We start from the raw sequence: 143470 nt of genomic DNA, 5'->3' as shown, positions 1-143470 counted from the left end.
ATTTCACTGGGTCTCTGTGCATGGGGCCAACTAGTGTTCCCATCTCCTGAATATTTCAACAATGTCTGACATCATCTCTTTAGTTTCTAGGAGCTAAGAAGTAGCATATATAGGACGTGTTTATTCCCTTATCAATCCCTAAGAGAACTCTTGGCATGTGCGTGTGCATGCCAGAGTGCACACAGAGGCCAGAGGTGTCACATCACCTGTAACGCCAGTCCCAGGGGAACTGAAACCCTCTTTCTGGCCTCCCCAGGCCCTTGCATACATGTGTTTTATGCTTACCCACATACAGAAAAATTAAAGTAAATCTCTTTTTTTTAAACAAAGAAACCGTTTCGAAAACAAAACAAAACAAAAGTATGATGGGAGAGGGGTTTTTTTGTTTGTTTGTTTGTTTTGTTTTTTGTTAGTTTGCTTGTTTGTTTTCCAAGATAGGGTTTCTCTGTGTAGCACTGGCTGGCCTGGACTTGCTTTGTAGACCAGGCCAGCCTCGAACTCATAGAGACCCGCCTGCCCCTGCCTCCCTGAGTGCTGGGATTACAGGTACGCACCACTGCGCCCAGCTGGGAGAGGTTTGTTGTATACTAATTTTCTTTTTCTTTGTCTTCCCACGGGCCTTTACCTATCTCCTTTACAGATCAGGGGACAAATGGCACCTCTGCTACATGAGCAAAAGACTCCATAATCTTACACTGTGTTTTGCCCTCTCCTCCTCAAGACAAGGTCCTTCTCCAACCCTCTGACCAGCTCCTTAGTTCCTAGGTGTAAGCACTTTCTCACTTGCTTCCCTAGAGCCATCTATTAAAAATTCTCAGAGGACAGAAGGCACTGGATCTCCTGGAGCTGGATGTACAGGCCATTACAAACCACCTGGGTGGATGCTGGAACTTGACCTTGGGTCCTCGAAAAGAACAGTACATGCTCTTAACCACTGAGCTGCCTCCCAGCCCCTCTTCAAAATCCTTAAATGACTATTAGCATTAATCAGCATTCCACTGTGGCCCCTCCCTCTACCCACTTCCTCTGTGAGAGTGGCTGATTATAGTAGGTGCTCAATAAAATATTAGTCATGTTCTCCTTCCGGCAAAGCACATCTTGAGCTCCTTAAAGTCAGAGACGGGGGTCTCAATCGCTGCTTGCCCAATGCAAAGCACAAGCAGGTGGCAGGAGAAATGCACGCCAAGTCACATTTTAACAAATGACATAAATTTGGTGGTTGCCTTTTAAGTGGATCAGGAAATGTCAATTTTCGGATTCCTGCTTTCTCTTCAGAAATTTCCAGCAAGTCCCCCCAACCTTCTGCGCTGGAGTCTGGCCTTGACCTCTTCCCCAGTGCTGGGTGCAAGCTCGTGCCTGAGACTTAGCTCTACCAACTCCTTAGAAACTCAGAGGAACTTTGCAGCTTCTGGACCTCATAAAAAGAGAGAGAGTTCTCGCCCTTCCTTTTACCCAGCATGCCTACGCCTCCTCTATTACTCTGAGGAAGACTCGCCTTTTCCAGGAAAACCTTCCTCCTAATGACCTACCACTCTTACGGTGTGCAGAACCAAAGGATAAAATCCAAAAAGTCCCGTCATCGTCGTGGTGTCCCCCACCGTCACCACCAAAGGAATGGCTCTGCTCACCGAGGACAAAGTCACACTTATAAGTTACTACAGCCCAGTATGTATATATATGTGTGTGTATATATACATATATATATACACACATGCACATAAACTGTCTTAAAGACACATTACCAATAGCACAGGGAATGTAAACTCTTGGAGCACAGCACGTTGAGATCACAGGAATTGTTGACTGTATGCCTACACTAATTGCTCTCTTGTCACTTGGAGCCCTGAAGAGAATCTCCAGGTTTGACAGGAAGCTATCTTAAGGGAGAAGACATTTAGAGACTATTAAATCAATTTAAGAAAACATTCCTTTGCCAGTGGTGGTGGCCGCCCATGCACACCTGTAATCCCAGAGCTCGGGAGGCACAGGCAGGTGGATTTCTGTGAGTTTGAGGCCAGCCTGGTCTATAAAGTGAGTCCTGGACAGCCAAGGCTATGCAGAGAAACCCTGTCTCAAAAAACAAAAATAAATAAATATAAAAAAGAGAAAGAGAAAGAAACCATTCCTTTAGTGTTGCCCAAAAGCTGCCCTTGCTCTCCGCAGGGACTGGCTTTAGCTTTTGTTGGCTGAGTGTTTCTGGTGAACTTCAGTCCCTGCCAAGATTTTATGATGACCAGGCCCAGTGGCCGGCACAGAGAAGTTCTGGGAACACTCAAAGTCAATTCAGTCCCATTACTATTCTGCTTTTTTTTTTTTCTCCTGAGTGAGTCTTTTGCTTACCTTTAAGAGATGAGTTCATTTCTTTCTCTATCCTTATACTCAAGAAAAGTTGATGTGTATGAAGCCCATGATGACCACCACTTGTCTTTCGGCTTTTCTCAGGGGCCTGATCAGGGTGCAGCCTACCCAGCTCTGGGGGATGTCTGTAGGCTAAGCTCCCTTGCACCAAAGGCACATGTATGTGCAAATAACCCAGACACCCTGAGACTTGTTCTTCATGGACTGTGAGCTCTGCTATTTCCTAACTGCTCAGACCTCTTTATTTTTTTCTTGCTATGCACAGGTAGTCAAGGGAGACTGAGGAGATACTCCAGTGCTGATAAATGGAAGAAGATTCCTCTCACTTAGCAAGTTGGCCCCGAACAGCAGTTCCTGTTGACATTGGTCCGGAGACTCAGAGAGACGCCATGGGCGCACCGAGTAGGTGGGAGTGCTTACTTAGAGAGTCAGGTAGGGGAGCCAAATTCCTAGGTTGGAGAGTTCACAGGGCAGCGGTGATCAATGCAGCACTTTTGACCTGCACGGTTATTAAGGAAGAAAGCACGACTACCCTTTGGCCTTTTTATTTTCCACTCCGCTAATGGAACTCTTTACCCCGAATTAAGATTATTATTTAGCTTTGATGTTGCCTTTATATTTGCAAAGTACTTTATAACCCTTCATTAGCTATTTTGCTCTCATCGCATTAGCATCGCCTACTTCGAGAAGCAGGCCTCTCAAGGCTGAGGAGACGATGGCACAGTGGGTGCTGAGCTTGTGGCCTGAGCCTGGCCCTAGACGTCACAGACTCGAGCTCACGCACACGTGGTAGGCCACAGGAGGAAGGAGGGAGTCAAGGAGCCAAACTCTTGACGAGAGTTTTGTTGGAGGGGGAGGGGGAGACCCACAGACCAACTATACTCTCCAGCGATTTGGTAAAAGCCCGCACGTTTTTACTTTAATTGATCGGCAATAAAAGTGAGAGTTCTCACTCGCGCAAATTAAAAGTGTGGCGACTAAACACATACATCTTTAGGAGGGAAACAAGTCCCCTCGACTGCCTGCCTGCCTCCACAAACAGGGCTGAGGAGAGAGAGGGAAAGTATCTGAACATAATGGTGTCCACGGTTTCTCAAGAAAGAGACCACCATTAACAAATCAGAGAAGTGTCACCTGTCCCTGTCCCTGTCCCTGAACACTGACCCTCCCCATTTACTGTGACACACGGCTGCACTGGCAATCTCTTCTGACTGCCCTTCATGTGTGTGTCTTCCTCTTTCTTCTCTTCCTTCGCCTCCCTTCTAAATACATACACATTTCCTAAGACTGTGTTCTCTCACCTCTAGGCTCTTCTGGAGCTCCTACACACGCTAGTATTTTCAGAGGATTCCTAAATCAGGTCTCTAAGGTCAAACTGGCCTGTGCTTCCATAGGCCCACCAGACATTATTTCTTTGTCTTAACGGTGGCCCCAGACTCAAATATGTGGGACCTAAATACCACCTTGTCCCAGCATGTCATCCCAAGTCAATCACTCTTATTAATTCAATTAAGTGATTTATTTATTTAGGTTATTTTGAGACATGGTTTCTCTGTGTAACCCTGGCTGTTCTGGATTCATTCTATAGACCAGGCTGGCCTCCAACTCACAGACATCCTCCTGCCTCTGTCTCCTGAGTGCTGGTACTAAAAGTGTGCACCACCACGCCTGGCTCAATAACTCTTATCTGACTTCTTTGTTGGTGTCACCACCCTTCCCCCCCCCCCAACCCCAGCACCCCAGAGTCACTGTGAATCCTTCCTGTATCTAATCACTAAGTCTTGGAAAACTACCCTGTTCCGTCTCTGGAGTCAGAGGCACTAAAACAGACTTCTAGTCTCTCCTCACTCTAAAAGCCTCTGAGTTTAACTGTAAGAACGGTCTTCCTAAGGGAAATGCTAACCACGTCATTGTTCTGTTCCATAATCTTCCGAATTAAACTCAGACCCTTGGCCTATCCATTGGAGATATTGTTGTACGGCCTTTGCAAGCATTAAACTTGGTTTTGCATTTCAACTCTGGCACTTCTAAGATGTGACTGGGTCTACCCTATCTGAATCTTTATTTTTAAAAAATGGGAAACAGGGTTAGAGAGATGTCCTGACAGTTAAGAAGTGTGTATTGATTGCTCTTGCAGAGAATCTGAGTTACGTTCCCAGCGCTGGTGTAGGGCGGCTCACACTGCCAGTAACTCCAGCTCAAGGGAGATCCAATGCCTCAGGTCTCAGAAGGCATCCACACTCACATGAATGTACCCAAATACAGGTACACAGACACACATTTAAAAATAAAGCTGCTAGCTGGGCGTGTCGGCGCACATCTTTAATCCCAGGGAGGCAGAGGCAGGCAGAACTCTGTAAATTTGAGGCCAGCCTTATCTATGTGAGTCCAGGACAGACAAGACTCTGTTACACAGAGAAACCTTGCCTCAAAAAGCTAAAATAATAATAATATAAATAAACGAAGATAAAAGTAAGGTTAATTGGCTAGATGTGGTGGTGCACTCCTTTAAGGAGGCAGAGGCAGAGGCAGATAGAACTCTGTGAGTTCAAGGCTAGCCTGGCTTACATAGTGACTTCCTGGCCTGTTTCAAGTAAAATAATAATAATAATAATAATAATAAATTTAATATTTATATATTTAATAAATATATTTAATATTATATATAATATTATAATATAATATAATAAATAATAACTATTATTATTATTATTATTATTATTATTATTATTAAAGAGGAAAATATCCAAAAAGATCAGTGAAGATGAAATCACATATTTAAAATACTAGCCATTCCTACACATAGTATGAATATAAAGTATTACTTCTACTCAACTCCTCAGTGTCATCCCTATTTCTTTCCCAAACGTACTTCTTGTCAAAACAAGTGACATTACAGTTCTTATGTTCTCTCGGAACATGACATGTGTGAATCCCACCTAGCCTTCAAGGACATGTGTGTGTGGTGCTTCTCCCATGGGGAGTCTCTCGTTTAATAGAAATGCCCCAACAGCTTGCCTGTGCCCTTTTATTGTACAGTGCTTTTTACCTTCTGCTTTACACAAGGGTGTGGTCTCAGGGGAGGCTTGTCTTCGTATCTCACGTAGCACTGTGTCCTAACATAATGCTTAATAAATGTGTTATGGGAAGCTTGAGATTTTGGTCTCCCAAGAGTGTTTGCTTGAATTACACACTAAACAGACAGCAGACACCCAAAACAGAAGCTAAATGAGCCTGGAGTTAGATCATCCCTACTTCAGCCAACAGGAATTATCCAGACCTTGTTCCTACTGAAGATACAGTAAGTTGGCTATTGGGTGAGTCACAGGAATCCGTTTGCATACTTTTATTTTAATTTAATTTAATTTTACTTTACTTTGTATGTCAAGGCCGAAGGTCAATGCTGCGTATCTTCTTTGGTTACTCACCACCTTATTTTGTGAGATAACATCTCTACCTCGAGCTAGACTGGCTGGTCCTGGAATTCACCTCTCAACTCCCACCTTCCCTCTGCAGGTCTAGATACACGTGGCTGCCTCCGGGTTTTCATCTGGGTCCTGGGATTCACACTCAGGTTCTGTCATTTGTGGGAGGAGTCACCTTCCCACCTGACCTGCCTCCCCAGCTCCATCTGAATACATTAAAAATTATTTTTAGATTTACTTATGTGCATGAGTGTTTTGCTTGTGTGTGTGTGTGTGTGTGTGTGTGTGTGTGTGTGTGTGTGTGTGTACCGTGTGTGCATGTGGAGGTTAGAAGAGGGTATCAGATCCCCTGAAACTTGAGTTTGGATGGTTGTAAGCAACCATGTGGGGGTTTGGGAACTAACACAGTCCTCTGGAAGAGCAACAGGTGCTCTTAACCGCTGAGCCATCTTTTCAGCGACTCTTCTCCATTTGAATATATTTAAATGAGAACATATTTGTCAAAGAAATGGGCAGAACACAGTACACGCCACCTATGTTAGGCATCAACCTCTACTGGGCTGACAGTGACTCCACCCAAGCAGAAAGGAGATTCCACCAGCCCTGCATTTCACGGGTTCTGACGGTGGTTCAGCTAAGATGTAAGTGTACCTTCCCCTGGCTTCCCTCCAATACTTCCCTCTTGGCCCAGTTAACAAGTGGGTAATTATATGACATCAGCCATCATGGGGTGGCTGGGACATAAGGCGGCTTCAGAGTACCATATAATGTGGCACCAAGTCTCTGAATCACCAGCCACAGGTGCACCGGCTCTCCCCACACCAACATCCTTGCTTCATAAAAGCCGCCTTATCTGCTATTTCTGTTGACACAGTGACTGTGCTAAGGGCACTTTCCTTTGCTCTTCTTAGTGTTTGCTCTCTGTCCGGGTGGGTACTCCTGAGGAGATGGCCTGTAAATGGATTCTCACGGTGCAAGAGTGGCACCCAGGCACCAGGCCATGCTTCTCTCTCAGGTAGGCTGTCCTCAGAAACAAGCCAACACCTACCTGGGACACATCACAGGCCGAGCCCCCCTCCCCCCCCCTTCCTAGCCAAACAACCAACACCTGTCTGTCACTAAGCCCAGGCATTATCAGACCTGTGTCTGGAGCTGTCTTTCTCCTCAAAATAACAGCCGCTACACTTCCCTCCAAACCCTCTGAAGTAGGGAGGATCAATGGCACCCACAGTTCCTTGTCAAGATACAGGGGATCCTTGATGTGACCGCTGCACATGTGGAGACAGACAGACAGACATGCACAGAGACATTCCCTGTGGACGCACCACAATGGCACTGAAATATGGCCTTTCCTAAAGTCGGCAAGTCCTTGAGCAACTTCTTTCTTCCTAAAATTGTGCAGGGTTGCATTTGGGAGCCGCAGTGTCCTCGAGGCCAGGACACATATGACATACGTGAGACCAAGGGTGACGCAAACGGGTATGTTATTAAGTACTGCACTCTGTCGTATAGTCAGTAGGCCCTGTGGGATTGTGAGGGTCTTCAAATAGCTCTTAAAGAGGTCAGGGTTTGGATAGGAGAAAAATAGCCACATTAAAACAAAAACAAAAGACAACAAACAAACAAAATGGGGTCTGCTCTATTGACACCTTTCAAGTTAATTTTTTAGAGCTTCTTATGTTTTTTGCTTGTGAGCCTAGCCATTAACGGCTGAGCCATCTCTTCAGGCCAGAACTTCTCAGCTTTAGCCTTGAGGTGAAACGAAGGGCTAGGCCAGGGAAAGTGGCTTTGTCGTCGTTTTCTCACAAGTCTTCCTTCGAAAGAAAAGCAGATCTGAGAGTCTTAGCCAGACCACTGAGGTGGCTTAGTAGGCAAAGACATTTGCCACAAAGGCCAGACAACTGAGTCTGGTCCCCCAAGTCCCCAAGCGGAAGGAGAGAACTGACTCCCGAAAGCTGTCCGCTGACCTCCACACACTTGCCATGGTCCATGCACATCTGTACACACACAGTAGTAATAGTAAAAATAAATAACACGGAATTTCAAAAGAGAGTTTGGAGAGCTGAGGGAGAGGTCAGCGCTATGAAGGCCGCTTGAAGAGTCGGGGTTTGCGTGTGCACAGTGACAGGGGATGTTGGAGCACTTTGTCCTAAATGGGATGTCTCCATCAAATCTCTCTCCTCAGGGCTCAAGGACCTAAGTGGAAGAGGAGTTAGGAAGATAATAAGGACCAGAGCTGATGGACGACTCCAAGGAAACCGTGTCTTCCAGACCCAACATGCCTGATGCAGGAATGAAATCATGGGCTGTGGCGCATTCACAGGACCTGCACAGGTTTGAGCACAGGGTCCCAGCTCAGGGATGGGGGGTTGGGGGGGGTGGGGGGTGGGGGGGTAGCCATGGGCTCCAACCCCTAGTTAAGAAGCTATCTATGATGGACAACTGCTTGCAAGGGAAAAATTACCATAGTTTTCTCCAATAGAGCTTCGCTGAGGAAATCAACCAGACTTCAGGGCAGGCCCCTGACTTAATAACTGACCAACACAAAAACTAAATGGTATTTTTGTGGACTTTTTGTCTCATTTTGCCTTATTTGGGCATTTTTTTTTTTATCCTATTGGTCTTTTTGCCATTTTTGTGGGTTGTGTTTGTTTGCTTTTTTTTTTTTTTTTGTATGTTTCTTGGGATTTTTTTTCCCCCTTTGGATTGGTCCTTCAAGATAGGGTTTTTCTGTGTAGCTCTGACCGTCCTGCACTTGCTTTGTAGATCAGGCTGTCCTCAAACTGAAAGAGATCTGCCTGCCTCTGCCTCCTGAGTGCTGGGATTATAGGCATGTGGCACCATGCCTGGTTGTTTTTTGGGTTTTGGGGTTTGTTTGTTTTTTTTTTTTAATTATTTATTTTTGGTTTCTTGAAATAGAGTTTCTCTGGTTAGCCCTGGCTGTCCTGGACTCGCTTTGTAGACCAGGCTGGCCTTGAACTCACATCGATCCACCTGCCTTCCCCCACCCCCAAGTGCTGGGATTACAGGCGTGTGTGCCACCACGCCTGGCCCCAGGAGGTGCTTCGTATTAAAACAGTTCTGTGTAGGCGCCTGTAATCCCAGCTCTCTGGAGGCTGAGGCAGGGAGAATGATTGTGAATTGGACAACAATGGATTCAGGGCCAGCCTGAGTGCATACAGCAAAAGTCTGTCCCAAACAAACACTCCCTTAATTTACTTAATTTACTCTGAAGATTAAAAAAAAAAAAAAGATAGTGGAATGAAGAGAAGCTGGCAGTAGAAAAACAAGCTATCCCCAGAACCCAGACTGCGGGCCTGACCTCTAGCAGTGGCAGCTCTACGGAGTGAGTCAAAGGCGTTACAGAGGAAGTGCTGAAAGAATTCGCTGACAGACTGGACTCAGGGACCAAGGAGAGGGAAGAGTTTGTTCTAAACCTGAGAACTGGTGTGTGTGTGTGTGTGTGTGTGTGTGTGTGTGTGTGTGTGTGTGTCTGTCTGTCTGTCTGTCTGTCTGTCTGTCTGTCTCTGTCTCTCTCTCTCTGTCTCTCTCTCCACTCCCCCCCCTCGCATGCACGTTCACTTCAGTAGCTCAGACACTAAAATTGGAAGGGTGCAGAGAAGATCAGCCTGGCCTCTGGGCAACATACACATTAGTCAAGTGTTTCATATTTTTTAAAACAAAACAAAAGATGTTCATTAACAAAAGGGAACAGGGAAAATCTAAGTTAGTCATGAAAAAAACTGAATAAGAGATGACACTTAAACCTGGTAGGCAGCTAGAAAGGAGAGTGCGCGTTTGAGCCAGGCTTGGTGATCTGTGCTTGCAGTGCAAGGACTGAGAGTTGGAGGTCAGCCTGGGCCACCTGGGCCACGTGGTGAGTTCGAGGCCAGCCTCCACTGCACAGACACGTGCTATTTTGGCAGCAACAACAGAGAAAGAGTGTGAGTGAGAGTTGGAGGTACAAACCGGCAAAAACACTATCTTTAGACCTAGCAATAGGACGGAACATTTTAAGTGGTAAGGTTAATATATGAAAATGTTCAGAAGGAAGAATGCCAGAAAAAAGACTTTGTGGCTGTTTCTTGGTTTCCCCCATGGTAAGCCCAGAGGGGTGATGCTGTGTTGTTGCTATACCACGGTGAGATGCAAACAAGCTTGGTTTTTCTTTTAATAATTTAATGTAATTATTATTATTACTATTGGTGGTGGTGGTGGTAGTGTGTCAGGGGGGGCATTATATCTCGGTGCTCTTGTAGAGGTCACAGAACAATTTTGTGGAGTCAGTTTTTTTCCTTTTAGCTTCAGGTAGTGTGAGGCTTGTAATATTCAGCATCAAAGGCCTTTGCCCATTTGCCCCAACTAGTTATTTGTTTCAGGGTCTCCCCAAGTGGCTTAGCTATCCTGGAACTCTGTGTAGACCAAACTGACCTTGAACTTCCAAGTGCGGGGATTATAGCTATGTGCCACCATGCCCAGCCATCAGTTGGTTTTAATATAACCTAATGTACAAACTAAGCAATTCACTAGCTCAGGAAAGGGGAGCCAAGGAAAATGGAAACTCCTGGAGGCAGGGCAGCCAGCAAACGTACTCTCTGAAGATGACAGAAACTGAGCGAGAGCGCTGCCTTGACACCCCCCCCCCCCCCCCCCCCCCCCCGTGCGTACTGCCCTGCAGCTAATACACCACAGCAAGCTCCTACCTGCTGCTGCTGTTTCACAGTCAGTAAGACATTTAGTGCCTGGTGGTGGTAGCTAGGCAACTGACGTAGCCTCAGGGACCTGACCATTAGGCTGCAATTTATCTCTGCAAGAATCTCTCATAACCAAGTGGTCATTTATGAAATATTAAAGCCTTTTGTTTTGTTTTGTTTTGTTTTTTTGTTTCACAGGGTTTCTCTGTGTAGCCCTTGGCTGTCCTGGACTCTCTTTGTAGACCAGGCTGGCCTCGAACTCACAGAGATTCATCTGCCTCTGCCTCCCAAGTGCTGGGATTAAAGGCGTGCGCCACCACCACCACCCAGCTTAAAGCCAATCTTTACTTAAACTTTGGTTGGCTGTTCTGGCGGGTGGTGACAGCTGAAACTGCTAATGTCACAGTGACTCTAAAATAAGGCAGGAAGTAGCCTAGAGCAGTGGCTCTCACCATACAGTCTCCAGGCCAACAGCACCAATGACACCTGGGAATTTTTCAGAAGAGCAAATTATCAGGCCCTACATCAGACACACCAGGTCCGAAACACGTGTGGGAGGGCTTAGCGTGTGCACGTTAGCAAAGCTTCTAAAACTGTTTCTGATACACGGTAAACTTGTGCAGCGATGGCTGGGGGACAAAACGATTAATTCCTGGTATTTTCTTCACTAGACATAGAAGAAAAGCAGCCAGGGTGGGAAGGCAGGATTTAAGTTTGGTCACGTCTCAAAAGGCAGACTCATGAAGAAAATAGAGGGTTCCTTTATTACCTCGCCACTGCACTACGGTTGTCCATGACCTCAGAATTAACCAGCGCCCTGGGCCGAGCCACAGGACAGCAAGCCTCGGTGCTTCCTTACACACGTACGGCATGAAGCCTGCATCTCTGTGATTCTGCTGCATAAATAGGACCTAGCACATGCTTTCAAATAACCACTCTCCTGTCTACCATGAACAAATAACAGTGCTGAGCAAATTTGACTTGTTTGCTCTACTGCCTGCCCGGGCTCTTCTAAAAGGACGGGTTTCTTTACAAAGATCGAATTACCACGTTTTCCATGAAGTGGGGGAAGATACTGGTTGTCTCAGATGAAAGGAAGTTCACCCTGGCTCATCCTCATCAAGCCAGTGACCTGGAGGCCAAGCCCTCAATGAACACTGAGGCTGTACACCCACCCGACCTCTGAGTATGTGCGTGGGCGCACATGCACTTGTACACACATGTACACACACATGCACGCACATGTTCACTGAGTACACCACAGGGCAGTGGTCTCACACACAGATACACACACACACATGCACACACGTTTTACTGAGTACACAACAGGGCAGTGGTGTCACACACACACACATGCACACACATGTTTTACTGAGTACACCACAGGGCAGTGGTCTTTCACACAAGCACACACACACACACACACACACACACACACACACACACACACATGCACACACATGTTTTACTGAGTACACCATAGGGCAGTGGTCTTTCACACAGGCGCGCGCGCGCGCGCGCGCACACACACACACACACACACACACATGCTCACTCATGTTTTACTGAGTACACCACAGGGCAGTTTCACACAGGCGCACACACACACACACATGCACACATGTTTTACTGAGTACACCACAGGCTGTGGCCTGGGCACTAACAACACCCTCAGCAGCTCTGCCTTCTTTTCACCCCAGTTCCTCAAAGCTATATTCAAAATCAGCACAGAAAAATCCAGATGGAGAGAGTCAGACAAACCTCAAATCCCAAATAAATATGTGACCCAGAAATCTGAGCAAAATGCAAAGTAAGCAACTGAAGCAGAAGGCGTTGGACTAGTAGATCCAGGTCTGAGGGCAGCCTGTGCCTGTCTCCTGGCTCTCGCCTTGTTTTGTAGTTGAGGAGAGTAAAGCAAAATGCTAACATGCTGTTTCGCAGAGAAGAGTCTAGCTGCTTACACTTGAGGCTTTGGTAGGAGAGGCAAACCCTGAAGTGGGATTTATTACACGTGACCTAAAGCCCATGGCCTAGGGCTAGGCTTGTAGCTGTGTTGGTAGAATGCTTACCTCACATGCAGAAGGGCCTGGCCTTGATTCCCCAGCACTGAATAAATCAGGCATGGTAGATCATGCCTATAATCCTAGAACTTGGGAAGATGAGATGTTCAGGATCATCCTTGGCTACATAGAAACTTTGAGGCCTAGGCTGGAGACACACGAAACAACAACAACAACAAAACTATGTCTAATCTAAGTTCTGGGACTTGGCTTTATCAAATAAACTGTTTCTGTCAACATTAGCCTTGACATTGAACATTTTCAAGAATATTATAATCAGAAGAGGGTTTTTACATTGGGCACAGTAGTTCATACCAATAGCCCCAGATTTTTAAGACACAGGCAGGACGCTTGCCTTGAGTTTAAGGCTAGCCTGGGCAATATAGTGTGTTCCAGGCTCCAGGCTGGAACAGAGTGAGACTGTCTAAAAATAAAGAGGTGAGGCAGGGGCAGAGTGGCTTTGGTAACTTGGATGCTTTGTTCAGTTGTGATTGGTTTTCCTGTACCATTTTTAGGGTCCAGGATGCTCAGTAGAAAAAGGACGCAGAACTCTGTATCTCAGCAGAACTCTGCCAATCTCTAGAGGCTGAGACAGGGCTAGGGGCTGCCTGAGGCAGCTCAGTTGGTAGAGTGTTCTCCTAGCTCAGAACAAAACCCTAGACCTGGCCACCAGCACCCTGTACCCTGGGTGTGGTGGGTCACGCCCCTGATGCCTTGGGGCTGGGGCGGCGGAGAGTGGAGGATCAGGAGCAGCTCAGGGTCACTCCCAGGCTGGACAGCTCACAAGGTTTAACGATTCCAGTTAAGGGCCTAAAACACTCAACTGCTCAGAGACTTTCATTACAAAGAGGAAGCGAAAGAGAAACATGAAAGAAGCTACATTTTTTTTTTTTAAAAAACACACTGAAAAATATTTCACTTTTCTCAGAACGCAAAGGGGTTTCCCCCCATCGGCCCCTGTGTATGTTGCTGCCCTCTCATCCTGAGCTCCTGTAAAACCCATCGTCCGGCTTACTCGGCACTTCCTATAAACTCGGACAGCTCATCTCTCCTCTAGATCTAGTATTATCTTAAGATGTCAGTTAGCAAGGGCTTTCAGAGCAGGCGTGCTTGCTACCTTTGGCTCCTGGCGTGGTGGGGACTCCAGAGTGCAGCATCGTGGCTGTAAACTAGGGTCTGGGAATATTGAGCGGATATACGCCCAACTGGAGACCTTGGACACTCTGAGGACCAGAGCGGGAATCAATGTGGAGCTGAGGGGCAGAATGAAATGTGAAGGGTGAGGTTCCAAAGCTTGCAGACATGAGTTGGGGGTGGGGGGTGGGGTTAGTTTGAGTGAAAAATGAACTCGCTAGCTCCTTCCCCGTGCTCACACCTGGTCCTGCTCCACACACTTTCCCTTTCCCAGCACCAGCCAGGTGCAAAACAAAAGGAAATTACTTAGTTACTGCTCCAATGCATAAAGCTTGAAAGGCAGTCATTTGGAGAAGGCTCCAGTATATGTTCCTGCATGTCCTGGGTCTTGGTGCTGTGCACAGAATACCACGGCTGCAATGCCACAGTGGAGGCCGATCCTGGATGCCTGGCTCCTGAGCAAGAGAGATGAAAGGCTTTTTTCTAATGTACTAAAGGACGGCCTCTCGGTGCCGTTTGAACTGTTTACAGACCGAGTTAACGATTACAGGCAGTGTGTATCTTGGCCAGGTGCCCAAAATTCTTACCCACCCCGTCAGATAGTATCAAAGAGTCCTTCCCTGCCTGGCTGGAGCCCTTCCAAAGCACCGCACAGAGATGCCGACACAAAAGGAGTGTTCAGAGTCTCTCCTGCCCTCCCCCCCTCTGTCTCTCTCCGTCTCTGTCTCTCTCTTCCTCCCTCCCTCCCTCCCTCCCACCTTCCCACCCTTTCTCCCTTCCTCCTCCTCCTCCCCCTCCCTTTCCTTCCTTCCCTCTCTCCTGAACCAGAACAAAATAGTCAAAACTCGGGCGTGAGTCAGATACTGAAGACGTTGAGCAGTCAGGAGTGCTCTGAACAGGAGAGAGAGGGTGAAGGTCAGTTCTGGAGCTGGGAGACTCAGGTTGCTTGTAAGCAGTTTAGGGGGGACTAGGTAAGTCTTTGCAGCTCACAGCCAGAGGATGCTAAGGGAGAGAAAGAAAATCCTTGCCATGAGACAAAAATCAGTTAGCACATGATATGGCAAACAGTCCCTAAGCAAGAGAAACTGGAAGAATTGACTACATGTAGCACACTGGACAGAGAAGGGAAAGGGCAATGTATAAGTTGTTTTTAAAAATCGTCTTGATGGGCTGGAGAGATGGCTCAGCGGTTAAGAGCACTGACTGTTCTTCCAGAGGTCATGAGTTCAATTCCCAGCAACCACACGGTGCCTCACAACCATCTATAATGCAATCTGATGCCTTCTTCTGGTATGCAGATGTACATGCAGGCAGAGAATTGTATATATAAAATAATAAATAAATAAATCTTTTTAAAAAAAAATCCTCTTGATGCCAGAACAGAATAGGGAACTTAAAAAAAAAAAAAAAAAAGCACAAGCTCTCACTGGTGATACCTACCCAAAGTCAAACACTTTGGAGACTGAGATGGTGTGATTGTTGCAAGCTCATAGCCAGCCTGGGCTGTACAGATAATAGCATACCTGGACTACGCTGGCAAGATTCCAACTCAAAAAACAAAGCAAGCCAGATGTGGTGGTACACATATTCATAATTAATCACAGCACTTGGAAGGGGAGATAGGTGGAGGCCAGGGTACCGGAAGACCTTGTCTCAAAACAAAGTAAATAAAATTAAGGGGAACTAAGATGCCTCTTTATTGGGATGAATCATACAAGACTGGATGGCATGCGTCTGGGAGAATTATCAGAATGCTTTTTGGAAGTACACACTGAGTATAAATCATGTAACCAAGAGAGATCACAGAAACCAACTAGTCTATGATAGAAAAACAGACCCATCACCAACATCGGTGGAAAAGCTTTCTGGAGTGTACAGACACCAAGGAGCACTCAAACCAGGGAGTACCAGGTCTGCTAACTATAGGCCTCTATATGGACTCTAAAGGAAGATGGAGGATTCAGCACCCTGGGTTCCATTTTTAGGACCAGAGAAAGAAGAAATGAAATAAAACACAACTCCCAGTTCTTTTTTTTGTTTTTGTTTTTGTTTTTTAAAGGTTTTTTTGAGACAGGGTTTCTCTGTGTAGCCTTGGCTGTCCTGGACTCACTTATGTAGATCAGGCTAGCCTTGAACTCACAGTGATCCACCTGCCTCTGCCTCCCGAGTGCTGGGATGAAAGGCGTGCGCCACCACACCTGGCTCAGTTCTTTTATCTATATGAGAATACAACAATCACTATTGCACTGTGTTTATTTGACCATCCTTTGTAGCTTCGGTGGGCTATGGCTGGTTTATCCTCCTGTACTAACCTGGTGGCAAATGGCTCAATTCTGGAGCAGCTGGTGACCTACCCTGTGCAGCAGGAGACAGGGCCCCGTGTTAAGATTACTCTTCACTTTATCTATCTTGAGGGGCTGGATTTCGATGACTGTTTTTTTTGTTGTTGTTGTTTTTTTCACATAGGAGTCTCACAAAGACCACATTGTCTTTGACTCCCGATACAGCTGAGGATGAACTTCATTTCCTGATTCTCCTGACTCTGCCTCCCAAGTGCTGAGACTGCAGGCCTGCTCGCCATTACTATTTGCATTAACTGGTTGGATTTTTGAGGTTTGCCCCAATGCTTTATGCACTCACTCTGGTTATTCTATCTTTGGTGCTAGGAACTGAACCCGGGGCTTTGTGCATGGTAAGCAAATGCTCCATCCCTTAGCCACCCCTGGATTCAATGTGCTTTCACATGGACTATGACCCGTGAACAATGCTCTGGATGGAAACAATTATGTATTGTTGGGGCACTTCAGAGAAGCACTCCCGACATTATCTGGACTCCTATCTGCTGGCGTATTCTCCTTTCTTGGGCTAAGGTCATTTTGATTTTTCAGAATACAAGAATGAGTCTTAGTTGCACCGAACTTGTGAAGATAACGAGTTGACAGTAACCTTGAAAGAGCAAACCACAAAACAACACAGTAAGGAGATGGTGAGTTTTAGAAGAAATCCCAGAGGAAGTCTTAGGATGGGGCCCAACATCATTCTAGAAAATAGCCTCAAAGAAGGGTAAGAACACACCTCAAGTCTAAGACAATATCAGGAGGAGTGAAGAAAAGCTGTACGGTGGAGTTTGTACAAATGGTGAAACATCAGGCTGGAGAGATGGCTCAGAGGTTAAGGGTACTGACTGCTCCTCCAGAGGTCCTGAGTTCAATTCCCACCAACAACATGGTGGTTCACAACCGTCTATAATGTGATCTGATGCCCTCTTCTGGCCTGCAGGTGTATGTGCAGTCAGAGCACTGTATACATAATAATAAATAAATCTTTAATTTAAAAAAAAAAAAAGCCGAGCGTAGTGGCACACATCTTTAATCCCAGCACTTGGGAGGCAGAGGCAGGTGATTGCTGTGAGTTCAAGGCCAGCCTGGTCTACAAAGTGAGTCCAGGACAGCCAAGGCTACACAGAGAAACCCTGTCTCAAAAAAACTATAAATAAATAAATAGTGAAACATCATTAGAAAGTTATTTGAGAAACAGAAGTCAAATGAGCCATAATGCAATTGTAATTGTGAAATATGCAGAAACAAGATATTCAATAATCTTCCTCACACGGTACGGTGTGCACTTACTACCCACTGCTTAAAGGCCCTCTGTGTAAGACAGATTAGTGCACAAGAATTCAAGGAGGCCCAGCAGAAAGACAGGACTTGAGCCGATGATCCCCCCGAGACCAGCAAGGGACTTAAGCGATTGACAACAGAAAGGGCGCTGTGCAACATCTACTTCCCCACTAATGGGGTTGCTCCAGATGCACTGGCAGCAAGGAAGCACCAGCTATGTCTTTAAACTTTAGGACTATTAGGCAAAAAGTAGCCCCCTTCATCCATCTCTTCTCTCCTCTAGAGTTGAGGGAACCCATGGAGGCATAGTGGTCCACCTATTGAGACCTTGCCTAGCAAGCTGAAACCCTATTACAGATTCTCAGGGCATGTTGCTGTACAGGCAAGCATCAGGAGAAAAATGGAGCTCCTTATCAGTTTTCCATACAATGGGTTTGCTTGGACAGGCTGGCAAGATATGACAATAGATTGGTCATTTATGGGAACAGCACTGATTTCCTTCTGCACAGGATTGCTACCTCAACCTCCTTCTGCCTCAGGTAACTAGCAAACTCAGCAGATATTAAACACTTACTGTGGAGGAAAATAATACAAGGTCATGGTGTAGCAAAAGCCAAAAACTCTATGACAGCAGCAGCTGTCTATCCAAAGTCAACGGAGAGAATATGGTCAATATGAGGCAGTCTGGGGTAAGAGTGAGTTTCTAGCTTTAAACATACACACGTCTCAGTTATGCCAGACTATTTCCCTAGGAGAGGCATTTAAACCTGCCGGCACAGCAGCAGCTCGGAGGCTACCCCCTTCTGCAAAGGACAGTTTACTACTGCATCCACGTGAGCTCCTATAGATAGTCAGAATTCCCTGCTAAGTAAATCTATCACGGCAATCAAATCAGAAAGCTATGAAACACAGGGGTCTGAAAGACGGTCCTCTGAAAGAAAGACTGTGCAGCACCTCTCATTTTAAAGATCTGGTAGTAAACAACAAAAACAAATCAGACACAAAAACAACCAAAAAAAGCAGTGCTGGGTCTGTCGCTGAAGAAATGTGTTTTGTCTAACTAAAGCGTTTCTAGATGCCCACAGGAACTGCTCCTTAGAAACAGCCTCGGAGCAGACGGGGCGACTGTTGACACGTCACCATTTTACTGCCCAGTCCCCTCGGAAGCACCTTCCCACGGAGACAGAGAAAACCACACATGCTGCCATCTCAGTTCCTCTCTGACGTGTCCTGTATTTTCTAATTTCCTCTGAAATCTAAGTCTTCATCTGACAGGAGCGGGGAATGATCTCTTCCTAATGGGAAGACACTGGTCAGCATGCAGCCCAGCAATGCAGCTCAGTTGCATGCTACTGCAGCCTACAGAGAAATATCTCCAAGAGAGTGACAGCGGCTTCACACTGGCTTACTCAGCAACCATGGCATTTAAAAAGATTTACTGAATTTGTATATATGTATATGTGTGGAGAGAGAGAGAGAGAGAAATTACCAGTGGGCATGGTTCTTTGATTATTTGTTTGTTTGTTGTTTTGTTTTGTTTTGTTTTGAGACAGGGTCTCTCTGTGTAGCCTTGGCTGTCCTGAACTCTCTTTGTAGACCAGGCTGGCCTCGAACTCACAGAGATCCGCCTGCCTCTGCCTCGCTGAGTGCTGGGATTACAGGCGTGCGCCACCACACTCAGCTACGGATTCTTAAAAGGCTTGAAAAAATGAGAAACAAGAGAAATCATGATGTAGGTTAAACTCAACACAGCTGAGGAGAGAAGAACAAGCAAACTTTAGGGAAGATTAGACTTGACTTGAAGTTAGCCAAGGTCATGAATAGGAGAAGGAGCTTGAGCACAAGGAACCAGAGAGAGTCAAAGAGATTGCACGTGGGCTGCAGAGATGGCTCAGAGGTTAAGAACACTGTCTGGCCAGGCATGGAGGCGCACGCCTTTAATCCCAGCACTCGGGAGGCAGAGGCAGGTGGATCACTGTGAGTTCAAGGCCAGCCTGGTCTACGAAGTGAGTCCAGGACAGCCAAGGCTACACAGAGAAACCCTGTCTCAACAAAACAAAACAAAACAAAACAAAGAACACTGTCTGTTCTTCCAAAGATCCTAAGATCGGCTGGGCGGTGGTGGCGCACACCTTTAATCCCAGCACTCGGGAGGCAGAGGCTGGTGGATCACTGTGAGTTCAAGGCCAGCCTGGTCTACAAAGTGAGTCCAGGACAGCTAAGGCTATCCAGAGAAACCCAGTCTTGAAAAACCAAAAAAAAAAAAAAAAAAAAAAAAGATCCTAAGATCAATTCCCAGCAACCACATGGTGGCTCACAGCCATCTATAATGAGATCTGGTGCCCTTTTCTTCTGTGCAGGCACACATGTAGGTAGAATACTTACTCTACAAAAATAAATAAATCTTTAAAAAAAACTTTTTATGAAAGAGAGAGAGAGATTACATGTGACCAATCTCTGTCTCAGCAGGCAAACTTTTGAAGGACAGATAACTAATTTTACTGCAGGACTTCTAAAGTGGGAGGCAGTATTTATTCTCTCTATAAATACATATAAGTACATATGTGGACCTGTTGAGTTCTTCTGGTTCCAGTGGAAAGATCCAGGTATTGTTACTTTGTTTTTTGCCCTAGCTTGCACTTATTTGGTGAATGCTTAGGGGGAAAATGAGTAGATGTGTCTCCTGTGTAGATATTGCCTGTGACCTTAGCACTCAAGAGGCAGGGTACAGGAGAGTCAGGGATACAGCAAGCTACAGGGCCTCTTGGAATATATAAGACCCTGCCTCAAAAAATCAAATCGGGTCAGGCGTGGTGGCAAAAATCTTTAATTCTTGCACTAGGGAGGCAGAGGCAGGTCTGGCCTACATAGTGAATTCCAGGTCAGCCAAGACTACATAATGAGAATGTGGAAAAAAAAAAAAAGCCAAACAAACTCAAATAAAAAAATTAAAAATTAAAACGCGCGCGCGTATGTGTGTGTGTGTGTTTACAAACAAATGCTATTGTAGGATAACCAATTTAAAAATTTAAAACAAATCTGGGGGTGGTGGCTCATGCCCGGTCTACAAAGCGAGTCCAGACCAGCCAGAATAACAAGAGAAACCCTGTCTTGAAAAACCAAACCAAACAAAAAGAAGTTGTAAAAAATTTAAAACAAACAATTATGACTATTAAAAACATGCCCTTTAGCTGGGCGTGGAGACACATGTCTTTAATCCCAGCTGTTGGGAGGCAGAGGCAGTTGGATCTCTGTGAGTTCGAGGCTAGCCTGGTCTACCAGGACAGCCAAAGCTGTTACACAAAGAAATCCTGTCTCAAACAAACAAACAAAACAATGAGAAAGAACAGAAGAAAAAAAAAAGAACACAGCAACACCACAAACCTAAAAGCAACGGACAACATTTAAAAAGAAAAAGAGGGCTGGAGAGATGGCTCAGAGGTTAAGAGCCCTGGCTGCTCTTCCAAAGGTCCTGAGTTCAATTCCCAGCAACCACATGGTGGCTCACAGCCATCTATAATGAGATCTGATGCCCTCTTCTGGTATGCGGGTGTACGTGTAGTTAGAACACTGTATACACAATAAATAAGTAAGTAAATCTTTAAAAAAAATATTTTAAAAAAAGAAAGAAAAAGAATATGAAGACAAAAGAGAAGGGAGAGGCTTATAACTCAGATCCAACTCATCAGGACAGGGGTTGCCTTTTGTCCCACCCTCAGCACCGCACCAGAAACACAGGGGAAGAGAGGGACAGAGACACAGACACACAGAGACAGACACACACACAGAATAGGACTGATTCTCCAGCACACTTGCTAATTAGGGAGTAGGATATTCTAATTAGCACGGGTCTCTAATGATAATATTTTGATTTATTTACCTGTTTAAGAACCAGGAAGTACTTTAAAATTCAATTTGTAGTTTTGAGCCCCTTTCTAAAATATATTGGTGCATTTCCTTACCTAAATAAATTATATTATACATAATTTAACCTATATATACTTCTTATGACACTATAAAAATATTATCATGGGTATTATTAACATGTAATAATGGGCTAAACTTAGAAGCTATCCAGGAGATTCTTATGATATTTATATCCTGCTTCTACCTTTTAATTTATCAGTAGGATATACACACAATATATAAACACTCTAGCTAATATAGCATTTGTTTTACTTTTGTATGCATATTTATCTTATTTAATGAAAAACTTCCCTTGAAACATCAGTTCACGGATTACTAATAATGGTACACAAAGCCTCAAATGAACAGAATAAATTAACCTTGCCGCTAGGATTATCAAACTGGACCAACAAGGTATCTAAAGACATGGAAAAAAAAATGTTTAAAAAAAATTCCACCCCTAGACCTGGATGCTAGCCAGGCCTGGTGGCACAGAAGGCACTCAGGAGGCAAAGGCAAGCAGTTTGAGGCTGGCATGTGCTACATTTGTCGATTTGAGGCCTTCTAGACTACATAGCAAAACCCTGCCCCCAAAATAAAGCAAACAAAAATAATGAGTAGAGGCTGGCAGGCACTCAATCTTATGTTAACACCCTACGGTTTAGGATCTCAAGACTTTGTCCACCAGCCTCAATAAATGTATAAAGATATCAAGAGGTAAAGGTCAAAAAGGGACATCAAACAAGACCGCTGGACCGGGGCCCAAAGCATCACATGCCGGGCTTTCCTTTTTCATGATAATAACAGCGATGTTGAGTGTTTATCCCAGCCTTTATTTCAAAGAGCTTCAGATGCTTTGCAAATTTCACTCGCTAATCTTTATTAGGCCTTGGGAAGAAAACAGTTTTCTCCCAGAAATGTCTTCAGAAAGGAAGGATGCTATGTAAAGCCAGTAATAAGAAAAAACCGTTTGCCCCTTTCTACCCTACCCCACCCCCCTCCCCTCCTCACTCCCACTGTTTTGTGCTGGTGATTGAGATGAGTTATAACACATGCAAGCGCTGAAAGGGTAATAGCGGTGATTGAGTTATAGGCTGTGTGTGTTTAATCACGACAGGGAGCAAGTAAGTAGAAAAGATCAGGAAACCTGTAATTAACTTTATCCTATTATTCTACCTATTTGGGGCACAGGCTTTGAATTGGTAAAGCTACAAAACACTGACTTTTCAGAAGACCCATCTCAGGGACGGCTACACGGAATGGTCTTTACCTGGGAAAAAGTATCGGGGCTCCAAGCATTTGGTGGGTGATACACCTAGGGCTCGGCTTTGTTCTCATTTTTGATCTAATTCCTCTCAGATGCAGCTCAAGGACTACTGAGATAGTTTCCAAGCAGGATCTAGAATTTTACCGCCCAAGCCTCAGAAAACGTGTTGGGACCAGTTACGGCATACTGAACCGGGTAAGTTGGTCCCCGCCACCACCCCACGTGCCTTACAGCTCTTCAGAGGCGGCTGCAAGCAACCTGAAGAGGCTTCAGCGCTCTAAGCAGCTGCCTCAACGCAACGAAATGGCTCGCTCTGCAAGGCCAAAGGGGGACGGTGTAAGGGTGTTATTTAAAACAGTCTGAGGACCCCTCAGCTTACCAAGCGGAAAGGCAGACCGTGTCTGCTCCGTGTCAGTGTTCAGCTCACTGACCACGGACGGATGCTGATGGCTTGCCGATGTACAATGGCCACATGTACAAAGGTCCAGGGCAGAGAAGTGAATCACCGTAGCATGAGCAGGACAGGCAGAGAACCCAAGACCTCAGAACTCACAGTTAGTCACTCTCCAAGCCACTGCCTGCACTACATTACCGGAACATCAATCAATCCTTTGAGCCACAGAAGTTTAAACAGAAGTTTAAAGCTGGAGCTTTTTTTTTTTTTTTTTTTTTTTGCTTTTCGAGACTGGGTTTCTATACGTAGCCTTGGCTGTCCTGGACTCACTTTGTAGACCAGGCTGGCCTCGAACTCACAGCAATCCATCTGCCTCTGCCTCCTAAGTGCTGGGATTAAAGGTGTGCGCCACCATACCCAGCCTAAAGCTTTTTTACAGCCACATTAAAACACGGATAGTCTAGGTGGTTGTTTAGGGATAATACCAAATAAGTCAACTGTCTCTAAATCAATAACCCCCACCCTTTTTCATTCTTCTGACAGTTACTGGATGAATGAGAAGAAGCCCATGTCTAAGTGCTAGCAAGACTAACACTTTACACACGCAAGCTTCAAGGACAGTTCTCACCATGAGTTCATTCCAGGTGGTCAGGCCATTTACCACGATTATCCCTATGTCACTCATGAGGACACCAGCTTACAGAGGTGAAGCAGATTTTCTTGAGGTTATGAAGCTACCAGAGGATGTCCCCGCTCACTGCAGGATGTCCCCACTCACTGCAGAGTCCCCACTCACTGCAGGGTGTCCCCACTCACTGCAGATGTCCCCACTCACTGCAGGATGTCCCCACTCCTCACTGCAGGATGTCCCCACTCCTCACTGCAGGATGTCCCCGCTCACTGCAGGGTGTCCCCACTCACTGCAGGATGTCCCCACTCACTGCAGATGTCCCCACTCCTCACTGCAGGATGTCCCCACTCACTGCAGATGTTCCCACTCACTGCAGGGTGTCCCCACTCCTCACTGCAGGATGTCCCCACTCACTGCAGATGTTCCCACTCACTGCAGATGTCCCTACTCCTCACTGCAGGATGTCCCCACTCCTCACTGCAGGATGTCCCCACTCCTCACTGCAGGATGTCCCCACTCCTCACTGCAGGATGTCCCCACTCCTCACTGCAGGGTGTCCCCACTCACTGCAGGGTGTCCCCACTCACTGCAGGGTGTCCCCACTCACTGCAAGGTGTCCCCACTCACTGCAGGATGTCCCCACTCACTGCAGGATGTCCCCGCTCACTGCAGATGCCCCCACTCCTCACTGCAGATGTCCTCACTCCTCACTGCAGGATGTCCCCACTCCTCGCTGCAGGATGTCCCCACTCACTGCAGGATGTCCCCACTCATTGCAGGATGTCCCCACTCCTCACTGCAGGATGTCCCCACTCCTCACTGCAGGATGTCCCCACTCCTCACTGCAGGATGTCCCCGCTCACTGCAGATGCCCCCACTCCTCACTGCAGATGTCCTCACTCCTCACTGCAGGATGTCCCCACTCACTGCAGATGTCCCCACTCCTCACTGCAGATGTCCCCACTCCTCACTGCAGATGTCCCCACTCCTCACTGCAGATGTCCCCATTCCTCACTGCAGATGCCCCCACTCCTCACTGCAGATGCCCCCACTCCTCATTGCAGGATGTCCCCACTCCTCAATGCAGGATGTCCCCACTCCTCACTGCAGGATGTCCCCGCTCACTGCAGGATGTCCCCGCTCACTGCAGGATGTCCCCACTCCTCACTGCAGATGTCCCCACTCCTCACTGCAGGATGTCCCCACTCCTCACTGCAGGATGTCCCCACTCCTCACTGCAGGGTGTCCCCACTCCTCACTGCAGGGTGTCCCCACTCCTCACTGCAGGGTGTCCCCACTCCTCACTGCAGGATGTCCCCACTCCTCACTGCAGGATGTCCCCACTCACTGCAGGACGTCCCCACTCCTCACTGCAGGATGTCCCCACTCACTGCAGATGTTCCCACTCACTGCAGATGTCCCTACTCCTCACTGCAGGATGTCCCCACTCCTCACTGCAGGATGTCCCCACTCCTCACTGCAGGATGTCCCCACTCCTCACTGCAGGATGTCCCCACTCCTCACTGCAGGGTGTCCCCACTCACTGCAGGGTGTCCCCACTCACTGCAGGGTGTCCCCACTCACTGCAAGGTGTCCCCACTCACTGCAGGATGTCCCCACTCACTGCAGGATGTCCCCGCTCACTGCAGATGCCCCCACTCCTCACTGCAGATGTCCTCACTCCTCACTGCAGGATGTCCCCACTCCTCGCTGCAGGATGTCCCCACTCACTGCAGGATGTCCCCACTCATTGCAGGATGTCCCCACTCCTCACTGCAGGATGTCCCCACTCCTCACTGCAGGATGTCCCCACTCCTCACTGCAGGATGTCCCCGCTCACTGCAGATGCCCCCACTCCTCACTGCAGATGTCCTCACTCCTCACTGCAGGATGTCCCCACTCACTGCAGATGTCCCCACTCCTCACTGCAGATGTCCCCACTCCTCACTGCAGATGTCCCCACTCCTCACTGCAGATGTCCCCATTCCTCACTGCAGATGCCCCCACTCCTCACTGCAGATGCCCCCACTCCTCATTGCAGGATGTCCCCACTCCTCAATGCAGGATGTCCCCACTCCTCACTGCAGGATGTCCCCGCTCACTGCAGGATGTCCCCGCTCACTGCAGGATGTCCCCACTCCTCACTGCAGATGTCCCCACTCCTCACTGCAGGATGTCCCCACTCCTCACTGCAGGATGTCCCCACTCCTCACTGCAGGATGTCCCCACTCCTCACTGCAGGGTGTCCCCACTCCTCACTGCAGGGTGTCCCCACTCCTCACTGCAGGGTGTCCCCACTCCTCACTGCAGGATGTCCCCACTCCTCACTGCAGGATGTCCCCACTCACTGCAGGACGTCCCCACTCCTCACTGCAGGATGTCCCCACTCCTCACTGCAAGATGTCCCCACTCACTGCAGGACGTCCCCACTCCTCACTGCAGGATGTCCCCACTCCTCACTGCAGAGCACCCTCTGCGTCTTATCATTATAGCACATCATCACATGGGGGTACTATGCAAATAGCCCTATTTGGTTGGTGATAAAAATTATGTTCTTAGGCTAGAATGCTCCCAGTTGTATACAAAAAAATAAAAGCTAAGGAGGCAATTCTGCCCTGAAGGAACCCAAGAAACACTCCAATAATTCAAAAGGAAAAAAAAAAAAGAAATGTTCCTAAGATTGTTTGTTACTTACTTCCCAAACAACTGCCTAATTAAAGATGCTTTCATTGGTGGCCAAGCAGATAACCTGCTGGAACTTGGCAAGCAGATAGACAGAGCAGCTTCCCACCCGAGGACGCCGCACGGCGCTCTCCGGAATGCGTCTTCTCCATTTTGGGTAGATCATACGCATTCAAGTTCTTTAGATGCAGAATTGCACAAGATTAGTTTCAAGAATCAAGTTATGTGTTGCCATCAGTAGATCCTCACAGAAGTCTTGAAAGCCAAGTGCACACGGGAAAACCAAGACATTACATCTCCTCCACTGGATAGACAATAGAATGACCACCAAGCGCCATGCCAAAGCCTACAGAAGTGGCCATGGGAGAACTCGCTCTGTTCTGGTGCTCTTGAAATGAGGGTGTGCCATGCAGCCACTATTTGGGTGTCAGGAACTAGTACAGTGTCTGGGTAGTTGAGCTCCAGGAGAAAACTCAGATCTTCTGGCAGCATTTACAAGGCAGGTGCAGTTGTAAAGCACTTAACTTTGGATTCCACTGTCTCTGCTAGGGCAGGTGGTCTGGCAGGACTGTGGAAACATGCCAGACACTCTGCAGCTCAGATTCCCTTTAGAAAGCAGCAAAAGTGGAAGCAAAATATAAAATCTTGTCCCATGCCTTGAGAAATGACATGACTTGGAAAACACAAGCGTTTTATATAACAACATTGATTTGGTTCAAATGTACAACTCAGGAGAAATAAGACTGTTAACATGAAATCAGCTACAGATTAGATCTTCTCCCCACCCCCACCTCTGCCTTATAGTTTAGTTTAATTTTCTAGGTCTTTATCTAGGCTAGAAGGACTATTATTTTCAGCAAACTTTACTTATATGATCCTAATATAGTTTTTCCCCTAATATAGTTTTTAAAAACTCTTTAATAATACCAAAATAAACAAGGTTGGTGGGGTTTGTTTTGTTTGTTTGTTTGTTTGAGTTTGGGGCTTTGTTGTTCTTTTGAGACAAGGTGTCTCTAAGTAGCCCTGGCTGGCTTAGAACTCTCTTTGTAGACCAGGATGGCCTCAAACTCCCTGAGATCTGCCTGTTTCAGCCTCCTGAGTGCTGCCACTAAAGGTGTGTGCCATTACTCCCTTCAAACACTAATGCTTATGTTCAGAGTAGGTGGTCTTCCCGTCACCTGGAATTTCATGCCTTGATACAACATTTCTTTTTCCTAATTTCTTTCCTTCATTCCTTTTCTTTTTCCCTCTGACAGTGATTTGTTTTCTCCCATCCAAATGCTAATTAAGCTGAACCATGCTTAGCTTCCTTCATCAGTCCTTATAGACTGATCCTGAACGGGGAAGTTTTCACTGCTAAGTAGAATAAGATGGTAAATCCACTTATTTCATGGTTTGCATTACCATCCTAGAGCAAACTAGTGCGCTTAAAACCTTTGAGAGGGCTGGTGAGATAGCTCAGTGGTTAAGACTAGCCGCCCTTCCTTCCCCAGGGCCCAGGTGCGGTTGCCAGCACCCATACTGGGTGGCTCACAGCTGCCTGTAACTACAGTCCCAAGATATTGCTCTCCTCCTCCTGTCCTCCACAGGAACCCCACACATGTGGCATATACTGACACAAAGTGCGCGCACACACACACATAAATAAAATTAAATTTCAAAAAACCTTTTGAGACTTGTCTTTTGCTGATGAGTCTATAAAAAAGACTGTAAAAAAAAAACCCACAAAACTATAGCATGTTAGTTCAGAAAAGAAAAATGCATAAAAGATTATTTTTAGTGGCAAAGATAGACAAGTGATGTTTCTCAGGGGTTTGTCTTCAGGGCAAACCTTTGTAACTGATGATGTGAGTTTTTAACCACAAGGACACCACAAGAAAGCTCTGAGAGTGCTCACAGAATCCTTGTGGGGGGCACTGGTAACTGCCACTATTGGAAACTGAGCATTTTTGGGTGCTCCTGGAATTCAATTTCCAGCCACCACTCGGTCTCCAAGGGCAAAAATCTCTCTTCAGTTCACAACCACAAAGCTAAGATTAAGGTAACACTGTACTTTGCTCTGGCACAATTTACCGAATTTGCTTTTTTGCTTTACCCATCACTTTCGTCTTTTTGTTGTTGTTGTTGTTGTTGTTGTTGTTATTAATCTGTTCTATGAGAGAAAATGCTAATATACAAATGCATTTCCAAAGCTTAGAACTTTCCTGGATGAAGAGAGGGCATTTAAGTGGGAGCAGAAAGCTCAAAGGAAACATCCTATAGATGCCCAAAGTGTAAAAATTGAAATATTAAGTGAATCTTTGTTCTCACCAGAAAAGCAGTTCTGTAATTTACAGCCTTCTCTCATTAGATGACAAGTGAGCTGGGGCAGTGTGACAGCGCTGAATGTGGCCATGCCTCTTTGCCTGACTCAATCAGTTTAAATCTAAAAACGAGTTCCTCCTTCTTTTACCTGCCAAGACCTGAGTTCAGGCCCTCGGGGTGCTGAGGTTTCCTTTGTGGGAGAGAATGACATCATCAACAGCTCAGAGACAGTAGGGAATGCAGAGAATGTGGCTCCCAAAATTTGGTGACATCATCAACTGCCCAGAAAGAAACACCAAGTTCCCAGGAGTTGAAGCAATGAAGGTTAAAAGAGACGGTTTTGTTGTTGAAGTTTCTCCACAGTACCCGAAGTTTCCAAATACAAGGTTATAAAATAGCAGACACATAGGCTGGGTGGCCTCGTCTAGTAAATCTGCAGCTCAAAACCCAACATTCCTGAGATAAATCCAAGCTCAAAGACAGAGGAACTCAAGCCATTTTGTACCTCACTGTAGCTAATCTAAACAAGGCGGGATAAAGATGCAGTACCACAGCCTCCATTCAGCTCTAAGTACATGTTGGGGGGGGGGGCGGCGGCTTGCTAATGTTGCAATTTTGCATTCAAAATAAATTCTGGGCACTCACTTAATCCCCTAGTCTCCCCCAAACTTTCTTTGACGTCCAACAACTAAGGACAAGCATCTTTGATTATAAAACTTTTTTTTTTTTTTTGGTTAGAAGAAAATTCCTTGCAGGGCGTGAACAGCAGGAGAAAGAAAACATTTTTCTGAAGTGCAAACGAGTTGGAAACCCCCTGGGGAAAGACTCTGACGCCCAGACTTTGAGAGGCACAGGCCTGCCTGTACAAGCTGCCTCTGCTGACTGGCCTCCAGGAAGGTGCTTTTGTGTTTACTGTAGGCCCTCACAAACCTCTTCTTCTTCTTCTTCTTCTTCTTCTTCTTCTTCTTCTTCTTCTTCTTCTTCTTCTTCTTCTTCTTCTTCTTCTTCTTCTTCTTCTTCTTCTTCTTCCTCTTCCTCTTCTTCTTCTTCTTCTTCCTCCTCTTCTTCTTCTTCTTCTTTTTCTTTATTTTTATTTATTTATTTATTTATTTATTTTTTGCAGGCAGAAGTTTTCTGGGGTTATGCAGTGAAGAGACAGTCGCGGTTTAGGAACAAGGGTTAGTAACTAAGCAGAAGGCTCTATTTCCACCCTTGCAAACTGGAGCATGAACACCTACCAACTGCTCTGAAATCTTAGTGCTTGTGTAATTAGCATATCTCTAGTAATTCAGGCTCACAATGTTTTCAAAGCTCAGGCTCGTACTGCTTTGACTCTCGCCCATGGCCCCTTGGTTCTAGGTTATCTCTAGGTCTCCCAGGTCTTTCTTAAGGCTCCACTAGATTCCCTCAGGCATTGCTTAGCGCCTGAGGTCTACATGGTTCCATCATAGGGCCTGGAAACAGTTTTGGTGAGTTTTAGTGTAGAGCTCCTCAGTTCAACTAAAGGAACTTTAAAATCTAAAACAACAGAGAAAGACTCCTCGCTTCTCTCCATGTTAAAAAACGTCAGGACAGAACAGGACCAGGAAGACAGCAGAGATCACGGGGCTGTCTGCTACAAACTTGTCCTGTGACTTTAATTTAATCAGACTTGGGGGGTGGTTTTGGTTTTGGTTTTCTGTTTTGCAGCATCTACCACATATTTTAATCTCAGATAAAAGGATCCTGGTATGGCAAGGCCACCTATAATCCCTATAAATGGGAGAAAGCAGTAGGAGGACTGTTGCAAGTTCAAGACCAGCCTAAACTATAGAGTGAGACTTTGTCTAATAGAGAAAAGGATGGACAGATGGATGGATGGGCAGACGGATGGATGGATGGATGGACGGATGGATGGACAGATAGATGACGGATGGATGGATGCATGAGACATATATCCCTTTAAGTGGCTAGAAAGATGGCTCAGTGGTTAAGAGTGTTGCTGTTTTTCCAGAGGAACCAGGTTCAGTTCTCAGTGCTCACATAGCAGCTCAGCACTGTCTGTCTGTAACTCCAGCCCCAAGTATCCAGTGCCCTCTGTGGCACTGGGCATGCATGTGGAGCACAAACAAACATATATACAGGCAAACACTCACACATAAAAATGTAAAACTGTAGCCAGGGCTACACAGAGAGACTCTGCCTCAAAACAAACAAACAAACGAAAAAAGAAAGAAAAGAGAAAGTTTTTCCTACTTTTTGTCTTTTTTTTTTTTTTTTTTTTGAGACAGGTTGCTCAAGACCGGCCTTGACTCCTGATCTCCTCCTGCCTTTGCTTCCTAAGCACTGGGATTACAGGGATAACCTTGAAATCTGGCATATACTATACCTACTTCAACAACAACAATAATAACCATTCTAAAAGTTTAAAGGTAGAAAGGATCTTGCATTGCTGTTTTAGGCATCTCATTTGTTTGGGACGGGGCCTCACTATGTTACACAATCTGGCCTGAAATTCACAGCGAAGACGTTCTTTGCCTCCACTTGCCAGGTGCTGAGATTACAGCTCATCATAGCCAATCTACTTTTCCTTCTTAAATAGTCATAAGGCACCTATGGGCTCTGTATATACTCACAAGAAGCAACTAAGTGGTCCCAAATAATCTAGATAAAAGTGTAATAATAATCTAAAGGTGTGCATACCATTATGGTTTACTAACCTCATAGCAGCTTATAATGTTGATAGACCCCTCAAAATTATATTAAAGCCAACAGATTTTGGAGAATGAGGCTATAACATTCAACTAGAGTTAAAATCAACTATTTGTAAAAAGCCAGCCTTGTGTCAGGTACACCCCTCGGGCGGTGGACTGCTGGCCCAGTATGGACAAGGCCCTGGATCCCACCCCTACCACACCCCTAAAGACAGGTACCATGTTATAGCTCTGTAAGCCCTATGCTTGGGAAACCGAGACAGAAGGCTCAGGACTTCAAGATCACTTAGGTCACATGAGGCATTCGAGGTCTGCCTGGGCTACATAAGACTGCATCTCAAACAACTGTTACATTAAGATGCAGTTTGTTGTTGTTAAAGAGAGATGGATCCAAATAATTCACTTTCTCTATAATAAATCTGATTTTTTTTTTCTTCATAGAATTCAGGTTGTGAAGAATCAGAACCAAAACACTTGAGATTATCAACTCAAAATTCCTACTGAAAACCGGGCGGTGGTGGCGCACGCCTTTAATCCCAGCACTTGGGAGGCAGAAGCAGGTGGATCGCTGCGAGTTTGTAGCCAGCCTGGTCTACAAAGTGAATCCAGAACAGAGAAACCCTGTCTCGAAGAAGAAAAAAGAAAGAAAGAAAGAAAGAAAGAAAGAAAGAAGAAAAAGAAAAAGAAAGAAAAGAAATTCTTGCTGTATAGAATTCTATTTGAAGGTAAAGGTTTCAACAGGACCTCTTGCACATCTCAGAAATGTGCAATCCGAATGAAAGCCAGCATGGTTAGCTATTTGGACTTCTAAAGAGCATGCTGCTGAGGAGCACAAAGATGCAGGACTGCACAGCGAGCATTATAACCTGCATTTATGAGCAGCAATTCATCAACTTGGGTGGCAGCTGGCCTCTGTCTTTAAGCTACTTAAAGCTGCTTCGGTTAAAACTTAATATTACTTTGTTTTTGCTTCAATCACAGGGAACTCAAGGCTGAATTGCCACAGTCATTTTCTTTCATTTTGTTAATTCTGTTTTGACTTTTATTTATTTACTTGTGGTGCTAGAAACTCAATCCAGGGCCTCATGACGCTAGCTAGTGCCCTGCTACTTGAGCCACATGCCCAGCCATATTGAGCAACTCTGGAGAGAGGAAAATAAACGCTGGGGCTCTGGCACTTTTATGCCTGTAATTTTCCTCTGCTGTCCATCACACACGGCCCTGCTGGTGTTGAGGATGCTGTTCCTGGGCTGGACCAGGGGAAGTGCTGTGCTGGTTTCCTCTAGCAACAGCCCCAGCAGCGCAGTAAGGGAACCACCACTGTCAGCACCTAGGGAAGCCAGAATAGCTTCCGCTTGGGATGAATTTTCTCTGCCTGGACTTCCAAGAGCATCTTGCTTTCAGATGATCAATCCACTTGGTCTACAGTGACTTTTATGGTAGAATAACTGACACGAACCACATAAAGTAATGCTAAACTGTGACAGAGTGACAGAGCTTGTTTTCTTTTCTTGACTTGTTTTAAAGCAATCAAGATGAAAGACATCCCAATATAGCCAGCAATGTCTTCTGTTGTTTTTTTTTTTTTAACAGAGTCTTACTCTGTAGCTCATTAATTTTGAATTTAAAAATCCTCCCGAGTACAGAACTATTAGTTCACACTGCCATAGATAGATAGACGACAGACAGACAGACAGAACTTTTCTTCCCTTGTGAAATTTAGGCTCAGAGCTAGGGCCATACGCATACAAGACAAACACTTATCACTGAGATATATCCCCAGTACGGTATCTTTTTTAAAAAATCAATCAATTATTACCCTTTAAAATATTATTTTTATGTGTACAAGTGTTTGTCAGTATAAACGTCTGTGCACCACATGCATGCCATCAGTGCCCTCAGAACTGGAGATACAGGCAGTTGCGAGGCAGTTGTGAGGCACCTTGTGGGTGCTGGACCTGGGTGGTCTATGAGCAGCAAGTGCTCTTCATTGCTGAGCCATTTCTCCAGCCCTGTTTTTGGTTTTTGCTGTTGCTGCTGCTGGTTTTGAGACAAGATCTCACTCTGTTTCCCTGGCTAGCCTGATCCAGGCAGGCAATTCTCCTGACTCAGTCTCCTTTATTGCTGGGATTACAGGTGTGAGCCACCATACTAGCTTTTTTTTTTTTCTTTAAGTTTTTGACAGAGGGTCTTACTCTGTGGTCCAGGCTTGCTTCAAACTTGTTATGTAACCCGGGCTGGCACCGAGCTCTCAGCAGTTCTCCTGCCTAGGTTTTCTTAATTCTGCAATTATATGTGTATGTCACCATGTCCAGCTACATTATCTTCTTAATAGACTATCTGTTTTTTTATTTCCAGCAATGTCAACACATTGTTTAAAATGAATAATCTTGGTTTAAAATATCAGCCAGTAAAATAAACCAGTCCTTTGGTGGACAAACATTTTCTTGGATTCAATTCTTTATCTGTAAAATGAAAAAAAAAATGGGCTAGGTATTTTATTCTACCTTGAATTTTAATGATTTACCAGGTGGAGTACCTGATGCTTCCCCTCCCCCTCCCCACTCCACACAAAAACTATTTTAACTGTAGCAACTGAAGACTCTATAGTAGTAAACCTTGGCTTCAACACAGAGCTAATCCATCCTTCACAAGGGTGAAGAAGTAGCCATGAGAATATTCCAGAAACACAGCTCTAAGTGACATAAATAAACAACAGCACATAAGCCTGGACCAGTGAAAGATTTTCTTTTAGATTGATTAATTGACCAGAATACAGAAAATGTTTTTGGGGGAAAAAACAACAAGAAAGAATGAACATTCTGCATACATGCTTTAGGAAACAGCAAAAGTGGTAGACACAGGCAGGCGAGTGGTGCACACCTTTAATCTCAGCACTCAGGAGACAGAGGCAGGCAGATTGTTGTGAGTTGGAGGCCAGCCTGGTCTACAAAGTGAGTCCAGACAGATGGACACACACACACACACACACACACACACACACACACACACACACACACACTCACACTCACACACTCAGACAAAGGCACGAAAAACCACTACTTTATGAATCACAAGTTTACGAACTAAGAAGATGAGGTTTTTTTGGATATATGTTAATATCCTGTAATCAAAGGTTTAAATCACTACCCAATACTCTCTTTCTTGGAAAACCAGAATTTCCTCAGAAACAAAGGTTGAACTGAACTAGCCATGAAATAAATGCTGAGTCAGGAGCTGGGTTTGGTGGTACTAGCACTTGGGAGGTAGAAGCAGGACACTAACAACAGGTTCAAGGCCAGCCTGCTCTACACAGCAAACGCCAGGCTAGACAAGGGTATACAGTGAGACCCTGTCTCAAAAAAACAAAACCGCCCACCAAAGAAGCAAGCACACAAACAAGTAAGTGCTAAGTAGGGGCTGAAACAGAAGATTAGTGAGAAAGTGCTTGCTTAGGGTGGTTGGAACCCATCTCCAGAGTCAACCAGTTAATAGATAAACAGTAAAATGTTGTATAAAGGAACACATCAAATATACTCATGATAACTAGCCATGGTTGATTTGGAAAAAAAAAAACCAAAGAAACAAAATAAAATAAAAGTTGGCTGTAGTTAGCCAGGCATGGATGGTAGCGCATGCTTTTAATCCCAGCACTCACTCACAAAGTGAGTCCAGGCCAGCCGAGGCTACACAGAGAAACCCTGTCTCGAAAAACAAAAAATGGTAAAACAAACAAAAAAGTTGGCTGTAGTCAAAATAACTGAAATGCGATGAGATAAGTAAACCTGTTTTGTCCAAGAATTCTCTCTCAGCTCCAAGTTGCTTATGTTGACTCAACAAACATTGATTGCTAAGGCTCCACCTGATATTATAATGCACTATGTCTAGGGCTAGAGCTATTTAGCAAAAGTTAAAAAAAAAATCTATTTTCACAGTGCTCACGGTTTACTAAAAGGAGACAGGCAACTAGAAAAAGAAAATGTCATTAGAGACAATGGGTTGAAAAATAATAATAAATCCTAGCAGGGGCGTATGGGCCATGGAGAGAACAAGAAGAGCGTTAAGGATGGCAGAGGAAGGCCTCATCTGGGGTCTGAGTGATTATGGCTGAGCGCCCAACAAGAAGGCTACCATGGAGTAGAAATATGCAGTCCAGCTGAGGGGTTGAGCGGCTGGAGCCAAATGATGGGGAGATGAGAGGAAAGAAGGAGCAGCTCAGATCCTTAAAGGTCACTGCACAGACTTGCCCTCTTACTCTAACAATTCTCAAGAGAATAGAAAGCACAGGTCCAGACATCAGGTCAAAGGGCTTTTGGAGATGAGGTTGGGCGGCTGCTTCATCAACAGTTTTCTTGACTAATTTATCACACGGAGGGCATTTATCCAAGGAGGAACTACCTCAGGCATTAACAATGTCTTAGCTCTTCACATAATACAATTGACCCGTGGAGTCTGCATCCTCAGATAGCTTTAAAAAAAAAAAAAAAGATTTCTCAGCCGGGCATAGTGGCGCACGCCTTTAATCCCAGCACTTAGGAGGCAGAGGCAGGCGGATCCCTGTGAATTCGAGGCCAGCCTGGTCTACAAAGCGAGTCCAGGACAGCCAAGGCTACACAAGGAAACCCTGTCTTGAAAAAAAAAAATTTCTCATGCCTTTAATCGCAACACCCAGGAGGCCAAATCTCCGGGAGTTCATAGGTAGCCTGGTCTACATATTGAATTCAGACCAGCCTGCTCTACACAGGGCTAGCCTGTCTCAAACAAACAACCCAACAAACAGTTACTTTTACTTAGAAAATATTTTAAATCACTACTTCATACGTGTGTGTGTTTCCCATGCATGTATGTCTGTGCAGTACACATTTCCTTGGTGTCTGCAGAAGCCAGAAGAAGCCAGATGCCCTGGAAGTGGGGCTACAGGCAGCTGTGAGCTCCATGTGGGTGCTGGGAACTGAGGCAGGTGCTTGGCACACGCCTTCTCTTCCGGCTGCTGTGGAGCACAGTGGTGCTGCCTCTGCGCTCTGCTCTAGCCTCCTTGCTTGCCCTCAGTGTTTCCTGTAAAACGTTACCTCTTCCTATCTGGCTGGCGAGAATTTAGGAAGCAACGTCCATTTCTTGGAAGAAAACTGCCACGTAAGTTTAATGAATATTGTTCTCACATTCTTCTCTACAATACCCTGCCACCATTTCTGAATGCCAGTACAGTAATAATAAGGCCTTGTTTGTTTATAACATTTCCCTCTATTGTATTTACCAACAAATGGCAACAAGAACAAACAAACAAAAAACTCATTTCAAGTGAACAAAATGCAAAACAAGTAAAGTCACATATGTATGTATTATGCATGTGTGTATGTATGTATATGGTATAAGTATGTGTTTGTTGAGACAGTGTTTGTCTGTGTAACCTGGGCTGTCCTGGAACTCACTCTGTAGATCAGGCTGGCCTTTGACTCAAGAGATCTGCTTGCCTTTACTTCCTGAGTGCTGGGATTAATGGCTGAGACACTGCCACTTAGCTCTCTAGAAATATTTTTTAAATCCTGTATAAAAAAGTAAACTGGCTAATTGCACACAGTTTAGTATAACACCAGGAAATTGCCTGCCCACAGAAGCTGCTAAGTGAACACTACATAGACGGTGGGAACAATAGTTAAAGCACAATTCATTTATTAATTCTTTTTTTTTTTTTCTCCAGAGATAGGGTTTCTCTGCATAGTCCTGGCTATCCTGGACCAAACTGGCCTCAGAATTACAGCAATCACCTGTCTCTGCCTCCCAAGTGCTGGGATTAAAGGTGTGTGCCACCATGCCTGGCTTTATAGGTAATTAAAAAGGACACAGCTCTTTGTTTTTGCTGATTTTGTTCTGTTTCTTTGTTTAAAACAGAGTCTCACTAAATTGCCCAGGAGTGGCCTTGAATTCATTATGGAGCCCCTGGGTTTGGTCTCTTGAGTTCTGGGTTTCTGGCATCTGCCTCCACACTCAGCAAGAGGTTCCCTCTTAACCTGAAAAATATACTGCAGCTTGGGCTGGAGAGATGGCTCAGCAATTAAGGACATGGGCTGCTCTTCAGAAGACCAGGGTTCAATTCCCAGCACCCACATGGCGGCTCACAACTGTCTGTGATTCTGGTTCCGTGGCTCCAATGCCCTTTTCTGGCCTCCTCAGGTTCCGGGTAGACAATAGGTACACATCCATGCAGTCAAAACTCCAATACACACAAATAAACATTCTCAAAAAATATCCTGCATCTTCTTCCTTCCCCAGGATGCCAGGTGCTGTGCAACAAAGAGCCAAATGTAGAAGGCCTGAGCAGGGCTCACATCTGGGCACACTGTATCTGATAATGTGTTTCTGAGTACATTCCAACGTCGGTTATTAATTTTGTCTTCTGCACCTCCATTAACATGAATAACTAAGAGTTGACTGTACCCTGAATATTTACTCTGTAGTTCTTTTAAAGGCTGGCAGCAGAGCAAAAAATCGTAAAACCTACTCTGAAATCTGCATCCAAGGACCTCACTTACGCAATGTCCGTTAACTGCATGCTATTTCAGAATTTACTGTCTGAGCTCCTGGTGTTAATAGTCATCACATTTTAGAATGAGCAGAAAGGTAACAGAGGTACTGGACAAACATTCAGACTTGCTCATATTTCTGCAAATCAAACTCACAGTGAGAAAGAGTACCAACGCGGACATTACCACAAGGTGTACCACTACTGTGTCTCCAGCGCCAACCTCTGACAATGGCGCTCTGGCATTTTGTCCACCTTTGGCATGTACAGGATTTCAGACCTGGAGAAGCACGGCTCTACAGCTCAACCTCCAGCTATGCCAAGCTCACTAATACTAGTTATTTATCCCCTTAGAGAAAGTAAGTCCTCAGTTTCCTTTCCTGTAAGATGTGAGAAATAAATGTATTGAACACTTTCTCTCATAAACATACCATGATAACTCAACAAGCTAGTACAAATGTGTGGTGTCAGTTTGGTAGCTGTCATTTAAATCCCTCAGGGTCACAGACACCCACTGAGGTAAAAGTTATTTTGTTCCAATCACACAGCTCCTCGGGGTTAGTTAATTCCTTAGATCCATAGCTTGCAACAGAAACTTTAATTTAAAAGCTTAAGGTGCTCAATACAAATAAAGTCAAAATTTAAAAAGGGGTGAGCACATGCTGACAGGTAGGTAGAGTGAGAAGGCGAGTGTCCAGGAGGTGCTGCCTGGTACTGGCCAAATGTGAAATGGCTCCCATTGCAGGTCAACTGACTCCCAGCAGCCAGTGCATGCTAATCTTGATCATAACTTTATCCTGGAGTCTAAGAAAATCCAGGACAACCAGCTGAGCAGGAAGATGTGGTAGCCAAGGAGTTGGTGACCTCTGTTGTGCTACACTAAGATTCTTGTATTCTTTTGCTTAGAGAAGACTTCTAAATAATGCTTAAAATATGACCGCAATTGTGTATAGATGTGGTACCCATAATATCGCTAGACAGCAAAAACAGAAACAAATACTAACTAAATATAAGCAAGACAGAAAACTGGAAATCAGTTCTAGGATATTTTCCATCAGCAATGGCAAAACCAGAAAACAAAGAACCAGGCAGTGGTGGCGCACACCTTTAATCCCAGCACTCGGGAGGCAGAGGCAGGCGGATCGCTGTGAGTTCGAGGCCAGCCTGATCTACAAAGTGAGTCCAGGACAGCCAAGGCTACACAGAGAAACCCTGTTTTCAAAACAAAACGAAACAAAACAAAAAACAAAACCAATACAAAACAAAAAGCAAAATAAAACAAACAAAAATACAAAACAAAACCAACCAACCAACCAACCAAACAAACAAACAAAAAACGCACAAGACAAAGAATATGTTCAAATAAAAAAATACAGGTTGTAGTTTCCATCATGCAATAATACTCCTTATAAGTTGCCACCAAGTATTAGAAGGTCTCAAGAGTCTCCTTGGTCTGTTTTTTGAGGTATTTGTTTCTCTGATTTTTTTTTTAATGGCTAATTTTTTAAAAAAGCCCCAATAGATCAGAATAGCAGTGGTGAGTTTTTCTAAGTATACAAACTGAATGGAAGACAAGGAAGAGGGCGGGTGAATAAAGGAAATAAAGAAGAGGAAGAAAGATTTGGCAAACACAGGGGGAACCTGAGAGCTGAACAGAGAGGAGGGCAAACGTGCAGGAAGATGAGGAAGATGCAGTAACTCAAAGAGAAACTTATAAGTATAGGATAGGATGAGACACGGAGGAAAACAGAAGACTTCAGAAATAGAAGGCAGTAGTATCAAAGATGCTCCTTTTCACCTTCTTCCAGCACACACACACACACACACACACACACACACACACACACCGAGAGAGGAGGGGGGGGGAACATATCCAGACGTTACTGCTAACTAACAAGGAGAAATGTAAACATAAAAGGTGAGGAATAAGAATTTAAGACAAAAAGTCATCACTGCTTGGCTTTCAGATACTCGTGTGTGAGAATTATAACCATCAGAAAAAGTTGAGAAAAAAATTATTTTAAGGCAGTAGCATGCTCTATTTTATTACTAAGCAAAAGGGAGGCACATTGTCATAAGATGGCTCCCTTTGCCTAAGGAAAATTAAATATGCAACACAAATGAAATCCAATTAATTTGGTTCCCATGAAACTGTATGCATCCTGAATTAATTTGGGAAAAATCGAAAGGAATGTCTAGTGTTCAGAGTGTCATGGTTATTCCCTTTTAACCACTGTTTTATATAAACTCTCCCGTGCATGCATTTTACTTGACTTTTACAAAGGCCCAATAGAATCGTTAGAGACAGCTAATCTTCTTCTTCTTCTTCTTCTTCTTCTTCTTCTTCTTCTTCTTCTTCTTCTTCTTCTTCTTCTTCTTCTTCTCCTTCTCCTTCTCCTTCTTCTTCTCCTTCTTCTTCTTTTTAATTTTTTTTTCAAGACAGGGTTTCCCTGTCACTTTGTAGACCAGCCTGGCCTTCAACTCAACTTACCTGCCTCTGTCTCCCAAGTGCTGGGATAAAAGGTGTGTGCCGCCACACCTGGCTGAGACAGCTAATCTTAAAAGGAATAATTCATAGATAGAAGGATACAAGGAAGTACTCACTTGTGGTCTTGGGTCACAGCTACCTATCAAGATAGTTAGGGTGCAAATGTAGGGACAGAAGCAGAGCTCCAAATGGAAGGCCTTGCTTAGCCAGACTCAGGAGTAAACTGGGCTGCAGTGTAATCTGATAAGAAGCAAACAGCGTGGATCCAAGATGCACAAACCAAGCGTCCCTAACCCCAGAGCTCTTTGAAAGGGTTAATCAAATAGTGAATAAAGATTTTAATCTTACAATGTTTATTAAAAAGTTCGTCTTCACGAGCGATTAAGAGAATTTAGTTGACTACTGTGGATTAAAGCACTGATTTACAGGTCACTTCCTTTATGAAAATACAGACCCTATAGGAAAGAGTTCTACCAAACGAGAAGACAACCAGTGTGAACCGGAGGAGGACGCTGCATCCCGGAGCAGATCCTTGAGTTATTGAACATGCTTTCACAGGGTCTGAGTGTGGCTCCCTAAGACTTCACAGACACAGACTGCTAAAACAGTCTACACTAAAATTCACAGGGCAGGCACCTCAAGCTTCAGGCTACTAGGAGGCAGGGCCAGGGAGCATGTTTCCTTTCATAACGCTCTATCCCCGGCGAGTTACTACTTCAGCTTTTAAGTCGTCCTAGCTCCATCCCAGAGCCTAACTTAGATGGTAAGTAGCCTTTTTATATATGTCAAACCTTAGGGCAACTTTTCAGTCTGTCTTTCCAACCAGCAGAACCTGCTACTTAAATTCTTTATCCTCTTCATTCACCTCAGCTTCAAAATGCCGACAAAGAAGTACAGTCGCAGAATCACTAAACCGTATATAAAAAAAAATGTTGTTTTTAAAAATTTGAGACAGGGTCTCTTTGTTTCCCTGTCTGTTCTGAAATTTGTTGTGGAGGCCAGGTTGGCCTTAGGCTCCAAGAGATTCATCAGTCTCTGCATCCAGAGTGCTGGGATTAAAGAATTGGGCCACCACACCTAGTTAAAATAACCACGTTTGAAAAATAATTCTGTAAAATATTTCTGTAAAAATAATTCTGCTCCTGTTCTTACCTTCTTTCTGTATGTATCAACAAGGTTTAATTCATAGAGCCATGAACTAAAACTCACAGTCCATACACATCACAAAACACAAATCTGGCTGGCTGCTGAGACTGATCGTATTTAAGAGCATTTAAACCTGCCTCCAAAAGCTATAGCAAGAAGTGCCATTTTACAAAATACGTTTTAATAGAGAAGCAACATCTTTTTCTGAAGTAAGACGGTAGATTGCCCATTTAAAAAACACAGCTCACCAAGTTCTGCCTTCACCACAGGGACGATCCATGAGGAATGAGCAGGCTATGGCCCCCGTAAGTTAACATATTTAACACATAAAGAATGAACTACAGCCTGAAAGCCTAAAAAAATTGTGTCAGGAAAAACTCTGTGAGTCAAAATTATACATACATACACACAGTTTTGAACTGTACATTTAAAAACCGGACCAGAAGGAGCAGGAGCCCTGTCTGCACTTGGGTCCTCTCCATTTGGGGATTAGCAATAGGGTAGCCATGTGGTAGGAAGCCAGCTATAGCATTCAAGCTTGACTAAAATTTAAAAGTGACACTGTAATCAAATATGCTCCAAGGGCAGTCTAGAATTTCAGGGTGCCCCTGATCATTAAAATTAATATTTACATTTTAACAGGATGTAAGCTATGTTCCTCAAGTCAATTAAATATACACCTGTATGTTTCATCTCTCAAAAATAGTGCCCCAAACACATGTTCGTAAAGAGAAGTTGTATTATGTATAACCCAAAAGGTTATGCAATACGGGTTAAAGTAGGCAGCTTATCTTCTAAAATACAGAACTTATATATTTCTTCAAATATAAAATAAGAATTTGTCTTAAACTACCAGTAAGGTGCTATACACACACACACACACACACACACACACACACACACACACACACACACACACAAAGAATAAATACAAAGCTAAGCAACGGAGGCCCTTGAATGTGGGTTTTGGTTTGTCAAACAAAAGAAAAAGGGCATCTTTCCAACAGATGGAGAGTGGAACAGAATAAAGTTATACTTGCCTGCATCAATTTCCCTTCTGCTGGAGTCACTTCTGCAACCCCGGCAAACACGCCTTCCAAAGTGAGATTCAGTTTTCCAGTGGGGTCCATTTTCAAGGGGATCACTCTGATAATGGCTTTCTGTTCTGCTGATCTTTCCGACTCCACCGCTGCTGCCAGCACCAGTCCCGTGTGTCCAAAGCCTGCGTGCAGGGTCGCCATCAGCAGCCAGGGCCAGAGGACAGCCAGCTGCGGCTGGTGGCCGCCACTCATGCTATCAGCTGCGCCAGTGCTCTTCGGCCATGCATACTGCTTCCGCTAGCTCATCCCAAAGGCCGGTCCTCAGTGCAGAAAACAGAGGGAGCCAAGTCAGATTCCGGTCCTCCCTTCCTTTTCTAAAGTATATTCCCAAGCGCAGGTGGCATTCCTCATTAGGAAGAGAAGACTTTTTTTTTAGCCCACCTCCAGGCTAGGTATGTCGCTTTCTCCCATTGTCACCGAGAATGCAGAATTACCACCTCTTCTCTTTGGAATTTCCCTTGTATCTCTTTAGATCCAAGCATGAGTTGGTATTATGTCAGGTCTCTGGCTGTTGGGTCTTCCATATGTATCGGGTTTCTGAAGCACCAAACCCAGTGTCGATGAACAAAACAAGGAAAGAAAACAGCTAAGGCAGTGCATCAAGGGTGAGTGCGAACAACTGCAGCTCAGAGCATGAAGGGATGCCCTTTTAAAGCCAGAAAAAATCGTCAACCGTAAATGATTAAAATCCACGAGGGTATTTTCTTTTTGATAGGCCGCACCGGGAGGGATGTCTAAAGATGCTACAGCATGTACGCATTAAAATGTCTGTGCTAAGCTGCGTTTCAGCATAACCCGGGAGTTCTAGGCCTACTGAATTTATATACTTTCTAAGAACTTCATTATATTTTTTTGTGTTCCTCCAAAAGTGCCTGTAAAATTCGGCACAAATTTATATACCTTTGACATAGAACAGAATTAATCTGAGCATCAAAATCTCTTCCAACTTCCATATTGAGATACTTGAATAGGTTAGCTTTCCAATTATTTTCCCAGTTAAAATTCTTATTTCTGTCTCCACCGTCCCCTTCTTGCTCAGGGATTCCAGATTTTATTCTCCAGCTTGAGACTAGCTTGCACTTTGACTTTCCTCCACATGCTGTGGCGACTAATATCTAAACTTTACAATCTGTAATCTTCTGGATTCAGAAGAAAAACAAAGAACTATCCCTAACACATTCTCGAATTCCTTAAGGGGGTGGGGAATACAAGATAGGGGGAGCAGGGAGGTGACAAGGCACAGTCTCTAGGTTGAACACTCGGAAAAAAAATCAAGCTGAGCAGAGGAGATCTGGGGTATTTTTAGGCTCTAGGAAACTTGGGGTTCTTTATAAACATCAGATTGTTAAATGCGCACCCCTAAGTAACTATAAGTGCACAAAGTATGCTGAGTCCTGAGGTCGTTTAAAAATCCTATAAAGCTTTCAGAATAAGTGCTGAAAAGCCAAGCAACTGAACACAAACTCGCTACGTAGATCCTTTACTCTTGCTGAGACAGAGGGAGGGAGAAAACAAGAGTTTCAAAAAGAAATCTGCAAACCTGTTGTGCTGTCGGGCCCACTGGAATCCACGGGGTGAAAGAAATTCAATTACGCTTTTATAAATCCTGCTTTTAAAAAGGATCTGAGCTGCTTAACCCAGTGTGGCTCAGTCTTCCACCTTCTCACTCTGCAGTGAGACCAAGTGTCCACACTACAGGTAGGTGCCGGAGCAATTCCCAAGCCAGAAAAAGCAATCCGCGCGGGTCAAAGGCAGAAACTTATTCCAGGATAAGAGCTACTGTCCTCCAGAGCTCTGGAAATGCTTAAAGACGATCCAAAAACCACCTCTGAAGTCTAACAAAAGTCCTTTTCCCCCCCGAGCCTCTGAACAGAGTATTAAATGATCAGTTCTTGGAAGAGATAAGAAACAAACTGGTGAATATAATAATTCACTACCCAAACCACAGACAATCCCAGAGGGAGAAGACGGTATCTCTGAACCATGGATGGACTTGGACGGTCAGAAGGCAGGATTCCGGGGCTTCCTTTCCAGAAAGACAGTTCTGGATCAACTCCCTACAGCAGGAAGCCTGTGGTTTCTAATTGGTGTTCTAGCTCTGACTCCCTCCCCTGGGACTGCAATCACGCTCTCTACCTGCTGACAAAGTGAGGGTGGAGCAGCTACGTGCAAGCTGGCTCCTCCTCCCCCTAGTGCACGCACTCACAAACTTAACCAAAAGTCTTCAACCTCTCTCTTTCTGGTCTCTTGCTCCTTTACTCCCCCTAGTGAGCCACAGCCCAACTGCACTCAATTCAATCCGGCCTTACCTTTCCCTACGGCATGTGAATCAGGGCCACTCCAACGTATCTAAGTGGATGCTGTAAGCATCAGGGCTGCAGGTGAGCCCTGCAGCCAACTCACTAGTCCACGTGTTCTGCCCTTAGCCATGGCAATCGACTGGCGGTTCGTGCACACACTCAGCAGTGTGAAGGCCCAACTAAACTTAAAAAGTAAATGCAGTTTTTAGAAAGATACATTCTAAACAAATTTATGTGTACATCTCTGCATGTGTGTCCATGTATCCTAGGAGGGTAAAGAGTGTCAGATTTCCTTAGAGCGGGAGCTACAGGCAGCAGTAAGCCGCCCAGTGTGGTTTCTGGGGGCTCAACTCAGGCCCTCTTACACCATTTCCTCTATTGCTGGACATGAAGAACCTAACTAGAGAGACCTTTTTGCAACTCCTGCCCCAAAGGACAAGAGCCAATTCTGCAGGAGATAATTCCTTTGGAAATCTACTGTTTATCTTTTTATTTTGCATGTTATATAACTGATTATCAAAATAATTAAAACTACACATTACAGAAGACTAATACAACTTAAATATCTTTAGGGTTAAGAGAAACAACAGACTGACTTCTAGGTAGACTGCACCTTTTCCTTCTTAAAATTCACAGCGGAATTAACTAGTAGTTAATATCCATATTTAATTGAAAAATAAAACCTTAAGTTATAAACTTGGTTACTTTTCCTTGAGGAAATTCTGAAATCTGGAAATGATGAAATAAATTTATCATGAACTTGGGGCTGTGAAAGACTTAAGAGTCAAGCTAAACAATTCTAATGTACTTTAGCGCACTGATAATACATAGTTCATTTAGATCACCAAAATGACAATTAAGATAAATTGCTTTTCAAATGAGGTCTGATATGCAACAGCCCTTCCCTGGGAATTTCACCAGATGGTGCTGCGTGGTGGTGACAAGCCTGTCTCTCTGACTTCTCTCTCTCTCTCTCTCTCTCTTTTTTTTTTTTTTTTTTTTGTGCTGAGGTTTAACCCCAGAGTCTGGGTTCATTTCCAGCACTTTGTGGGGTGGGGGCGGGGGGAATGAAATCAGATTCTTTGAAAAACAGAATGCATTGATTTTTTTTTTTGTAGTTTACCAGCATTAATGCTTCTAATGACTGGATTTTCTACTGGCTACCAATAAAATAGTAAAAACAACCAAGACAAAAAAGTCTAGTTGGAACATTCATTTTATTGTCGACTGACTGAAACCGATGGGTGCGTAAGATGCTGCGATGCTGAGGTGCTTGATGGGAACGCGGCTGGTGTGTGTCCGGCCCTACTGGCTAATTGGCGTGCGGATTTCACTTGCCTGCTGGCCGTCTGCACAAGTCCCTGACGACGGCTTTAGGAGACGGTTCCAGGCACGAGAGCAGAGCAGGAGATCCAGCTCCTTTGTCTGGTGTGTTCATATATAAAAACGTTTGGAAAGCCCATCAAGGCATTTCACTGATCAAGCCTTAAAACCACCGAAGCCATGTCTGTGCCAAGGTTCCTGCTTGACACATGCTCCTCAAAAGATTATATCTTTCAATACACATAAGGCTAAGAAAGGCATTTTGAGGGGAAAAAAATATCATCTACACAGCTTACCAGCTCTTCAGTGTGAGAGAGAAAAGGCAAAGTTCCTTCACTAGGATGCTGGGTCTCCTTTTCACACACATTGCCAAGGTATAAGATGTAGATGTCTTGATAATCTGTGTGTCTTTCACTCGTTACTAGTAAAGATGAATAAGTGCCCAAAACCTAAACACCAACTAGTCTAATTAGATGGATCACAGAAGCACTTTCCTTTCCTTTTCTTTTTTTTTAAAGAGAGTCCCTTTCCAAAACCTACATTGAAACCTAAACGGAGTCACTGTAGAGCAGAACAGCTAGCTCTCTGTAACGCCTTTAGGTCTGATACCACTGGGACAGCACAATGCAATGTAGGCCATGGAATGTGAATCCACAATGGCGAGTGCAGTGCTAATGGCATTATTAAGTGCTGTTTCTTTTTCATCAGCTTTAAATTCATAGCCTTTCCTTTTATCTCTGCAGCACTTACTAGGAAAAGTGAGGTAGAATCCAGCAAGAAAGTTCTAGTCAACTTAAAATACTTTAAGTCAGAAAAGTTCTTGCTGTCACTGGGTGGAAACGGGTCAGCTACAGAAACTGGACATCCAGTCCTACACCCTGCTATGCAAACACACAGTCCTACAGAGGGACGGGAAGCAAACGGTGATGGCCTACACCCACTCCCCAACAGTCTCTCAGAAGCTCTAGCCATCTAATATGTCAAATATAGACTATTTTTAATTATAGCATAGCTTCTGATAAATGATAACGAGGCAATTTCCCCCAAATTTGCACACAATACTTTCTATAGATGAGCATTTATACTTGCTGAATGTAAAAATCTAAACTAAGAAAACACCGTGTTAAACCTCTCAATGTTTTTGTTCACATATTGTACATTTACCCTTCAAAAATAAAATTACACATGTATCCTTTAATCCTTCTATTCTGTAATGTTAATAAAAATACAAAGCTTTAAAACTTTTAAATCTATCAGCATTTATAAATATAATTAAACAAATTAAATATTTTTCTTTAGAAGACATTTATGTAAGTGATATTAACAAAACTTTCTTACTATTTATGATAATTTATCATTCAAATTAAAGAAAGACATGAAAATGGAAAAAACACTCCCATTAATATTAAAGATTCAGAGGCTGTTAGTGTGATGGATGGGCCAAGTCCGGATGCCTTGTTCTTGAAACAGGACGTGGTTCAGAAACAAGAGAAGTTCTTAGTTAATCGCTTAGAAAATGAGCTTCTTCCAGAACTTCCTCCCTGGAGCTTCTGCCCTGACGGGACTTGTGATACTGGTCACATGTCTTTGTTTATCACACCATCTTCCCTGAAGAATCACAGTGACTTGAGACAGACGACATCGTGCTGACTACAGTTCAGAATGGCATCACAACTCAGCACACACACTGCTCCAGTACAGCAGCAGCAGTTCTCAGATGCTCCTTCAAGGCCAGGACTTTTCATTTGAAAAGAATCTGGGCAGAAAAAAAAAAGGGGGGGGGGCTGCTAGATGTTTAGCAGTTTGTGAGGTAAGCAATCTGAACTGAGCAGCTGTAGTAAATACCAAACTCCCAATTTTCAATTTAACAAAATCTCAATTACTAAAACAAAAAAATACTTTTTTCCCCTTAACAGAACTGAAAAAAATCCCAACAGTGTGTCATGTGCAATCCTAGTGTGCCTCCAGCTGTGGCTAGTGCGCAGCGCCACAATTGTCATCCATTCCTCTTCACTCTTTTAATTCTTCCTCCTTTGGAAAGTGCTCCTGCTTGCAGGCCACGTCCACCAGCAGATGAAGATCTAGAAAGAAAGGATTGTTTACTCACTCTCAGCCTCTCAGGCTCCGACATCTACAGACGAGTCTTCAGACGCGAAGAACAGTTGTCTATAGACATCTGTATAAGTGACTATAAATTAAACGTCTTCATCACAGTCCCAACTTTAGGAGTTTGTCACTCTTTAAAGCACACTAATGGGGCTGGACGTGGTGGCTCAGACCTTTAGTCCCAGCACTTGGGAGGCAGAGGCAGGTGGATCTCTGTGAGTTTGAGGCCAGCCTGGTCTACAGAGTGAGTTCCAGGACAGCTGGGGTTACACAGAGAAACCCTGTCTTGGAAAAAAAAACCAACCAACCAAAACAAAACAAAACAAAAATAAAGCAAATGAATAGAGCCAGGTATGAATCCAAACAGATCAACAAAGCTTAAAGAATTGCCTTTTAGTAAACATTGAAAGGGAATAGCCAGGAATCTCAGCACTTGGGAGGTGGAGATAGAAGGGTTAGGAGTTCCAGCCTTAGCTACATAGAAAGGCTGGTGTAGCCAAGGCTACACTGAGATCCTGTCTCAAAACAAACAAACAAAAACTTGAAATAAAAAGTGTAGGGCTGGAGAGATGGCTCAGTGGCTAAGAGCACTGTCTGCTCCTCTAGAGGTCCTGAGTTCAATTCCCAGCAACCACATGGTGGCTCACAGCCATCTATAATGTAATCTGATGCCCTCTTCTGGCCTGTGGGTGTGTACACAGGCAGAGCACTGTATTCATAATAATAAATAAATTTTTTTAAAGTGTAAAAAGCAATTAAGATGAAATATATGCATCAAATAAAATCTTACACACACACACACACACACACACACACACACACACACACACACACACACACACTGCTCCTGCCTGAACTGTAAAGGGAAAGGCACACAGGGACCAAAAGGCAAAGCAGTTAGTCAGGAGTGGAAAGGAGTCAAAATCGTCAGCTCAAATATGAGCTCAGGACTTTTTATTACAGAGATCATTGCAGTACATTTAACACATTTTTAAGGAGACAAATACACTATTATAAGTCATCTACTTAACAACTGTGAGGTGGGGCATCTAAGCTACTACATGGCTAGTACGTAAACCAGTGGTTTCCACCTTATACGCACTGGAATCATTCGGCAATCTTCAACAAAACCAATGCCTGGGCTCCCTCCTCCAGACATTTTCATTTAATTGGTATGGAGTGCAGCCTAGGCTTCAGGATTTTTGAAAGCTGCCCAAAAGATGTAGGAGTAACAATTACCATTTTCTAAACACCTCAACTCCACATCAGGATGAGAACAAGGCATATCGTAATTGAAAATACTAAAATAAGATTTTGAGATATGGGTGGGGGTGGCAGCATAGGCTGTAATCTTAGCACCTGGGAGGCAGAGGCAAGAGACTGTCACAAGACAGGCTTAATTTATATAGTGCATTCTAGTCCGGCCAGAGGCACACCGTTCTGATTCAAAGCACACACACACACACACACACACACACACACACACACACACACACACACTAAAGAGACAGAGACAGACTGATTTTAAGATATGAACACATCCATCTGAAAACAAACTAGTGTGGTGGTTTGAAAGAAGATGGCCTCCACAGGCTCATGTGGAGTGGCACTATTAGGAGGGGAGCCTTGTCGGAGGAAGTCTGTCTCAGTCTCTTCCTGCAGCCTTCTGATCTGGACGCAGAGCTCTCAACTCTTTCCCCAGCACCATGTCTGCCTGTGTGCCTCCATGCTTTCCCGCCATGCTGAACCTCTGAAACTGTAAGCCAGCCCCAGTCATAAGAGTTGCCATGGCCACGGTGTCTCCTCACAGCAATGAAACCCTAACTAAGTCACCTAGGAAATCTTAATAATGACAAAAGTGGAAACTATTAGAGAAATTACAGATCTCTTGTTGAAAACAGATTGAACAACAGCAACAAACCTTTCTAAGTAGCCAGGCTTCAAAATAAAAGGAAACGTGGAGCAGGGTGGTGGTGGCATACACCTTTGATCCCAAAACCTGGGAGGCAAAGACAGGCCAGCCTGTCTATACAGTGAGATCCGGGTCAGCCAGGGCTACACAGAGAAACACTGCCTCAAAAAACAAAACGAAAATTAAAAAGGGGTGGTAGTGGTAGAATGTGATACATGGCTTCTAATAACAAGCATTTAAGCAATGGTTTTATTAAAAGTCTAATCAACCCAATTAAGGAGTGAAGTGAGTATAGAAACTAGTAACAAGACAGGCACAGGCCGTAGGCTAGCCTGGCCCTTTAAGAGCTTTGGTGTTTTGAGTGTATGGCTTCACTCAGAAATGAACCTTGCATATAATTCAAAGAGAAGCATTAGGGAATTTCAGTGGCAGGCAGGCTTTAAGGGAGGAGAACGCTGCGCCCACTTGCTGGCCATGTAGTTTCTAGTTGAGAGCACTGTCCCTTTATATGAACTATCACCCAAGACCCTGTGCCTACAAAACAGGAAGGTCTTTTGTGTGGTTCCTTCCTTGCTTTTCTGTTACAGGGTCTCTCAGGGTAGCCGGGGCTGATCTTAGCCTCCCAAGTTCTGAGAGTACGGATGTGAACCATGCCCAGCTTAGGAAGGCTTTAGGAATGAACTAAACTTTGGTCTTAAACACTCAGTTTCCCATAATTGCAAAATTATACATCAGAACACACACACACAAACTGTAACTTTGATGCTTAGTAAATATGAAGTCTTTTGTTTTTTTTTTTTAAAGGCCAAAGCTTGAAGTATGAGAAGCTGTCCTTACTTATATGCAACAATAAAAATTTTAAATATTTTTAAACTTTAAAATTATTTTATTTATTTTTATTTCATTTGTATGGGTGTTTTGCTTGCATGGATGTCTGCACACTCCATGGCGCCCACGGAGTTCTGAAGAGGGAGTTAGGTCAGCATGTAGGTGCTGGGAGCTGAACTCAGGTCCCTGAAGAACAGCCAGTGCTCTTACCACTGAGCCACCCTCCATCCCCAAATCCAATTTAATTTCATTACAGAAGGACACTGAGAAATTCTAGGAGACAGCATGATCCTGTTGAATGTGATATTAAGAACTATAAATATGCTGTTTTAGAACTTGAGATCATGTTGTCTTTGAAGAGACCTCACTGAATCCTCATATTTTAAGCATAAAGGGTATAGTTTAAGAGTTGGAACTTGCCAGGCATGGTGGCTCACACTTTTAATCCCAGCACTTGAGATGCAGAGGCAGGAGGATCACTGTGAGTTCGAGGCCAGCCTGGTCTACAAAGCGAGTGAGTCCAAGACAGCCAAGGATGCACAGAGAGACCCTGTCTCAAAAAAAAAAAAATATATATATATATATATATATATATATATATATATATATATATATATATAAAATAAAATAAAATAAAGAGTTGGGAGCTTACTGGTAGGAAATAGTCTTAGTGGCTACTAAAATAGAAATAAGATTTTAGGACTTTTACATTTGTTCCTTACCACTAATACTTTAACCATGGAATGCACTACAATAAAAAATGTGCTCATCTAAAAGAACTACACACACAATAAATAAATTAATTAAAATATAATTAAACATACTCATAAACAAAAATAAAGCAGAAACAGATAAGAGAGCAGATACAGAGAGCAGAAGGGTGGAACTGGCAAGGTGGCGAGGTGGGCAAGGGTTTTGTCAAGCTTGAAAATCTCAGCCTCATCCTGGAGCTACATAGTGGAAAGAGAACCAACCCCCACACCCCATTCTGTACAAAAAAAGAGAAAGGAATGTAAAAACCTGTTTTTACAAAATAAGTAGACTGGTGGTTGACAGGGCTGGGACATAGAGCATCAGTCAGTTCTGCAAGATGCAGAGTTTGGGAGATAGATGGTGGTGATGATAGCAAAACAATATGAACATATTCCTTGATATGTAATAATATATAGTTAATTTTTTAAAATATATGTACTATATAAGATATAGTGTATAGGCTCTAAAAGATGGGGAGAAAGCACAATTCATTCATTTATTCACTCAGAAAGCATGGTATGTCGCAAACAATGTTCTAGATCCTGAGGATAGTGGGGAAAAAAGACCTTTCTTTTTCTTTTTCTTTTTAGCTTTCTTTCTTTCTATTTTTTTTCTTTTTTTTTTAGGCAGGGTTTAGCCCTACCTGTCCTGGACTCACTTTGTAGACCAGGCTGGCCTCGAACTCACAGGGATCCACCTGCCTCTGCCTCCCAAGTGCTGGGATTAAAGGTGTGTGCCATCACAACCTGGTTTTTTTCATTTTTTTCTTTCTTTTTTTAAAATTAGCTTTCTAGACATAGAGAAAATAATAGAAAATTTTAAATACAGCTAAGAACCATAAAAGAAAACCAAAGAATAAAAGAAGAGATATAATCAGGAGCTTTTTCTGAGCAGACAGCTGAGTGAAATGAAGGGATACACCATGTGACAATCCGTACAAGAGCATTCCATGCAGAGAGAGCAAGTATGGAGATAGGAATATACTTGATGTGCCCAGAGCCTGGCGCAGACGCTGTTGGGGCTGGAATAGATGCTGAAGGTGGTAGGAGATGACATCGCAACATTTGCCAGAAGATAAACCATTCAAAATCTTACGGCACACATTGAGGATTTTCTTTTAGGCTTTATTTAAAATGTAATGGAAAACTACTAGAGAAATGTGAACAAGAGCAGGAATTACAATCTTCTTCTCGACTGGGAACTGAATGCAGGGCCCTGCACAGGCCAGGCGAGTGCTCTACACTGAGCTATAGCCCCGCCCTGGCTAGGGTTTTATGATGACTGCCTTAGTTTGGATTTTGTTGCTGTGAAGAGACACCATGACCACAGCAACTCTTATAAAGAAAACATTTCACTGGGGCTGCCTTACAGTTTCAAAGGCTTAGTCCATTATCATCATGGTGGGAAGCATGGCAGTGTGCAGGCAGACATGGAGCTGAAGGAGCTAAGAGCTCTACATCTTGACCCTCAGGCAGCAGCAGGAGATGGTGTGCCACGCTGGGTATACATAGCTTGAACATATATAAGACCTCCAAGCCCGTAGTGACACACTTCTTCCAACAAGGCCACACCTCTTAACAGTGACATTCCCTATGGCCATGCATTCAAACACACAAGTCTATGGGGCCATTTCTACTCAGATCCCCACAGGAGCATTGACTGCTGTTATCACAGGGAGCAGGGGGAGCAGTGAAGAAGCCACTGAAATCACCTAGACAAGAGATGCAGAGTCTTGGGCTGGAGTGACCACTTGTGAGGGTGGTGAGAAACAGCCAGATTCTATATGTGAATCCATACTGAATCGACAGGATTTACTAACGGTCTTGATGTACAAGAGAGAAAGGAATCAGCAGAGACTTCAAGACTTTTGTATGACTAGAAAACTGCATGGCACTCTTTATAGATATGTAAAATTGGAGAGAATATAGACTATGTTAAGTTTGGGACATATCCAGAGATATAGAATGGGGAAGCTGGAGAAATGGCTCAGCAGTTACGAGCAATACTGCTTTTGATGAGGACCTGGGTTTGGGTCCCTGAACCAACATCAGGCAGCTACCAACTGCCTATAATCCCAGTTCTAGAGACTCTATCACCCTCTTTGGCCTCCGTGGGCACCCACACTCGTGCAGTGTACAAAAACACATGCTAGCACAAACACACACATAAATAATAAACAAATAAATCCGCCAGGCTTGGTGGCACATGCCTGTAATGCCAGCACTTGGGAAGCAGAGGCAGGTGGATCTCTCTGAATTTGAGGCCAGCCTGGTCTACAAAGTGAATCCAGGACAGCCAGGGTTATTACACAGAGAAACCCTGTCTCAAAAAACCAAAATAAATAAATAAATAAATAAATAAATCTAAAGATATAGAGTAGAAAATAGGAAATATAAGTCTGAAGTTCAGAGAAGATTGAAACTTCAGGCAGATTTAGAAGCCACCACTATGAAGATGATAAAAGCAATGACAAAGGTCAGCATCACCTCTAAGTTAAGTATAGAAAGTGGCTAGGGGTTTTGAAAGAGAGCCAGCAAAGAGTGCGTTCAGAAGCTAGACAAAAGTATTTCATTAAGGTTGGAACAATCTGTCCAAATGCTCAGGTCCAAAAAAACGGGGGCTGAGGACTACCTCCTGCATTTGGTAATGTGACAGCCATCAGAAATGGAAAAGGGAAGTTTTAACCAAGCAGAATTACAAAACCTATGTTCTCCAGCCTCTGTGTTAGCTGGAACTACAAGCTTGTGCCACACCTGTCTGAAAGGAGTTTTTCTGATGTATGACCTGCAATGGCATGTTTGTTGATCTAATATAAAGGATAAAATGTGATTACTAAAGAGCGTAAGAGGGAAAGACAGGTGCAATGTCTGAGTATACACAAGGAGTGGGATTCTAGACACAAGGATTGGCCGTTCCCTGTAACATAGGACAAGGTGGACTGTGAGCAGCTGGAAGGAGCACACTGAAGGGAGGTTGACATGTATTGGCGGGAAGATACTGGAGTTTCCCTCCTATGAGTTGCTGTGAAACAGTGGCAGACTACATGTCTGGCACTCACAAAGCCTTGGCTTCCATGCCAGCACTGAACAGACTGGACATGGTGGCGTGTACTTGTAATCCTAGTGCTTGGAGGTAGAGGCAATAGCATCAGAAGTGTCTTCCAAGACTGAGGCCAAGCTAAGACACATGAGATCATATGTTCTAAAATAAAATATTGTTATATGCAAAAAAAGTATGATTTAAAATAAATTAAATCCAATTAGTGGTAATTAGTATATTAATAACTGCTGTCCTGGTTAGTTCTTTGTCAGTTTGACACACAGGACTGTAGACAGGCAAGCCTTTTTCTGTAGCGTTTTCTTAGTGATTGATGGGGAAGGACCCAGCCCATTGTGGGTGGTGCCATCCATGGGCTGGTGGTTCTGGGTGCTATAAGAAAGCAGGCTGAGCAAGCCATGATGACTAAGAGAGTAAGCAGCATCCCTCCATGGCCTCTGCATCAGCTCCTGCCTCCAGGTTCCTGCCCTGCTTGAGTTCCTGTCCTGACTTCCTTTCATGATAAACTGTGATGGATGTGTAAGCTGAATCAACCCTTTCCTCCCCAAGTTGCTTTTGCTCATAATGTTTCATCACAGCAGTAGAAAAGCAACAAAGACAACTACTATAAAAATAATAGAGCTGGGCATGGTAGCACACATCTGTAATCCCAGCACTCGGGAGGCAGAAGCAGACAGATCTCTCTAAGTTCGAGGCCAGCCTGGTCTATAAAGAGAGTCTAGGATAGCCAGGGCTACACAGAGAAACCCTGTCTCGAAAAACCAAAAAATAAATAATAAAATAAAATATTGTTAAAATGCTATTGCTATCATGTACCATGCTAGGCCAGTTATTTATTTATTTATTTATTTATTTATTTATTTATTTATTTTTGATTAAGTTGGCCTTGAACTCACTGCCTATCTGACTTTTCTCCTTGAATTCTTCGTCCTACTGCTTCTACCCAAGTTCTGGGATTACAAACATGAGCCATCACACTGGCTCTGTACTCATGTCTAAGTAGACACGGTGGTAGGCTAATTCCCTCAGAGAAGAAAAATCTGCAACTTCATATATTATACTTCTGATTGCACTTTAATTATAAAATTTAACTTTTCAGCAGAGATGTCCTAGCTTAATTATAAATCATTTGCTCCTCTCCCCTGATAAAATAAAATTGTGATTAGGTATCACAATGGTGTTCATCCTTTCCACTGCAGGAAATCAAAGCTAATTAAGTAAGACAGTTTTACGTCCATTAAGCAGGTGATATGGCTCGACTTAGGCAAAGCCAACGGGAAGAGTTAAAACAGATAGCTAAGGCACTAATTACTTATCATTTGCAGTTATAACCATAATATACCCTGGAAGGGAGGAAAATACTTTACAGTAGGTAGGTACCAGAGGTCCTACTGGGGAGTGAGTCTCTGTGAGGAGCAGCCTGGTGGTTGTTTAAGTTAGAAGAGATGAGGCTTCAAGGACACCAGAAAATAGGAGAATAGGATCTTGGCCAAAGGAAAGTGTAGAAAAAGACCAGAGAAGGTCAGATGATACTGCAAAGAAAATGTAACATAGCAGAAGGATATAATGACTAATGATAAATAAGATGACCTAAGGCCTTTTAAAAAGAGAGATGGGGGCTGGAGAGACGGCTTAGAGGTTAGAGCCCTGGCTGCTCTTCCAAAGGTCCTGAGTTCAATTCCCAGCAACCACATGGTGGCCCACAACCATCTATAATGAGATCTGATGTCCTCTTCTGACATGCAGACAAAACACTGTAAACATAATAAATAAATCTTTAAAAAAAAAAAGATACGTGTTCAGAGAGAGAGAGAGACAGAGAGAGAGAGAGACAGAGAGAGACAGAGAGAGAGAGACAGAGAGAGAGAGACAGAGAGAGAGACAGAGAGAGAGGGAGACAGAGACAGAGAGAGAGAGGGGGGGGGGGGAGAGAGAGAGCCAGGCATGGCAATGAGTTCCAGCAAGCAGGTGGCTGGCAAGATGGTCAGAGTGCGAACTGCTTTTCCAGAGACCCTGAATTCAATTTCAGCAGCCACACTGGGAAGCTCACAACGGCCTGTGATTCTAGCTCCCAGGGCATTCTATGCCTCTGACTTCAGCAGGCATCTGCATCAGTGTGCATACACAGCGCGCGTGCGTGCACACACACATGCACACACACACACACACACACACGCACACACACACACATACATACACACACATACACACACACACACATACATACACACACACACATACATACACACATGCACACACACACACATACACACACACACACATACATACACACACCACACACAGACACACACACACAGACACACATACACACACACATTTTTAAAAATGTAAGCTTGAGAAAGAGTTTAAGGTAATCTTTAGCTACAGAAGGAGCTATAGGCTAGATTGGGCTGCATGAAACTCTACTTCCTCAAGACTGAAATAAAGAAATACACATGTGGTGGTGCATGGGTTTAAGCCCAATACTCAGGAGGCAGAGGCAGGAGGATCTCTGTGATCTACATAGTTGATTTCCAGGACATCCAGGGCTACATAGAGAAACCCTGTTTCAGAAGAAAACAAAATATAAAATAAATGACTAGGAGAGAGGGCTGTCACTCCACTTCAAATTCTTTTCTATCTCTCCCAATTTGCAGGAAGTAAGCTATGTATTCAAATGCCTAGAAGGAAAGCCTTAGAGGAGAGTCATCAAAGAAAGGGACCTAGGTTCTGCATCTAAGAGCATGGCTGGACAGATAGCCCTGGGAAGCAAGCTAGGGACAAGTCTGAAATTAAGCAGAGACACAGTGGAAAAAGCCACTGTGAGACTTAGAGAGTCTCAGAGATCTTGAAAAGGAACTTTTGGTAAAGGATAAACTTGAGTCAATAATATCTAAACCCTAAGACTCAGTTTAATATGTGAGATTTAAATTACTGATTTTACTGGCAGATTTATTTTAAGTACTTGGGATTGCACCTAGGCCTTTATATAGTGTCTCTAGCCCTTGTTGTTATTAATTTTTTGAGACAAAGACTCACAAGGTTTCTAAGCTGCCCTTGAACTTGGTGCACAAGCAGATCTTGAACTTTTGTTTCTTCTGTCTTAGCCCCCTAAATTGCTTGAATTGTAGGGCTGCGCCACCAAGCTTATAATTATTCCATTTTGAAAAAAAGATTCCTTTAGTCAGGTGGTGTGGTGCACTCCCAGGACTCAGGAGGCAGAGGCTGGCAGATCGCTGTGAGTTTGAGGCCAGCGGGTCTAGAGTGAGTTCCAGGACAGCCAGAACTACACAGAGAAATAAATAAATAAATATTTGCATGTATGTTTGTGTGTGTGAGGTGTGCGCTTGGAGGTCAGAGGGCATCAGGCTCCCTAGAACTTGGAGTTACTGGAGGTTATTACCTGGCTTGTGAGGATGCTGGGAACTGAACTAAAGTCCTCTGGGAGAGCAGGAAGTGCTTTAACCACTGACCCATTTTTACAGCCCCTCTTTCTATATTTAAAATATTTTTCTGTCCAGTTTCAAAATTATATAGAAAAATATAAGCCAACAAATTGGCTCAGGTTATGGAAGGAGAAACCTGTCTTCCACAAATTGTTCTCTGACTTTCACATACATGCTATGGCATACACACCTAGGCACATATAAGTGAAAAAATTAAAGTATATAATAAGACCATAGAAAATATAAATTAAAATTACCGCATAATTACATACAAGCATGTTTGTGGGTGTGTGTGAATGCATGTGTGTGCACACACACACTCAAACTGACAATTTAAAAATATTCTTATGCCCTTCAATTCTATCTTCTCGGAGGTAACCAGCATATTTTATGTATCAGCAGACCCAGGGCTCAATTCCCAGCACCCACACGGTGGCTCACAACTGGCTCTGACTCCAGTTCCAGGGGAAGCTAATACCATCTTCTGGCTTGTGTGAGCACTGCGTATACACAGTGTACAGACATCCATGCAGGCAAAATACACAAATTTAAAATATATATTTAAAAAAGCAAAGCTATAGAACAAGATGTTGTGGCTCATACCTGTAATCTTAGCACTGGGTAGGCCAAGGAAGAAGAAATGCCACAAATTTAAGGCCAGCCTGGGTTACCTAGTTCTAGGGCAGTCTAGGCTACACAGTGAGACCCTGTCTTAAAAAGTACAGAAATTGCTGCGCATGGTGGAGCACACCTCTAAACACAGCGCTTGAAAGGCAGAGGCAGGCAGATATCTGTGATTTCAAGGTCATCCTGGTCTAGAGAGCAAGTTCCAGGACAGTCAAGGCAACACAGAGAACCCCTGTCTCAAAAAAACAAAAGAAAAAATACAGAAATTTATATACAAATTTATATTGCATTTCTCTAGTGAACAGAGAGAAGTTAAACATCTTTCCTTCCCTGAGTCAGAGACGTGGCCTTGGACTTCTGTCAATATCCCCAGCCCTGAACATCCTTTTCTATGTTTTGAGTGTATATACAACTTTTTGAGGCAAAGTCTCATGTATCCCCACCTGGCCCTGACTCATTGCGTAACTGAGGATGACCTTGACCTTCTGATCCTTCCATGTCCTGAGTGCTAGGGTAAGCATGTGCCATAATGCCCGGTTTATGTGGTGCTGAGGATTGACCCAGGGCTTTCTGCGTGCTGGGCAGGCTCTTTTCCAGCTAGATACAATTGTCAGCCCCATTATTAACCTTATTTTTTGTGTTGTCTTTTCTTGATAAGTTTTAGAGGTTTTTATCTATTGTAAATAGGAAGATTGGTAGTTTCGTATTCTAAATGTTCTCTCTTAGGCAGCATGACAGGGACTTCTACTTGTCTCTTAGTATTGATTCCTTTCCCTTTATCCCATGTTGTTTTCGTTTATTTATTTTTGTCCATGTATCCTAGACTGGCCTTGAACTCTTGATCCTTCTGCTTTTCCTTCCTGTGTCGTAGGATTACAGGCACGAGACAACATGTCTGCGTTCCATGTTATTCTTTTAAACAGGCAGGCTCCCCACAGCTGTGTTTTTCAGCTCCACTGAAGCTATAGAACTCGATCCTCTGTGACTAAGCTCTAGCTTAAGAAAACTATGACCATACTGTAATAATTATGTTAATACAATAAGGGAATACTCTAGCAGCTTGCTGACATGGAAGACGTCTCTGTGGTGTGTATGTGTACATGTGTATGCGTACTGCAGAGGCCAGGTCATCAGCTGATGTTTTCCTTTATTATTATTTTCCATCTCATTTTTGGAGATAGGGTCTCCCACTAAACCTGGAGCTCACTGGTTTGGGTAAAATGATCCTCCTGTCTCTGCTTCTCCAGCACTGGATGACAAGAATATTCTGTTGTGCACAGATTTTCACATGGGTCCGAGGCATCTGAACTCAGGCCCGCAAGCTTCAGCACTGTTCTGGCAGTCAGCTGCTCAGCAACATCTGAAGGCAGAAAACACTTAACCGCCACATCAGCTCCAGCCAGCTTGTCCTCACGCTGATCCAGAGGAAAACTTGTTCACCCCCTACTTTGTCTGTCTGTTTTGGAGTGTTAAGGATTAAACCCAGAGTCTCGTTCATGCTAGCCAAGGGCTATACCACTGAGCTAGGACTCCAAGCGTTGTTTCTATTTTGTGTGTTATGATCCTTATTATTTATATTATTACTGTAGTTTAATTTATATCCTAATATGGAATTTAGAATCTAGAAGTAGGGTACTGATACAATCCAAATTAAAATATGTGAATGGAGGTCTAGTTAGTTCACTGGTAAGAACATAAGCATAGGATATGTGTACTTGAACTACGTACCCAGTGCCCCAGACAAAATGCACCTAACACACTGGCAACGCTAGCTAGTAGGCAGTGCTATGAATGTTATGAACGCTGCATGGTCCTCCTTAGTTTTCTTTCAACCTGACACGAGCTAGAGTCGTCTGGGAAGAGGAACACTGAGAAATGCCTCCGTCAGACTGCGTGGCGGGAGGTCTGTAGAACATCTCTGAAATGAGTGACTGAGGTGGAAGGGCCCAGGTCACTGCAGGTGGGGCCACCCCTGGGCAGATGGTTTGCATGGTGTGAGAAAACAGGCTGAGCAAACCAAAGGGGCCAGCTAGTCAGCAGCGTTCCTCTATGGTCGCTGCTGAGTTCCTGCCCTGCCCTCCTTTTATGATGAACTACAACTGTCAAGTGAAATAAGCCCTTACTTTCCAGCTGCTTTTGGCCATGGTGTTTATCACAGCAATGGAAAATCTAACCACACCAAGTATCTGATAAAATCACTACCTGTAAGGCCCTAGAAAATAAACCACACAAAAAATGAACATACAACCACAGAGGAAAAGGCTAACAAGATTCAAGCTGTGTTGAGCTATTTCTTGCATTTAGCAAATCCCTAGAAGAGATGCTTTGCAAGCAGAGACAAGGGATCTCTTTCCTTCTTTCTTTCCTCCTTTCTTTGTTTCTTTGTTTCTTTCTTTGCTTCTTTCTTATTGCAGCAGGGTCTCATTTAGCCCAAGCTGAGTGTTGTTTAGCTGAGCTCCTGCTGCTCCTGCCTTATCTACTTCTGATGTGCTGGAATCATACACCCACCACACCATGCCTGCTGTGGACAGTGCTGGAGGTCAATTCTCTAGGGCTTCATGCATGCTAGGTAAGCATTCTACCAACTGTTTGCTTTGTTTTGCTGGTTTTTTGAGACAGGGTTTCTCTGTGTAGCCTTGGCTGTCCTAGACTCTCTTTGTAGACCAGGCTGGCCTCCAACTCACAGCGATCCACCTGCCTCTGCCTCCCAAGTGCTGGGATTAAAGCCCCAGAGCATACGGCTAGGAGTAAAGGACATAAGTAAAGTGGCTGACACCCACCAATTCAAGTAAATCCAATGCCCTCTTCTGTTCTTCATTGGCACTGCACTCATGTTTACAAATTCACACAAAGACCTCCACATATGCACGTAATTTAGCACATAACTTAAAATAAAGTCTTAGATGGCTCAGTGATTGAGAACACTGGCTGCTCTTCAGAAGACCAGGGTTCAATTCCAAGCAACTACATGGTGGTACACAGATGCACATACAGGCAAAACACCCAAACACATAAAATAAAATTCTAAATTTTAAAAATAAAGTCTTAGAAAGGGCATCCTAATTTTGTCAAATACCTTTTTCTTAGATCAAGCACTTACTTTAATAATCCCTTTATTCATGAACAAATGTCAATAAAGAGCATTACAAGGTTTTAAAAAGTAAAAAAAAAAAATTACTTAGAGAAATAACCCAGTCAAGTCCAAATAAGGGTGTTACCTTCCAATCCAATACCCTGTCTCACATGACCTCAGTGTTAGGCTGAAGGGAGAGAAGGAGCAACACAGACAGCAAACCCTGTTCATGATTAAAATCATCTAAATGAGATCTCTGGTTGCTCTAACTCACAACAGGAATGAGCAAAGGTGAGAACGCAGGTTTTTTTTTTTTTTTAAGATTATGAAACCCATTACTATGTACAAATGCATATGTGGCAATTCTTTTAAAAAGATTAAAATGTCAGAGAATTAGTAAACCTGTTCTCCAAAGTATGTGACTTCTCAGCCCCTACAGTAACCTGCAAGCCTTTAGAACTATTCTAGTGTGAGGCAGACAACAAAAACTAGACTGGTAGTATACCAACTGAAAAACAAATAAAGAAAATATGATTTATATTCATAAAAGAATTTTTCATCTATAAAAAAGAGCAAAATTAGGGCATGGTGGCAGCTGTGGCAGTGTGCAAAGTCGGTATGCAGAATGCTCTAGGTTCAATCCTTAACTGCCCCCGAAATAGAATGAGGTTATTGTTGTTTACAGGATAACAGATGCAACTGGAGAGAATTGTACTAAACAAATTAAGGCAGTATCAGAAAGACAAATATCATTTTTCTCTCATTTGTGAATCCTAGATTTTATATAGATACATAAAATCACTATGTATAGATAACATGAAAGGAGAATTGAAACTGTCCAGGGGAAAAGGGGATTAATTGGAGAAGGAGTTAAGAAAGAAGTCAGTGCCAGGCAGAGAAACCCCATTAAAGCTGTTTGTCAGGAGAGTCCAAAAGATTCCCCAAACAGTAAATAATGCAGCCTCTTTCTGTTGCCTTTGGTTGCCTCCCAGATGCTGAAGGTAAGGCCCTTATTACTGAAGATACCAGGCACTTAGGAAACAGGACTTGGAGGATCTGAGCTGGATCTGACCTGTAAACCTCTTCCCCGAGGACGAACCTTCATGGTCCCAGAAAGTGCTAATGTAAGCTGCCAAGCGGGGGAGGGGGCGGAAAGCAACCAGTAGTCCTACCCAGCCCTGAAGCCCATGAACAGTGACCAGCAAGACATACCTGAAGATGCGATGGTGGCGCTCATATCTTGGCAGTCACCAAGAGCTGTCTAATTGGATTTAAGGCCTGCTCTTTAGGAAGGAAATTATGTCTGATACCGGAAACCTGGCCAATTTCTCAAGACTAATGAGATCTTGGATTCTAAGAGGAGAACCCACTGCTGTTACTTACTAAACCAGCATAATACCTAATTGCATTCTAAATACTTATCCTTAGATCCACAAAGTGTAGCTCCCAACCTTCACAAAGGAGCTGCTCTTTGTAATAGACACCATTTCAGGAGACCACAACCGGTCAGAATGCCGAGAACAACTGATTGTGGGAAGCAATCCTTGGACAGCCAGGGCTACACAGAGAGGAGTGGAGGGAGAGAGAGAGAGAGAGAGAGAGAGAGAGAGAGAGAGAGAGAGAGAGAGAGGAGGAGAGAGAGAGGAGAGAGAGAGAAGAGAAGAGAGAGAGAGAGAGAGAGAGAGAGAGAGAGAGAGAGAGAGAGAGGAGAAGGTAGCAGGGTATGAGGAGATAGGTTCAAAGTACTTGCATGAAAATGGCCTTATGCAACCCAGTATGATACCTTTTCCTTTTTAATCTAACAAAGTCAAACCTACAATCCTAACACTTGAGAGCCAGAGGCAGGTGGATCTCTGTAAGTTCAAACCAGCCTCTTCTACATAGTAAGTTCCAGGCCATCCAGGGCTACATAGTGAGATCCGGTCTCAAAATGACAGTAAACTAAGTACTGATTTGGAAAAAGGCACGTGTGGAAGGAAAAAGCATATATAGCCTAAAATCTATGATTTAACAGGTATCTCATTGTTAAAACAAATTTAAATTTTTGTTTATTTGAATAACTAGGTTCTTTATCCTTTCTGATAACCACTTCAAAAGAGACTATAAAGGAAAATAACCAAGTTAAGACCCTGCACAAGAAAACCAGGTACGGTAGTTCCCTAATCCTTAAAACAACAAACAAACAAACAAACAAACAAACAATCAGTACTTCCATCAAATTTGCACAAACATGAGTTCCTGCCCTGCTCTCTGTGGTATGGACTTCCAGGATAATGCTACTGCTTTACCTGTCTTCAAGGATGAGACATCTTGATCTTGACTGAGAAATATCCTCAACTAAACATGACTGTGCAAACTTACAAGACAGAATTAGTCTAAAAATACTTTGGAGAAAGAGCTTCAGTCTGACACCATCTTTGTTTGCTTTCAGGGCTTTGGGAAGAGGGACTCACTTGTGGCCAGGCTGGCATCAAACTCGCAACGCCTCCACGTCCCAGTTGTTGGGAATATTGTGTGCCACCATGGCAGACCCTGAGCACTACCCTCATTATATTTTTTTTTTGAGAAATTATCAAAGAAGTTCTTAATATTTAAAAATACAGCTTCATGACTACTTTGATGAATTAATGTTCCTGTATTGTAGGCATGTGAACTACGTTTAACTTAAGGGTTCCCCTCCACACCACCACCCCCACCCCCGTGCTATCATTTAGTCTAGACAAGTGCTCTACCATAACTTATATTCCCTAGCTGTGCATTCTGTGTTGAAGCTGGGTTTCACTCTTCAGCACAGGCTGGCCTTCATCTAGAATAGCAGCAGTTGCCCTGTTTCATCATCCCAAGTGCTGATATTACAGGAGTGAGCCCCCATGGCTGGCTACTTTGAGAATATTACATTAGCCACTGTGAGTAGGGAGTAGCGGCACACGTCCACAATCTCAGCACTCAGGAGACAAGAAGATTATGAACTCAGCCAGACTGGGCTACGTGGTGAGCTCCAGGTCACTGAGACTATATAGCAACATCCTGTCTAAAAAGAAAGACACGAAAAAAATGTTCACCGCAGAATCCAGTGACATGCAGAATACAATATGTGGAGAATACAAGGATTTGGATATCAGAAAAATTTGTGGATTAAAAAAATATAATTGTACTCAAGGCAGGAGGTGGAGGTGCATGCCTTTAGTCCTAGCACTCAGGAAAGTAGAGGCAGGCAGATCTCTGTGAGTTCAAGACCAGCCTGGTCTACATAGTGAGTTTCAGGACAGCCAAGGCTACATAGAGAAGGCCTGTCTTGAAAAACCATTTAAAAAATACAATTTTACTCCATTTGCTACCAGGAGGGAACCAAAGCTGGCTAAGGTACTATGTGTCTGCATATTAACAAGGCTGACAGCCTGGGATAGTCCCGTCTCAAAAGGAAGAACCATGTACAAATGCCCCGACATCCAGTAGATAACTAAACTCCTGTAGCCACACACAGAACCAACGCCACTCATGAAAGTTCACACTTGAAAGCGTATTTATAGTGTGCTTAAGTTAATATCTTTGATGTCATCAAATCTTCTTGGATCACAATTTAAAGACTTATCCTGTTGTCTGCTAATAAAATGAATAACATCTTTAGCATCAGAAGATGATTATTACATTACCCTTCTTCTTATCTGTTCTAAGTTATTCTAAAATTCTTTACTTTTCTTTAATATGTTCAGTATTTTTGAAGGCTCATGTTTCATTTATTTATTTTAAATATGTAGAGGTGTGGGGGTGACAGCATGTGCATTCACATGGAGGCCAGAAGACTTCAGGTGTCCTTCTCCAGCACTCTCCATCTTATTCCCTTGAGACAGTGTCTCTCTGAGAGCCTGGAACTAGGCCGGTGGCAGAACGCCCCAGCAGTCAGCACTAGGGCTAGAGGACCGTGCAGATGTGCCTGGCTTTTTAACATGTCAATGGAGGGTTGACCTTGGGTCCTCATACTTAAGCAGCAAGAACTTTTACTTGCTGAGCCATCTCCCCAGTCCCCCTAAACCTCTTCTTTTTTATTTTTTTTTTAAAGATTTATTATTATGTATACAGTGCTCTGCCTGCATATACACCTGCAGGCCAGAAGAGGGCATCAGATCACACTATAGATGGTTGTATGGCACCCTGTGGTTGCTGGGAATTGACCTCAGGACTCTAGAACAGACAGTGAGTGCTCTTATCCTCTGAGCCACCTCTCCAGCCTGAAACCTCAAAGTCTTACATGCACTGTTAGGAAAACAACTATTGCATACATTACAAAGGTAACAAAGAAAACTAGTTTCAACTACAATTATATAAAACAGCAACACAAGAGACATCATACAATTGTAAATAATGAAGATCCATAAAAATCACCATTCATATATGAATTATATACCGAGGTTAAGTTTCTAGCAGTTTAGAGCTATAAATTCTAGAGCTTAACACGATTTCATCCTTACCAGGGGACTTTCCTTGCGAGTTGCTTCTTCGCTCTCTGTATCTGGCTGGAGTGGATACGCCTGTGTCTTTACTGGGCTTGCTAGCAGACCCCATTTCTGAAATAAGGAATCCCATTTGTTCTGAAGGCAAGATATTCTCCGGGGGATTGGTCTGGCATTTTATACTGCTATCCACCTAAAATATTAAATGCATTTTTATTCTGATATTTACCTCAGATATCTACTAAAAGTTAATCTATGTTATCAGAGAAGTTCTATTACAGGAACAGGATCCCGCAAACGTTTTCCCCGCTTATGAAGGGTATCACTCTTGATTGTGTTGACTTATCTAAATATTCCAGCATAAGGAGTACATTTCCACATATTCAAGCCATTGAAATGCACATGAATCTAAATTAATTACTAATGAACGATGGAAGATTTACCATGAGGATGGGTGCTTTTTTATGACTTACACTAGTAAGACATTTTAAGCATAATTGCTGAAGCCCACTGTCCTCTCACGTTAGTGTGTGTTATTGGTGGCACTGAGGTGGTCACAGAAAGGCATGGTCCTGCTGGATACTATCAATGAGGACTGGACATTATTTTTCTAATTTTTTTTTCTGAGACAGGGTTTCTCTGTGAAGCCTTGGCTGTCCTGGACTCACTTTGTAGACCAGGCTGACCTCAAACTCACAGCGATCCTCCTGTTTCTCCCTCCCTGAGTGCTGGGGTTACAGGCATGTGCCACCATGCCCGGTTTATTTTCTAATTTTATATTCTGTACTAAAGATGGTATCAAAATTGTTTATGCTTCATTCTCTATAGAATCTTTATCCATCCTCATTTAGAGTTTCTTTTGTTCTAAATTGCCTTTGGAATGTTAAAACCCTTTGTCAAGTGAACACATTTGTGCATGCTGTTCTTTATAAGTTTATTTAAAATATATATTATAAAATAATGCTAACAGTTAAAATTCTGCTTTCAGAAAGAGCTATGATAGTCAAGTATATTAAAGGGAACATTGTATGTATGCAATTTAAGACATGCAATCCAGTAGCCCACATATAACTACAAAGATACCACATACTTTAATTTTTACAGGGATACTTTAAACGAGATTATCTTTACTGAAATTATATCACTTGATACATATTTTAATAGTCTCAAAAAGGACAATGAACTCATAGAAAATCTAAACACATTTAGGATGCGGGTATAACCCAGTGGTACCATGGGTGCCTAGGTAGTGAAATTATATTAGCTGGACATATCTTTTAGTATATCTAAATACAATAGCTTAGCCAGAATGGGCAAAGTTAGGACTACCACTACCCCACCACCACCACACACACACACCCAAAAAATAAGAGAAAAGGGAGAAAAGAAAACAAAAGTGTTTATATGTGAATATTATGTGCATTTAGATATTCTAAAAAAGAGCGACATATAACAAGACCCTATCTAAACAAACAAAATGAATTGGGTACGATGACACACGTCTATTCTTCCAGCATCTAGAGGCGAGGAGGCGGAGGATCCAGGGTCCAAGTCATTCTTGGCTAAAATGTGAATTCCAGGCCAGCATGGACTACATGCCTATCCTGACTCTCTCTATATACATAGATTTCCTTATCTTCTTTAATTGAGTATCACACTGTCATCCAGGCTGGCCTGGAACTGTAGCACACCTTCCACCTCAGCACCTCCAGGGCTGGGTTACTTTGGATGTACTTTTGATTACTTAATTTTTGTTTAATTGATTAGAAAGCAAGATTAATAAGAAATCTGAACCCAGTAAAATCATTAATAGAGTTTTGTGATGTTATTTTAAAAAGTAAGAAACTGGGGCTAGAGAGATGGCTCAGCTGTTAGGAGCACTGCTGCTCTTACATAGCACCCAGGCTCAGTTCCCAGCACCCTCACGGTGGTCACAACCATCCAGAACTCCAGATCCAGAGGGGCTGGTGTCCTCCTCTAACTTCCAAGGGCATCAAACACACACATACACAAGCAGAACATTCACACATAACATAAAACAAATAAAACCTTAAAAAATGACTTACAACCTAACTTTCCTCCCTCTGCAAATAGCTAAGAAAGCCATCATATATATCAAGTAACCCACTCATCTAGGTAGTGAGATTGTATCAGATGGGCTTATCTTTAGTGTATCCAAATTAAGATAAGAAACAAAGCTCAAGGGATACCCAATCATGGAAATTTGTTTTCTTTTCCAAATATTTTGAAACAAGGTCTATCTATATAGCCCATGCTGGCCTTGAATTCACTCATATAGCTCAGCCTGTCCTCAAACTCCCAGCAATCCTCCTGTTTCCACCTCTTAAGTGCTAGGGTATAGGCATGTGCCACCAGGCTAAAATAGTATTTAGACCCTAGTCAATTAATCTGGGTTGCCTCTCTAGAGGTTCATTTCACACTATACCAGAGTTGGAGGATGACTAGGATTAAAGTAACTTCTTCTGAGTCTTTTTTGCTTAACCATTAGGACGTGGTCCCTTTGGGAACCACAATGAACTGACATTAAATGCAAATGAACCCAAATAACATCTACACAAACTCTTTACTGACATCTTCAGCTTAGTGTGCTTTTCCGTACCCTTACCTGCTGTGTGCTGAATGGTAGCCCTTCCTGTACAAATACTACTGAAGATGGAGACGGATTATGATTTAGCTGCTCCTTCAGTTTGACATGAGTTTGTTGGATGGTTGCAGATTCCTGCATTGTGTTATTTTCCAAAGGTTGAGCTGTGTGGATGGTATAGATGTACTCAGGTGACTGTGGTAGAGAGCAGGTAATTGCTTGTTCTGTTCCAACCACAAAAGATGTAATATCTGAGCCTACGGGAGTGAGTGGCTCCAGCTGGCTAGCCTGGCTCGTGGAAGATGGGTTGCTGTTGTTCGAGTTAGGTAGGACATGCTGTCCTCTGTTAGACTGAGACGATGGACACTGACTCTCAACAGGCTCCACCTTGACCATCTCCAGTTTAGGGGAGGAGTGCAGCTCATCCACTATTTGAAAGACAGCCTCTAGATTGACTTCTGTCTTTTTATTTTCATCAGTAGCACTGCAAGGCCAATTAGAAGGCAGAAATTCAACTGGATAGGAGGATTGCATTGGAGGATTCTGGGAAAAGAGAAAATAGTACTGTTTGAATAGAAAAGCAAGTAAAAATTAAGGAGGAAAGTAGTAACACTTAAGTTCATGAACGCTAAATACAATAAAGTTGAGCTCACTACGAAAGCCGGAAGTGAAGCCAGGAATGTAGCTCAATGGCAGAGCGACGCCTAGCACACTCAGGCCCTAAATTCAATTACCAACATCACAAAAAGAAACAACACCAGAAGGCTAATTTGCCTTTCGGAAGTGGTAGCATCAAACGTGTTATTAATAACTTACTTAATATCTACCATACCTCAACCAAGTTGAGCTGAGTAATGGAACGAAGTTAAAAGGCTATAGTGCCCAAACCCCTATTTGCTACAACAGGACTATATACTACAATCCCCCATGAAAGCTGACAAAATGTCACTTTTATTTATCACACTTTTTAAGGAGATTTTAAATAAAGAATATTCATAAATTCTTCTATATACTGGGGGGTAGGGTGGAGAGGGAGTGACTAATACTCTGTTCCAAATGACCTGGGGACAAGTGGATGGAATGTCAAATGCTCTTTGGTTCCTGGGGTTGCTTTAGAATAAAGCATTAGACCAAAGTAGTTGTTATTTTTAAGACTTATATCTCTAAGATATATCCTCATAGCAAAGTGTGATGGAGCATACCTCTAATCCCAGCATTTGGGAAGCAGAGGCAAGAGGATCACTGCAAGGTTGAGCCAGCCTGATCTACATACTAAGTTTCAGGACAGCCAGGGCTACATAGATAGTACCTGTTTCAAAAAAAGTTTAAAAAATATGTTCTTATAAATAATTATTTAACTAGAGTAGACATTCAGTATGCACCTTATTATTTCAGATTATAAGCAAAAAAATACTAAAGAGCTGTAATTAAATAAGACATAGGAAGAGTTGATATTGTTGAACATGCTACAAGGATGGTGTTGATGTTTAGAGTCAATAATGTAAACTCAAGCACCAAGCTATTATAGTGAGCATCACCATTTGAGTTCTTAACTATGTGCCAACCATATGCTAAGTGCTTAATACACATGCAATCCTCACAAAAGCCCTGTGAATCTCAATTCATTTTTATTGTGTGCTTTTTTCCCCCCTCTTTGAGAAAGGAACTTAGGCATCCAAGGCTGGCCTCAAACTCTACAGACTGAGGATGGCCTTGGACTTCTGACCTTCCTACTTTTATCTGTACTGAGATTATAGTCATGTGACTTGCACAATGTTTATAAGGTCCTTGAGAATCAAACCCAAGGCTTCATGCATCCCAGGCAAGGACTCTGCCGACTGAGCTACACCCTCAGCCCACTGATTTCCATTTTAACATGATAAAACTTACCTTTGTACTTTGTGTAGAGACAAGATACATAGCCCAAGTCAGCCTAGAACTCACTATGTAGCTCATGCTGCTCTCAAGCCTGAAACCTCCAGCCTGCCTCTACTGGGTGTTGGAATTACAGGGATGTGTAACCAACCATGCCCAGCTAAAAATTGATGCTGAAATAACTGACAGAGCTTAGGTTTGTCTGACTTCTGCTTTTAACAATGGCAAAAGATGGCCTTTTTTCCCCCAGATGTTTTTATTTACTCTGTGTGTGTGTGTGTGTGTGTGTGTGTGTGTGTGCGCGCGCGCGCGCACACATACGCTCCAGTGCCCTCAGTGTGTGCAGACAGAGGTTGAAGGACAACTTGCAGTAGTCTGGTTTTGTCTCCTTCCACCATGTCGACCCTGGGGAATGAATTTATGTTGTCTAGCTCAGTGGTAAGCACCTTTACTTGCTGAGACATCTTACTGGCCAGTCCCAGACTGACCTTTCATTCACTGTTGATAACAGCACCACTAAATTTATCACATAGATTTTTTTTTTCTGAGACAGGGTTTCTCTGTGTAGCCCACTTTGTAGACTAGGCTGGCTTTGAACTCTGCCTCCTGAGTGCTGGGATTAAAGACATGTGCCACTACAATATATTTGGTGCTTATAATATTGAAAAATCAATGGAATCTGAGATGCTTTGTGTTTTCCCATTTTTAAATTTTATGTATACTTATTTCCATTTTCCTAAGGCTAACATGTATTGTCATTGCTTACAGGAAGAAGAGTTTATACAAATGTTCAGACAATACATTTAAAATTTCAACAAAAGATATAAATGTTCTCAGTATATTTCTAGTTTTGTGTAGAAAAAAAGAGTAATTTTACAAACAAGAACATCTAGTGTGGACTCAGTGTGTCCCTTTAGGGAAGACAGACTGAAGGGGTCATGTCTGATGACACTGGTCATAAACAATAGCCAACTCAGCCAAATGTGATTGATGACATCTGTAATCCCAGCATGCAAGAGGCTGAAGGATTTTCATGAATTGAGAGCCTGGGCTACATAGAGAGTTCCAGGAAAACAGAGACTATAGAAGGAGACCTTGTCTAAAAAAAGAAAGAAGGAAAAGAAAAGAAAAGGCTATGTCACCTTTATGGGATTCTGTATTATTCAAACAGTAACTGATTATCTACTTTCCATGTTTTCTATAAGATAAAAATAAAAATAAAAAGGGATGTCTTTTGGAGTACCCTAATGCCACTACCAAAATATTATCTTGGGCTGGTGGTAGTGTTTGCTTAACATGTGAGGTCCTGGGTTCAATTCCTAGTACTACACACACACACACACACACACACACACACACACACACACACACACCCCACATTATCATTTGACAAACATACAATTCCACTCTAAGAATTATAGCACTAACTGCATAGCATACAATCTCCTTTCTTTCCTTTCTCTCTCTCTCTCTCTTCCTTTCTTGAGACAAGGTTTTTCTGTGTAATAGCCCTGGCTGTCCTGGACTCCATATGTAGACCGGGCTGGCCTTGAACTCAGAGATCTGTTTGCCTCTGCCTCCTAAGTGCCTGTTCTTATTCTAAAAACATCAATATAAACCATTTAAATAAAGGCAGTTTTTTTTCCCCTAAGAAATACTGATAAGATATTTGAAGCAAGCTGTCCATGGTGGCGCACGTCTTTAATCCCAGTACTCCAGAGGCAGAGGCAGGTGGATCTCTGTGAGTTCAAAGTCACCCTGGTCTACAAAGTAAGTCCAGGACAGCTATGGCTACACAGAGAAACCTTGCCTAAAAAATATATATATATGAAGCACAGTGTTAACAGCATGCATACTAAGGGGCCTAGGAGTTAATGCTCTCAATTTGCATAAATACTCTCAGTTTTCTGGTACTCATCTTACCCTGAAAAGTACAGTACAAAACGGTTTTCAGCGGTGATGTAAAGACTGCATTTCTCTGCTGTTCATGGCTACTAGCCAACTACAAAACTACTGAACTGGAATGAGGTGTGACTAAAGAAAGAATTTTAATTTTTCATAATTTTTTTCAGTACTAGGGAATGAACCCAGTGCCCTGTGCATGCAAAGCAAGTGTTCTCTAGCCTACATCCCTAGCCCAGTAATTTAAAGTTAAAGGCCACACATGAGTTGGGCTTGGTGGTATACACACTTGTGGTCCAGCATTAAGGCAGAGACATAAGGATCATCAGCTCAAGACTAGCTTTGTTGTATAGCAAGACCCTGTCTCAAAAAAACAAAACCCAGAAACAAAAAGACTGCATGAAAAGCTAATGACACCTTTATTGGAGCATGCTACCTGAGAACACTCAATATTCACATCAACTCTTTCTCTTAGAACTCAGAGAACTAAGGTCATAAAACCCAGCTTATCTCTGGCTTCTACTCTGAAAATCTGCCAGATTCATAGTATTGCAAAGGACAGTGTGTGCAAGAGTCTTACCTGGAAGTAGTTACAGTGTGCGTAGGAGGAGGCAGTAGGAGTGACACAGCTACTTAGGGCATCCATGTGGGTGGAAGGAGAACAGCACTGTAGCACAGCTGGAACAGATTTAAACACAAGCAAGTCATCAGCCACGTAAAATATAGCATTCACAGAGCATCCTGCATGTGTGCACACACACACACACACACACACACACACACACACACACACACACACACACACGCTCAAACTTGGGTGCTTTCAATTGCTTTTAAAAAACATGTCCACGGGTGGTGGTAGTGCACACCTTTAATCCCAACATTGGGAGGCAGAGGCAGACAGATCGCTGTGAGTTCGAGGCCAGCCTGGTCTGCAAAGTGAGTCCAGGACAGCCAAGGCTACACAGAGAAACCCTGTCTCAAAAAAAACAAAACAACAAAAAAAAGTCCATATAATAAACTTTAATTATTTTATTTATTGCTTTTTGAGACATGATCTTGATGTCCATCCCTGACCGGCCTTGAGCTCGTGTGATCCCTCTTAGCTCTCCCTCTCTCTCTTGAGCTAGGTTTATAAATGTGTGTACCAAAAAACCTGGCTGCAGAAAAATTTTAAAAGGTTATGTCTATTTCTTTTTTGCTGTTTTGAGATAGAGTCTCATGCAGCCCAGGCTGCATCTGAAGATAACCATGAATTCATGAACCTCCTGTCTCCAGTTTTAAGCCCTGAAATTACAGGCATGAGCTAGCTACCACACCTAGGTTATGCACTGCTGGGGAACTCTACACCAACCATGCTAGATCCCTAGCCAGGAAATGATTATTTAGTACTTAAGCATATTGTTACTTTTCTAACCAAATGGTTTTTTTCTTATTCAAAATAATTCCATTTCAATAAAAGCAGCAAATTATATTGGTAGTTCCTAAATAATCATTTTAACAACTATTTGGAGAAAGAAATGCTTTAGAAGTACAACTAAATTTACTCTCCAATCTACCATTAAACAATGTGTCTAGTAGAAAAACATTCAAAAATATATATATATTTTTTTTACCATTTAGACAAGTGGTTAAGAATGTAAATCCTAGATTTGTCCTTCGTGGTTTTGTAGCTGGCTCCATAATTCAGTATTTTATAAATCTCAATATGGTTAACTACTTCAAGTCTTAATGTTTACATTCTATTAAAACAGGGATAATAACAGAACCTACCTAGTATGGCTGTTTCAAGGAACAACATAATGAGCTGCATGCACAAAACACTTAGAATAGTAATGACAGCAATCAGTAACTATCATCAGTCAACATTTTAATAAAAAGAATTTTATCTAGTGCTAGGGAAAAAACTCAATAATATATTTTCATTATGGTTAAGATACCATGAAACAGTTATACTTACAGATCCAGTCTTAATAGACTGAGCTCTTTTCCAGAGAATGACTCTCTAGAATGAATGAAAATCAGTTACGTACATCATCACGCCTTTGGGCAAAACAAAGATGATACATATTGAACGCCTACCATGCTTCAGACACAGTGGTGGATGCTTCGTAAGTATCGCTATCAAATGACAATCATATGAACATTACTTTAAAAAATAAGTACACTGAAACTTAGAGATAACAAGAAATTTGCCAGTAGTAACAAGGCTGGAGGTTCTAGAATGGACTCATTTTGTACTGGGAGAATAAATATACTGGGAAACAGAGTGCCTCCAATGGCTAACTCTGGAGGATCTTCAGGGGTGTCAAAACTGGGGAAAAAGACTTTTCCCTCCAGTTATTACTAAGGAAAACCTAGCCCTCTAGTGGCAGAAAAGACCCAGTCAACAACTGCAGGTTTTTGTTTGAACATTGCACTGAAAAGCAATGCTTCATTACAAATAAGCCAATGCAAGGACTATCCTTACTTTTCTGATATTTCAGTAGTATGACTCTACTGTTTAAATATTCTGAATTGTTGAAAATGTTTTCTAATATAAATTTGTTGGAGGAATAAAAAAAAGATATGGCCCCAGAGAACGCCATTATAATATAGAGTTGATTACAGCTTTTAGTGTAAGAACAGCAGACCATGGCTGCTCGTCAGAGCGTCCAGTAAGAAATGGGAAATGGAGCGGGAGAGCACGTGAAGTTACACTCCCCAAAGACTCTTGCTTGCCAGCCAAGCCCCCACTTTATACAGCCAACAAAGAGAGTGGCATTAACTGGTATGTGGAATAGGAAAATCTAGGTGCCAAAACCCAAGTTTGTGCTTAGTATATGAAAAATTAATGTACTGTGTATTCTGAAAGCAATAACATTATAAAACCAAGTTACCACTGTGTCCTCAAACACATTCTGTATACAGACCTTGCTTTGCTTTCCTAAGGCAGTGTTTACTTAGGGCATTCTTTATGTATAAGAAAAAGTGTAGGCAGGGAATGGTGGTGCACATCTTTAATCCCAGCACTTGGGAGGCAGAGACAGGCAGATCTCTAAGTTCAAGGCCAGCCTTGTCTATACAGTGAGTTCTAGGACAGCCAGGGCTACAAAAGGAAACCCTGTCTTGAAAAAAAAACAAAACTAAACTAAAACACCAAAAAGTTTAAACAACAAACTGGAATCCACATCATATGCAACCTTAACAGTGCAAGTCAGGGGATGGAGAGATGGCTCAGAGGTTAAGAGCACTGACTGCTCTTCCAAAGGTCCTGAGTTCAATTCCCAGCAAGCACATGGTGGCTCACAACCATCTATAATGTAACCCTATGTCCTCTTCTGGCCTACAGGTGTGCATACAGTCAGAACACTGTATACAAAATAATAAATATATTTTAAAAAGAGTAGAAGGCATTTAAATTTTTCCCAATAATAAAATTTCAGAAGTACTGAAAACCATTGCCCTCACTATAGGTGATGTAAACACTTTTGCACTTTATCCTATGGAAATAATTCAAACATATAATGTTTCAGATTTGAATCTACTCCAGGGCAGCGCAGTGTTAATAGTGAGAAAATGTCCAGTCACATAAATGCTCAAAAGAAACATTTAATTATCTACTTAATTTCAAGATTAAGTTACTATAACAACTAAAGGTCCGCACTTGGGAGACAGAGGCAGGTGGATCTCTGTGAGTTGGAGGCCAGCCTGGTCTACAAAGTGAATCCAGGACAGCCAAGGCTACACAGAGAAACTCTGTCTCGAAAAACAAACCAAACAAACAAACAAACCAACTAAAGCTCTAACGTCTCATTTAGGTGGAGAAAAGGTCCCCTGGAATACAGTCCTTTATATAATCTTTCAACTTTACAATGATGTAAAAGTGATATGCATTCAGTATAAACCATATATTGAAACTTTATCTGTTCCTTAGCTCCTTACTCTTGAGATGCTGGGGCAGCAACAGTGAGCCCCAGTTCCCAGCATCCGATATGGTATAATGCCCTACTATTAAACTCTGAAAATTCTGAATGTTAAGTGTATCAAATATATTTTAGTAAATCTTCAACTTACGATGGATGGGGTTATAGAACATATCAGAGCAACAATAGCCTACAAAAGTGGAAGCAATATAGAATCCCTCAACAGATAAATATTAATATATGTATAATTATTATTCATCTTTATTTTTATTTTATTTTTGGTTTTTTGAGACAAGGTCTCTCTGTGTAGCTTTGGCTGTCCTTTGTAGACCAGGCTGGCCTGGAACTCACAGCAATCTGCCTGCCTCTGCCTCCCAAGTGCTGAGATTAAAGGCGTGCACCACCATGCCTGGCTTATCATTCATCTTTAAAAAGGAAATTTGACACATATCACAAAGTGGATGAACTTTCAAGATGTTAAGATGAACATGCCAGTAACAAAAGGGTAACTATCATATGACTCTATTTATATAGGGTCCTAGGTAGTCATAGTCATAGTCACGAAAAAATTAGTGACTGCCATTGACTGGAAAAGGGAAGGCTGGCTTAGATAGTGCAGCCTCATTTAGATGATCATAGCTTTGGGAATGGTGATATAACGAACATTGTGAATGTAGTGAATAATTCACAATGCTGTGAATTAGTGATAATAAACTGTATACAACTTAAAGTGACAAATGTATATATTAAATATTATATAGTTCAAGTTATGTGAGGTATACAGAATATTTGGGGCTGGGAAAGAGGGAGCAGAAGTAAGCCTCTAATAGGTACTGGTTTTTGGATTGGGAAGATGAAAAAGTTCTGGGGATGCATAATGGTAATGGTGATTGTAAAATGTCACAAAAAAACAGTTAATGATTATATACATTTTATTACAAAGATGGTGTGTTTTACTTTGTTTCTTCTGAGAGACAGAGTTTCCTGATGGCAAGACACATCGTATCTGAGTATAGCAACAACAGTGGGGAAATGCATAACTCCATTCTGTATTTGTTTCTATACATCACAGAGTATTGAAAACCTAAAAACCAAACTTTTGAATGTAAACAAAATTTCTAAATGGTAGTGTGCTTACCTAGCATGTATAAAAACCAAGGTTCCACCCAGATACTAGATCAGAACCCCATCTCTCCGCTGCCGAAAAAAGTGCTTTAAAAAACAAGAGTCTTTAATCCCAGCACTTGGGAGGCAGGCACAGGCAGATCTATGTGAGCTCCAGGCCAGCCAGAGCTAGGAAGTGGGAGACTATTTCAAATAACAACAATAAAAATGACAATAAGCAACTTTTTTTTTTTGCCCAGGGACCAATTTAACCTTAAGTCATTAAGGATTTTTTTAAATAAAAAATTCAGATATTTTATGTACCATATGTTTCAAGATTTTATTTTAATTGTATACACAGTTCCATGTGGGCTTGCATATATGAGTGCAGGTGCATGGGGAGGCCAGGAGAGAGCACTGGGCCCCTGCAGCCAGAGTTACAGGCAGTTACAAACCAACTCTGAGCCATCTCCCCAAGCCCCAAAGCATATATTTATGTAAATTCTTTATCCCTTATAGTATAGTATATATAGCCTTTATAATACTAGCCTCATTTAAAAGGCTGATTTTGAAAATATTTTTTATCATGTCTCTGTATGTATAGAATTCAGAGGTTGATGTTAAATATCTTCTTCAATGGCTTTCTTCTTCAGTTTCTGAGGGGCTTTCCCTGAAGCTGGAGCTCCCTGCTTCAGCTACACTGCCTAGCAACCAAGCCCTAGGGATCCCCTGTCTCTACTTTCCAGTGTTAGGAATGCAGGCACACACCACTGGTTCGGAGTTTTATGTGAGTGCTGAGCGCCAACACTCAGGTCCTCATGTTTGCATAGCAAGCACGTCACTGATGGAATCATTTATGCAGCTCTTACCTTGTGTGTATGTTTGCTTTTTGAGACAGGGTCTCATGTAGCCCAGGCTGGCCTGAACCTGAACCTACTGCCTCAACATCTCAAGTGCTGAGATTACAGGTGTGTACTACCGTACTGGCTAAAGCATTTTATCCTTTTCGTGTAAAGTGTGTTTTAAATTTTACAAAACCTATTCATGGGTATTATTCAGTTTCTAGCCCAAACTATTATGGCTTCCTTGTAGGATGGGAAACTGGGACATGTGGTAACCCAGCAAAGGCCAGCAACAGCACGGTGGCTCACAACTCCTGCAATAAGATGTTCCGGAATGCAGGAGTCTATGCAGGTAGAACACTGTATACATGATACATAATTTCTTTTAAAAATCTAGTTTTAAAAAAAGGGGGCCAAATCCAAGTATTTTGTTGTTAGTTTTTTACCCTAATTTTTAAATTAATTTAATCATTTTGAAATAGTCTTAATATATAGCTCTGGCTGTCCTGGAATTTACTATGTAGGCCAAGCTGGCCTTGAACTCAGAGCTCTGACTGCTTCTGCCTCCTGAGTGCTTGGGTTTAAAGTGCCCATCTTTTACCCTTGGCTCATAGAAGCCAGGAAATGGTACCAGAACTCATGAAATTAGAGTTATAAATGATTGTGAGCCATCATGTGGGAGCTGGGAACCAAGCCCCGGTCTTCTGGAAGAGCAGCAGTGCTCCTAACCATCAAGCCATGTCTCCAGCACTAATTGTTAGATGAAGTTTAGTGTTTTCTACTAAAAATGTATCTGAACCTTAGATCAAAAGAGTTTGTTTTGAAGGAACTGAAATATGATCACTATTTCAGTTAGTCATTTTTTTTTATAACCTACTCGAATGTGGTAGGGATTTACCTTTCATATTAACAGCTGATTTAACTTTGAGAAGGCTATTCATAATGCTGTTAATAGCTGCTCACTAAATATTGGCTATATTGCTTAGTATTTTATATCCTGAACCCTATTTACAGGAATCAAGCAATTGCACAGTATTTTTTTTTTTTATGGAATTCTCTTTTCCAGAGCAGATAGCTTATATTTAACAATACAACTCTATTTACAAAGTACTTTGGGCATGCACAGCAGTTTCACTTACTTCATGGCATATATTAGTAGCCACAACAAACACTTCTCTTCCTTTTGGCTAAGATCAAAGGTAGAAGCTGTGATGACTTCTTGCTCTTGTTCTTGTTCTTCTTCTTGTTCTTCTTCTTCTTCTTTTAATTATTCTCATAATCTGAGAAACTCTATGGTCAACTCAAATTTTCCCATCTTAAATGATGACAAAACAAAATTCAAACAGCACAGCGTGACATAAAGACCCCGAACAACAGTAGTTCTTACTTTGCTTCTTCTCTCTGCTCTTCAGTGCTGGGGTCAGCACCAGGGCTTCGTGCGTGCCAGGCAAGGTCTATCACTACTACTTCTTGCTCCTTCCACATTTTACCTTGAACTCTTGCAGACAAGCATCAACTTACAATTTCATACTCAAACCAAAACAAAGAGGTCTGTTTGTTTGTTTGTTTGTTTGAGATAGGGTTTTTCTGTGTAGCTCTGACTGCCCTGGAGCCTGCACTATAGACCAGGCTGCCCTAGAACTCAGAGATCCACCTGCCTACACTGGGATTAAAGGTGTGTACTACCATCCCAATGCTGAATTTTTTTTTTTAAGACAGGGTTTCTTGGTGTAGCCTTGGTATCCTGAAAATAACTCTCTCCCTCCCTCCCTCCCTCCCTCCCTCCCTCCCTCCCTCCCTCCCTCCCTCTCTCTCTCTCTCTCCTCTCTACAGACCAGGCTGGCCTCGAACTCACAGAGATCAGGCTGCCTCTGCCTCCCAAGTGCTGGGATTAAAGGCGTGCACCACCACACCCGTTGTGAGACAGACAAATCTTAGCTGTCTACTCTTGAAGAAGACTTAAGTTCAATTCCCATCACTCACATGGTGGTTCACTGACATCTGTAACTCCAGTTACAAAGGACTTGACACTCTACTGATTTCCACAGGCACCAAACAAGCACATGGTTGTAGGCAAAATAGTCAAACACATTAAAATAAATAAATCTAAAAATTTTTTAGAAAAGCTTCCTAGGGGAAAAAAAAAACCAGTGTTTTCAAATATCTTTTGGCAAGATAGTATTATTTCATTCAAATTACATTCTATTTTGTAGAAACACTGTAGCAGTGGCATGTGTTTCATCATGTATGGACTGTGTAGGGAAAGGTAGAAATATATCTTGACCTTTCCAATTTGCAGGGTTTTTTTTTTTTTTTTTTTTTCTGTTTTTGTTTTTGTTTGATTTTTCAAGTCAGAGTCTCTCTGTGTTAGCCTTGGCTGTCCTGGTCTTGGTTTGTAGATAAAGCTGGCCTCAAACTCACATCAGTCTGCCTGCCTCTACCTCCCGAGTCTGGGATTAAAGGCATGTGCCACCACACCTGGCTTTTTGTTTTGTTTTAATTGGAAAATTTACTTAGAGTTCTAAGCAATTTTCATAAAAATTCTAAGTTCTTCATTCTATGAGAACCACTTATATGTTGTTAGAAAGTGTTACAAGTAGTTAACACTAGTCACTCTTTAGAGAAATAATATTTATTAATTTGTTGATTTGGGGTGCTGGGAGCTGGGTATAGTGGTGCACACCTTTAATGCCAGAACTGGGCAGGCACATAAATTCGAAGCCAGCCTGGTCTACAAAGCGAGTCCAAGACAGCCAAGACTACAAGAGAAACCCTGTCTCGAAAAACAAAAAGGAAAAAAAATAATAAAACAACAAAAAAATGGGTGAGGTGGGGTGGAGATGGCTCAGCAGTTAAGAGCACTGTTTGCTTTTCCAGAGGTCCTGAGTTCAATTCCCAGCAACCATATGGTGGCTCACAACCATCTATAATGAGAACTGGTGCCCTCTTCTGGTGTGCAGGTGTACATGCAGGCAGAGCACTGTATACGTAATAAATAAATAAATCTTTAAAAAATAAACAAAAAAAGACTCGTCTGTCTCCAAACTCATAAGAAGCTTTTGAATCTTTAATGTTTTAAGAAAAGGAAAATATTATTGGTGAAAGAGGAGACTAAGAAGTTATTTTGACTATGTAATATAAAAAATAAATAAATCAAGGAAGAAGAGCTGGGTGTGGTGGTGCACGCCTTTAATCCCAACACTCAGGAGGCAGAGGCAGGCAGATCTCTGTGAGTTTTAGGCCAGCCTGGTCTAGTCCAGGACAGTCAAGGCTATGCAGAGAAACCCTGTCTCAAAAAAAAAAAAAAGGTAAATAAATCATATCTTTAAAAGAAAAAAATGTTGGATTAAACTCACCATTAACAAAAACCTACTTGTTGCTATAATTAAGATAGGTAATTTGGCCCTGTGGGCACACGGAGGAAGGGGATGCAGGCTATCCAGATGAGACCTGATAGGCTGTGGTCAGAAGGTGGGGGAGGAGGAACCCACTGGTCAGAGGTCTAGGAGGAATAGGGCAGAAGAGGAGGGTGGGTGGGAACAGGAAGATAAGAGCGAGGGGATTATAATCAAGATGTAAAGTAAATAAATTATAATAAATTAATTTTAAAATGATAGGTAATTTATAAACATGATTTTAGCCATCTTCTACTTTTAAAAATTGCACAGATTTTTTTTCTTTAAAGTAGCTGCAAACGTCGAAATATTAGAGCTTAATCATTTTCTATATAAAATTATAAGTTTAACATTTTTCTAACAGGCAAAATGGTACTCTGGTTTCCCTTCAGACCACATAAATCTTTCAGCTTTTACTAATAGGCAACATAATTTAAATTGTTAAGTCATATTTACTCTCATTCTCAGCTCCATCAGCAGAGGAGGGGTGGTTTTAAACACCCACAGTGGGATTCAACTTGGGGGCTTAGTGAGAACAGAGTGGTGTATTTGATATTTATATCAGGTAAGATGGAACAAGTCAATAATAACAGCACACATTCAGATGCTAACAGTCAGAAAACTATAATATCACAAACAGAACAGTCACTACATTTGTAACTTTTAAATGGCAGCAGATTATTTAATTCCTTTCTTATTCACATTCCTTTTGCTCCCTTTGTTAAACCATCCCTGGGAGAATGGCCCAGCCAACGCCTTTCACCTTTAGGAGTTCTTTCTTTCGGGATCTGCAAACCTGACAAAAAGAATAAAGGAATGGAATGCCTCTTTCCCGCGGTCTGGTCTTCTCTGCAAGTTTTGACCCTGGTCTCTGTGTATTGCCTCCCTTTGCAGGCTTGTCCAACCCATGGCCACAGGCCACATACAACCAAAGATAGTTATGAGTAATGCCCAACACAAAATTATAAACTTACTTAAAACATTATGAAAATGTTTGTAATTTCTGTGGTTTTTTTGTTTTGTTTTGTTGTAACTTGGTTGCATGGCTCCTGAGGGTGAGCTCTGTCTTGGCATCAAACCCCTGGAGGGGCTGGGAAGCACAGGAAGCACTGTGACGAAACGCACCACGGCTACAGTGCTTCTACAAAATACAAGGTAATTGGATGAAATAATACTATCTTGCAAAAAAAGTGTCTGAAAACCGTTTTTTTCTAGGAAGCAAAAGGCGTGGTAAGTACTGGAAGGACTCCTGGTGTCATGGGATCTACCAGCCTGTCCGCAGGGGCCACAGTTACGGGTGTCAGTTTCTTGTCTGTCACTCCTCAGTCCTTAGCTGGCTGGGGTGAGTGGCTCTACTAGTCATCATCACACTTTCAAAGAGTTTGTGTTTTTTATTAAACTTCATTACTGAAATACTAAAAAAAAAATTGATTATAAAGTAATTTCATTTTTAAAATAAAAAGTGTGTCTTTAAAACAAACTGAAATAAATATTGCAACAAAAGTAGAATAAAAATAAGGTTCCAGGGCACTGAAGCTTAATTTCAGAACTAGAACACACTTTGAGGATGAGGGTATAGAATTTTCGTTTTACTGAAAATATATACTTTTATGTAGTAACAGAGTCTCAAAACCCTTAAGAAGAGATGAGACTTTACATATGTCTTATATAAGTAAGATTCATTTTTATTTGGGTGTATGTGGAGGGTGAGGTATGTACACGAGTACAGGCGTTACTGAAAACCAGAGGCACTGGATCCCTAGAGCTGAAATTACAGGTAGTTATGAGTCACTGACATGGGTGCTAGGGTCCTCGGTAAGAACAGTATACTTTCTTAACCACTGAGCCATCTCTCCAGCCCCCCAATCGTTATATAGTTTAAAAATATGTCCGTTCAAGAAGTCATTGACATTTTAAAATGCATATTCCTACTTGTGAAGCACACAAAGATTAAAATGCAATAAAAATATAAATGTCTTTATAAACTACCTTTATAGAAGCCAGTGAACTTGAATGTCTCCTACCTGTTGGATAGTAGGCTTGGGAGTACTGCGCTGAGGGTGTGTAGTTACTATACTTTTGGGAGGAGCTGACCATTGTTTGAGGACCTTGTTGAACGTGTACAGATGTGGCGCTGGGCTGCAGCGTGTAAGTAACCTCAGTTGGAAATCTCTGCAGTACAGGAAATGGAACCCCTTTATCTGAAAAAGTGGGAGACGTCTCCACTTGTCCAGGGTGCATTCCAAGGGAGTTCTGCCACGTTCTAGGAGGAATTGGGGTGCGATCTAACCCTTTCAGAGGGAAAGTGCTGTGGTTGTGGGATGAAGTTGATACGTAGGAATAAGGAGACAAATTATCTCGCCGGAATGACCGGTGAAATTGTCCTACAGCCACTGGTCCTGCATAAAAGAAGAAGAACACATTTACAAACTTTACACTACACCGGCAGACAGTAAACCAAAGGTCAAAAGTATGCAGCTGTTCACCGATCAACTATTTTTTTTCCTATCAGCTATTTTGAACACAACAGACCTTTGAATTTGGCAAAAATAAATTCAGAATACAGTGCTGAAAGAATAACCAATACTTGATTCTCAACATGACTGTGGAGGAAGGTAAGCTGGCCAACCTCTATCTAAGATTTAAATTAAATGAAAACTAGGAGTTCTCCATGCAGCCTTTCAAGCCATTTAAGAACTTTAATGAGGAGGCAAGTATCACTCTACTACACCCATAAATGTTCAAATAAATAAGAATTTGTAAAATGACCTAAAAAGAGATATCATGCCCTTTGTCCCCTCTCCAATTACTGTTTTATTTCTTTATTGTAATGATTAATTAAGGAATTCCTTATTGTTTGAGCATGCCTGCTACAGCATGTGTGCAGCTCTCAGGAGTTAGTTCTTCCTTCTACCACGCAGGTTCTGGGGATGGAATTCAGCAAGCACCTTTACTTGTTGGGCCACCTTTCTTTACTTTCTTAACATTTATTTACACAGTTAAGTTTTTGGAGACAGTCTTGCTATATTGCTCTGACCTACATAGCCCAGGTTCTTTTTCTAAAAAAAAATTTTATTTAATTTTATGTACATTAGTGTGAGGATGTCAGGTCCACTGGAACTAGAGTTACACACAGGTGCCACCTGCTTTGTGGGTGCTGGGAATTGAACCAGGGTCCTGTGTGGCCTTGGTTATCCTTGGACTCATTTTATAGACCAGGCTGGCCTTGAACTCACAGTGATCTGCCTGCCTCTGCCTCCCAAGTTCTGGGATTAAAGATGTGTGCCACCCTGGCCAGCCTCAGACAGTGCTCTTAACCATGAGCAATCTCTCCAGCCCCCATAGCTCAAGTTCTAACCTGAAGCATTGGAGCAATTTTCCTTCCTCATTCAACTGAGTGCTATGATCAAAGGCATGTGCAACAACACTCAGCTTCAAGTTAAAAAAAAAAGAAAGAAAGAAAGAAAGAAAGAAAGAAAAAGAAAATCCTTGTAGAAAAATCAGGCTTGAAAATTTTCATCTAGTTTTCTTCATCTTTTCAATCAAACAATTATTTTTCATGAGGTTTTTGTTTTTGTTTTCCTATCTTTTCAGGACTGGGGATCAAACCAACAGCTTTGCGTAGGCTAGGCAAGGCCTGCATTTTTCTTTTTCTTTAGAGGCCCTCCCCAAATACCTTCAGACACTGCCTTGCACATGTGTCATAGGAACACTGATTAAATCTTCAGATATTTGTCTCAGAGACTCTGACACAAGTATCTGCTTTTTCTTATCTAACCAGATAGAAAAAAAGAAGAAAAAAGGTCAAAGTAATGTAATGAAAAAAATGATAGCTATAAATATTATAGCCTAGATTTACTTTGTAGATTGTAATTCCTTAATATAAAAACTGAATTAATTTGTAAAACACAAAAAACAAAAACAAAAAAAAACTGAACTAATTTGTTCAGAAAGAGAATATTACCTATCAATTATATATGTGGTTCATACTTTCCTTTCAAGGTGTTTTTAAGCTAATCTTATTAATTTACTTTATTAAGCTAATCTTTATTAAACAGAGGTAAAATTTATGTCTGTCCTCAGTGCTAAGATACATGCTGAAAGATGTCATTAAAATATCCACCCATTCAAATAATCAAATCATAAATCATTCAACACATTACATATCTCCCATTTTATTTCCATGGCAATTAATTTCCTTGGCAAATAAAGTATTAACACCAAAAAGAAACAAATAAATATGCATGAACTTTGAAATTCCAGAACCTGAGAAATCAAGCACTCTATCTAATGAAGAAAAATATTGCTAATTCAGAAGACTGAAAGTAATTCAAATGATAGGTCCCTTTAACACTTTACGGGCACAGTGGCGCACGCCTGTAATCCCAGCACTCAGGAGGCAGAGGCACGTGGATCTCTGTGAGTTCACTGCCAACCCCATCTACAAAGCAAGTCCAGGTCAGGCAGAGCCACACAGACAGACCCTGTCTGGGGGGTGGGGTGGGGGTGGGGAGGACGGGGACTGTAGTTGGCTTGGGATATGGCTCAGCAGTAAAGTCCTTGTCTAGTGTGTGAAGCTCTGGGTTTGACCCCCAGTACAGTCAAAGCAAAAGCAACCCAAGTTGTCCTCCGAAGGACAACAAACGGCTTCTATGATGTTGCTTGCGTACCAGTTTCTTACGTTCACATGCCTTGAACTCACCACGGACAATTCTAGCTTTCCTAAAGAAACCGGTACTTTTCACAACAGCTGTTTCTAAGAATCCTAACTACTACCCTCCTCCCTTACTTGATATCCTTGGGTATTTCACATGCTAAAACCACATGCTGCCTACAGCTCACTGAACCTTCTGAACTCTTTAGGGATAGGCTGTTAAATCTTCAGTTGGGTTCCAAAAATGTAGTTTTAATCTGAACTTTAAAAAAAAAAATCTGCTTCTCCCATTATTAACGCTGAGTGATGGGCAATTACCTATGTTAGATGCTGATAACATAAGAATACTGCCAGGAAGAGAAGGTCACTCCTCACTGAGGAGCTACTGATGGCTGATGGTTCTGGGGAAAGGAGAGTCAGTTTTTGTAAGGGTGTGACCCTTAATGGTCAACCATGTTTCAGTGTATAGCCCCACACCCATTAGTACATGGGCAGTATAAATTAGACTCATATATGTATGCATGTTTCTATATCTATATCTACATATGTAAAGAGGACATGAAGTTGGTGAGAGTGAATCTGGAAGGAGTTAGAGGGATGGATAAGATAAAAATACATTGTATGGGGCTGGAGAGATGGCTCAGAGGTTAAGAGCACACTATCTGTTCTCCCAAAGGTCCTGAGTTCAATTCCCAACAACGACATGGTAGCTCACAGCCATCTATAATGAGATCTAGTGCCCTCTTCTGGCATGCAGGTGTACATGTGTACAGAATACTGTATAAATAATAAATAAAAATAAATCTTAAAAAGAAAAAAAACAAACAAAAAACAAACCCCCTAAAAACCAAAAAATCATATATATAAAATATTAAAAATATATTGTATGAAAAATTCAAAGAATAAATAAAAATAGCCCCCAAAACAGTTGCTGGGGAGAAGGGCATTACTTTGTTTCTTAAATAACTAAGATTAGTTCTTTTTTCTTTAAGGGTTAGCTAATAGGGCTTTCTCTGACCAACTTTATAAACCATCCCATTCATGTCTTCAGAGGATCCATAGGTATATTTGGCAGTGTTTGAATTCCGAATTCTGGAAATGCAGGGCGTAATGGATTTTTGTCTTTAAAGATTCTGTTCCTTTTATGGAAATGAAACCAAACCACCAATCCATCCATCAAAAATGCCAAACTTTTCTCATAGAGAGCCTGTGGTGCTCACAAGAGAGATATACTTCCCAGACTTTAAACTTCATTTGATCATTATAACAAATACTATAAATTGCCAGAAAAAAACCAAAGAACTAAGTGAACTAACAAAAAAGTAAAAACCACACTCTTCATACTTTTTTATCAAGTATATCCTTGACTTAGTGGCTCTAACTAAGGCGAGGTCCTACAGCAGACTGTGGTAGGAAGCAGCACTCATGTAGCTTGAGGCAAGTTCAAGTAGAATAAAAATTAGATGTGCAGCTGGGTGTGGTGGAGCATGCCTGTAATCCCAGTACTCAGGAGGCAGAGGCAGGCGGATCGCTGTGAGTTCGAGACCAGCCTGGTTTACAAAGTGAATCCAGAACAGCGAAGGCTACACAGAGAAGCCCTGTCTCAAAAGACAAACATTAGCAACGAACCAACAAACCAAAAATTTAAAAACAAAAAAAAAGGAAATTAGGTGTGGAAACCAGGGCAAGGTGGCATATGCCTTTAATCCCAGTTTGGAAGGCAGAGTCAGAAAGACTGTAAAGTCAGGACATGACAAGATTTTGTTCCCAAAAATTAAAACAGAAAAAACAAAACAAAAACTATAGGAGAAGGAAAATAAAAGGGCCAAGGACCTTAACACATAGAAGGAAACAAATTGCAACAATGTTCCTGAACCTCCAAAAGAATCTTATTACACCTGACCCAGTAACACGATCGCCTCCTGAGTAGAATCTACACTGTAGGCAATCCTAAAATCCTTCTGCACCTGACACCAGGGAAAAAACTGGAGACGCCTGAAAACACACTCATACACCACACACATACACTGAAAAGGTATGAATTTTTTCAACAAGTAATCTTTTTTCCCCCAACAAATAATCTTTAAACTACCTAAGTAAGTTGGGCACTAGCCTTATGACTGCAATTGCAAAAATAACAGCAACAACAAAAGCCTCCCCGGGTAAAGATGCTTACCACCTAGCCAGATGTCTTGCGTTTGATCCCAGCAGAAGAGAACACCCTTGTAACAAGTTGTCCTTCCACCTCCACACACATGCCATACCTCAAGAGCATGTGTGCGTATGTACACACAAGTAAATATATGTAAATTTAAATTATCAATAAAAGAAATGCCACTGGTTTAAGCCAGGCAAGGGGAAAAGATTAAAGAGAAATTGTTGGGAGAATGTTACTTCCCTGTCTTTCTCCTTGTGTCCTCTGGAAATAAGACTTGAAAGACAAAACAAAACGGACAGACAAGCCAAGCCTGAGTTTCTGCTGAACATCTTCCACAGGACAGTCTCCACTGTCCTCCCCATCCAGCACCTCCGCCAAATGAAGGACCACAGCAAGGGGGCAGCTCACTAGTCCTTTAGAACTCCTTTAGAACATTCCCAGGCCAGTTATTTTCTCAGCTTGGTGCTAGAACTTTAACCTAGTTCCTTATCTTCTAAACTCCACAGACAGAAAGCCTCGGCCCTCTCTTCCAAATTCCAAATGCAGAACTGCTTCAGGACTACGCCTAGATTAAAGTGGTCACAGTGTTAGTTGTACATCTAAAGTTTTTCCATGCTTCGAAGTCTGAAACGGTTTCTATTACTCTTCTAAAAACAACAACAACAACAAACAAAACTCCAAATTCCAGTTATTGCGTCCTGTTGCTTTCTTGGTCCGGCTGTCTATCATGGCCTCCATACAGACAAGGGGACACCGCCACCTTCACCTGTGTAAGAGCGCAGAAAGACACTTCCAATCAAATCCGTGAAATAACCGTGGCCAAAGGTTTCTGAACTTTTCACACAGACCCCTTACCCCATTCTGACCCTGAATGACTAGGAATAGTGAAAAAAAAATCAATAAACTATAAATGTGTGCCTTCTAAAGTTCTTTTAAACTGAGCCTTGACATCTAGGTTTTGTTTTGAGCTATGTTTGTTCAAACATAACATCTTAAGTAAGGCATCAAAAGTATTAATGAACTGACTCTACACTGGAACAAAGCTTGCCCCTTAAGATATATAAACAGTGTCTACCACTCTGGTTGCTACTTGGGATTTAAATATGACTGTTCTCATTAACATTTCAATGTTTTCTATGTGTCAATAGGTGGAAAGTAGCCATGTCCCTTCAAGAACAAACTTCCACTCTGGGGTCCAGTTCCCCTTTCCCTTGGTTGGGTAAATAATGCCTTAAGTATTCTTAGCGGTGATTTTGTTCCTTCACCCAAACTTGTGGAGTGCCTGTTCTTCCGACAACGAAGGCCTTTCCCATCTGGTGCTTGCTTTCACAACAGACTACTTATTTATTCTAGCCGATCACAGTGGAGAGATTAAGTAGAGGTGAATGGCTAAAGATTTTTGGGAGAAGGTTAAGTCTTGGGTATCGCTTTCTTGGAGAAGAGTAGGGGAAAGCAAGCCTACAGCCTACGTGCCTTTCGCGTCTAGATGCAGGCCAGAGGGATGCTTTGGACTCTTGCCAGAGGGAATGCAAAAGTGCTAATGAGAATGACGCAGGTGGTGTGACCTAGTCCTGAAGTCGGGCTAAAATGGTGTTTGGCCCACGTGCTTGATGGAGAGCGAGGATCCAGGAGGCGCACACTCACCATGCTGCTCTGGCCGGGGCCCTGCGGGCTGGGGGGGCGGGTCCTGATGTTGCAGCGGAGAGGTGGAAGCGGAGGCCGAGGCAGAGGCTGATGTGATGAGGAGCCTCTGGAAGCGGTTGGGCGGGCGACAGGGCACCTCCAGTCCGGCCGCCAGCTTGGCCTTGTTGGCGCTGGTGAGCCTCTTGAGGTGAACGAGTAGCTGAGGCTGGTCGCGGCGGAAGTGCGGGCTGTGGAAGTGGTGGAGTGGCCCGTCGCCCGCCGGCCCGCCAGCGCCAGGCCCGGGTCCGGGCCCCGCCGCCCCCGGCCCACCCAGCACCACCTTGCGGAAGCCGTAAAGGTTGAGCTGGCGGATGAAGCTGGTGAAGTTGGTGGTTTTGAAGAGCTCGGGCTCGGCCCCGGCCGCCCCGACGCCACTGCCGCCGCTGCTCCCTGCTCCCCCCGCGCCCCCGGCACTCGGGCCTGGCGGGCTGAGCAGCTCGGCCTCGAAGAGCGGCTGGTCGATCAGCAGCCCCTCGCCACGGCCGTCCCAGCGGATGGAGCGGTACCGAGGGCTGTTCACCAGCCGCCACAGCTTGGCGGGGAAGTTGTTAGGGTTGATGGGGGTGGACAGCAGAGCCTCCTCCATCGCCCCCGCCCCGGGCCCTGGGCCTCGCCCCGCCGAGCCTGGCTCTCCCACCGTTCTCGATCCCCCGGGCCTTCGCTGCGCCCTGCCCCCTCCTGCCAGCGCCCGGCGGCCGAGGCCCGGACCGTTGGCCCACGAGTCCCGGCACGCCCTCCGGTGCGGCCAATGGGGCCTCGAGTTCCCGCCGCGAGGTGGCCGACGGGGCGCGAGCCCGCTCTCCCCGTCAGTGGGGTGCACGCCTTCGGACGGCGGCGGCGGCGGCGGCGGCGGTGGCGGGGCACACTGCGACCCAAGGCCACCTTCGCGTGCCTTCTCCAGAACCGGCCCCTCTCTGTCCGGTGGTCCGGAGGGCAGCACACCAGGGAATTGTGGTTCCTGAGGAGAAAGCGGCCCAGTTTACCTTAGCAAAGTCCGAGGGCCTCCCGCAGGGAAGGGTGGCCAGGGGTCAATTCAGAGCGCATTAGGTGATGCACAGCCAGTGACTCCTGAGAACAGAGGGGCTTACTCGAGTCTTTCCTAACAGTCGAATTGCTGCTCTCTCCCCCCAAAAATAACCGGGGAGGGGCGAAGGGGGCGAAGGGGGCGAAGGGGGGAGTAGGTATAGTTAAGCAGGGTACATGAATTCATCTTGTATATAGTAACAATTATATCTAATATATGCTTGCTGACCAGACAAGAAAGAAGAACGAACTTCACTAGAATAGGGACAGAATCCTTACAACTAATCAATAAACTCAAATACAAGAGGGACTGCCAATGAGTACTGCAGTTTGTTTTGGTTTGGCTAGAAGCCCAGCCTGGCCCTCAGACTTGCCATAATCCTTCCTTTAGCTGCCCAGTACCTGGCATACAACACTTATACCTGGCTCAAAGGGGATAGATAGAATTAAGGGCTAGAAATGCAGTTAAGAGGTGGAATACTTTGTCCATGAAGCTACAGATTTAATTCCAATACCAATAAGAAATAAAAAGACCCAACAAAGCAGCACTAATATAGAGATTTTATTTAAACTGTATTGAGTTTTTACAGCACATTGCATGTTTGTCACAACGCAACTGCACAGTTTGGATTTTTGGCCACATCATGTCACTTACACCCACAACAGCTCTAAAGGATGACACATCTGAGCTAGAAGCCCAGAGTCTCCCTCCAAGGCCATGCAGTTTGTTCACTGATGGGATAGTCCCTCAAAACAGTCACACCAAGTAGACAGATACAGTCTCCCCGAATGTTATCGATCCCCCTGAAAACAGTGAAGTGCAATGAAAATCAGTAATTAAAAAGCCCCTTGTGACTGGCAGTAAATTTTAATGATTGCGAAAATGCTTAAAATAATTTTATGTATGAGAGACAAATAGTTTGTCACTCTTTCATTGATCTTAAAAATTTCCCAGACACAAAATCTCCATTATTCAGCTTCATTTCAATGGAAAAAGAAAATCTGCTAGGCTGACCTAAATATGCCAAAACTTTTTAGGTTATATCCATGGCAAGTATAAAAGGAGCACAGCTCTTCACTGTGGAACTGGAGAGGTCAGGACAAGTAGTTCCTATTTATTCTAAATGCAGGTTCTGGTTAGTTTGGAATGAAGAAAATGTTTTCTAGAAAGCAACATGACAGTAGCAGTGAAGAAAGACAAGTGGAGTTTTAACACGGAGTAAGCGATTTATCTCTATCAATGAATTAAGGAAAATGCAGATACGAAGTCCTGATGCTTTCACTATAGGCCAAGGAGACTGTATCTGTCCCAACCCCAGTACATGGCTATAGTACTGTATCTTTTGGTTAAGTGCCACTGGTACATAGGAAGATGGAAAACAAAATCAAAATAAAACAAAACAAAATGTTTGGTCCAAACGGACACATCATCACTCCCAGTTTTGGTATCAAGGCTTTCTTCTTTCTGTTTGGGTTCCATTGTTAAGTGCACAAAAATAGACAGCAGCATTTGTACTGAAACCCTCACATACCAAGTAGCAGATGCCAGGAGGTAAACACCAAATGCTATACTCTACCCTCGAGGTGTCAAGTGTTCAGGATAAGAAGCAGTGTGACCCAGAGGCGGCGGCGGCCAAGGGAAAGACAACACGGGGAGTGGGCAGCAAAGGAACAACAGAATCCTTCATTTTCATGCCAGGAGAAGATCAAAATGTAGCTCCCAAGTTAGCACCAGGACAACCAGGAAAAGTCAGGTGCAAAGGGTAGGGCACAGTCAGCAGAATTTCACAAGGATAATTTTGCTCTTCCCTTCTCATTCTTCACAGTGCGTACCTCAAGAGCAGCCACTGCGCAAGTGACAGCTGCCTTCACAGGCCAGAATAACTGATGCTCACCACGGCTAAACATCACCAGAGCTTTCCTGTTTCCAGAAATGTCTTAATGCTTACAAACAACTGTCCCTCTAAAGCCTGTGAGCCAGGTGAAAAATACATCAAAACCTCCATTTGCCAAACCAGTCTTTGAACCACAGAAGACAGTACTAATGCAGCTAGAGGGAGGGCCTGCCTCTAAAGACTGAGCCTTCATGCACATACACCGAGCACAGAGGTACAGAACAGAGTTCATCTCAAATAGGATGGGAATTCCTATCTTGGATACTATGATCTGCTCTTTTCAAGGTGGCGGAGAGACGGGTCTCGCAATCACTTGGAGTTTGGTTAGAAGAATGCCTTTCTATTGCTGTTTGGGCACTGTGCACCAGGCAGTATGTATGAATCATCTCGTGACCTCCAGGAGATAGGAGCTGGAGTCACCAACTCAGCTCGAAGCTTCCGTACTCTGGGTCTTGATCGGAACCATTACCCCTAAGTGAGGGTCTCTCCAGTAGACAATCCCCTGCTCCAGCCACATGGTACCAAGGAGGATTTCTCAAGATGGTTATCTTTGAGCTCTGTGTTCATGAGCCATACCAAGGAACCTTCCAGACTACACCTGAAGCAGATCCTCCCTTCAAACCTGCTAAAAATGGACAGATCATCTCCTCTGGCATTCAACTGGAAGCCGTAGCAATGGGTTTCTTCAGGTGTTGGCTCATGAGTTCCCTGGCACGAGAGACTTGAATGTGTTCGTAACAAGAGTTACAGACGAGAACTGGGTCATAGAGTTGCTGATCAGGAATGGGCAGCTTAAGGTGGCAGCATCCAGCACAAAATACGTTCCCACAATTTCTGCCAAAGTACAAAAAGGAGGAGCTCATCAGAAACATCAATGTCCTGAGAATGAATGATAGCTAAAAGGGCTATAAATAAATAGCAAATAAATAAAAAGGTGGGGCATAAACAAAGTACTAAGATAGCCATTCTCAAATTAGTTTAGCTCTATACATAAAACCCTACCTTATGAGGAACAATGAGATACAAAACAGACAGACAACAACCCCCATCTTACCGGCAATGATGTCTTCGTTTGGCCAACCAGAATTCACAGTCACAGTTATAGCAGTGGGATGCCATATGGTCTGGAACCCAGCGAGTCACCTACCAGAAGGCACAAAGGAAAAGTCTAGGTCCATGTCCAAGAGGAGAAAAACACCACTGCAATCAGGAAAGTAGCCCAAAAGAAAATGACCAGGATGGGCTTTGTGCCTGGCCCCTGCTTGCTTACAAGGATGGTGTTTATCTGGGGGAGAGTTCAGGCTACAGTGCTACAATCACTTGTCTCTGAGAAATACAACCGACTGACTTGCTTAGTACGCGATACACAGCTGCCTACACATACCTCAGTTTCCTTCTTGTCAACAGGTTCCCAGCTTGCTTCTGAAAGGCAGTCTTCACTGTGATCAGAGCCAAAGTCTTCTGTGTCACTGCCATCTGACTCCTTTAAACACGTCTGCAGCACAGGCAAAGACACCAACGTCACTTCCTTCAGCACTGGCATTTACCATTTATCAAGCACTGTTCTAAGTATATTACATGCATGAACTTACTAATTCCTCACAATAATCATGATTTATAAGTATTATCCTCATTGTACAAAATAGAGAAACTAAGCCACAGAGAAATAGAGCTGGTAAGTGGTAAGGCTCAGATCTGATCTAGTGTTCTGGCTCACAACTATGATATTGGCCAGCACAGCAATAGAAAGACTGTATTTTTTGTTAATTCCTAAGCCAAGTGTTGGCAAACTATGGCTCAGAAGCCAAATCTATCCTGTTTTCATAAATCAACTTTTACTGGAACATAGCCATATTCATTCACTTATATATTCTCTATGGCTGCTTCTGTGTTACAAGGCCACAAAATAGTTGTCTCACAGACTGTTTGGCCCACACAAGCTAAGAATGTTTACCATCTGGCCTTTACAAATGAAAGCTGGTGCAGTATTTAAAGCATCACCCTGAAGAGCAAGAAGCTGTTAGCTTTATCTGTTCTGTTAGCAGACAAAGAAGAGCACTTACTGATGGAAGGGAAGTGCCCATGGAGACAGCAGGGGGCAAGATGGCTCCTAGACGCTCCCTGAGGACTACAAAGCCAGAATCTAAAATAGCCAGGACATAAAGCCTGGACAGTCCTCGTTACCCTTCACCTGGATTGTTTTAAAGTATCCCAACCAAGCCAGGAGTGGTGGCGCACACCTTTAATCCCAGCACTCAGGAGGCAGAGGCAGGCAGATCTCTGTGAGTTCGAGAGCAGCTTAATCTACACAGAGTTCCAGGACAGCCAGGCCTACATAGAGGAACTCTGTCTCAAATAAATAAATATAAATACAATAAGATGTCCTAGCCAGCCTCCTGATCTGGATCTCACCTGCCTCATCAAAAGGTACTCAAGCTGGAGCTGGGCACGGTGGTACACACCTGCAATGCCAGCACTTGGGAGCAGAGGCAGGTGGATCGCTGTGAGTTCGAGGCCAGCCTGGTCTACAAAGTGAGTCCAGGACAGCCAGGGCTACACAGAGAAACCCTGTCTCAAAAAACAAAACAACCAACCAAAACCAGTTCAAGCTGACCCTCATCAAGTCTCCAGTGTTTCATTTATAGTACCCTCTCCCTCACATCCCAGCACAAAATGTGTTGGTATGTATACTCACACACACACACACACACACACACACACACACACACACACACACACACACACCTTTGCTAAGCCATAGCACTGGAGCACCAACTGCCTCGGTGCTTCTGAACACTATTTCCTTTTCACGGCCTCCCTAGCTAACTATCACACACTCCTCAGGGCTCAGGTTGAGCTTTCCTTGCCTGCCCAGTCCTAACACTCAGAACATCACTATGGTTACTCGACTTTCATCCTGAAGGGGCGCCTAACTGGGAGGTATACAGAAAGTACCCAGAAGTGACTACTGGGTGGATAGAATAAATGAATGGACAGGTGGCAGTGGCTGCATACTTACAAAGTCATCCTCATAGTCCATGGGGGGCTCTGCTGGAGGGGCGCAACAGTGACGGATGTCTAGCCTCATCTGAAGCTCTCGAACCTGCCGACGTAGCTGTTCTACCTCTTGCTTGTACCCTGCTTCAATCTGCCGTAACCTATGCTGGATCACATCCGTGGGAAAGGGGAGTCCGTCGTCATCCAGGTAGAGAGGAGGCACTGGAGAGGGGCAGCTCAGAAGAGAAGGCTTTGTGCTGGAGACTTGCTTTGGATGACTGGACAACCACATCCGGCTGTTCTTTCCTCCTGGGCCTGTGCAATGTCCATTGGAATGACTAGAGCAGACAGGTGACTTCATCCCTTCTCTCTGAGCCCACTGGCCCCCTAAGCAGGGCCCTGCAGCTCGAATATGCTTATTGCTCGGCCTCTTGCTACAACAGCCATAGGCAAGCAGTCGCCGAGGAGTGGTCTCTCCATTTGGGAATGAAGTCATCATCCCTTGGAAGCTGTCCCAGTTTGACCCTAAAAATGAGAACTCACTGATCTGGCTCTGAGAAATTGGCTTTCGGGTCAACTCCAGTGGCATTTTCCCAAAGCGAGGATTTTCTAACAACTGCCCACTCTTACTTCCTCTCTTGCCAGCATCTTCCTTCTTGTAGCTCAGATCCGGCACAGAACTAGGCTGTTCTTGGTGGGAGATACTTGCCACAGACCCAGGGGTATCTTGGCTGAGGAGGTGAGTATTTGGCTCATGAGGAGGTTGGCTGGCAGCACTTGGTGGGTTGCAAAGGCTACCCCGACTGTGGTCTAGGGCGCAGCTTATGGGCACAGCCTGCATGGAGTCTCGATGGGCCTGCTTGGGAGTACCCATCAGGGCATCCTGCGAAGGCTCAGGTAAATCACAGGCTCCACCCCACTTGCTGGAAACATCAGAGAGTGCACTGCCAGCCTCCTTTTTGGGGCACTGTTCAGGCGGCTTCTCTAAGCCATCCAAAGTCCTACCCTGCGCCTGCTGAGCAGGAGGGTCTGAGGCCAGCGCCTCAGGCTCTTCCAGGACTTTGATCTCTGAGGTGCTGCTCTTCATTTCCCAGGGCAATTTGTAGCTGAGAGAACAGCTTTTGTGACCCTTGAAAGGCTTATTGCTCAAGTAGTCTTTCTGGCTGCTGGGCAGAGGAGGAGGAAGGCCCACGTCTCCCACAGTCAGCTGAGGGCCTCCTACCCCAGAGTCTACAAAGACTGTCTCTGCTCCTTCAGGATTGCTGTGCCAGGGCTCCAGGCTGAGTCTGACCTCCTGACAGTGGTTATTCAGGTTAGGGTCACTGGATGTACGAGTGAGGGGGCTGCTTGTGTCACAGGCAGAAAGAAGATCATCCATGGATCTGGTTTTTGGTAATCTGGAATAACAGAGAACCTCCTGGTCAGGAAAAGGGAGCCACTTCCAAGGTACAAAATTAGGTCATCAGAGCAATCCCAAAATCAATGTTGACCAGATATCTAATATTACAAATAACTGAAGTTCACCTGGAGCCAACGTGCACAAAGCCTAAGACACACTCATCTTCCAGAACGCTTCTCTGTCCCCAGCTCCTATAAGTTCTCAAGCTATAAAATCTCCCAGGCCCATCTCAAACACTTTAATAGTTTCAGTTGACTGCTACACTTTCCCATCTAACATCTGTGCTGGGTACTAAACTTGGGACTTTGTATACACAAAATACACGCTCTCATCATTAAGCTGCACTCTCAAGCCTACTGATGACTCTAAATCCAGTACTGCAGCCAGAACTGCACCTTCTCACCTTCTATCACAGGCAGACAAAGACTGCAGGTTCTAGAGCTAAAAAGACACTGGCCCTCATTCTGATTAACTACCAGAAAATGCGTCATTTAACCTCTCCTGGTTATCACCTCTACAGGATGTTAATGTTACGCCTTATAGAAAGCTTCAGAATGTAGGCAACCAAGCACAAATTTATTAGTCACAAACTGGCTTGTCTTTTCAACTTTTCAACAGTCTCCTAGCTCTTTTTTTTTTTTTTTAAGATTTATTTATTATTGGGGCTGAAGGGCTGGCTCAGAGGTTAAGAGCACTGACTGCTCTTCCAGAGGTTATGAGTTCAATTCCCAGCAACACGTGGTGGTTCACAACCATCTATAATGAGATCTGATGTCCTCTTCTGGCCTGCAGGTGTACAGGTGGCCTGCACTGTATACATAATAATAAATAAATCTTTTGTAAAAAAAAAAAAGTTTTTTTTTATTATTATGTATACAATGTTGTGTTCGCATGGACACCTGTACACTAGAAGAGGGCATCAGATCCCATTATAAATGGTTTTGAGCCACCATGTGGTTGCTGGGAATTGAACTCAGGACCTTGGGAAGAGCAGTCAGTGCTCTTAACCTCTGAGCCATCTCTCCAGCCCAGTCTCCTAGTTCTTAAACTTTGAGACTTATGAACCTGTCTTTGACTCTGAAGAGACTTTGGATCCTCTGCATACTATACATTTTTTTTTCTTCGTTTTTCGAGAGTGAGTTTCTTCTCTATGATAGCCTTGGCTGTCCTGGACTTAGACCAGGCTGGCCTTGAACTCACAGAGATCCACCTGCCTCTGCCTCCTGAGTGCTGAGATTAAAGGCATGTGTCACCAATGCCCGGCGCACACTATACTTTTATTCTCTAACTTTTAACCAGCTCCATAGTCTACTAAAAATGTCTCTAAAAATTACACTATAAGAGAGCTGGCTAGTCCCTGTGACTCTACCCAGCTCAGTGGTAAATTCTCCAGATTTCCATTGCTAATAGGTCATAATCACTTCCTATGTTAACTTATTACTAAAAACTGAATCAAAATTCCGTTGGAGAGATGGTTCAGTGGTTATGAGCACTTGCTGCTCTTACAGAAGACCTGGGATGGGTTCCCAGCAGCTACATGGTAGCTTACAACCTCTTGTCACTTCAGCTCTAGGGGACTCATACCCTCTTGTGACCTCTTTGGGCACTAGGCATGCACGTGGCACAGACATACATGTAGGCAAAACATCCATACATATGAAATTAAAATTGTTTTAAAAATTGTATAAGCTCTGCACTGTAATGCCTACAGCCTACAAACCCTTGTTCTTTCTCCTCCCTCTCTATGCCCTTTGGCTTTAATCCTAGCACTCACGAGGCAGAGGGACGCAGATCTGTGAGTTACAGGCCAGTTAGGGCTACATAGTGAGGCCCTGCCTCAAAACCACCAAAACAATGTCCTTCTTACCCTCTACCAGCTCAAGTTGGTTTTGTTTGTTTTCTTTTCTACAAAACTATCTCCAGGTATCTGTCCTTCGGCCCTTTCTCCCATAATACCTTCACTAGACTCATAATTCCCTTTATCCCAAGCATTCATTTATCCACTTAAAAATGTGCTCATAGCCAGGTGTGGTGGTCCATGCCTGTAATCCCAGCACTCAGGAGGCAGAGGCAGGTGGATCACTGTAAGTTCGAGGCCAGCCTGGTCTACAAAGTGAGTCCTAGACAGCCAGGGCTACACAGAGAAACCCTGTCTCAAAAAAGGAATTTTTGCTCAAATGCTTATTATGGCCCAGTGTCGAGCCTGTAATCTTAGCACCTGGGAGACTAAACCAAAAACATCAAGAGTTTTGGGCCATCATCAGCTATGCAGAAAGACCCTGTCTCACAGCAAAACCACACCTGGGACGCATAAACAACCATGGTTCTTGCTTGCCTGGTCCCTCATATAAATTTCCTATGGAAATTAGCCTCAATTGATCCTTTTTAAAAAATTCTTCATAGTTTGAAGAAAAGAAAAACCACTGCAATCTATCCTTGGCTCAAAAAGACCCTATAATCAAAATGTTAAAACAGCTGAATTGTTATACTTTATAATATTCAGTCAGTAGATTTTACCTACATTATACAATGACATAGTAAGACTGTCTTAAATGAAATATATATACTCTTTGAACATAGCACTTTTGTTTCTAGAAATCAAAACTTCAGGCAAAAATAAAACAGAACAACAACAACAAAAAACCAACAACAACAACAACAAAAAAAACCAAACAAGCACAATACAATAAATAACACACTCTCTACATCCCCAGGTTGAATTGTGAACTTAAATTGGTTTAGATGGCAAATGGTATGCATGTTTTACCATGACTCACATACATGCAGGTGCTAATAAAATATTCCATGCAATGATCTTGACATGATGAAAGAGGTAGGAGGGTCCCCAAATGACTCTGCAGCCACAAAAAACAATAAAGTAGGGCTAGGGATGTAGCTAAGTGTGGAGCATTTACCTTGTATGTACAAAATTTGATTTCCAGCATTACAAAAAATATTAAGAAGGAAATAAAAACAATAAGGTAGCTTTCTATGTATTGTTATGGAACAACAGCCTGACACAAAATGAAAACAACTCAAAAAACAGAATAAAAAAATGGGAAGTAGCCAGGCGTTGTGGTACACGCCTTAATCTCAGCACTCAGGGAGGTAGAGACAGGCGGATTGCTGTGAATTCAAGGCTAGCCTGGTCTACAGAGGAGTCCAGGACAGTCAAGGCTACACAGAGAAGCCATGTCTCAATAAAACAAACCAAAACCAAAACAAACAAACAAAAACAAAAACCCTGGGGAGTTGTTTTTAAAAGCAAATGTGCTACAAAGGCAGGCTGCATCAGTCTAGAGCTCCAGGAGACCTTGCACCTGAGGGCCTAAGGTATGTGTGATCTCTTCTAAAGAGATAAACATCTGGATGCACACCTACCAGTATTAACAGTGTGCAACACCTGTGAGGAAAAAAAACTAGGAAGATTTCATTTTCTTTTATTTAAAAAAAAAAAAAGTAATATGGATTACTAGTGCAGTTCAAGAAGTCACCAAGTGTCTTCCCAGCCAGAAGAGAATTTAACAGGCTGCTTTAGATTTGGCCCTTTACTGATAGAGTAAAGTCTATCTCCTGCTGGGAACTGTTTCTTTCTCTGAGAGTGAAATGCTTCTAGAGGTTAAAGCTGGATATATGCAGGCTGCTACTGAAAAGGATTTCCCTGTCACATGCAAGAGTGAACAAATCAGCAGCACCCCTCAGACGGCCTTGTGAATAGTCCTTCCTCCCTCACCCTTGCTTGGCTGTCTCGTGCCAGGCGACAGCAGCACAAAAAGTGAACAACTTAGTGAAGGCCTTGACAGCAGTGGTTTCCATTCTAACCTGTGAGATAGTATCTCTCTTAAGTGACTTAAGAAGTTGTTTCTATCTAAATAGCTCATTAAAAAAGAACAAGGAGGGAACTGGAGAGATGGCTCAGTGGTTAAGAGCACTGGCTGCTCTTGCAAAGAACCCGGGTTCAATTCCCAGCACCCACATGGCAGCCCACAACTGTCTGTAACTCCAGTTCCAGGGGATCTGACACCTTCACACAGACATGTATGCAAGCAAGACACCAAAGTACATAATATAAAAATAAATGTTAAAAAAAAAAAAATTAAGGAGAGCTGGGCATGGTAGAGCACGCCTTTAGTCCCAGCACCCAGGAGGCAGAGGCAGGCGGATCAAAGTGAGTTCGCAGCTAGCCTGGTCTACAAAGTGAGTTCAGGACAGCCAAGGATACACAGAGAAAACCCCTGTCTCAAAAAACTCCCCCAAACAAAAAAGAAACCTTGAGGTGAAATAGAATAGGAAGCAATCATTGCTTTGCTTGTGAAGAAACCTAGGACTTCTCACCTGTCCAGAGAACGACCAGAAAATTCCTGGCTCTGAGCCACTGGGGAAAGGTAAAGATCCATATTTTCCTCTCCAAGTGTGCATGGAGATGACGCAGGTAGATAAACAGCTGTCCAGAGGTGCAGGGCCCGGACATGACACACGGGATGCAGGACCTAGGGAAGCAGCCGAATGTCAGCATTTTATGGGAGCCCTTGGTTCGTTCTCCTTCCCCAAACATTCAGCTAGACACTCTTTTCACTGACTTGGCCATCTCTCATTATAGGGTTTCCAGCCGGCAAAGGGCTCCACCTTACCATGTCCGAACCAGGTGTATAGAGGAAGTTATGAAAGTTCTTGTTGCCAGCTCGCAGGAGTGCCCACACAGAGCATGTCCGCTTGTAGATGTTGCGCCTCTCTCGCTCACAGGGGTTGTTGGCCAGGAATGTGCCATAGAGACAGGAGTATGTGTGTTGTACCAGTTTTACCTAGGAAGCCCAGACAACATGAACTGGGGGCCTCGGGACACCACTCTCCCACCCTGGCACAGGCTTCAGGACTTACCAGAAATGCCTCATTGAATTCGAACAGGCAGGGGAACTGCTTAAGCAGCTGATGGACAGAATCGAGCCACTGGAGGAACACAGGACACTGTTCGTTTTGGTCCTCTGCATTTTCCTGATGGCCACAGCGATCTCCAAACTTATGCCCAAAATCCAGCCAATCAGACTCCACTAGCACTTGGAAGCCCTATAAAAAGGACAGTCAAAGCTGGGAGCTGCCAACCACAAAGAAGTCTAACCCTACGAGAAGACGCAAAGGTACCAGCGGACTCTACTGAAATATTACCAACACACTTCCATAAAGCCTGACACATCCCTCTGCCCTCATTTTCTTTTTCTTTACAACCCAATCCCATCTCAGTACCTCCAAGGTCCTGTAATATGGGTCCAATAATATTTTGGCCAGGGCTACAATCTGTGGCGTACGGTCCCAGCCATCAGAGCAGTGCACCAGCACTGGCCGGCCTTCCCGGTCTACTGTATTAGCTACCAACACAGCCGCTTTTAGCATCACAGACAAGTGCTGCAACCATTTGGTACTCTCCAGGGCTGACAACCAGCTGTGCAAGAAAAGAAAAGAAACAGAGTCACTAAGGGTGCTGGGACTACCATGCCTCTGCCTGTCCAGCCAGCTCTACCCCAGGGCGGGCTCATGACCTTTCTGCCAAGAGGTAGGTCACGAAGGTAGGGAAATGAGACAGAGCGAGATAAGGGCTTCTTAGAATGGAAAGAGGAACTGGGAAGCATCACATGCACACTGAGCCACTTAGTTCCTCCCAGTTCTCTCTTTTCTTTGGTAGGACAATGGTCTAAAAAAAGAGAATCCAGCAGGCGGTGGCGCACGCTTTTAATCCCAGCACTCGGGAGGCAGAGACAGAGAGGCAGGCGGATCTCTGTAAGTTCGAGGCCAGCCTGGTCTACAAAGAGAGTCCAGGACAGCCAAGGCTACACAAAGAAAGTCTGTCTCAAAAAACAAAAAAAATAAAATTAAATTTAAAAAAAGAAAGGGGGTGTGTGTGTGAATCCAGTGGCCTAGGACCATGCCAAAGTAATGCTCAGGGAGTGGAAGAAATGTTACTGGAAGCCTGCTCAAACTTCCCAGCTCCCCACCAAGTCCCCCAACAGACGTGCAGCACTGGCTGCGGGAGCCCGGAAGGGATGGAATACGGAAGGGAACACCTACTTGCTAGGGTCTGGCATCTGGCTACACACAGCCCGGAGATACTGGAAGCTGTTCCGGATGGCATGGATGTTGGCCATTCCCATGAACACGACCTCACAGTTAGGATAGTACTCTGCAGACAGGAGAGCAAAGTGGAGCACGCAGACATGCCCTGGAAACAGCCACTCAGGACAAGAGCAGTCGCAGTGAACAGAGTCTCCCTGGCAGGGAAGGACGCTCCAGGACAGCAACATAGAATCCAAGCTGCCCTTGTACCTCTCCAGTCAATACTCAAGCAGTAGCTCTAATGTCCACAGCAGCAGCACTAGGGCTAACAAATGGTCGCTGCTCTGGGCCGACAATCTTCTCTAAGATTTGCTATTTGACAATCTTTCAAGGTATAAACCATCCTCATTTCACAGATGAGCAAATAAAACTAACAAGGTAACTTATATGTCATAATCATGGCTAAGAAACGGCAGAGCCCTGGATCCAAGCAGGGATTTTTGGTTCTTTCAAATGCTCACGCTGCCCTCTCCCTGCTCCTGACCAAAGCCAGCCCCAGAGCCCAGAGTAACCGCAGACACTAAATCATCATCGCGATACCTTCACATTCACAGCCTCCGCCCTTGGCACGGTTAGCCACTGCTGCTGTGTAGGACCGTGCATCCAGGATCAGCAGCTTTTGAGGGGCTGCTGTGCTCTCCACCCCGGAGCACGCAGTCAGAGAAGAATCTAAATACGGAGCATGAAAAAGACTCGGGTCAGCCAGGCACTCAGCAGCAGCCTGGCTGTGGGGCACTCCAGCTCAGAAGGAAGAAACGAGCCTTTTCAGACCCCTTGGCATCTCCATCTCCCAAACGGCAGGCACCCAGGCACTGTGTTTTGTGATCCCTTTCCCATGGTTTCACAGGGGACTTCCTGGGGCCTATAACTGGGGGGACGAGCACTGCCCATGCCTTACCGAAATCAGTGTCACATGCCTCACTGGCATCATTAGTCCCAGTGCTGAGGGAGCCACCGCTGGCCCTTGTCCCTGGGTCTAAGGCACAGGCTTTGGCAATGGACGTGACCAGGTATTCATCATCAGCATTGCGCCAGCCCCACCAGCTGATCTCAGGCTGGCTGCAGCGAGCAATGGCAGCTCCGTTGCGCAGATGTCTGACAAAGCAGAAGAAACCATAATGCCCTTGGTGCCCGAGGCCTCCAGAAGCCTGCCGCAGAGACCTCATGGGGCCAGACCAAGGTCTCTAGAGCTACTAGCATATCCAGGCCATGAAAATAGCAACAAAAAGCCTTAACATCTCCAGAGCACTTTACAGTTTACAGAGTGCTATCACACACATTTTTCTGAAACAGTTCCCGTTTTCCCACAGTGACCTTGGCTCAGTAAGTGCGCACAGCACTGGCTCCAGGTTCAGCACCGGCTCCAGGTTCAGCACCAAAAGAACAAGCCAAGAGTAGACATCACACTGACCCTCACAGTCACCACCTCTCTCTACATAACATTCGCTGATACAGGGTCTCATTATGTAGCTCTGGCTGGCCCAGAGCACACTAGGTACACCAGGCTAGCCTGAAATTCAGAGATCCATCTGCCTCTGCCTCCAGAGTACTTGGCTTATTCCCTTACATTCTTACATAGGAATTGGCCAACTTGGCACTAAAGAACCAGCCAAAATTTCTGGCTTTGTAAATCACAACCAATTTCTACCATGCACTAAGAAATGACCCTGACAGAATATGCTGACACACGCCTGTAACTCCGGCACTCTGGAGAGAGGCAAGAGAATGGCTAATAGAAAGGCCCTAGTGAAGCCATGTACAGGCCTGATTTGGTCTTCAGACCAGTTTGCCAACCTCTTATTAAATGCAGTATTTTACACACACACACACACACACACACACACACACACACACACACACACCAACACCAACAAACAAGAACCAATTTCCTGCTGAGTGTGCTGATACAAGCCTGTAATTCCAGCACTCAGGGAGGCAGAGGCATGTAGATCTCTTGAGTTCAAGACTAGCCTGGTCTACAAAGCAAGTCCAGGACAGCCAAGGCTACAAAGAGAGACCCTGTCTCCAAAAATAAAAAACCAATTTCCCTAAAGCTTTATCTTTTTTGTTTGTTTTGTTTTGTTTTTTGTTTTCCGAGATACAGTTTCTCTGTGTAGCCCTGGGAGACCAGACTGGCCTTGAACTCACAATGATCTGCCTGCCTCTGCCTCCGGAGTGTTGGGATTAAAGGTGTGCAACACCATGCCCAGCTGTTTGCTTGCTTCTTTTAAAGGTTTATTTTTATTTGTTTTTATGTACAGCAGTGTTTTAAAGGAACATACGTACCACGTGTGTGCCTGTGGAGGGCAAAAGCAGCAAGAGCTCTTAGCTGCTGAGCCCTCTCTCTGGCCCCGAAGGCTCTTATTTTAAAATAATGTCAGTCATTTTCCCTACAAGGTTGCAAATCCTTCTCCATTGACTGCCCCAAATCTCAGGTTTTGATCCCTAACTGCATAAAAAAAAGTGCTGCCTCACCTGTACACCACAGCAGGGATGCGCTTCCAGGAGCGGAAAGAAGCCACGTTCTCCAGCTCTTTATCTGTGATCCACACAGGAACCAGCAGCTTCTGGGGGTAACTGGGGCACAGCCTGAGAAGAGATGACGGGTGTTCTGATCTAAATATGGGATACTAATCCCAGGGGATGGCGTTGAGACAACAGGGACAATGTAAGCCCTCCTCCCTCGTGGACCCAGCAGCTATGCCCACTACAGCTCATTCGAACACAGAGGAAGTCTGGGTAAGGACTGCACCCTCACTTATAATTGCTGTTGATATGCGAGACTCTCCAGACGTTCTGCAGGTCAAAACCCATCCTTGTGAGCTCGGCCTCCTGTCGACATCGGATGTGCTCTCCTGCAACACAGTTCCCCAGCCTGTCAGCTTCCCAGAGCACCAACATCATCGGGGGGAAGGAGGAGGAGAACCGTGGGTAAGAAGCAGATGCCCCAAGAAAACGGCCTGGCCTCACCTGGCTGGCACAGGTGGGTATGCTGCTCCTCCTCCGTCAGCCCCAGGCACCAGGCATGGTAGGCAAAGGCAAAGAGATCCTCGGGCTTGGCAGGTCTTGCTGTGGCCCGGCTTAGCCTTGAGAGCCACTCTTGGCACTGCTTGAAAGTGGAGAAGTGGCACCTGCCAAGCAAGAAGCCATAGGCTTGGATGAGGCAAGGGGCAGACAGGCATGGGGGCCAAGAGTCAGAAACATGGCCACCAAAAGGCTGTGAAGGAAAGGAAGCTGCAAAGCAGGAGGTAAGTGCCCTGGGGGAAGGAGAGGGCCAATGGCCAGTACCTAAGAGAAGTCTCTGTGACAGCTCTTATGGCCACCCTACAGACTGCGCTGCCTCCCAGTGAGGCACAAGCCCTGCTCCCAGCGTTCCCATTTCCTCTTCCGTCTCCTCAGCTTGACAGTCTCTTCCGCCTAGCCACACCCTCCTGATGTCTTAAAGACAGTTTCAGTGCCACCTCTTCCTCGCCGCCTCCCAGCCTACTCCATCCCAGTCTTTCCTTCTTGACTCCTGAGGTGCTTGGACTGTGGAGTAGGAGGTTCTGAGCAGCACACCTTCACAGCTGGCTTCCAGCAACCCGACTTTAGTTTCCATAAAGGAAAAGAGCACTACGATTCTCGTGAAGTGCCCGAGACCTCAGTGTTTAGCAGGCCCTCGCCGGGCTTCCTCCTAAGTACAACTGTGTCATCCCAGTCCCTTTTGCTCATAGCCAATTTATAACAAATCCTGTCCGGTCACGTCTCATTTTGGCTGAAATGACCCTGGGCAGGGCACCATGGCCTCTCACCCCAATTAGCTACAACAGCCTCCTAACTAGTGGCTCAGCCTCAGCCTTGGCTTGTGTCCTGTGTTCTTAGTTTCAATGTAACAGTCAGAGTTAGCCCATAAGGCATTAATCACTTGACATCACTCCTTCGCTCGAAACCCTCCGGGGATTTCTCAGGTCTCTCCAAGTCAACACCAATGCCAGTCACTGTAACCTCCCCCCCCCCATGCCTTCTATCCCACTACCCTCACCCATATGTACTCCTCCCAGCAGCCCTAGCACCTTGGCATTCTTCTGATATGCAGGCACAGGGCCACACCCACTTCAGAACCTTTGCACTCGGATTTACCCGTTGGCATACCTTTCCTTCAAATACCTGTCGCCACTTTCCTCGGCCCTGACTCAGAGCATACCTTACCTCACCTCACCTGTCTAAAAGCATAACCTGCCAAACCCTTTCTTGATTTTACTTCTAATATTACACTTATCATCATTTAAAGCATTTCACTTATTTCTTGTCAGTGCCTTCCCCACTGGAGTAAGTCTGTGAGCTCTCTGACATATCTGCAGCACCTAAACTGTGTGGAACAGACTGCTCAATAAACTTACATTAAGTGAGAGTGCTGTGCCAGGCACTGACCCAGGTGCTCGGGACACATTACCTCAAGTAATCCTCATGGTGGCTCCATCAGCTAAATGTCATCCCCACGTTATTTCAGGTCAAGACAGAACGGGTTAGCAAGCTGACCTTCTAACTAAGAGCAGAGAAGTGAGTTGTCACCTCCTCTTCCAATGGGGACAGTAAAGTGGCACCTTTCCTCTCTTCCTCCAAAGGCACATGACAGCAGAGAGAGGTCTGCACAGGACTAGAGTCAGAGCCCACGACTGAGGCCCCACGTGCTCACCTCACCACTTTGGAGTCCTTGCAGGCAATGTGCAACTGGAACATGTCACGACTTTCCACACTGTCAATCATCCGGAGGGGTACCTGCAGTGGAAGAGCAGAGCACGGCTCAGCGCACCCTAGCCTGAAGGTGAAGCACCAGGGGAAGAAAGGAAGCCAGCATCTACTGAGGGTCTGTTAAGGATCTGGTGACCATGGCACCACGTGCGTCACACATGTAGCCAGTTCCTACCCGAATAACCCTGAAGGCAAATAATTTTATTCAATAAGGAGAACATTATCAATTGTCCAATGAGACAAAGATGTGGCAGTGCAAAAAAAAAAGAAAAAAAAAGTCACGGGGCTGGAGAGATGGCTCAGTGGTTAAGAGCACTGCCTGCTCTTCCAAAGGACCCAGGTTCAATTCCCAGCACCCACATGACAGCTTACAACTGTTTGTAACTCCAAGATCTGACAATGTCATACCAGCACACATAAATTAAATATTAAAAAAAAAAAAGAGTTACATTTGCCTGGCTCCAAAGTGCGACTGTTCCCATATTCCTCGAAACAAGGGGCTACAATGGCTCAATAGTTAAGAGCAGTTGTTGCTCTTGCAGAGGACCTGGGTTTTGTTCCCAGCACCCACACAGTTGCTGTCTCCTCAAGCACTAGGCACAAACATGGTACATATACGTGTGTGTGTGTGTGTGTGTGTGTGTGTGTGTGTGTTTGTACACAGGCACTCACAAATAAACAAGCTGGGTGGTGGCGGCACACACCTTTACTCCCAGCACTCAGGAGGCAGAGGCAGAAGGATCTCTGTGAGTTCTAGGACAACCAAGGCTACACAGAGAAACCTTGTCTTGGGGGGGGGGACAATCTAGCCAGGTGTGGTGGTGCACACCTTTAACCACAGCACTCGGGAGGCAGAGGTAAGTAGATCTTTGTGAGCTCCAGGCTGGCCTGGACTACAAGTAAATCCAGGGCAGCCAAGGCTACAAAAAAAGAATAAACAATCTTTAAAAGGGGGAGGAGACAGACAAACCTATACATAGAGGAATGAGAAAAGAAATACCAAGGCCGATAGGAAGGGAATCCCAACTGTTTCCAGGGACATACGCAGGCAGAGCACTGGAACAACAGCGCTGAGCTTCTGACTGTGTGACGAGAACTTACGTTGATGACAGAGTCTTTGAACTTGATGTGCAGCCGGTAGTTGGAGATGGCAATGAGGGCGTCGGCTGCGCGGCCCAGGAACTCCACCCCCTCACCCTGCAGCACTGTGAAGGGCACCTGCGGAAGGGCAGAAAACCCCTCAACCCGGAACCGAAGCTCTCCCTTGTTTATCTCTGTAGGCCTGATCTATTGGAGGCCCTCAGAAAAAGACAGATGATGCAGGAGAGTCAAAAGCCAGGACACTGGGCCACCTGCTGTCCAGGAAAGCTGCCTCTACTTCCCTAAGGCCAACGGCTCCAATACTGAAGACTGACAAGCACCCCCCACTCCAGGAGGCCCGAGAGGAGGAAGCCAGCGCTCTGGTGGACCCTCTGAAGATTTGAGGCTCTGGAACACTACCTGGGCAGAAAGCCCCTCCCACCACGAGCCCCCTGTTCCTCCTTACCTGAAGATTCTCCTCCTCCTTCACGAGTTCCTTGGGGGGGAACAGATCCTTGGCTTGGATGTACTCCAGGCTGGGGGGGCCCTCCTCACCCTGCGGGGAGGCCGTAACCTTGAGTTGCCAGACCCCACCTGGCTCCCGAGGCTCATTCACTCTGCCCCTCTACCCACAAAACGACAGACACCCTCTTTTCTGTGTATTTAAGGGTTCTGGCTCCTGGAGGAGGGAAAGGCGCCCTGGCTTGGCTGGAGGCAGGGTGAAACAGAAGGGTGCTCAGGGGAAAGTGAGGGAAGCCAAGGACAAACTGAGGCTCTGCACTGTTTAAAGAGACTTCTCTTCAGAACCCAAACTGCAGGAAATGTGAGGAAGGGAGGGGATGAGAAGACTCATGTCAGAACAGGTCACCATTGCGACTGGGAAAGACACCTGAGGAACAGGAGCCAGGTGTGGAGCTGGCTGGGGAGGAGGAAGGAAAGCAGGCCCTCCCGCCGCTCAGGCATCACCTGGTGGGTGGAGACAAAGAGGAGGAGGTTGCCGGGATTCAGTCCCGAGCCTCTAGAGGGCCTTTGTGAATGCCTTCAAAAAGGAAGATGTGTTTTGGAGCCGATCTCATCTTCCCATTGGACTCTGGCTGCTGACAAGCCCCCTCTAACCTGCCAAGCAACCCGCCCTACCTGCTGATCTGAGGGGAATTCCTCAGGAATACCCACAGCAAGCAGAAGTCACTCTGCTCCCAGCTACCACGGGAGATAAAAAGAGGGAATCCACCTCAGAGAGGAAGCAGGAGACCCAAGGGCAGCCAGGGGAGAGAGGAGGCCTGGCAGACACCTCAGGGGGGGGGGGGGGGGCACGACATCTGAGAGGACAGATGGGGGAAGCTGGGAAGGAGCGTTAGCCAGAGGGGAGGAGGGAAGACTGGCAATGATTCAGAGATACAGAACCCTGCGGAGGCAGCGAAGATGGAGAAAAGAGGCTGTCTGGGGGACAGTCAAGGAGAAAAGACTGGTGTGTCAGGTGAACGACGGAGTGTGTGAGGGGAAGGGCCTGGAGACCTGGAGACAGCGCACAAGCATCTAAGCTTCTCGTTCGGCCCCCTAACACCCCAGACAGCCTACTAGGCACATCCTACATCCCCAAGCAAGGCTGTGGCGGGTGGGACCAAGATGGAGAGTAGGAGGTAATGGGATGTACCCCTGCAGGGCGGGGCCTGGAAAGCTGCAGTCAAGGGCAGTGGCTGCAGAGCCAGACAGAATCACAGAATTTTCATCCCCGGCCTTCTACAATCCCCAGTACCCGCTTTCTTGAAGCAAGTCTCCCCTGCCCCTACGGTTTGGGGTCGTGCTGGGGTTCTTGGGCGGGGCTGCGGGTACTGCATGCGTAAGGTGCTCCCCCACCCCCGCCCCAGGCCGTGGCAGGGCAGGCCCGGCACTTACGAAGCAGCTAAGCATAGAGCAGGAGACGCGGGCGGTCAGGCTCATGGTCGCGGGCTGTCTGGACCAGCGCACATGTCCCCGGAGCCGCTGCGCTGCCCGCCAGCCCCGGGCGCCAGCTGCATCCCGGCTGCAGGCCCCGCCTGATGCAGCCACGGCCAGAAGCGAGCACCCGAGCGCCAGGACCTAGCTTCTGCTCCCTCGCGCCTCTCCCCTCCTCTCCACAATGGAGCGGGCCCGGCTCCGCCCTCCCGCAAGAGCGCGGAAGGGAGGGGAGCCCAGCGACAGGAGTGCCCAGGACACCGACAGGGAGGTGGAGGCAAAGGCGGAGGCAGAGCAGCTCACGGAGCCCCGCCCGCCACCCGGGCTCCTCCCACCCCGCAGGCCTTGGGCAGCGAGAGGCCACAACCCCTGGGAACTCTAGGGGCATTCTAGAGTGGGACGAGGGGCAGTCCCAGGACCACTCGGAAAGGGGAAGCAAGTCCGCCCACATCTTTTCATTTCCCATCTTCCCAGGTGTGCTACCCTGCACCCTTCTTGTCCCACATTTCCCACACCCTCTTCCTTTGGATCCCACGATGGAGAGCTCCCCGGGGTTCTTTACAGCGAGTCCCAAGCCTTCCTTCTTTCCCTCGGAAGCCACCGCCCACCAAGCTCCCTGCTCCACTAAACTCCTTTTGTCCTCACAAAATATTGGTCTGATGTTATCTTAGTGGCCATTCCACATTTCTGTAAGGGAAACCCTTGCAACTGTTTTCTTCATGGTCCTCCCAAGCTCTCCTTTAGTTCCATCTCTCCCCTGATTCACATCCCCTGTTCGATGGAAAAGAAAATCTTTCTGGAAGAACTTCATACTCTAAGAGAACTGGGATTATGGGCCACTGAAGCTATAGAAAAACAAAGCTCAACACCCAGGAGTAGGGAATGGATGGTGTTGGGTACCGGGCCAAGGAATAAGTAGTGAGTGATAGGCAGCTTAGTGTTTCCAAAAGTAACAGAAAGCTTGCTGGAAGTCTTCAACTTCCTGTACCTGGTGACTTTCACAAACCATGGCTTTTGTTGGGGGGGGGGCACTGTGATGAACAGAAAAATCTAACATTTTTATTGAGCACTTACAATAATGGCCAAATGTTACCCTAATGCTCCAAGAATGAGCCTCCATCCCGGTTCACCGGTGACATGAGACGTTAGGCTTAGAGAGGAGCTATGCAATTCACCTAAGGTGGTGCTAGGCTAAAAAGCAAATGAGGCTGACTCTGAAGGGCCGACTCTTTTCAATGCATCACCACAAGGAAAAAGGAGATGAGGCCTTGGTAGGAGCAGGCTCAGAAGTAGCCTCTCTGAAGAGACTGGGCTAACGCATATATCACAGACAGCACACTAAGTCCCGGAGAGGAGGGAGTCCAGCCGCCAACTGAACTCATGGACCAGAGACGCCTGAAAGGAACGGAAGAGATGCAGCCGAAGGACGAAGGAATCCTGTCTGGAAAAGCCTTCCGGCACTTCTTCCCCACCTTACCGCTGGAGTCCTAGCACGCGCAGGCTAGGACCAAGGTGCACCACCCACACCTTCAGAATGCTGTCCTAGGACATAGTCAGCTGTCACCTGCAATGGCTTAGCAGACAGCAGCACCTGGGAGCTGGAAAAGGCCTATAATTTGTGTGGAGTCACTCCTGGGACAGCACCAATAATATAGTCATGGGGCTTACCAGAAGGTCAGGAATCTAGTTTGCTTTGTTTTAAAGACATGGGCTCTTTCTACACAGTCCTGGAACTCGCTACATAGACCTGGCTGACCTTGAACTCACTTGAGAATCACCTGCCTCTGCCCTCTGGTGTGATTAAAAGCTGGTGCCACCACGCCCTAAAGTTCAGGAATCTTAGATAAGAAAGACTTGTTGCTGAGCCCAGTGTTGCATAGTGCCTGATTTTCTTTCTTTCTTTTCTTTCTTTTTTTTTTCAATCCTAAGAAACCATAAGCTAGATACATAAGTTCAGTATTGAGCGTGCTTTCCTACCATGTGAAAGGCCCCACACTGCATACTTTTGCAGTCTTAACTCTTACAAGACTGAGGCAGAAGTATTGCCACAAGTTCAAGGCCAGCACGGGCTACATTTCTATACCAGGCTAGCCAAGGCTTTATAGCAAGAACCTGTCTCAAGACACCCACCACTGAAAAAAAGAAACAATTTGACAGGGCAGATGAACCTGTTTAGGAAGTGAACAGAGTGCCCTGGAGCACTGGGGCACTGTCACAGAGACAGACTCCAGGATTACACACTGTGGTATGAGGAAACGGGAGTACTCACCATTCTACCTTGGCGAGGGTCCTGGCTGCCCGCTTGTCACTAAAGGAGACAGAACACAAGAGAGGAGAGTGCACTGTTAACATCCCCATAGGATCAAAAGATGTCACGGACCTCTACCCCTGCGCTACCCTACAAACTCATTTTCCTCCTTCACAGACGATCCAGACTCAACAAGTCACCAATCAGGAGATGGGAGAAGCAACAAGTGACCCTGCCTGGCGAGAAGTCCACCACAGAAGTCCCAGAGCAGGAATAAGTATCATCCAAACTTACTCAGCAGAACTCTGAGCGTTCTGAGTCCCACACCCAAAAGCAGAGCACTCAAACCCTGCTCTTTACAAAAGAGAAGTGCCAACTCTGAAGAGACAAAGACTGCCCCAACTGGGACTCACTTTTGGCCCTGGTAGGGGCATGAATCCACAGGGCTGTTCGGCCAGTCTCTGAGTCTAGGAGTAGCACCCACCTGACCTGTTACTGGGGGCAGAGTCCAGAGCAGAGGGCAAGAGGCAGAGGACCACAACCTGTGATAAAAGAGCAGCAGGGTTGGTCCGGTCCTGCCGAGCATACTTGAGACCAAATAGGTGAAGGTTAGAGGGAGGAGACCACACAACAGGAACAGAATTAGGCCAGCCAGGCCTGAGAGTCAACATCTGTCAAAAGGGTCGAATGAACAAGGATTTCGAATTAAGGCCTCCTAGGCCCACTTAGGGAGCCAGGTCTGAGTTTCACTGACACTCCTTCATGTTTGGTATGCTCAAAGGGGTGTGCAGGACTGCCCCACAGGGGGCCCGTGGCGATTAAAAACCTCCATTGTGATCCTACCAACCTTCCCGCCCTCACGGGGGAGCCCGCAAGCGGCCAGCCGGAGGTGCTGCCTCACGGCTCACTGGCATGCAGCCTGAGAAACGGAGAGAGCAAGGGAACGACAAGGACCAGGCCCATAAGGCCCAGGGTTTCCTTAGTTAGGGAATCTGGTCTTCGGGTGGGGTGGGGGGTTGGGGGGGGGGACGGGCTAGGCTGGCAGGAGAGCCAGGTGCCCAGGTTCTATGGGCGGGGCTAAAGGCTCGGAGGCGGAGCCCCAAATGACAGAGGGCGGGGACACGAGAGAGCGGGTGAGGGCCGGGCAGGACATGGTCGTTGCGGTTCCCAGGCTGGCAGTGCACGGGGTACAGTGACTCACCCAGGCGGCGTCCGCCCGACCCTCCAAAGCCGCGCTCTCACCACTTCCGTCTCCCGCAGCTGCTGAGGCCGCGCAGCTCGAACCCCACCACGATCCCTTCTCCCCAACCAATCGCATCTCTAGGCTCTACCCGCCCTGGCCAATGGCCACAAGAAGTCCCGCCCTGCCTTACCACGCAGCCGCCGCCCTCACTCTCCACGCCGCTCACTGGTCTAGTAGGCAGACGCCCTCTCGGCCGGTAACCTATCCCGCACCCAGAGACCAGACGGTACCTGGAGGGAGGAGGCTTGGCGCCAGAGAGCAGACGCGACCAATAGGAAATCACAGCGCGTCCTTGTGGCAGCCAATGGGAGAGGAGTAAGGATTGCAGACGAGGGCTCCGGGGGCAGGAAGTACGGCGGACCGTCGCCTACTGGTAGCGCAATTGGAGGGCGGGACATTGCAGGGTAGGTTTTTCAGTCACTTCCGGTAACGACCCCGCCCTAGAGGTAGTTCTCAAATGACTTCCCGGTTGCTCCGCGCTTTAATTCAGTCGTATTTCTGTTTCGCTCCAGTAGAGCGAAAATGAGAGAAGAGCAGCATATCGGCTAGGAAAGGAAAAGGACTAAATTTTCAGGTCCCGTCTCAACCCTTCAACTCCATCATTCCCTTGTTTTTTATTCCCCCGTCGATGGAAAAGAAAATCCTTCTGGAATAATTTTTTTTTTTTTAGTTCGCGAAAGAGCTGGGTTCGTGGACCGCTGAAGTTACAGAAAAAGCAAAAGTTGATTATCCTAAAAGGCCTAAGAATAAGGAGCTCTATGACTGGCGGCGCTGGCGTTTCCCTTTGGGTGTCGGGACTGGTTAACCACCTTCGGTTTTTATCGACGGCCGATACTTGTCCTTCGAGACCTGCATTGGCCGCCAGTCCTGAGTCACAGCGGAGAGAGGAAAACTGGGTCTGACATTAGCTAGCTGCGGCTTCTAGTCTGTAAAGGGGGTAGAAGGGCGAGACTCTCAAGCGCCCGGAGCCCCCAGCACCAGGATGGAGGTCTCCGTGACCCGCGCCACTACTAACCAAACAGAAATGGAAAAGATTCCAATTCTCAACAGATAGTCCAAGTTCTGGAGTGGATCTGGGCGCTTAGATACCAGGCCAGTGTCCTCACGTCTTAGTTTATGGAGCATTGGAATGCTTAGTAGTTACTAAGTTACTGGAAAACAAAAACTTCTCCTGAGTTCACTGGTTTTTTTTTTTTTTATTTTTTAAAATTTATTTTTATGTATATGAGTGCTCTGTCTGCATGTACACCTGCATGCCAGAAGAGGGCATTAGAGTGTATAGATGGTTGTGAGCCACCATGTGGTGGCTGGGAATTGAGCTCAGAACCGCTGGAAGAGCAGACAGTGCTCTTAACCGCTTCACTGTTTTAGTCCCAGGATCAAGAATTGGAGTCTGTCACCTAGCGGATAACTTAACCCTGAGCTCCTTGGGAGCTATGATGTTTTGTTTTTTCTATGTCCCTTACATTCTTTAATTACAGCATCTTCAGCATTTGTTCAGAGCTCTGCCAAAAGCTTTCTGGTATTTTGAGCTTTAATTCTGCATATCTATGTCCCCAAACCTGGGGAAAACAGGAAGTCGGAGGTGAGGTTGTCCCATACTGATTACCTTGTATTCCCAAGAGCAGCCGTATGTGGGAAATACGGAGGCTTGGAGCCATGATAGTGGAAGCAGGCTAGAAATGGCTGATAAGGATAGCACAAGGTGCGCTGTAAGTGGAGTGAACTCTGTAAGGGAAGGGGAAATTCTCCTTCCGTTTCCTACTCATAGCTAGAAACCAGTACCCACTTCCATCAGCCTTTCAAACTGAGTCATAGGAACTGCGTTTCCAGGAAGTGGTAAAAAAAAAAAAAATACAGAGACACCCAAGGCCACATATAGGTTAAAGTTTATTTCCTCTGAGTCTGAGAAGAGGGAAGGGCTATAAGGCGAAGTGGTAGTAGCTGCGGGGGCGATGCCTGAGCAGAGCTGGTGCAGGGAGGAGCTGGCCTGGGCAGGAGGAAGAGATTTAAATAGTCAGGTCCAAAAGCCAGTTAGTGAGACTCCTTCATCTGTCTTTGGATTTTGTGTAACATCTCCTGCATCCGCCGCAGCTGAAATAGGCACATACATCAAGACCAGGTGTTGGATAGGGGTGAGTGTTACTGCAGAGTGTCCCCAGGTTCTAATCCCTTGACTCTGGGGTCTTGGTAGCCCTTAGGTAATGATAAAAATGGCCGAACCACTCAACATCCCACATATGTCCCAGAGCCAGGGGTCCCTCCTATTCCCAAGCCAAGAGACCCTGAGGAGTATCAAGCAGGGCACTTGCCGGGCTCAGCCACAGCACACTGCTCTCACCTCTTCATCTTTCTCCCGGATTAGCTTCTCAGTTTCTGGATCTGTCCCTGGTGGGACAGCGGGGATAGGGAAGTCAGTACCACTCTCTCTGGTCAGTTTGCTGAAGGGAGGGGGAGAGGAGGGTGGTAAGGTTGGGGGGACCCCAGCACCAACTTGAGTGAAGCCTGGGGCCTGCAGAGTGACAGGGAAGGACTTGGGATTCCCCTGGCCAGCTGCGTCCTGGCTTCCGGGCATACTTGCGATTCCGTTCCTTCACTACTAGGCGGGTCATGCTCTGGATGCACTGTGCCCTGTAGTTCTCATAATGCGTCTCTCGGGTCACGTCCTTCAGGTCCTGCATGTGGGTACGCACCAGCATTGTCCTCAGCTTCACAAAGTCGCAGTGACCTGGGTTTTCCACTGCACGGCAAGGCTAGGAGTCAGCCAGGGTCAGAGGTAAAGAAGCGCCTCTAAGGGCAAGGAGACTCGGGGTCACTAGCTCAGAGCTTTACCTTCCACAATGCCCCAAGGGTAGAGCCGGCCTCGAACTCTCCGCCCTCTGGCTTCTACCACGGTGTTGCTGCCAATCACTGCAAATGGGATGCTTTCCTAAAAGAAGTTACGGTTGCCTGTCAACATCCTTGATCTCACCTGTTCCTCTCCACTTGTATCTTCTGCTTTGCTCTAAGAAGGCAGCGTCCTCTTCCGCCCCAAAAGTCTGTCCTTATAAACAACTCTACTCCCCTCTTCTGCCCAGCAGAAACAAGATGGGAAGGGGGTGCCCTAGGGTTGGCCCCACCTTTAGGGCTTGGTCCTGTAATTTGAAGTCCTCATCCTCATCAGAATCACAGTCGGGGAACTGGTAGATCTTGATTCCAAAGTGCTCAATCTCCTCCCGAATCTGGCAAACAGATTGGGGGGGGGGGTCCACAGTTCTGGGTACCTCCTCCTTTCTAGAAACCCACCTGACTCCCGCCCTCCGTCAGCTTCCCTCACTTTGCATTTCTTTCGGTCCACTTCAGGAGGCGTCAATGTATCTGCCTTAGCCAAGATAGGCACAATGTTGACCCGCTGATGCAGGGCCTTCATGAATTCAACATCCAATGGCCGGAGCCTGGGGAACAGGAATCTGTGACCACCTGCTGGTGGTGGCCCTGCCCACGGTGCTCTTGGCCTGTTCCCTTAGTAGAACCCGGTGGTGCCAGGAGCCTCAGGCTCAGACCATACCCGTGGCCGAAGGGCGAGATGAAGTACAGGCAGCAGTGGACCCTGTTGTCCTGGATGTTCTTGCGGTTCAGGCCGCTCTCGTCCCGGAAGTACTGCTCAAACTGCTGGTCGATGTACTCAGCCACAGGCTTCCAGCTGGGGCGGAGACAGACAAGCAGAGAAACCGGGAGTGGGGGCTGCCCAGTGAGCTCGGGCTTGAGCCAGGCTTGGCTTTACTATTCTTTCAAGGATATACCTGGGTAGGATGGGAGTGTTTCATGTCTTCATTATAAAACAAAACAAAACAAAACAAAAAAACTAGACTGGGTAAACAGGCAGTTCAATAAATACTAGTTTGAAGGGTGACCAGGCAAAGAAGCATAGCAAAGTGGCAGCAGGTGGATACCAGTCAGAACCCAGGGAAACCCTAAGTCAAGATCACATGCCAGCCTTGGAGCCCTGGCCTCTCCAGACCCTCTCATCCTCCTTATCCAAGAGCCAGGTCTTCTATGAAGGACTCTCTGACTGTGGTGATGCATACGGCTCTCCACCACACAGCCACACGCTATGGTGATGCATACGGCTCTCCACCACATAGCCACACGTATATTACTCCACATAGTCATCCACCATGAAGCAATGCTTCAACTCTGAGTCCATGCATTTCATCAGTCCCACAAGATAATTGAGCCAAAAAAAAAAAAAACCCCCCAAAACAAAAAAGTTCTGCCATCAACATCATAGCACCCATGAGTTACATGTGCTGCCAGGCATATAAAAAAATAGCACACAGCTGATGAGAGAGCTCAGTTGGTAAGAATGCTTGCCACATGAGCCTGGTGACTTGTGTCCAGTTCTAGACACAGAGGTAAAAGGAGAAAAACTGATTCCACAATGTCCTCTGATCTCCATATGCCTGGCATGGCACAAACACACCATGTACACTGAGTAAAGTTATGAAAATTGTTCTAAAAGCATAGCTCAAAAACACTGTATCACATGCCAGGTGTGGTGCACACCTGTAACCCCAGCACTTGGGAGGCAAAGATAGGCGGATTTCTGTGAGTTGGAGGTCAGCCTGTCTATAAAGTGATGCCAGGACAGCCAGTGCTATTAAACAGAAACACCCTGTCTCGAAAAACAAAACAAGACAAAACAAAAAACCAGTAACAAATGGCTGTCACGGGCTAGAAAGATGGCTCAGCGGTTAAGAGCTCTGGCTGCTCTTCCAAAGGTCCTGAGTTCAATTCCCAGCAACCACATGGTGGCTCAGAACCATCTATAATGAGATCTGGTGCCCTCTTCTGGTGTGCATGTGTACATGTAGACAGAACACTGTATACTTAATAAATAAATCTTTAAATACAACAACAACAAAAAACCCAAATGGCTGTCACTTCATTCACTGCAGCATACTATATGCTTTCTACTTATAAAAAAAATATTTATTGTAAAACAATTGCTGTGTTATGCCAGCAGTAGCCTCATTTGTCTTATATTCAGTCTCTTGATGGGTCATGCCCAATAACTGATATATAACATCTGGGGTTGCCAGGAGACTCTATGGTGTCTGTTCAATGATGAAATCCTTAATGATGTGTTTTTCAGAATCTGTTCCCATGATGAAACTATGGCCTCCTCCATACACTGTGTGTGTGTGTGTGTGTGTGTGTGTGTGTGTGTGTGTGTGTTTTAAGAACTTCATTTTCTCTGGTCTTTTGTTTTTCAATGATCTCGTTTAATCCTCATTGCCATGACTTCAGCACTTTAAGCTCAGCACTCTTTTTATATATAAAGAAATGAAATATGAATCCTCTGATAGACTTGCTTGGATCATTTGGCTAGTAAATTCTCTATGGTTTGAGACTCCTAGCTCAGTGTCAGCAACTACACATGGCCTGACCCATTCATTTGTTATCTGATGGACACAACTCATTACAAAATGGCTCTCCCTCTCCTAGCTCACTACCACCAGGCTGTATCTCTTTCAGGGATGAGGATCATTCGTATTTGCTCTGTATCCCTAAGAACATTCACCTTGTATGTTTATGCCACATTTATCCCTGCTGGTTGACTAAATTTGTATCTCTGGAGGTACACTATAACAGTGAAGTGGAATTATCTGGGAACTATTTACTATTGAAAAGGAATCCTTACTGAAATTGAAATTATTTGTGAAATAATTTTTTAATATTTCTATGCATTGGTGTTTTATTTGTATGTATGTCTGTGTGAGGGTGCCAGATCCACTGGAACCAGAGTTACAGACAGTTGTGAGCTGGGACTTGAACCCACGTCCTCTGGAAGAGCAGCCAGTGCTCTTAACTGCTGAGCCATCTCTCCAGCCCCGAAATTGAAACTTTTTTTTTTTAAGGAAAAAAAGAGGTAAGTGTGTTAGAAGTGGTACCTAGTATAGCAGAGACCAGGTACTAGCTGGGATTAGAATTTTCAGCATCTACTGAGATGGTGAGAACATAGGGTCAGTCACCTCAGACCATCAGACACACTGATGGAAACCAAAAGACCATGTACCACAAACTAGCACAGCTGTAGTGAGAATGTAAGGGAGCTCATCCAGGCAAGGCTCAGACGAAGCTGATGATGAACCAGTTACCTGTGGGGACCGACAGCCACTTGGTGTAGTGATAGAGCAGGGGCTGAGGGTTTAGAAAGGTCTTCAGTGAAACGGTTATTCAGTTAAGCACCCTGGGTATATAGCCTGTGCAGTCACACAGGAACTTCCATTCAGGAAGGCCACGCTTGATCTGATGTTCTTCTGTAATCATGTTGTAATTCTTAAAATTGTCAGCAAGGGGATGCATGAATCTAGTTACTGGCCTCGCAGTTACCATTGCTAAAATGCATAGGCATAATTCTGGGTTATTTTCAGATCAAACAAATGACATAGAAATGGCTGAGATTTTGTTTGTTTGTTTTTGTTTTTCAAGATAGGGTTTCTCTGTGTAATAACCCTGACTGTCTTGGAACTCTGTAGACCAGGTTGGCCTCCAACTCACAGAGGTCCATATCTGCTGGGATGAAAGGCATGCCCCACCATGCCCAGCTGGTTTTTGTTGCTGGAGGGAGAGGCTTTTTTTTTTTCCATTAGGAGAGAGAATGCAACCACTTGCTCAAGGTCATGAAGTTGCTAACCACCAAGATTTGTGCTCTTGGTATGATCTGCCCAATTTCTTCATCAAACACACTACCTTTTCTCCCGCTATTTTTTCTATTATCTGTACCCACTGAATTATGTGTGGCCATTACCTAAGAATTCCTCTAACTCATGAAAAAAATGAAAGCTAAGGGTATGATGGGTGTGCAATGCATATGTCAAAACCACCTTTCTTTCCTTAAGCAGTCTGAAGGGTGTCTAGAGTTCCGAGTTCTCTCTTCTTCTTCTTCTTCTTCTTCTTCTTCTTCTCCTTCTTCTTTCTTTTCTTTCTTCCACTCTTCCCCTACCTCTCTTTCAGTTTTGTTTGTTTTGAGACAGAGTCCCTGGCTTCATGGTTGAGACTAGCCTTGAATCCAGCTCCCAAGATTTTACAATGGTGCATCACTATGGCAGCTGGCCTACCCTTTGCTCTTTTTTCCCTTTGCTCTTTTGCTTTTCTTTCCTTCACACCTTCTTTCATTTCCCCATAAGATTTGTTTGTGGCATCTAAAATAATAGTTGGGGTGCTGGAGAGATGGCTCAGAGGTTAAGAGCACTATCTGCTCTTCCAAAGGTCCTGAGTTCGATTCCTGGCAACCACATGGTGGCTCATAACCATCTAGAATGTGATATATTGCCCTCTTCTGGCCTGCAGGTGTACATGTAAATAGAGCACTTACATACTTTAAAAAAATAATAAACTAGCTAGGGAAAGGAGAGAAAGGAAGGATGACGGTGTTTGTGTTGCACCTATGTTTTTTATATGCATTTGCTCTTCTGGGGCTTTTCACCTTAAGTCCTCACAGATATCGTAGGATTATATGTCAGAACTGAAAAGAACATTAAAAACCATCTATCTATTCAGGGCTGAGCACAGTAGTGCAAACTTGCAGTCCCAACACAGAAGGCTAATGCAAGAGAGCCTCAGAATTCAAAGCCTGAGCTGCATAGTGAGTCCCAGGCTATATATACAGCAAGAGACACTGTCTAAAGAATAATCCCAGCACTTGCGAGGCAGATCTCGGAGGTCAAGTCATGCCTGGCCAGCAGAGCAAGTTCCAGGCCAGCTGGGGCTACATAGTAAGACTGTCTCAAAAATAAATAAAGCCATCCATTCCAATCTTTTCCCTCTCAGTTTACAGAAGAGACAGCTGCCCAGTTAAAGGAATCCAGCTGTCTAGCAAGGTCACGGACCTCTTTCTCCTAGAAAATGTGACTGTCTGTGACTGTGTGTGACCTGGGTAAGACGCAGGCAGTAAATGGGTGTGGGGCGGTGGCAGCGGGTGCTGTCCTTGGTCAGACATACCACTCTGTGTTGTTGACTGCATCCCCAAAGCCAGGAGTGTCCACAATGGTAAGCCGCAGCCTCACTCCCTTCTCCTCTATGTCCACAGCGTGCTTAGTAATCTCCACAGTTTGCATGATCCGCTCTGGAGGAGAGGGAAACTGAGGCCAGGGCAAATTTAAAAAAAAAAAATGCCCACCCCAGCTAGCTTTGCTGCCGCAGACTGCCTCCCTTTCCACCCCCAGGCGCCTGAGGGCCTGTTCCCTGGGAACTAGCAAAAAACACATTTCCCAACACAGGAAATGCCGGTGGCTGTTGGCTCTGGCCCCAGCCTCTTCTCTGCTCCAGGCTTTTTTCTTGGATTCCTGGAATCCCTTAGGGGTCAGAAACTCATACAAAGATCAGGATTCTGGTCCCTGCCCAACCTCAGCACCCAAATCTTTTTTTGTTTTTCTTCCCCTAAGACAGGGTAGCTTTGGCTGGCCTAGAACTCTGTCTTCAGACCAGGACAGCCTCGAACTCCGCCTGCCTCTGCCTCCTGAGTGCTATGACTAAAGGCGTGTACCACCACACCCAGTACAGCACCCAGATCTTTAGGGAGCCAGGCCAGCTAGGTCTATGGAAAGAAGCCATATGTCTCTCTAGGAAGCCATGGCTTTCGGCATGCCAGGGAGGGCCCCATCCTCCAGCACCTATGGAGAGTTGGGCTTCTTTCTCCTTGCCTCACCTTCAGCACCAAGGAGTTTCCGATCCCGGTACAGGTCAGTGAGGAAGAGGCTGTTGACGAGAGTGGATTTGCCCAGGCCAGATTCTCCTGATGAGAGAGAAGACAGAGACACCCACTCAAAGTAAAGTCCACACGATCAAGATCTGGGGCAAACTGCCATCTTGCCAAGGGGAACTCTATAAACCAAAGCTCAGTATTTCAGAGCCAGAAGCTTGTGCAGACATCTTGATTGAATGGAGTCAAGAGACTGCACAAGGCGGCAGCAAGGGAAAAGGGAAATACTAGGAAACTGTTAAACTGCTAGTCAAAGTGCATCATGTCCCCCACCGCCACCTCAATCTGCACATTTTAGGACATGCTTTCCAAAAAAAAAAAAAAAAAAAAAAAAAAAAAGGACCTGATCATTTTTTGCTCATTCTTTCTGTCCCTATGAGCTCTTCAGACACACACATCAACTCCCCTGGAAACAGCCCTTGCCCCGCCCAGCCTCACCCCTTCCTACCTGCCACCATGAGTGTAAAGTCAAAGCCTTTCTTCACAGACTTCCTGTGGACTTGATTGGGTAGGGTTGCAAAGCCCACATACTCCTTGTCATCCTAGTGGATTGGAAGACACTACACGTCAGGGCGGAGAAGCAGCTTCCATCACCAGCCTTCCTCTTCTAGGTCCTTGCCCCATCTTTTGAGCTCCATCTGATGCCTCTGGCCAGGTCATCGGTCCCTGCTGTTACCCTGAGTTCCCAATGCCTTCAAGGCAGAAACCAACCACAGAGCAGGGGGCTGAGGCAAGACAGAACGGCCCTACCAACACATCTGAGGCCCTCGCACATGCCCACACACCTACCCCTGCCTCGCCTTCTGCCCTCCCTGGGTCTTTCTGCACCACCCACTAAGAAGCAGAGGCCGGCAGGGGCTGAAGTCTCTACCTCAGAGGAATCGTAAGGATCAAGCTTGCCCCATGGGCTGCGGGGCCTGGAGGAAGGGCTGAGAGGGGCTGGGGCAGAGAAGTACTGCTGACTGTCAGAGGGCTGGGGCCACAAGGTGGCTCTAAACTCCAGGTCATCATCACAGAGGTCTGGGGTCTGGGGCCTTGGCTCCGAGATTTGGGGCCTGGACACCCTGGTCTTGGCCTCCGGTGGGTGGCAGGGCTCGCTTCCTGGGAAATCCTTCACGAACTTGCTCAGTTCAGCATCATCACTGGTGTCCTCCAGGAAACGCTTGATCTGGGGGTTGGGGTAGAGTAGGTGGGGGTGGCAGAAGGGAGCAGGATGGGAAGATGGGGCAAAAGGCAGAAGGTTGAAAAGGAAAGAAGGAAAGTACTTGTGGTTAAAAGGGAAAGAAACAGCAGCAAAGCCAGAGGGAGTGCTCGCATCTACACACACACACACACACACACACACACACACACACACACTCAGAGATACACATACATGCACACACACATACCTACAGACATACACACATGCACACAGACACACACATATACACACACATGCAAACACATACACACACACTCACTCAAGACACAGATACACATACACCTGCTCACTAGCCTCCCAGAGCCAAGAGAGTGGAAAGGGCCTCTGTGTCCAGTCCTACAAAGCCCTGTTCTCCTAGCAGATTATCAACTGAGGCTGCCATTTCTGGAGTCTGTCCTATGAATGGGGTGGGGGGGACAGGGGGAAGAGCAGAGGCCTACGACGTGAGTGTGTCTCTCAAGAAGAGTGCAGCATCAGAAAAGGGCAGGGGTGCTGGCAGCCTGGGCGGGGCGAGGGGGCTTGTCCTCCAGGTACAGTAAGAGGCAGGAGAGGGTTCAGTGCCTCTGCCACTGCTGGTCAGTGATCTGAGCACCTAAGTGCATATTCTACCACAGGGGCTTTCTTTCCATACTTGCTGCCTTGGATTTAGGCCTGCTGACCCTACTCTTAATCTAGATGCTGAACCACACCCAAGTTTGGCTCTAAACCCTGGAATTGAAGAGTAGCAAGGCCCCTCCCTCTGTGGATGCTAAACATGGAGGGCAGCCAGGAATAGCCAGGTGAAAAGCTGAAAAGGCCTGGAGGGCCGAAGTACGGCTACACCTCCTGGTCTAAAAATATACCACACGCTGGGAGCGACATCTAGTTGCCTCCCTGCGTGCCCATTGTCCCTCAACTCAGCAGCACAGGAAGGGTCACGGCCTCCTCTAGGAGCCATGAATGTGGGGTGACGGGAAGAGAAGCCTGTTCCACCACTATCATCATGGAAGATGTGTGGTTTCCCCTACTCTTGACCTCAGCACCCCTATAGTCATAAGCTTCCCAAGAGTTTCCCCTCTCTTGTTGGGGTCAGCGTTCATTGTGGGGTGCCTGGCAGTGCTGGGCTCATCTCTGCCTCACAACACCCACGTGCCACCCCCCAGACAATGGACAAGGGCCAGCTGCAGAGGCTGAGTCACCGTCTGGGGATTGGCCAAGCCAGTGGGGCTACCCTGGACCACTGTGAAGTCTCAGCCAGAGCGGGAGAGATAAGATGGCCACAGCCTTCCTGCAGAGCCCCATTTCACAAAGGTCAGAAGTGAAAGAGACAAGCATGCACACTGCCGGGCTTATGCTGGAAGAGGCAGACAAGGGGAGGTTAGAGGAGAGTCTGGTCTGACTCAGGGCCCTACACCTGCTCGGCACCAGTCCTCAGGGTTTGCCTGGACAGCAGAGAGGAAAGTGGAACCAGCATGTGGACCCGAGTGCCCCCAAGAGGCTATGCTAAGGCAAGCTTGATTATACAGGCTCCACTCGCCCGTGCTCATTATATCTGAGGTCCAACGGGGTAACCACACAACCCAGTTTATGCTCATTGCTCTAGCATAATGATTAATTGTTGTCCCAGCTTGGCCGAATTAATTATACAGCAGCAGAGAAAGGATGGAGCAGGTCTTGTTGTCTGGCACCTAATGAGTCTGGGGAATTCCAGAAAATGTCCCTGCATCACCATACGGTGACCCAGAAGTTGATCTGGGGGTCCTGCTATAAGCATTTGAGGAAGGACTGTGTTCCGTCCAGGCCACAGAGCAGAAGGACAAAGAGAAAAGACTGGAAAGCACTGACGGAAATCCCAAGCCCACAGCCTTTCGGCAGAGTTACCAGGACCCCAGCACCACCATCTTCCCTGCCAGACCTGACTGCACATCAGCACGGGGGAGGCCAAAGGGCTCCAGGCACAGAGTTTAAGGCTCTGGGTCCTTTGCCCATCTGTCTATCCACCTTCCCCGGATGTGCCAGAGGCCAAACCATTTTCCAACCTGAGCCCCTATGCCGATCAAGGCCAAGGGGAAGACCAGCTAGTTAGGTTTACCCACCTCCCCGAGCACCACCTTACCCCAGCTTCAGTCCTGTCCTCAGGGACGGAGTTCCCCTGCCATCCCTGTGAGTGGTCCATGCCCCACACTGTAGACCCTAGTCAGCAGGGTCCTCACACAGAAACAGGCTTGTCTTGATGCTCTTGTTGTCATCTGGCTTCCTGGTTTGCTCCTTCCCCCTTCCCAAAAAAGCCTGTGGAATGCTCTTCTCCACCCCCTGCTCCCCTCCCCTTCCCTGGGCTCCCACCCTCACCCTCCAAGGGCAGCTCAGCTGCAGAGGGATCACTGGGTTCCTCTGCAGTCCCCTCCTCCTCTGATTGGCTGTCCCATGCTGCCTGCCTGCTTCCTACCCTGGTGGGCACAGCACCAACCTCCCTCCCAACAAGATGCAGCACAGGCTCGATCCACTTGGCTTCTCCCATTAACCCCTAAGGACACTGAAGCCTGCCTGCAGACTACAAGGTATCTCTAAGGCGAGCTGGCCCGTGAGTACATGGCGGCAGCCACCCAAGGAATCTATGTCTGGAGATTCCAATCTCTTCCATCTTTTTTACCCCAACTTTAAGCAAAGCTAAAGAAGGGTGACAATGCCCAATAATCCCTTGCATGTAGTTCCATGGGGACAGTCCTGCACTTCTTCCCAAGTGTCCCTCTTTTTTTCCCTACCAGAAGAAGCTGCTGTCCCACTGTCCAAAAAACTGCTATTAGATTTCTCTGCAGGGAGTACCAGCCACAAAGGAGTCTTTGCCCCATGGACTCCAGTCATCCAAAGACCCATGATCTCTGTACACATTTTTTTAAAAAATGTACATTGGTGTTTTGCCTGCTGCATTGTGAGGGTGTCAGATCTTGGAGTTACAGACAGTTGTGAGCTGCCATGTGGGTGCTGGGAATTGAACCCAGGTCCTGTTGGAAGAGCAGCCAGTGCTCTTAACCGCTGAGCCATCTCTCCAGCCCCAACCTCTGTACTCATAAAAGACCTATATCGTCGTATTTGACCTTTTCCACAAAATCACTAGGAGAACACTTAGTCTCTAAGGAACATGGGTTCAACTCAAAGGAGGCTGGCATCCCAGAGGCTTGAGGGCTGCCAACTTAGACAGAAGACCAACTGAGGAGTCTTAGCTGGGGTACACAGATGGAGCATCCTACTAGGGGTCTGGAGACCAGTGTTTCTGGTTAGGGCAGAAATACCCTCTGTGAACCTGGACGGCGCCCTAGTTTTAAAGGGGCTTTAACGTCCTGGCCTCTCCTTGTCCCAGAACAGCTGAGAGAAAGCACCCCCAAGTAACTGATTTGAAGCTGGAGTGCATCTCAAGTCAAAGACTAGTCATTAATAATCATCATTCTTTTCATGTAGAAACTTCAACTTCCCAGAGCTCTTTGTCTGAGGTCTCCTCCCTGACTTTCAAAGGATGCTGACCTCCGCTGGCACGCCACAGCGCAGAGAAGTGTGGCCTGACATGAACCAGCCAGCCAAGTGAGGGCAGAGGCCTGAAACTGGACATTTGGGTAGTGTTGGGGTATCTTTAGTTAGAAGAGAGCAGGGTGGCCTCAGCCAAGCTGAAAGCCCAAAGACCTCGGCTGAACTGAACTTACTGGGTGGCAGGAAAAGTACCCCCTGGTTCCTGCTGGGCTTAGCGCTGGGGACAATCAGCCTGTCCGTCTCCCATGTGGAAAGAAGGTGGGGGGGAGATTGGCTGGGGACAATCAGCCTGTCCGTCTCCCATGTGGAAAGAAGGTGGGGGGGAGATTGGGATAAGGACAAGCCTTACTTGGCCTCTCCCAGGAACCCCCTTCGGAGCAGGTCATAGGGTCACTAACACTTCCTGGCCTAAACTTGGGCCTCTGCCTAGACACAGCTTGAGACCCAAGAGCCCAAAAGGTTGGCCTTTCTAGACCTGAAAGCCTCAGCTTCCACAGGGCCCAGAGAGTTCCCTTTTGGCAGCTGCTCCCAGCCAACATCCTGCCCTGTGGGCTGAACACCAATCCCCTCCTGCTGTAAACAGCCTGTGCCTCCCCAGGCAGAAGGCAAGGCCTGGAAGAAGAGGATGGCGTGTGGCCTGGAAGCCCTGGCACCCATACGTCGTGTTTCTGGCAGGAGCTGGCAACAGCAGTACAAGAGCTGGTATCCTCACAGCCAAGGGTGCAAACTTTTATCTGGGGTTACAGCTTCTCTTCTCACAGGCAGGTGGCAGGAACGAGCCCGCCTGCCCCCCTCAACCCCCACACACTGCAGAGGGACCTAGTTGCAGGGAGCAGGGTAGATGCAGCAGGAGCAATGTTTCCCGTGGCTCTGGTCTGGAAGGCAAAGGGATAGAGCTGACCACCCCCTACAGAACAGTAGACTAGACTTTCCTCTTCCTCTCTGAGAAGGGTCCAGGGGGATGTGGGTCATGTATGTCACCATCGCTTTGGGTGAGGCTGTCAGTGTGTTTGGATTTGTTCTGTGTTTTCTAAAGGAAGTTGTTTTTTGCACCCCTGGTAGGTGAATGAGGACAGGTCATCCAGGTAACACAGCTGATTCCGGCAAGGGCAGAGACCCTTTAACCACCCTCGTCAGTGCGGTCTTCCCCAACACCAGAGGCTTCCAGTAGCCACCCCCCTCCCCCAGAACTGACCTATTCCTTCCTCCAAGACCTTGGGGAGCACCCTGGGGGTCGAGGCCCGCGGCCGACTCAAAGCAGCTCCACTCAGGAATAACTGGAGAGCGGCGACGCGGCGCCAGCAGTGCCCAGTCAGAACCCGGGGCCAGGGACAGTACCTCCCGCCCTGCCCATCCAGAGCTGCAGCGCCCTATGTCCCCTTGGAGCTGCCCGAGAGTGGCAGGCCCTGCGTTTCCGGCCGCCCGCTCTGCTTACCATGGTTGCGGCCCGAGCCGGGCCGGCTCCTCCTGGACAGCACCCTAGCAACCCGCGGTGGGAGCTGCGCGCCGACCTTGTTGCACCGCGGGGCCCCCACTAGCCTTGCAGTGTGCGGTCCGCCGGTGCCGGGGTGGGGCGGGGCTAGTCGGGCCCGGGGCGGGGCCTGCACCTCTGCAGCCGCGGTGGGTGCCTGCGTGAACTCCTCCAGAAGCCCAGGACTGCACTGGGCAACTGATTTTTCTAGAATGGTCTCTCCAGGCAGTGTTAGCCCGTAGGAACTCGAGTCAGCCCCCACAAACAAACAAACAAACAAGCCAGCCCACCTGGCATCCCTGGAAGATGTTGCCTTTCCACAGGGGGTGCGAGTTGTGACAAGAGTTGGAGAGAGAGCATTAGTTACCCCCGAGATTCAACAAGGATTTAGGAGAGTGAGCACGTCCCAGGTACTGACTGCTCATACTCACACTCCAACCCCTAAGAGGGAAAGGGCCATTCACCTCTACTCAAACTGTGAACGTGACAAGGGTTAGTGGCAGGTTGCTTTGGTTCAAGACCCCAGATTAAAGATTAAAGAGGATTTGCTATCCAGAGGGAAGGGTGGCAGGAAGAGGCAGACCGGCCCTCTGAGGGAAAGGAAGCCTTGCTTGGGGCAAAGCAGGGTGGGGAGGGCATCTGGAAAGGCCAGCCAAGCATAAGCAGTGGAAGCGGGCCATTCCTCCGACAAGCAGGCAAGAGGCAGTGGACCGAATGCCCAGGCAGCCTTAGGAGCATTAGAAGGTCAGAAGGGTCAGAGCAGCAGCTAGCTGAAGGTAGAGTCTTCAGAACCGGCAGTTAGGTAGGGATTTCCTGAGTTAAGCAGGGTCTGAACTGGTCAGGCTCCTGTGGAAGTTTCCAGAAACATGCCCCCCTGCCCATGACTCCCAAAAGCCCTTCCCAAAGAGCAGGTTGACTGACTGGCCTCTGCCTGAATAGACTTTAGACAACACTGAGCTCTGCAGCCACAGCCCCCTTATATAGTACGAGTGCTAGCAAGCTGAGGAGAAACCTTCTAGTTAGCAGAGCTTAGGCAACTCACTTCACCTCTTAAGGCCTCAGTTTCCACCCCCCCCCCAAATTATGGGGATAAAACTAGATGGTCTCCCCGGTAACACATGCCTTTCATCCCAGCAGAGGCAGGTGGATCGCTATGGGTTCGAAGCCATACTGGTCTACAAAGTGAGTCCAGGACAGCCAAGGCTACACAGAGAAGCCGTGTCTCGGAAAAAAAAAGAAAACAACAACAAACTAGATGGTCTCTAAGATTCTAACTGTTCCTTCTGGCATTCTAAAAGCAGGCATGGTGGGGAAGGAGTGTGTGCTGCATGCTTCTTTAAGCCTTAGAGGAAGACAGGAACAAGTCTGGCGCTGAAGAGACTTGAGAAAAGACCCTGAGGCCTGCAGCTTGCCTCCAGTGAGGGGTCTGAAGGTAGAAATAAGGTCCCAACAAAGGCCTCTAGTAGACAGGGGATCTCAAGCTGCACCCAGAAAAACAAAGACAGAAGGGAGAATCCCGTGCTGTTGGAAGTCTACAGAAGCAGCAGCTAGCTGCCTTCCCTGACACGTCTCGAGTGTCAGCCTTAGGCTACACAGCCCCAGGCTACTAGCACACACCTTTAAGATACCTCATCAGCATCAGCCGTTCTAGTCATGTGGGTGGTGGCAGTGGTGGGGAATCTTTATCAAGGAAAACAGACCCTGGGCTGGGGTCATGATATAACTTAGTCTATAAAGTGCTTGCAGTGCAAGCTGGGAGACCTGAATTGGATCTTCAGAATCCATAGACAAAGCTAGGTATGGTGGCCTACTGTAATTCCAGCATGAGGGAGGGAGCTAAAGACTAGACAGCCAGGGGGCTGGAGAGATGGCTCAGCGGTTAAGGACACTGACTGCTCCTCCAGAGGTCCTGAGTTCAATTCCCAGCAACCACATGGTGGCTCACAACCATCTATAATGTGACCTGATGCTTTCTTCTGGCCTGCAGGTGTATATGCAGCCAGAGCACTGTATAATAAATAAATAATAAATAAATAAATAAATAATATTAAAAAAAAAAAAAGACTGGCCAGCTAGCCTAGCCTAACCCGTATGCTCCAGGTACCAGTGAGACGGCCTGTCTGAAAACAAAACAAAACAAAACCCAAGGTGGATGGCTATCCTGAGGAACAACACCCAAGGCTGAATTCTGGCCTGGCTTCCACATGTACACATGTATATGCACACACACACAAGAAAACATTTAAAAAGGAGGGAACTGCATGCCTAACTACAAAGTCTTGTTTTCCTTTGTCATCAAATCCAGCAGACTCTAGCCCTAACCCGTTGTGAGTGTGGACTCAGGACTATCTCAGAAGGCAGCTCAGCTAGTTCATCTTCAGGGGTGGCTGGGCTCCCACAGCGCTCTGCTACACCTGCTGCTTGGGCTCCAGAGCCCTACATGTCTTGAGGCATGTTGATGCCAGCTTGCCTTGAGAGAGGCCCCAAGAGAAACCTTAGATGCGAGCTAAGGAGCACAAGTCTCGATGGTGCATAGTCTCTTTCTAACTATGGTACTGTAACATTCTGGGTAAAATAACAGCTGGGAATGGGCCATGCCATTCCATTTCCACAGGCCTATATGCTAACCCTGTAGTGCGTTCAAAGGGCTTGGGGTGAGAGCGTGGCCATAGCAATGTCCCTATGGCAACGTTGTCTACTGATCTTCCTGGGCCTCTAGCTCCCTCATAGAAAGAAACTGGATCCTCCCCACAATGTCCAGCTCTTTCTCTGTATTGACTGGGGTAGGATCCATGTTGGGTCAGAAGCATCGCTCTGACCCAGTCGCCTTTGCGCCAACCACAATTGATGGTGCAGGGAGCCACCTGCTATCAGGTGGCTTGGCCAACTCTGCCTTAAGACCATTTAGCTCATATAAGTCTGAATCTCCCTTGGAATTCAACATCCCCGGTGAGGTAAGCACCGGTATCCCAATTTCCCAAGCACCACTAACACAGGGAACCAAACATTTTTCTGGGGGAACAGACACTTAGCTTGGCACAGAGGATCACATCGCTCCCTGAGAAATTCAAACCAGCCGTCACAGCTACAGCAGGCTCCCTTGAGTCCTCTACAGAAAAACCTCCTGGTGTCCTCTACCCCGTCTTTTCCACCCACTCATGAACGAAGGGTTGCATGACACAGCAGCTTAGTAAGGAGACTGAGTGTGGGCCAAGCCAGGACCTACGTTCAAGTCCATGGTAAGGAATGAGTACCACAGGAAGTAAGCATTTCAGATCTGCGTGATAAGCAAAGGCCGTTTCCCAAACATGGTTCATGAACTAATTGTGTCTCCCTTCTGTCACAAAGGAATGACTTACTGGAGCAAGTGGCAAGGCAGGGGGCCATCTTGTTTCTTGGCACCTATTATGTGGCTGCATATGAAGAGCAGCTCTGAAGCTGGCAAGGTGCTAGAGGCCAACCATTTCAATGAAGCAGGAATTTCCCTCTCCCCCTCTGAGTACAAAGGACATAGGAGGTCCAGGTCAGGAGGGCCTTGCATGCCTTCTCATAACATTACCCCCTGAACAGTCTGGCTCTTCCAGCTTCCCAGCCTCTCCTTGAATACCTCTCTGGGTCCCAAAGTCACAGACTCTGTCACCCTGCAGTCTTTAGGAAACTGATTTACCAAATTTTTTGTCATACTGAGTCAAGTATACCTCCCTCCCCCCACACCACTCCTAAATGCTTCAGTGCTAGGTTTGCTGACTCACTGCACTAGACGCTGTCCATCCTTAGACATCCACACCCTTTCAAGGGACCTGACTGCATACTGCTCTCTCCCAAATTAAGCAAAAGCTCCTCAGGGGCTGGAGTGTGGCTTCCATTTCACCTCTGCTGACTTCTATCCAGGGAATAGAGAGCATGTGACGTGGTATTAACAGAGGCCTTGCCCCCAGGAGCGGGCTAGTCAATATGGCCTGACTAAAACAATTGACTAATTAGTTTTCCATTCTGATTTTAATGCACAGACAAGCCCTCAGGCTCTAGACTTCTCTGGCCCTTGTCCTTGTCTGTCACCTGTCCTCTGTTCTGTCTGCTCTCCAGCACAGGCTGCCTCTCAGCCTCATAACTCACATGCGAACATGTGAGTGTTGCCTCACTAATACTGTCCTTTCACAGTTCTTGTCATTTCTGAAAAGCGGAGAAGCTATTTTACAGAAAGAGTATCTGTACCACACTGAGGTTTCCCAGAATGGAATGTTCTTTAGCATTCTCAGCTTGGACAAACAAGCTCAGATCCTCAGTTTCTTCATCTATGAAGTAGAGAGAAAGAAGTCTTTTCCACAGGTTGCTATAAAAATGTTTAGTCACAGCCAGGCATGGTGGCACAAGCTTTTAATCCCAGTACTCGGAAGGCAGAGGCAGGCGGATTGATGTGAGTTCAAGGCCAGTCTAGTCTACAAAATGAATTCAGGATAGCCAAGGCTACACAGAGAAACACTGTCTCAAAAAAAAAAAAAGTTTAGTCACATGAAGTGGTAAAGCCACTAAGATGTAGCTATGATATCTGTAAATGAGGATATTATCAACACCCAGCCAGCTGCCACCAACTGTGGCTATTTCAAATGTTTTCCCTGCAAAGGATTAGGAGTCTGTGTGCAGTGGGTAGAGAGAGACGGGAGCAGAGAACTCCAAGGTAACGCCTTAACGTGACTTTGGAATATGCCGCTGCTGCCGTCTGAGGGGTGAGCTTTTCAGGTCTTGGTCTTTGACCAAGCAGCCCAAGTCCCCAAGAACAGCCACCAGAGATCTCCTGGAATCAGGTGACCGACTACAGTGGGCGGACCAAGGAAGAGCCTCAGCCTCTGCAGGTCAAGCCTCAGAACGAGGCATCTCTCTGGAACTAAGAGGCATTACTCACATTCTGTTCCCCTCCTCCAAGCCTGAGGAGCAGCTGTCTTGCTGCTCCCTTCCCAGCAGCTGAACCAAAGGCAGCTGAGCAGAGGGTGACATGGCCGTCTCTGCTTGCTCATGATAGCGGCCTTCTGGCTAAACAGCTGTCAGGGTGGCTTATGGGTTAAAGATTTTTCCTCCTCACTCAAGTCATACCTGCCCCTGAAGCTGACTTCCTACTCTACCTGAGCCCAGTCTTCCGCCTTACTAGAACCATCACGTCAAACGTCACTAAAACAGTCTAACGAGAAGAACGGGAAATGGAGTCCAGTCAGGAGAGCAGTCAGCTTTTCAAAGTTCACCGATGGGAGCAGGGAGAAGAAGGCCTGGAGAAACAGCTCACTGGTTAAGAGCACTGGCTGCTCTTCCAGAACCAGGTTCGACTCCCAGCACCAACATGGTGGCTTACAACCATATGTAGCTTCAATTACAGGGATCTGATGCCATTTTCTGATTTCCCAGGGTACCAGGCACAAATGTGGTACACTGATATACATGCAGGCAAAAATATCCCACACGTAAATTAGGTAAACAAAAAAGAAAAACATATACTAGGAAGTCTAAAATGTATGTGCCTATATGGGATTATTTGGGCAACAAAAACTAAGGAAGTTTAGCTTCAGTTCCACCATCAAAGCCAGGGAGGCATCTCCAGGGAGGCATCTCTAGGGAGGCATCGCATTTCCCTGCCCTTGTTACAATGGGCTTCAGAGTCAGCTGCCAAGTGTCATGGGGAAGCTGGGCTATCACCCCTCAACTCTACCCAGAGGCTGGCGCTTAGGCAGAACCCTTCCTCAACTCTTGGTTTGTCCAGGGCCAAAGAGGGTTCGTGGAGAGTGGGACTTTCAGGAATAAACCCTTATGAGTTGGTCGGCTTAACCTGTCCCGGAATTAGCAAGTCATGGCCAGAAGTCACCAGCTGTTCATCCTGCTCCAGAGCTGGCTGCCTGTGGTTGCTGAAAAGGGACAAAGTATAGTCTGATAGGATAAGAAGCTGCTGTGAAAAGCCTTCTCAGGTATCCTGCCTCATTTCAACCCATACTGTACTCTGCTGGCAACATTAGCCTCTCAACCAGCAGCCTCTACATCTGTGGAGTTGCCTACGACCATAGGAAAACATGGATATTTACATTATAATGCATGACTAGCAAAATTACAGTTATGAAGTAGCAACAAAAATAATTGTATGGTTGTGGGTCAGCACAACACGAGGAACTGTATTAAAAGGTCTCAGCATTTGGAAGCTTGAGAAGCACTGCTCTTTACAAGGCAAGGGGAAAAAGGGAAAGAGAGTTCCCAGGATTCCTTTCAAATAGCTCAAATTCTAGGATTCTGTTACCTCCTTCGTGAACATACACACTCCTCGGTTCCTAAGAGACTTAGGCTTTCCTTTGTAAATAAAGTGCCACAGAGCAGAACTTCCCCAGGGTTCAGAGGTCAACAGGCGTCTGACTACCCGGTCCCTCAGGGTTACCCTGAAGACATTTCAAGTCTGCCTTGGGTACCACTGAAACGGCCTCCTCTGGTTCGTGCCCTAATTTCCAGAATAGGCTTCTTGTATAATTGATAGATACAGCAAGGACGGAGCCACCTCCTCCTCTGAGCCTGGGAAGTCACACTCAGGGGTGAGTAGGCCAGGTCTCCTGTAGACACGTGACCTTGGGGCAGGGACAGCTCTGTCCATCAGAGGTACTGTAGCTCTTCTTTTTAAGAGCCACATTATTTTCTGAACTCCCCAGGCCAGAGGAGAAGGCAGCTTCCTGAGGCACTGGAGGCCTGGGTAGGAGGAGCCTCTTGTTGAAATTCTGCTAGTACACACACATTAGGCATGCTCCCCTCAGTCTAGCTCCATCTTCTCTGAGGAGGCTCCACCCCCCACCCCCATCCCCGTCCAAGGGTGGGAAGCACTTCTCAACACTACTCCTACACGAAAGGACCTGGAGGAACCATTCCACTCAGAGTCACGGGCTGAATCTCGACTCATCCATTGCTGATCTGAAGGAGTTTACGAAGTTCGGAAACAAACACGGCCTTCCGTGAGCCAGACACTCAGGTTGAGGCACTAGAGATTTCCTGCTGGGAATGGAATCTGAACCGGTCTCTACGGTCAAACATTCCCAAGTCAGAGCAAACTGAGGCCTTGCACACCGGGACTATGAGCTCTCCATCCTAGGTCAGCCTGACGGTTATGTAACCTGAAAGGGACAGGCTTGGGGGCCAGTGTTTCGTGGAGGCGACTTTGTCCAACTCTATCCAGAGACGACCCCGGCCTAGCTGCGCGAGAGCCTTCTCTTCCCAGCTTCTGGGGAGCAGCTTTGCTACTGAGCCTGGCTGAAGAGCTGTAATTATCCAGACAGGATAAGAGCTATTTTGGGAAGAAGTCGTTCTGCTGCCAGAACTTTTGACTTCCTAAACTAAAACAAGATGCACAGAAAAGGGGGTGAGGGTGTGGGGGGAGAGGGGAAAGGAGCCTGCTTAGTCACACACATCAAATCTCGAACCAAAGAAAACAGTGCTCTTCCCAAAGGTATAGATTTGTATTAAGATATCTCCCTCTGGCCTTGGAAAAGAGGATGTAGCTACTGTCTGCTTCCCCTTCTCCTGACTCCCCATCTTCTAAGCCCAGCCAAGACCATTCATTCAGCCGGTTGTTTGTTTGGGCATCTGAGCACCGACTAGTGTGTATATATATATATTTTTCCTGTCCATGTCTTATCTCCCCATTCCTGTGGTCAGTATCTCAAAACAAATTTGTATTTGTGTGTGTGTGTGTGTGCACGTGCCTATATGTATTAATGCCTAGCCGAGTATCAGACATTTGAATAAAAACTGTCTATGGAATGAAGAAGTGGAGCGGGAGAACAGAGGAAAGGGGGGGACTTACTGCTCTGCTTGGAGATAATCTCTAAAAGCGGCTGCTCCCACCTACAGCTGAGCTCAGGGCCTGAGGCTGGATAAGAACTCAGGACAGAGTGGGTGGCAGCTGCATTCCTGGACACCCCCCCCCCACTTCAGCTGTTCTGCTATCTGAGCTCCTGCTGTCCCTGCTCATTTCTTCCTTCTGAGGTCAACTGTTCATTCCGGGTCAGGCGGCCAAGGATGGGCCTCCCTAGGAGCTGTTGCTAGGCTTTGGGTAAGAGAGGAATGTGCTAGCAGGAAAGAAAGGAAGCAGGAAGCTTTGACCATCTTATCAAACACGGACCAAGAAGAGGAGCCCAAGTACTTAAGGGAATAGTACATGCAGAATCAGGACACTGACAAATTTAGGACACAGGGCTGTCAAGAACAGAGCCCACTTTATGCTTCTCCAACTTGAGGACTCAAATAGTGTGTAACCCAGAAAGGCAACCCCTTTCTGAAGTGCCCTGGGCAGGAGAAGGGACGAGCCAGATGGGGAATGATCCCACCCCTAACTGCCCAGTCTCCTCTGGAGCACCAGGTAAAAGATCTCTATTCTTTCTCTTCAAAGCTGCAACTTCAGCTCATGTAACATCTCTGTACAAATGCCCCTGGGTGGCACACAGTGCCCTTTTGTGTGGGGAACAGCCAACCTAGCCACAAGATGCCCTTCCGTCTCCTTTCACACCCCTCCTGTCCGCGCACAGGAGCAGGAATTAGAGAGGGGTTGGGACACTGGACAAGAAGCTTACCTCCCAGAGGGATTCTTACCTCCTCATCTGTCAAAACAAAGAAGTAGAAGCCAGGCATTTCCAGGGGGCCAGCAAATGGAACTCAGGAAGTGTCAACATGAGGGGAAAAAAAAAGAGTGTTACTAAAGATGCCCAGCTGATATGGGCATAGCCCAGCCCAAGTTCATTCTCAGGGCTCCAACTGGCCCAAACAGCAGCAGCAGCCACTGCCATTTACTAAGTGTTCTTGATGCCCAGCTCTGTGTTAAGAGCTTTATATACAAAACATCTCCAGCCGGGCAGTGGTAGCGCATGCCTTTAATCCCAGTGGTGGATCGCTGTGAGTTCCAGGCCAGCCTGGTCTACAAATTGAGTCCAGAACAGCCAAGGCTACACAGAGAAACCCTGTCTTGAAAAAACAAAAAAAAACAAAAACAAAAGTGGAGCAGAGGGACCTGAGAGGATATGCTAATGCTTCCAGAGATGAATGCAAGACCTAGAGAACAGGGATTAGCAGGCCTAGAGATCCTGCTAGGGCAACAAGTGGGGGGACATGAGAGGAGAGTTCTGAACCCTTAACCTGAACCACTGTGGACTCAGCAATGAGCAAGAATTCCATTTGTTTTGGTGATTTTTCTTTAAAATGTGCTGGCAGAGGCAGGTGGGTTGGAGACGTGTCTCAGTGGTTAAGAATACTGTCTGCTCTTGTAGAGGAACCAGGTTTGATTCCCAGCAACCCGATGGCAGCTCACAACTGTCTCTACCTCGAGTTCCAGAGAATGTGACACTCTCTTCTGGCCTCCATGGGCACAGAGAATACACATCCATACACATCAAAGCAATTAAATCTTAAGAGATGTGATAGGGGCTGGCACTTGGGAGGTAGGCAGATCTATGTGTATTCAAGGCCATGCTGGTCTACATAGCAAGGTCAAGGCCAGGCAAGGCCTACCTAACAAGATCTTGTAGGATTAAGTGTAAGGAGCACAGGGCTCAAATTGCTCTCCTTCCCAGAGATGTGTTCTTACTAGAAGGAAACTGTTGAAAATGAAAATGGTTCACATTCCCAAAGGGATGATTAATAATGGAATTTCAGATGAAAAAAAGAATTACTGCTCAATTATGTCTAGACCCTAGCCATTTAGTCTCCTAAAAAGACAAAGCAGACATGGAGGCCGCCCTCTCACCTGCCTTCTCACCCTCCCCCCCCTCCCCCCCCCCCAAGCCTTCCACAAGACTCCTCACAAGGAGGGAAAACACAGACCTTTCAGCCACCAGAGGATCCGGTTGTACATTTCTTCAGAAACATCTGAAAGTAAGAGAAACTTGCATTTCTCCTGTCTGTGGAATGCCGTCCCTCCCTCCCGGTCTTCATCAGAATGTCTTACCCTTTGACCCTTTTCACTCGCCTCCCACCTAGGGCTGGGTCCCGCTTGCCCACCGCCCCTTCCCATCTTTCCACCTTCTCTGGGCACTTGAATGCTTCTCTGTGCTAGGTCCCGGGAGGCCTAGACCCAGCCCTGGTATGCCCCCACTACTCCACTTTGAAGCCAGATTACCTGAGGCTCTTATTTTTGGCAGCCCTTACTAGCCCTCACCCTGCCTCAGCTCTGTATCTCCACTCCGAGGAATCCACTTCTGACCCTGAAGTCCACCTCTACCTTCCACGGACACAAGAGTTAAGCTGAAATGCCCGTTAGAGGCAATGCTCTAGCCATCTGCATTGATGTCACTAGCTTGGAGCTCAGAGAAGCTGGCAGGCAAGGCAACGGGGCGCTGTACTCAAAGATAGAACCGACTTTGGCACTAGCAGGAAGGCAGCCTCGGGGCCCGCCCTAATGTCCTATTTTCACTACTGGTGGGCTGCACCTGGACCGTTTGCGTCTTCACATACCCATGAAGAAAGCACTGAAGCCTGGAATGTGTTGTCTGCTGGTGCACTTCCAAGCCTTTTGCACTTCTGTCAGTGGTACTTGGAATAAGGAATCCTTTGGTGATGGTGGTAGGCTTGCTTTTTCTCTCTGCAACGTCAGGTCCTCACAGAAAGGGGTTGAGTCCATTTCATAAAAGGACTCTAAAGTGTCTAGGGGAGGAGGGGACTTAGGTTCAAAATCAAACACTGATGACTGGTTTTGGGGTACTTCAACTTTAGGGTTCAGTAAGGCCCACCATGAGCAATCAGGCCCATACCTAGGTAAGGACCGAGGGGGCAAAGGCCGAGGGGTCAATTCCAGTTCTGCGTGGATGGAGGGCTTTGGAGAAAGCTCTGAATACAGGGGAGACTTATAGGCTCCTTCCGATACGGCTCGAGCTGTCGCCCGATGAGGTGACTGTGCTGACTGTCTTCCTGGGGAGATAGTCACCTTGCGTGTGGTCTCACGGTCTCGAGTTGGGGGCTTCACAGTGGGCTCCGTATCTGATATTAAAACCTTTGAGGAGGGCTTGGTCTCAATACAAACGGAACGCTCTGAGCGTGAAGGAGCTCGGGGTGCCCCATCTAAATCTCTAAGGACAGAAACTTTGAGGCCTGATGACAACTTCACGTTCTTTTGCGAGGTCATCGGTTCTGAGTTGTGAGGACCAATTTCTGGCTCCTTTCTAACGACTGTCTTATAGTCACTAGTGACACGACTGCCATGCTCCGGGATAGAGACAGTTTTTGAAGACCTGACCTCCGCAGTAGCCCTTCGGATGGGCTCTGTTTGTACAGCTTCATCCTTCGGGTGCGCTGAGGTCCTACGGGGAACTTTAACCCCCTGGGGGTTCTGGACCTTAGAGGGTGGGTCCTCCTCTTTTTCGTTTATAAAACACAAGTGGCGATATTTGGCATCAGAGGCTGGAGAGAGATGGTAGCCAACCTCACGCCCTGGTTTGGTCTCAGTTTTTCGCGTTGATTCTTCCCTGATGGGACTGACATTCCGATGCCCCACGGCAAGATGGGAAGACACTGTCTGGATTGACTGGTTCTTTCGATGAGGAGAGTACCGGCGGAGTGTCTCTGTTCTTGGTCGGCTCTCAGTTCCCCGGGAAGTGGAGACTGTAGAGAGGCCAGGCCCTGACTGTGGGGACAGAGAGCGAGGATAGTCTGCTGTTGAATGGTGAGGGGTGGGGTATGTAGCTTCGGCTCTTCTTTGGGTAGGAGGGCTCTGGGGGACAGCAGCACTCCGTTGGCTTGGGGATATATACCCATGTCCCCGCTGAGGAGTGGAGGTGGTGACCTCAGCCCCTCTGTGCGAAGAGACTGCTACCTTGGACCCACTTTTATTTGTCTTGAACACCTGGAAGACTGTGGCCTTCTGGGTAGATGTCATGTTTTCTCAGATGCCTTGTTTTCAGGATCCTGACTAAGCATGGGAGCTTTCTCTCATTGTTTTCAGAGCTGCTCTGCTGTTCTTGGTCCCCCACGAAAGTGGCCACTGTTCTAAGAGTGCCTCACAGTCCCCTTTACAATCTGTCTGATGATGTCATAAAAGCAGAAGCCTTCTATTAAACATCTTGTTTGATAGTCACAGTTTTTCATAGAAAATCACCACCCAGGTGGAAAGTCAATCTTGTCTTTGGACTCGATCGACATGAAGCCTTTGGCCCAAGTTCTTAAGAAAATTGGGATTTCCTGGTATACAAGGAATTTCCTTTTTCTCCCTGGTTTCTCGTTCTCAGGGACTCATCCAGAGAGGAAATCTGCCAGAAGACCTTATGAAGTCAGCCATGCAAGTCAGTCACGCTGTGCTAGCTCAGACTGAGCAAGGGTCCTTTTGTGACGTAGAGATCTGAAATTACTACATATGAATTAAAAATATAATAATAGAGTCCCAGCCTTTGCCAAGTTTCAGGAATGGTTTGGTCAACTCTAGGGTCAAAGCCTAGGTTACTCAAATCATAAATTCTGACATTATTCTGGGAGCCTGTAGTACTTAGTAAAGATATGGAGTTAGTTTGGTTTTGATGATAAAGGACTGGGTGTGCATCTTGGGCCTGGCATACCAGAGTCTTAGTTTCTCTCTGGAAACTACTGCCTGGTGCATGAGTATTGAAGTCAATATTAATGTTCTTTCTCATTAATGAGCCTCTCTTGTTAGCAGTCAGATAGATTCAGATAGTCATCTTTTCTCTTTTATCCTCACAACCCCCTCTCTGCCCCGAGACATGGTCTCATGTAACTAAGGCTGGCCTTGAACTCTTTTTCTGTAACCAAAGATGATCTTGCATCTCTGACTTCTAGTCTCCTGCTTCTACCTCCAAGGAATGGATTTATTCACATGTGCTACCAAACCCAGTTTATGTATTGCTAGGGATCATACACAAGACCTCATGAATGTTAGGCAAGCTATTCACTAGCTGGGCGTGGTAGCACACGCCTTTAATCCCAGCACTTGGGAGGCAGAGGCAGGTGGAGCTCTGTGAGTTCGAGGCCAGCCTGGTCTACAACAGTGAGTGCAGGACAGCTAGGGCTATTACACAAAGAAACCCTGTCTTGAAAAACCAAAAAAAAGAAAAAAAGAAGAAGGAAAGAAAAGAAACACCAAAACTAAGCCGGGTGTGGTGGCACACACCTGTAATCCCAGCACTTGGGTGGCAGAGGCAGGTGGATCACTTTGAGTTGAAGGCCAGCATGGTCTACAAAGCGAGTCCAGGACAACCAAGATAACACAGAGAAACTGTCTCAGAAAACCAAACATAAACAACAACATCCCCGCCCCCGTCTCTCTGTTTTTGAAGACAGGGTTTCTCTGTGTAACTCTAGCTGTCCTGGAACTTTGTACAACAAGCTGGACTTGAACTCAGACAGAGCCTGTCTGGTGCTGGGACTAAAGGTGTGCCACTATGTACCTCCCAGCATGGTGGATAAAGGAACAGTTAACTTTTCTGTTTGTTTGTTTTTTGAGACAGGGTTTCTCTGCATAGCC

The 143470-nt window shown here is 45.4% G+C and overlaps 4 protein-coding genes across 16 annotated transcripts in view; all 4 read right to left on the bottom strand.

Annotated features, from left to right (window-relative positions):
• RNF43 (ring finger protein 43) overlaps positions 1–44544 on the bottom strand; it is a 75907-nt gene extending 31363 nt beyond the window's left edge. Inside the window, exon 1 of the mRNA XM_084749546.1 lies at positions 42363–44544. Within this exon, the coding sequence (XP_084605672.1) occupies positions 42363–42614 (252 nt within the window). The 5' untranslated portion in view covers positions 42615–44544. The remainder of the gene's footprint in view (positions 1–42362) is intronic.
• A 1300-nt stretch (positions 44545–45844) lies between these two features.
• On the bottom strand, positions 45845–91130 carry HSF5 (heat shock transcription factor 5). Its single transcript, XM_084748300.1, has 6 exons — positions 90383–91130; positions 83951–84325; positions 73261–73358; positions 68925–69446; positions 66317–66491; positions 45845–48126 (listed from the first exon to the last, which is right to left on the bottom strand). Exons 1-6 carry the CDS (start codon positions 91005–91007, stop codon positions 48056–48058), a joined length of 1866 nt encoding a protein of 621 aa, XP_084604426.1. The 5' UTR covers positions 91008–91130; the 3' UTR covers positions 45845–48055.
• Positions 91131–91991: 861 nt separating this feature from the next.
• Positions 91992–115446, bottom strand: MTMR4 (myotubularin related protein 4). Of its 8 annotated transcripts, XM_084749320.1 has the most exons (20): positions 115036–115157; positions 114319–114376; positions 113856–113894; positions 110118–110207; positions 109673–109789; positions 108516–108598; positions 106811–106971; positions 106599–106695; positions 106316–106429; positions 104739–104935; positions 104381–104509; positions 103796–103907; positions 102977–103172; positions 102614–102799; positions 102367–102537; positions 102071–102225; positions 96359–97733; positions 94724–94834; positions 94394–94482; positions 91992–94173 (listed from the first exon to the last, which is right to left on the bottom strand). In XM_084749320.1, exons 3-20 carry the CDS (start codon positions 113856–113858, stop codon positions 93996–93998), a joined length of 3564 nt encoding a protein of 1187 aa, XP_084605446.1. In that variant the 5' UTR covers positions 113859–113894; positions 114319–114376; positions 115036–115157; the 3' UTR covers positions 91992–93995. The 8 variants fall into 8 exon arrangements, with proteins under 8 accessions (XP_084605446.1, XP_084605448.1, XP_084605443.1 ...); XM_084749322.1 differs by lacking the exons at positions 114319–114376; positions 115036–115157 and adding an exon at positions 115308–115446; XM_084749317.1 differs by lacking the exons at positions 114319–114376; positions 115036–115157 and adding an exon at positions 115208–115298.
• Positions 115447–116948: 1502 nt separating this feature from the next.
• On the bottom strand, positions 116949–141968 carry SEPTIN4 (septin 4). Of its 6 annotated transcripts, XM_084749328.1 has the most exons (14): positions 140458–141968; positions 139824–139872; positions 133607–133610; positions 124695–124991; positions 124272–124365; positions 123770–123856; positions 123064–123187; positions 118625–118759; positions 118394–118511; positions 118197–118298; positions 117910–118006; positions 117655–117817; positions 117419–117518; positions 116949–117171 (listed from the first exon to the last, which is right to left on the bottom strand). In XM_084749328.1, the coding sequence occupies exons 1-14, from the start codon at positions 141872–141874 to the stop codon at positions 117112–117114; spliced, it is 2847 nt and encodes a 948-aa protein (XP_084605454.1). In that variant the 5' UTR covers positions 141875–141968; the 3' UTR covers positions 116949–117111. The 6 variants fall into 6 exon arrangements, with proteins under 6 accessions (XP_084605454.1, XP_084605450.1, XP_084605449.1 ...); XM_084749324.1 differs by lacking the exons at positions 133607–133610; positions 139824–139872; positions 140458–141968 and adding an exon at positions 138604–138657; XM_084749323.1 differs by lacking the exons at positions 133607–133610; positions 139824–139872; positions 140458–141968 and adding an exon at positions 127123–127299.
• Between the last annotated feature and the right edge of the window lie 1502 nt (positions 141969–143470).

Source organism: Acomys minous (genome assembly GCF_964271855.1).
Source record: "Acomys minous genome assembly, chromosome: 12".
NCBI classification, from domain to species: Eukaryota; Metazoa; Chordata; class Mammalia; order Rodentia; family Muridae; genus Acomys; species Acomys minous.
The sequence above is the reverse complement of the archived record's forward strand: the minus strand, read 5'-3'. Positions and strand labels throughout refer to the sequence as shown.

Coding starts and splice junctions, on each gene's coding strand:
- HSF5 (XM_084748300.1), bottom strand. CDS start 91,007: ATGGAGGAGGCTCTGCTGTCCACCCCCATCAACCCTAACAACTTCCCC. Junction 73,359..83,950: donor CCAAGCCTACTATCCAACAG/GTAGGAGACATT, acceptor AATCTGTTCCAG/CTGTGCTACAGTGCTGTTCT. Junction 69,447..73,260: donor CACACTGTAACTACTTCCAG/GTAAGACTCTTG, acceptor CTCTTTTCCCAG/AATCCTCCAATGCAATCCTC.
- MTMR4 (XM_084749315.1), bottom strand. CDS start 111,592: ATGAGCCTGACCGCCCGCGTCTCCTGCTCTATGCTTAGCTGCTTC. Junction 106,696..106,810: donor TACCCACCTGTGCCAGCCAG/GTGAGGCCAGGC, acceptor ACTGTGTTGCAG/GAGAGCACATCCGATGTCGA. Junction 94,835..96,358: donor TGGACTATGAGGATGACTTT/GTAAGTATGCAG, acceptor CCTGTGCTGCAG/ACGTGTTTAAAGGAGTCAGA.
- SEPTIN4 (XM_084749328.1), bottom strand. CDS start 141,874: ATGACATCTACCCAGAAGGCCACAGTCTTCCAGGTGTTCAAGACAAAT. Junction 123,857..124,271: donor CTTTACACTCATGGTGGCAG/GTAGGAAGGGGT, acceptor CTCTCTCATCAG/GAGAATCTGGCCTGGGCAAA. Junction 117,818..117,909: donor CCCTTGGGGCATTGTGGAAG/GTAAAGCTCTGA, acceptor CTTGCCGTGCAG/TGGAAAACCCAGGTCACTGC.